This window comes from Carassius carassius, chromosome 2, assembly GCF_963082965.1.
Source record: "Carassius carassius chromosome 2, fCarCar2.1, whole genome shotgun sequence".
NCBI classification, from domain to species: Eukaryota; Metazoa; Chordata; class Actinopteri; order Cypriniformes; family Cyprinidae; genus Carassius; species Carassius carassius.
Genome location: NC_081756.1, coordinates 12,777,121 through 12,921,299, shown reverse-complemented (window position 1 = coordinate 12,921,299; position 144,179 = coordinate 12,777,121). Strand labels below are relative to the sequence as shown.

General features: G+C 38.7%; 5 protein-coding genes, 1 long non-coding RNA gene, 1 other non-coding gene and 2 pseudogenes across 10 annotated transcripts in view; 4 read left to right on the top strand and 5 right to left on the bottom strand.

Annotated features, from left to right (window-relative positions):
- Positions 1-5,558, bottom strand: part of si:ch211-237l4.6 (uncharacterized protein LOC446130 homolog) — a 7,635-nt gene extending 2,077 nt beyond the window's left edge. Inside the window, exon 1 of one of the 3 annotated variants that reach the window (XR_009423347.1) lies at positions 5,390-5,558. Coding sequence is in view for 2 of the 3 variants with exons in the window: in XM_059508060.1 (XP_059364043.1) it covers positions 1,299-1,344 (46 nt within the window). In the remaining variant the exon portion in view is untranslated. Of the gene's footprint in view, positions 1-1,298; positions 1,574-5,389 lie in introns of those variants that run through there. The other 2 variants (XM_059508060.1, XM_059508050.1) reach the window with 2 other exon arrangements.
- An 8,320-nt stretch (positions 5,559-13,878) lies between these two features.
- LOC132103166 (transmembrane 4 L6 family member 5-like) lies at positions 13,879-17,216 on the bottom strand. Its single transcript, XM_059508036.1, has 5 exons — positions 16,968-17,216; positions 15,491-15,571; positions 14,887-15,029; positions 14,559-14,748; positions 13,879-14,255 (listed from the first exon to the last, which is right to left on the bottom strand). Exons 1-5 carry the CDS (start codon positions 17,136-17,138, stop codon positions 14,238-14,240), a joined length of 603 nt encoding a protein of 200 aa, XP_059364019.1. The 5' UTR covers positions 17,139-17,216; the 3' UTR covers positions 13,879-14,237.
- An 8,041-nt stretch (positions 17,217-25,257) lies between these two features.
- On the top strand, positions 25,258-25,435 carry LOC132112468 (U2 spliceosomal RNA; annotated as a pseudogene).
- Positions 25,436-38,137: 12,702 nt separating this feature from the next.
- Positions 38,138-39,388, bottom strand: LOC132103159 (uncharacterized). Its single transcript, XM_059508024.1, has 5 exons — positions 39,262-39,388; positions 39,017-39,152; positions 38,578-38,941; positions 38,372-38,498; positions 38,138-38,254 (listed from the first exon to the last, which is right to left on the bottom strand). Exons 2-5 carry the CDS (start codon positions 39,043-39,045, stop codon positions 38,145-38,147), a joined length of 630 nt encoding a protein of 209 aa, XP_059364007.1. The 5' UTR covers positions 39,046-39,152; positions 39,262-39,388; the 3' UTR covers positions 38,138-38,144.
- Positions 39,389-42,381: 2,993 nt separating this feature from the next.
- Positions 42,382-42,572, top strand: LOC132112463 (U2 spliceosomal RNA). Its single transcript, XR_009424960.1, has one exon. It is a non-coding gene; the product is annotated as a U2 spliceosomal RNA (small nuclear RNA).
- An 18,618-nt stretch (positions 42,573-61,190) lies between these two features.
- LOC132112475 (U2 spliceosomal RNA) lies at positions 61,191-61,309 on the top strand (annotated as a pseudogene).
- A 14,626-nt stretch (positions 61,310-75,935) lies between these two features.
- LOC132096909 (uncharacterized) lies at positions 75,936-76,600 on the top strand. 2 transcript variants are annotated; one of them, XR_009422628.1, is made up of 3 exons: positions 75,936-75,962; positions 76,076-76,212; positions 76,340-76,600. It is a non-coding gene; the product is annotated as an uncharacterized LOC132096909 (long non-coding RNA). The 2 variants fall into 2 exon arrangements; XR_009422627.1 differs by having other exon boundaries at positions 75,946-75,962; positions 76,106-76,212.
- A 5,076-nt stretch (positions 76,601-81,676) lies between these two features.
- LOC132103149 (transmembrane protein 88-like) lies at positions 81,677-90,867 on the bottom strand. Its single transcript, XM_059508011.1, has 3 exons — positions 90,650-90,867; positions 83,933-84,325; positions 81,677-82,127 (listed from the first exon to the last, which is right to left on the bottom strand). Exons 2-3 carry the CDS (start codon positions 84,317-84,319, stop codon positions 81,846-81,848), a joined length of 669 nt encoding a protein of 222 aa, XP_059363994.1. The 5' UTR covers positions 84,320-84,325; positions 90,650-90,867; the 3' UTR covers positions 81,677-81,845.
- A 12,277-nt stretch (positions 90,868-103,144) lies between these two features.
- Positions 103,145-126,289, bottom strand: LOC132103146 (lysine-specific demethylase 6B-like). Its single transcript, XM_059507998.1, has 22 exons — positions 125,829-126,289; positions 125,539-125,600; positions 116,465-116,557; positions 115,836-115,959; positions 115,364-115,459; positions 115,095-115,287; positions 114,610-114,861; positions 114,317-114,481; positions 113,380-113,886; positions 110,033-113,154; positions 109,784-109,910; positions 109,531-109,636; positions 109,199-109,404; positions 108,922-109,022; positions 107,106-107,174; positions 106,782-106,930; positions 106,555-106,669; positions 106,250-106,437; positions 105,802-105,943; positions 105,575-105,701; positions 105,154-105,324; positions 103,145-105,062 (listed from the first exon to the last, which is right to left on the bottom strand). The coding sequence occupies exons 4-22, from the start codon at positions 115,952-115,954 to the stop codon at positions 105,039-105,041; spliced, it is 5,979 nt and encodes a 1,992-aa protein (XP_059363981.1). The 5' UTR covers positions 115,955-115,959; positions 116,465-116,557; positions 125,539-125,600; positions 125,829-126,289; the 3' UTR covers positions 103,145-105,038.
- Between the last annotated feature and the right edge of the window lie 17,890 nt (positions 126,290-144,179).

Sequence of the window (144,179 nt, the reverse complement as noted above, 5' to 3'; positions counted from 1 at the left end):
TGACCCTTTAAGGTAAAGCCCGCTGCTGTTTGTTATGATTATTAGTTGTCTAAAAATGTCCCTGTCACCGTGGGTTTTATGTACTGTATAATCCCAGTGTGTGTGTCTAATCCGATATAGCGATGTAACGGAGTCATTCGATATAATAAATCCGTGATTGGGTATTACACGCCAGGTCAAGTTACCCGATAAAGACAGCTGTTAACGTTAAACGTAGAATTCAAACTCGTGTTCGAAGTGATTCATGGCCTGCAGTTTTTGAGTATGTGGGTTAAAGAGTGGTTTCTACTAAGTGTATGACTTGGTTAATTTCTATTAGAACCCTATGCCAAAGACAAATACAAGCATGTCTTCTTAAGAGCTTTTTGTGTCAAAGTGGCCAGTGCTACTCTTATCACCTTCTCCCAGGTTTGGCCTTTGGTTTGTAGTATAATACAGGTTTAATGGTTAATATTTAATGACTTGGCTTTTTACACTGTTCTGCTCTATGAATCCAGTCTGCCACAGACACCAATGTAATACCTTAGGGGCAGACCTGTATATTTATTCTTAGGTTAGTTTTCACATAAAAAAATAAATAAAAGCTGAATGGGATCATAAACTATAAGCTTGTGTAACAAGCCATGAGGTCATAGTTGTCGGGCTTGAAATGCAAGACATAACATAAAAAATAAAAATCAGGGCATGTTTTCCATCCAACTACATGTCGCTGGCAAACATTAAAACACAACATGAGAATGTTTGTGTGTTAGTAAACTGTTGTCACAGAACCATGTCACCACAAGCCACAGTAATGTGGAAGTTCACTGCCACCCATCTCTTTTATTTCTGTTATGAACTCATAAATCAGAGGAGATCTCTCCTGCTATTGTTCATCTTAATAAATTTCCCTGAGGACAAAACATGCAAATTTCTGAATATTGATTTGTTAAAAGCTAAAACCACTATTGTTTTTTAGAAATAAATTAGGTTAAGAATTTTCTAAGTGTTGGAATAGCTCATTGTATTGTGGAGAAAATTTTTATTTTTGGTCAACATCTGTTGAGATCTGCCTGCAAAGATATCAGCATTTTATTAACATTTGTTTTGAGTTTTAACTTTATGATCATTGTATAGTTTATATCTTCAGATCTTGATTATTTAGAGAGTCTAAGTGATAAGAAAGAACTGCTTGGTTTAACTTGGTTTGTTTCATTTCAAGTTTTCAGGCTTCGCCATGTCTTCTTTTCATTACAGGCATAAAGTGTCACCATTTGAGACTGCTGCTAAAATTATGTTGTAAATTATGTAAAAATTACCTCTTAATAGCCTTCTATACTGCCTCAGATGGTTTGCATCAGTCATTGGATAAAATTAAGAACTTCAGAGCTTTTGTGAAGAACATTGTGTCCAAAATATTTTCCAAAACTGACGCTGAAAAGTAAAGGCAAATGTTTTTTTTTTATTAACTTTCCCTTGGCTCTAGTAAATGCACACACACACACACACACACACACACACACACACAAACATTTCCATCACTTCTTGTGCCAATCATATGCTATATATTTATCCATAACCATTCCTCTCACTTCTTTTCTCCTCTCAGTCATTTTCATAACAGCAAAACATTATTTTTGTGGAAGTGCTTGTTACCGGAATTTAAGTTTTTATTCTTATTTCTCTGTGTGTTCATTTTGTGTTGAAAAGCATAAGAAAAAAGGCCCAGACTAGTTTGGGAAAGAGTAGATGAGGAGGCATAAGAACAGAGAAAATGTTGCGGTTTCTTTCCTCTTTAATTGGTTAAATTTTTTGGCAAGAAATTATGTAAGAAGTGTAGGATTTAGAGCTAAGTTGTTTACTAGTGCTGTAAACATGCATTTATAAATTTACTACAAGCAAGATCTTGTAGACACAATCACATGCGAACACACACACACACACACACACACACACAAACGACACCCTTATAGGGTATTTAATCTAGACTTGTGACCTAACATGATGACCCGCTTCATGTCATTGACTAAACACTATGAGATGTGTATGTGTATCGGTATGCCTGTGTTTTGTCTGTCATAGGTTAAGTAAATTCCGGAGGACTGCTGCTCAAAACAGTTAAGTAATCTATAGGTACGACACATCATTCCATTTTACCTTCATCCCCAGCCTCTTTTCAGAGAATAACAGCTATGCACACATTCAGTTACACACCATCAGAAACAAACCAGGGCTGTCAGTTTCATTTGTCATTAATTTAGAGCTCCACTGCATTTTTCCTGGAATTGCAGACTGTGAATTGCAATGCTGCATAGGTTGAGTGCCTTTAGAATAGTTTTAACTACACTTCTTTTAGGAAGTTTATCAATTTAATTGTTAATGTTTTAAAAGATTGTTAGTATCTCAAAATGAGTTTAATGATTTTGATTTCTTTCTTGCTACTCTGAGAATGTCCCCCACTTTCGAGCTTGTGCGCGCTCACACGCACTTTCCCATTGAGACTTGCTATGTGTGTATGTGCAGTACGTGATGTTCGGGCACGCTGTGGTCCACTCGGGTGACAGGGGAAAAGGGGGCAGGCAAATGCATATTAATTATGAAAGAATGTTTACAAAGATCTCTTGTGATTTCCATTCACAGGCAGGTTGGTCCAGATGCGTCATAAGCAGAAAAGTATGTTACATAAAATCTCGGTCCACGAGATCAGCCAGAGTTCAGAAGAAAAGCTCATTACGCGAAAACAGAGATACCCTAGCAGTTGAGCATAACAATACCTTCATTGCTGTTAAAGGGATAGTTCCCCCCAAAAATGTAATTACTGTTTAGTCTAGATAGAAGCAAAATTGCTGGGGGTAGTAGGAATGTGCACATCAATATAGTGTCATTTTTGTCATGCTGAACAACAATAATTACTGTATTTGGATTATTGTGAGGGTTAGGTTGATAGTAGGGGTAGGTGTAAACCTTAATAAAACACAATCTAATAGGTAGAAAAAGTCATTTTTTGTTTACTTCCAGCTGTATATCTTCTAGTCACAACTGAAAATCACCCCATGATTTACTGACCATCAAGGTATCCTTGTATATGACTTTTTTTTTTCTCTCAGACAAATCCAATAAAAGATATTAATAAGACTTAATCAATGTTCTGGCTCTTCCAAGCTTCATAATGGCAGTGAAGGGGTGTTTATTTTTTAATAGTCCAAAAGAAGTCCAATAAAGTGAATTCATTATAAAAGTTGTCCCACACGGCTCCAGGGGGTGAATAAAATCCTCCTGAAGAAAATCTATGTGTTTTCGTAAGAAAAATATAAATGTTTAAACCTTTCTACACCTTTAGCTTCCGCTAATGGTTCACACAGGCGTCGACGTCGATGCTTAAAGGAGGGTGTTTCTGGAGCTTGGTGCTAACGCAACCATCATAGTGACAAAAGTTGAAAAGTTTCCAATTTATGCAGCGAGCAACGGACCCCCATTTCAGTTCGGCAAAGCTTGACATGACTATTAAAGTAAATTAGACGCGTTGAAGCCGGCGGCCATGAGAGAGTAGTGTTCCAACGATGGCTTTGGTGAGAATATGCTAGTCAAGTCAGAACCAAGTTTTGTTTACAGCAAAGGAAAACCCCTTAGCTGGGGAGCGCTTAACTGGACTTCTTTTGGACAAATGAAAAATAACACTCATTCTCTGCCATTATAAAGCTTGGAAGAGCCAGGACATTTTTTAATATAACTCCGATTGGATTTGTCTGAAAGAAAAGGCATAAGACAAAGGCATAAAGATGCATTGAGGGTGAGTAAATCATGGGGTAATTTTCATTTTTGGATGAACTGTCCCTAGTGTGCCAAGTGATTAATGAAAACCTAACGTGCAAATTACCCTCTGAAGTTTACAGGCTATTTGTTGTTTGAGAGTACATGGAATGATTTATTGGTTTCATAATGCATTTAACCCTCAGGAAGTTAATGGTGCTACACGCAGAACCTGATTTTACCAAGTGAGAAATGTTCCTGGGACATCTTTGTTGTCCCTGGAGCAACATTGTGATTAACCAATCAGATTTGAAGAACCAGTTTATAGATTTTGTGAAGTTTATGCTTAAAATCACTGTTTGGTGCTTGTACATCAGTGTCATTCGTCTATCATTTCCTCTAATTTTAGGGATTACTCATGGTTAGAGTTAGGTTTAGGTGTAGGGAAATGGTCAAGAATAGATTTTTGGAGTAAAATGTTGTTCCAGGGTCAACAAAATATGTTGACCTAGGAACACATCTAACTCAGCAAAATCAGGACGTGCGGTGCTACACAATAAAGGGAATCTTTCATTTGTAGCCTAAAAAGCCTAAAGAAGCTGTTAAAATTTCTAATATTATTTTTGTGAATATTTTGTAGGTATCTTATATGTGATCCTGGAGCACAAAACCAGTCTCAAGTCGCCTGTGGTATTTTTTTTTTTTTTACAATAGCCAAAAAATACATTGTAACGGTCAAAATTATCGATTTTTCTTTTATGCCAAAATCATTAAGATATTAAGTAAAGATCATGTTCTGTGAAGATATTTTTTACATTTCCTACCGTAAATATATCAAAACCTAATTTTTGATTAGTAATATGCATTGCTAAGAACTTAATTTGGAGAACTTTAAAGACGATTTTCTCTGTGTTTTGATTTTTTGGCACCCGCAGATTCCAGATATTTAAATAGTTGTATTTTGGCCCAATATTGTCAGATCCTAACAAGCAATACATCAAAAGAAAGCCTATTTGTTCAACTTTCAGATGAATAAATCTCAATTTTGAAAAATTATGACTGGTTTTGTGGTCCAGGGTCACATATAAGTCTTAAAATAGATGATGAAATATAAAGTTACATTAAATATTATTCTAAATTTGACTTTATGCAAGAAAAAATAAACATACACTGCAGTGTTCCATACACAAAACAATACAATAATAATAACATAGCAAAAAAGGTACATAATCACTACATAAACTTTCATTGTAAAGTACAAGGTAAATCATATTTTGTACTAAACACAATGTAAAAATGTTACTGTAAAAATATATGTGTATCGTCTTGTTGGAAGCAGTTAAGATTAAACTGTACATTATATGGTAATTCATACACAAAAGGAGTTTTACAGTTAAATTGTGATTATTGTATGTTATATAGTTTTATTAACAGCTTCCCACTTAACACATTTTTACTGTAGCATTTTACCATTTTAACAACATATAGCCCATTTTCTTGCCTGTAGCAAGAAAATTATGAGACACTCCCACTTTGAAACCCCTCCAGATTGTTTAACAGCCTTTATACGAGTTAGTATTTACTCTGAATTTTGCATATTTGTGTAATTCAGTATGAAATTTTAGAAATAATATTAAATAGGTTACTCAAATTGACTCACCGCTTGTTCTCTTGAAACGCACTTACACTGGCACTGTCACGCAAAAGAATTCTTCAAATTCCAAGTGACTCGTGAAATGTTGAAATGTTGTCCAAATCCCTGTAAGTTGCGATAATAGAACCTGTTCAGCTGTTACAACATGGAAAGCTTCAGGTCTGAGCACACAGAAGTTTCAGCTTTAAATAGCTTATCTGAGGAGCACGCCCTCCTCCTCCTTCTCCTCCTCCTCCTCCTTCTCTTTCACTCAGTAGCTTGCTAGTGTGCTGGCACGTCTCCAGTGAAACATGAGGAAAACATTCTCACTATTCAGGACCAATTCATTCAACTATTTATAATTTTCATACAGTTTTTAGTTTTTAGACTTCCATAATGTAACATGTTATATAACTGGGAATTAAAATAAGTTTGAATTTGTATGTTGCTACTGGTAGATTGTAAATGCTAATCCTTTTTATTTTATCAATTCAACAACATTCTGGATTAATTTAATTAGTGGACGTTTAAAGGATTGATTGTGAACGATGACTCAAATGAAAAACTCAATTGAAAGAGAGCAACAGACCCTTCTTGAAAAATTTTGTGTGCTGCAATATAAGATTAAGGACAATGAACACTTTAGATTTCAGCCATTAAGTAAATGTTAACCTCGTTTTTCTCATGCTGTACTTTACATTTTGTCCACAAGATCATTATGATGTTTTAATATTTTAGATTTATCCTCATTGTTAAAGTGTTTAGAAGTTGTTTTATCAATATAATTATTATTTCACATAATCAAAGTTTTATAATGTGTTTAAGATACTCTTAGATCATCACTCCTGGCCAATTTTTTGTTTAATATAACTACACTTTTAGGCATCAGGCAAGTCTCCACAAGTCCCCATGGCTCCAGTTTAAATTCAGGCTTCCAGCACCATTGGACGTTACTTCATAGGGTGAATTTGAATAGCATGGCAACTTCTGAAGAGTAAAAGATCAAAGAAAGCTCATCTTTACACTTCCGAGAAAAAGGTGTAACAGCAACATCATACCAGGAAATGTGTATTTACACCCTTATTCATTTTTATTTTCTAGTTGACAGTCTGTTTGCAGGGTGTTTTTTTTTTTTTTTTGCAGTGGAAATTTACAGAGGCAAATTCCAAAGGAGAAACAGATTAGAATTCTGAACAGCAAGCCTGCTGCACAATCTGTGTTGAAGGCCAAGGCCCCCCATTGCTGGTAATTGTGTCATTCCGCACCAATAGCATCAACCCACTTGCCACTGATCAGAGAGAAGCCTGAAGTTTGTCCTAGCTCTGAAGGCTTCTGTTTGAAGGCTGATTCAGGAACAGTGTTAAAAGGATAAATAACTCCAGATATTTTCTTTCAATTCTTATCATCTATATGGGACAGCAGGAATTTGTTTGTCCCAAAAAAGTTGTGGTGGGATTATTATTTTTTTCAGTTAATTAAGTTCCATATTATTATCTGAACCCAATCCCCTTTTTTCCAACTGCTTTTTTCACTTTATACTCCTACAATCCAAAAAAAAAAAACAATTCATTTTTTTCTCGTTTTTAACTTCTATCCAGAAAGTGTCTTTCTTATTTTTTTGCTCCCTCTGAATGAAGCCATTTTCTTGCTCAAAGGTGTTTTTTTCTCTCTCTCTCTCTCTCTCCCTCCTGGTCTCACCTGTTTCTCCTGTTTAACAACTCCTATTTTTTTATATATAATTTTGACATCTACAAGAATAAAGTAAAGAAGAAATTTGCAGTCCTGTAGTAACACACTCAAGCAAATAGTGTCTGAAAGTAGAATCACTACACATTTTATTTTCTATAACAAAAACCCTGAAGTAGAAGACAACTGATCTCAGACCTGCATGAAAAAAAAAGTTTCTTTCCAACCTTTTAGTAAGACAAAATGAAACTTGGTTCCATTCTATTTCTGATTCTCTCCTCCCATGCTTTTAGAGCAAAATATATTTTTATCACTTGAAAATTGTTGTTCTGTTTAAACGGTAATAAGGGGCATCCCTAACACTCTTTTAAAACTTAAATGTTTAAAATAATATTTGTCAAGAGCATTAAATGGGATTGGGGATCTGATACTTCATATAAAGTGAAACTTTCTCTGCAGGCTGTTTAATGAAATGGTGTTGTTGAGATCAGATATCACAGGACAAGAAGCAACTGTGCAAACATATCATGTATTATAGTGGGCATACAAAGAAACACCCATGTTTATGCAATCAGATCATGGATCACAGCTGTTAAAAATAGTTTTCCACTGGCAGGCCAATATATGCCTAACTGTCTATTGTTGATACACTCAGTTTGTTTTGTTTCACCAGATTTACCTTTTATCTCTAAAAAGTTGTTGCTTTTGTATAAATCCAATCACATGGATGGATTTTCCATGGTGTTTTCCACTAGTGTTGATGATTTAGCCAAATCTAATCAACTCTCTCCTGCTTGGTGTGGCATTGTGAGAAAAATAATGAGGGTAAACGTACCTATTAAGTTCAAGCACACTTACATTTTTGAGATCAGATTATAAAAAGAAAAAATAATGTATTATCCTACTAGTTGATGTCTTAACCAACTGATATGTTTATTACTATATACCCTCATATCATTTTAAGTCAATCAGATCATTGCACACTGAGATATGGGTCTCCAAGTGTTCACACTGTCTGATGGTCATTTTGAAAGCTGACTAAAAACTTGCACCAAAAGAGTAGCTCCTTAAATGTGCATTTTTTTTTTTGGGGTAAGTTTCACTACTTGTTGTAAAATTTAAGAGATTAATGTTGAGACTTTTGCATATTATAACCTAGAACTTGAATATGGGAAATAATTACATTAGATCCAAAAGATAGTTTTAGCAGCATAGCACAGATGCTACGGAACACAGTTAGCTGATTAGCTGTATAAGATTGTGTGCTACGCTAACATATTACGGTAGCACTTTATTTTACAGTCCTGTTCCCCATGTACATACTATGTACTTATAGTAATTACAATAACTATGTAACAACTAGGTACTAACCCTGAACCTACCCCTAAACCGAACCCTACCCCATGTAGTTACCTTGTATTACCAGAACTTTCTTATATAAATACACTGTAAGTACACTATAAGTACATGTAAGTACACGTACTGTAAAATAAAGTGCAACCCATATTACTTCACAGGCATTACTGGCTTGTACTTTTACATCCATAATATTAGGGATGTAACGATTAACCGCAAGCCGGTTGAAAATCAATTAAAAATGTGATGATTCTAATCAGTTGAGATGCAAAACAATCGCGATTCAATTAGGAGTTTATATGAATGAAAAGTTTAGATGGTATTTTTACTTTTCATCTTGCCTCTGTATAATGCATATTAAAGTTCATAGCTGCAGCACTGCTTTGTATACAACGGAAACCAAGGAAACGCTTTAAGCACCTCCTGCTGGCAGAGAGTGAATCTGCATCTCATGCAGATATTTTTTGAAAGTGAAAGGCACGTGACATTCAGCCAGATACACAGCAGTGAACACACACCCAGAGCAGTGGGCAGCCATTTATGCTGCGGCGCCCAGGGAACAGTTTGGGGTTCAGTGCCTTGCTCAAGGGCACCTAAGTAGTGGTATTGCCGGCCTGAGACTTGAACCCACAAGCCTAGGGTTAGAAGTTAAACTCTCTAACCACTAGGCCACGACTTAGTGCTATATTATTATAGTGTTATATTTAATTCACAAAGAAACGTTTCAGAATTTTGTCCAAGCAATAATAAAAGGACACATTTAATTTATAGATTATACAGATTTAAGTCTTAAATCTGATTTTGTAGGAAAAAAAATTATGAATAGAATCATGAAATCAAAATTGTGAATCTAATGAAATCATGAGTTGAGTAAATCGTTACATCCCTACATTTTATAAATTGACAGTTTGTTGCTGGTCTACAGTGCTGGAATTTTTTTTAAGATTTCATGTTATTTTAAGGTGAGCTTAAAGGGTGCACTTCTATGAAAATCACACCGCTTCAGCGTGACATCAATAAGAGAAAGTATAATTTCATAGATATTGTTAATAATAGTTGTTCATATTAAAACATGTATGAACTTAATACATGACCTAGATTATTTATTTAGCAAAATCCTGTCATTTTAATAAATATTACTTGAAATTTAGTAAAAAATTGTTGCTGAGCCGATTAAGCTCAGTGTGCTCTCTTTAAGTTCTCCCATGTTGAATGTCTATGTAAATACTTCATGAACAGACTTTAAATATTAACTGATGCTTGTCACTTTAAGTTAAGTTAATCGATTTTCTATGGATTCTGTCAACTCAAATCTGAAGACTGGCTGTGAGCTTTGGCAACTAGCATCAACAGACTGTAAATCTGTGGAAAATTGGGGCAAAAATCATGTAGTGTAGTATTCCAGGCTTAATAGACTATAGACAAGTTGGCATACATTTAAAAAGAGGTTTCATAATGAAGCTAGTTTCTATATTGATCCCGATGAATGAAATATTTTATTTGAGAGAGGCAAGGCAGGCAAGAGGCAAGAGAGAACAATATCTCCGGCCTAGTCATAGCAACATGAATACACTGGAGTGTCGAATAGCTGAGCTGGCACAAATATTTCCACACCTGTATGATCGCTAGCGGAGAGAGGTATCGTACATTAAAGATTAAGAGAAAGCATTTAATTCCTGGAGAGAAAATGCAACAAAGCTTGGTGTCGACGACCTGGAGCTATACAAAAAGTGACGTAGAGAAACATCCGAGATAAGTTTTCCAAAGCCATGAAAAGAAAGAGTAGCCTAAAAGAACCAAATACATGTGTTTCAATTAAATGCTGTTTTTCTTTTAATAAGTGAATTTAAAGGGTATACAATAAATGAAATGCCAAACGAACATACAATAATAAACCTTTGTTTTTATCAAAAGTAAATCATGACATCACATAAAATATAAAAATGTGTAACAATTTATCCAGTTTAATAAAATTAAAGAACCCTAATATAATAAATTAATAAACTGACTGCTATATTTTTTTTTCACATCATGCTAAAGTTTGACAGACTGTAGCCCTATTCGCATGGGATTACTCCGCAATTAAGTCATTTGCAATAATTGCGGAGGTTGTCTGTGATCTTAATCCCGTGCGTGCGAATCGGCCATGTCTGTAATTTGTAAAGTAAAAATTCCCCCTTAAAGGACCTACCGTATTTCGCCGAACACTGATGTCCTGATAATATTAATCTCGTGCGAATCGGCATCTCTATGATCTGCTCTGGAATGGATTTGGCGGGTTTTTTTCTGTCCGCCTTTTAATCCATCTTTCGTGAAGAATAGAGTTGCGTTTAAGTGTTTGATAGTATTTGGGGTGCTGTCATCATATCGCTAGGCTATCGCTAATTTGCAGAAAGAGAAAGCTGAAAAGGTTCTGAGGTTAATGTGTTACAAATAAATCAAGCATAATTTCAAAACCACACAAGGCCCTAAATAATACTAATCCCGTGTGAATAGGGTTTATGAGCCATTCACACTTCCCATAAAGGACTGATTATGGTTCTCTTGTATTGAAAACATGATACTTGACTGTGAACTGCTGCTAATCATTATTCTTTTGTCTATAATATTCTGACCATTGGTGCCCGTCTGACACCTAGATTGCCTACACTTCATCATTTCATCGTTGTTGTGTTTAGGGGATACGCGTTGTGAGTTCAGACTGCTCGGACTGCTGAAAGGATTATTGGTGCTCCCCTGTCCACCCTCCAAGAACTGTACACATCCAGAGTGAGGAAAAGGACTCAGAAAATCACTCTGGATCCCTCACATCCAAGTCACCCCATTTTTGAACTTTTGCCATCTGGCCGGCGCCTCAGAGCCGCAAATACAAGAACAGCAAGGCACAAGAATAGTTTCTTCCCCCAGGCAATCTACCTCATGAACAGTTAAATGTTTCCCACTTAAACGTATGCTTATGCAAAAATGTGCAATATCCTTATATTTATTTGTTACCCCTCCATCCTAGAACATTCCTGCATCTCACTCAATCCTATTCCATTATCATTTATAGCACAATTGTTTATACACTTATTTATTTGCCAATTTGTAATTCTCCAGTAAATTTTTTATTTATTTATTTTTTTTGTCTGTGTGTTGTCTCTGTTTACTGGAAGCGTATGTCACTAAAACAAATTCCTTGTATGCGCAAGCATACTTGGCAATAAAGCTCTTTCTGATTCTGATTCTGAGTTATGTTTACATTTATCTACACCCCACCTCCAGCAGTGTGGGGGTGTTGGAATGTTCAAAAACAGCATACTGTCGTTCAGCCTTTTTTTTTTTTTTTTTTTTTTTTTTGCCACCAAACGAAGAACAAAAACAAACTTTGTTGAAGAATATTGGGGCCAGCTGCAGAGCTTACTCGTGTGCTGGTGTTTGGTTTCAGTGCACAGAATATCTGCTCTAGTCCAGCTTTTTACCAGTTATACCCTGTTCTCACCCAAAATATCCCCTCCTCAAAATTGTAGACTACACCCCCCACCCCCATCTCAGTTTTGTCCCTGTCAACAATCCACCTCCCCTCCACACAAACTACTCCATGGGTGTGTGTGAGCTCACAAGGCAGTGTCAAGTTCCTACATTCATAACCAATAATGCCTATGATGTTACTTGTCGATTTTAGAGGTAATGAATCACACGGAGAAAGACATGCAGTGACATGAAACTTGATTTTTCATGGTTTCAATCCAATGTCTGTTACATTCTTAAAGACAATAGGTCTTTATTGTCCAATAAGAAAACTCAATTTAGTTTAATTTAATTATTTTCTGGTCTGTTTCCTTCTTGTCCTGGGCCATTGTGGATGCTGATGAATGCTTTGTGTTTGTTCTGGCTGGATAATTAATGGGTGGTCATTGAATTAGTCTGGTCAGGTCCATGCCACCTCTCAATCTTTATCTTTAACCCCTTGTGCTGTGCTGAAAGTGCTTAACCTAATCTGGTGTTCCTGGTCAAAACATGACCAGCTTTTTAAAAAGTGCTTGTAAATTTATCATTATTCTACATTATCACCAAATATTGGATTCAATCTTTTTGTGTAAAAAAAAATTATATCTATCTATCTATCTATCTATCTATCTATCTATCTATCTATCTATCTATCTATCTATCTATCTATCTATCTATCTATCTATCTATCTATCTATCTGTCTATCTATCTATCTGTCTATCTATCTATCTGTCTATCTATCTATCTATCTATCTATCTATCTATCTATTCCAGAGCCTATGCAAAAAAATAATAATTTTGGTAATTATTTGAAAAATAAATGTGAAAAAGCTCAGATCAAGTCCTATCAGGTCAAAAAGAAGATACAAAACCTATGTTCATAAAACACAACAACAAGCTGTCGAATAGATTGAAGTGAATATTTGGTAATAATACAGCATAAACAGTTTTATTTTAAGTTTTAATCCAACAATATAACATTAACTATAAAAAAAAGAAAATCCTCTTCAGGTAAATAAATGACCAGAACACAACATTAGGGTTAATTATATGTATAGAAAATAGAATAAAACATTTATACATTTATGTCATGCAATTGTGTGTGTCTCTGTGTTCACGTGTGATCTCCAGAACAGAACATCCTTTCCTGGAACACTCCGTCATGTTTGAACAAGGTCTATACATTAAGCTGACGTAGTAATATGTACTAGGACATGCTGTTGCTTCTCCTCTTGTGGCTGAGATATGAATGGCATGTTTACAATGATCAGTTTGCATGATCTGGGCAATCCGTCAGCTTGTTATGAGATTCTGCAGGCTTTATCCTCACATGAGCTTCAAAAGGGTGTTTGTGTGCAGGATTAGCAATTAGAGTGGAGGGCTGCTGTGGTAACAACCATTATGGGCTAAGGGTCAATAGACTCATAAATTCATACAGACATTAATTGGTACTTTAAACGAATCTGAATCTGTTCTTTTTGAAAATGTCCCATTTTCTTAAAACACTCCCTGGTTTCAATGTATGAATATTTTCACAGCTGCAGGTCTGGCTTTCACCAACAGGGGGTTTGACTAACTGTTTTTTTGTGTGTGCTGCAAGATCCGGTTTGTTCTGGTGTCAGAGTTACAATAGTGAAAGCAGTGAGTAGTGAAAAGAGTGAATGACACATGTGTCGAGATGAAGGGAGCAAAGCAACAAGGACTGTGGTGACTTTATCAGACCATTCAAAAAGCAAATTGAAAACAGCCAGCCCATGGTTTCAGAGTCTCACCCCAAATGCAGACTCTAAAAAAAAAAAAAAAATGTATGCTTCCTGCCAAAGAACACCAGAAAAAGAAAGCACTCAGTGTATTTCTGTAACCTGTAGACTAGTGGAAATATTTTTCTCATGCTATCTATTGCCAACTCTAAAGATAGATATTACTCAAGTTAATAAGTCATGACACAAAACTAAATTTTATGGCTCATGACAGACTAAATAAATGTTAGCAAATTATGTTTATTCTGAAGGAATGTTGTTTTGAATCATTAGGACCTGATGATTTTGTATTCCACAATGCACTTAGTTTATATAAAAAAAAGTACAAAGAATTTCTACATTTCTACACAATTTCTATCATAAAAGCAAGGTTACCTATAGCTTGATATTTGGTTATCATGTACTGCTACAATAGCACTTAACATAATAAAGTTACATTGTTACATTTACGCACAACATCACTTTTTAGGGATGACATGGATTACAAGTTGTTAGTGTTGTATGAAAGATCTTGTCCTGTTATGAGGACTCAACATTGAATAATTTTGTATTTTTTTGTTGTTGTTTTCCTCCTCCGCAGATCTTACAGACCTCCCTCATCCTGTTGTACAGAGAACAGAGATCATTACCAATATATGAATGGGGCATCTCATTATTATTTTAGTGTTGAGAGGTCTTAATGTTTACACAGTTTGCATTTGTTTGTCTATAGCATTGACCTCAGAGACTACAGTGGTAACTGGTTATAATACAGTCTATCGTCCATGCTGTCAATGATATGTTTAGTAGACAGCAAAAAAGTGATTCTCTTTTACAAGCCAGTCTTTCAAATGTAGTTTTCATTCAAGCAGTTAAACTCACAACTATTTCAATGTTAGTGTAAATGCTGTTACATAAAACTTACCGATTTTCTTTTTCGGCAGTCTCCACACAGGCAGCCCACACATCCATTCACAACCTGAATGATACAGAGCATCATCTGGATCAGAGACAGACCCAAAAGTATGGAGAACAGCACGATGTGCCAGAGAACCACATTCTCAGGAAAGATACACTTGGACCATATAGTCTTATCCGCTAGGTAACTGCTGTTCCTGTTACAGCGAGACAAAAAGAAAAGAGAAGGAGCTTTAGAAGAGGTCCTGATCTAAGACCTGATCTAGTGGTCACACAAAGAGCTGCAATTTCATTGCATTTATTTCATTTTTCTTTTAGGTTTTAGGTGTTCTTACCCTACTGTACCCTCAAAGGGATATTCCCATTCTTTAATCCCAACTTGGCATTTTGGCCCAACAGCGAGTGCTGCAATGGCAACACAGGCACAATAGACCGACCCAGCAATGCCAAATACAGACGAGAAAACAGAGTTCAGCATCTGAGCAAAAAGAAAACAGCATGAAATGTTAAACCAGTGTTCCTCAAATCTGGCTCGTGAGATCCACTTTCCTGCAGAGTTTAGCTCCAACCCTAATCAAACAAACCTACCTGTGATTTTCTAATGACCCTGAAGACATTTATTAGCAATCACAGGAGTGTTTGATTAGGGTTAGAGCTAAACTCTGCAGGAAAGTGGATCTCGCAAGCCAGATTTGAAGATCACTGTGTTAAACAATCAAAATATGTTATATATACACTGTTTGTAAATTATCTGTACAATACATTTGTGTATATACAAAAGAGAATGTTGTTTTTTGTCTAAGTGGTGAAAATATTGTGGTGAAAATATAAACACTGTACAGCTTCTCCAGTGAGCTTCCTGTTGTGATCGATAGTGATTTGACATTTTTGGTTACATGGTTACATTTTTAGGTGTTTTTCTGTGTCAGGTTTACCCACACGGCAACGGTTTCCACAGCAACCTGCTCCGCAACAGCCTTTGCCCCCAGCTCTGATGGCTGAGCAGCTTGGACACATCATCTGATCAATAAAAGTGAGTGTAAATTAACTTATCATTAACTGTGATGTCAAGGAGATAAAGGTTACTGTAAAGCGGTTTAAATGTTATCTGTGTTAATTACTTACTCTATGATAAACTAATTAAAAAAAAAGGTTCTTATTTGGCATCTATGATTCCGTGAAGAACTTTTAACATTCTTTATAGTGGAAAAATGTTCTTCAGATTATTAAAATATTCTTCACAATGATAAAATTTGTTCTTTTAAATATCTGTTCAAATGTTTCTTTGGAGAACTCAAAATTGTTCTTCTGACATCACTGTGAAAAAATACCCTTTTCGAACCTTTATTTTTAAGAGTGCTTGTTTCTTCAAAATGATAACTCACTCTACTTTTTCTGTAATATGTTTACTTGCTCTTAGCATGATTGTGTGTAAATGCAATTATTGCTTGAAATGAACATTGAGCTTGAAAAAATGAGAGAAATGAGAGTTGAGCTAATTTACGTAACCACAGGATTAATGCATCCTGACCATATGAAGCTCTGCATTATGGACCACTGTTCTTCATAACTGTACTTGCTCATCGCAGTCATTCTACTTTTGTTTCTTAGTTCTAAGGTTTCTTTATTTTTATTGACTAATATTGATAATTCAGCCATTCTAATTCTCTTTATTGATTGGTGTGCCATATATTATCCTATACATACATTAATAAAGTAAATGGCACAGAAAGTCTTGTAGCAGTGTGTTTGAAGTATCTGATGTTTGTGGCTTAATGGTTAAAGAGTCAAGACTTGTAACTCAAAGTACACGGGTTTGAGTCTTGGTACCGGCAGGGATTGTAGGTGGAGGGAGTGAATGACCTTTGCTTTTTTTCCACCTTCAATACTACGACTGAGGTGAGACCCTTGCGCAAGACACCGAACCCCCAACTGCTTCGTGTACACTAAATCAATAATGGCTGCCCACTACTCTGGGTGTGTGTGTGCTCTTGGATGGGTTAAATGTAGAGCACAAATTCTGAGTACGGTATAATATAGATGTCACACCACTTCACTTCTAAAACCCCAGGACAAGTCATTTCATGTTTAGGTTAGTAAATAATAAAATTCTTACTGACTGCACACACATTCTCAGAAAAAAATCTGTCACTGGGGTTGTTCCATTTCAAAAGGTACACATTCTCACCTTATTTACTCATACAGGGGGCATATAAGGACCATAAAGGTACATATTAAAACCTAAAGTGTATATTGTACTTTAATGGTACATATTTGTACCTTTCAGAAAAGTTACCAACCGGGTGAGAACTTCTGTAGCTTTTTTTCTAAGAGTGCATCTCATAATAACAAGACAGGTTTGTTTTCTCAGGAAACAAACACCACATTAATGATGAGATAAATCTGAATTACTCACAATTAATCCTCCACCAAGAACACCTCCCATAAGCCAGACTTGAAGGGAAATCTGGTTAGGTTCCAACTGTTCTCCATTAGGGAAGAATAAAAGTATATTTGCTATTATACACAAAAAAGCTGAAGGCAGAAGTATTAGCCCCACTAACCGCGCACACTTTCCAGTACACATTGCGATGGAAATATAAATATAAATAAATCAGGAGAAATTGTTGAAGGCTGTGTTCCCTGTGCAGCACAGGCTCTGACTGATACCAAAAAATGCCCTTTGAGACTTGACAATATTTACAGTGCTTTTATCAGTGCCATATATGGTGTGTTAACATAATAGCTGGTGGTGGATGAAGTTTCTGCTTTGGTTAATTACTGTTAAACATGTATATTGTGGCTAGTTAATCAGTGTAAGGTGTGTGGGGACAGTAAAGCCATTTAATAAATCCCGACAGAACAACAACGCCCTGTTTTATAATATCTTGTGTTATAAATGGCAATTAGTGTATCTAGTGTTCCTGTAGCTCTTGCATTAGCAAGCACAAGATTGGGGGTTTGTATCCCAGGGAACACATGTTAGGAGAAAAAAAGTTGCTTTGGATAAAAGCGTCTGATAAATTCATAATTATATGACTTAATGTATAATGCTTTTGTAAAGGGTAATGATACTTCTGGATTGTCATTTATTTATTTTTTCTTATTCACTCGACCATCTTTACTGAAGCAAGCATGATTAAAACACTTATAAATGAATTTAACATAACAGAAATACTGTAACACTTAAGAGACGTGTGTCTTCAGCAATGGCTTTTATAACTAAAACAGTGGTTTGGGTTAAAGACTGTTGTGGTGACTGAAGGGACATCATCTTGTTTATATCTTGGTAATGACCTCACACACACAAATTGAGTTTACATATTTTATGGGGATATTCTATGTCCATAATGGTTTTCATACAGTGCAGACTGTATTTTCTATCACCTTGCCCTCACCCTACCCTTACTTCGAGCATTTTTGGTTAAAAAAAAAACTTGAGTATGATTTAAAGGCTTGTTTCCTCATGGGGACCAAAAAATATTTCTATATTTATTGGTGTTATAATACTTGGGACATAATGTAGGGAATACCAGGGAACACATAAACACACACACACACACACACACTACACTATAAAAGTTTGTTGTTATTTATTATACAGTTAACATAAGCAAAATAAAGGCCTCTAACACTAGTTTACTCTGTTATTTTTATATTCTATCTAGTTTTATTTTTTATATAATAAAACAAAACCTTGCTATGTGTACTGCTTTAAGCAAACTGAGACTTCTTATAGCAGTTGCATATCATTGCTCTTTTGTTGATTTTTGATTGCTTCCATTGTCCTCATTTTTGGATAAAAAGATATTTGGATAAAAGCGTCTGCTAAATTACTAAATGTAAATGTTAGACTTTTTGATAATATTGTAAAAAAAACGAAAATGAAAAAGTTGATAAAATATATGTTTTTAATAACACCTGCAGACCAAGATTTTGAGTCAAAAACTCAAGTAAAAGAAAACGTAATTTATGTGACGTAATTAAGGGGCGCACGTGAGTTTGTAGAGCCCGCGACTTCGCGTGAGGTTTTGGTGCTGCGAAGTTATTCTTAACAAGTGTTAAAACAGCTCGGGAATCAAAGGAAGGTGAGTAATTTCTTTGATTTGAAATCAAATTTGCTTCATACGAATCGAATTCAAATGATTATTGGATTAGTTTTGTCGAAGGTGTCGACAATTTGTTTGGTTGGTTTTCGACGTTGCTAGTTTAAATTCTGCTAACGTCATCCAGTTAACACTGGACAAGTTGTTTGAATTCAAAACGTATGTTTTTTATAACATCGAGGTTTTGTTTTAACTTGCGTTATATGACAAAAGTTGTAGGTTGGTGGATGATATTACCTGCGATAACAATTATGGAATTAGCATGAAGATGAATATAATTAGGCCTAAGACATTTTGCTAGGTGTGCTTGTAGAAGTTAGTTGAGTAACGTTACGTTTCTAAACGTACCAACTCGAAGATGTAACTGTTAAACGTGGTTATGTGCTGATTGTGTGTGCATGTAACTAAGTGAACTTCAGGTGAGATGTTTTTGACGTTTATTGATGCAGTGTTAAAACAGTTGAGGAAAGAAACGCTGCGTGTGGCTGTAGGCGGTTTATCTTTAGGAAAAAGCACGATGCAAGAATTTCTTTAGTTATATTGTTGTTTTGTGGCAAAGCTATTTCCTCTAAGTATTGTTATATTTTTATATGTCTTGTAACGTTACATAAGTTATTTTGACCTGCATCAGCGTCGAGTTGGTGGCAGCTTTTTGCAGTTAATTTTTGGTCCACTGGGGGGCGGACCATTTCTGTGTTTGAAGCCATAAGTTCACATAAACGGAATAGATTCCGTGTATTTTACCTCTGCTGTCGTGTCCTACGTTTGTATTTTCATCTCCATTTGATACGTTTCATGATGACAGTAGCTTCATTATATAATACTCCTGGAATTGTATTCGTGTTTCTGATTGGCAAACACGCACCCTATTGTAATATCGACGCTTCCTGTCAGTGTTGAAGAAATTACAATTTAAAAAGAAATCTAAATTATACTAACAAGTAGCAGTTTGAGTGTTGAATCTTGATAACATTATGTACAAGAATCTTTTAGGATAAAAGAAGAAATGTAAATGCTTGCCGTCGTCTTATTTACTGTCTTAAAGGATGTGGTTCCTCCTGTTGACCGTTTGTAGGTATCGCTTCTCGGCCTTTTGGCTAAGATCACGTATCTTGTCGGACGGTTGAGACTGCGATCGCCTCTTGGAGGTTTCCTGACTTGAGATCTTTTTATATCTTGAGTCACACAACTTCGAGAGGTACATTGAATTCTGCTGCTTCGGGCTCCAACAAGTTTTAAGGTAAGGTCTTTTAATTATTTATTTGGTTATTTATTGTTGTATTTATTGTTGTTTTAAGTTTTAAGGCTGTTGGTGCCTCCATCATGTCGGCTGCCCGTGCCGGCGTGCGGAGGCACCACAGCGTGCGTTTTTTATTCAGGCAGGTTGAGGGGAAGCTCCTTGGAATGTCCCGTATGGACTTTTCAAGGAAGCTGATCCAAAAGACCTTAGCTTTTAGATCTGACGACCTGAATTGTTTGATGACTCTGCCCTTGAACAAAGGATTTGATGTCAGTTTTAAAACCGCTTCCCTGCTTAATGACTTTTGGCAAAGGTTTGATTCAGTTAAAGCCCAGTTCTCCATGTTCACTGTCGAGAAACTTTCGGATAACACACTTAAAACTGTGATTGTCAGGATGTTCAATGAAACAGTGACTGGAGATGATATTTGTGTTTGGTTGGGTAGATTTTGCACTGTTCGAGGCCAGCCTGTCAAAGTGTTGGATGAAGATGGCATTTGGACATGCTCCTGGCGAATTCCCATTAAACAATGGGAAGACGCTGGGGGCTACCAGGGCCTGAAACATCTGCCTTCCATGATTGTGCTCGGAGAGAACAGAGGCTACATACATTATCAAGGAATGCCCAAACTCTGCAGGAAGTGTTGCAGGTTTGGTCATCTCGCTGAAGCATGCCAAGAGTTAATATGTGGGAAGTGTAGAGAAATTGGTCACAGTTTTGATGATTGTACCAATGGCAGACGGTGTAATCTTTGTGGAGAAACAAACCATCTCTACAGAGACTGCCCTAAAAGTTTTGCCAACAAGCTCAAAATGGCCGCCCCACATGGGCAACAAACGAATGAACAAAGGAAAGAGGAGGCGGTCCCTGAGGTTTTGGCGGGAATTTCAAATCCCCAGCCGGCCTCAGGGATTGGGCAGGAAGGAGGAAGTGGGGCGGCCACAGGGGCGGAGTCAGATATTGAACTGGAAAAAGTCACGGAAGGAGAAGTGAGCGAGGAAGAAACAAGCTCTTCCCTAGAAACGGTGTCAGATTTGGTGCAGGAATCCAGTGGGAGTGAATTTGAGTGTTCACTCCCAAATGCTCAAGTGCAAAAAAGACCTGCGGGATCTCCTCTGGTGGAAACAGAGGAGAAAAAAGCTAGGGCAGCACAGCGGCTTGATAGTTCCGATTTGGAAGATCAAGAACGTATGTGGCCCCTAGAATCCCCAAATGAGGTTTCCTTTTTGCACATCAAGCTAAGAACATCGTCGCCTAGGGAGTTACAAGAGGGTTTCTCTGTAGCACCCGATGTGTCGAGCACCTGCTCTCCGGGCCCCAGTTCATCTGGGAGAAAGGAAGAGCAGGTGAAACAAGATAAAACATGATTTTAAGCATATTTTTGTAGTCTTTTAGTCTTCTGTTTAAATGTCTCATACTGTTTTAACCATACTGCTCATGGCCCTCACTATCTCTACCATAAATGTAAGAAGTGTGAGGTCCACCTTGCGAGCACAGAGCATTTTATCCCTTTTAAAGTCTTTTAAGTCAGATTTGTTTTTACTGCAAGAGTGTGCTCTGCCCTTTTTAAGTAACCACAGGAAGTTGGAGGAGATGTGGACCATGGGGCCCTCAATATGGAGTGGCTCTAACTTCAACAAGAATGATGGTGTCGCTATTTTAATAAAAAATTCAAACATCACGGTGAAGGATAGCACTGTGGTGAGGGAAGGGCGGGCTCTTTTAGCAAACCTGACTTTTTTAGGGAGAGATTTTAAGGTTCTTAACGTGTATGGTTTTACAGAAAAAAATGACAGGTATGAGCTTTTAGAAGACCTGCAGCCCCACATGTTAGGCAGGGCTCCCCTAATAGTAGCAGGGGATTTTAACTGTGTTTTATCAAAAACAGATAGGAAGAGAGTAGGAGAAGATTTTAAGGTCGATAAGACATCGGTTTTATTACAAAATTTAGTCAAGGATTTTAAGTTAGTTGACTGTTTTAAACAACTGCATCAAAGAGAGGAGGGCTTCACCTGGTTCAGTGGTGATGGCGCCAGAGCCTCTCGAATTGACTATGTTTTTACAAGGGACTGCCCGCCAACCGATGCAACATTGACCCCTCTCTTTTTTTCTGATCACATGATGCTGTCTTGCACCCTTTCACTTTCCCCGGGTGTGACGGTAGGAGGAGGGATGTGGAAGCTGAACTGTTCCCTATTGGTGGATGAAGAAGTGGTTAGAGAATATAGGGAGCAGTTCAGCCAATGGCAGACCCTCCAAGACTTTTATGAGACACGTGCACAGTGGTGGGAAATGGTAAAGGACCGGACAAGACAGTTTTTTAGGAAGGTAGGGAAAGATAAAAAGAATAGGGAAAAGAGATGCATGATGGGGTTGCAAAAAAGATTACAAAGATATTTTAATCTTTTAAATAATGGTTTTGATTTTAGCCAAGAAATAACAGATGTAAAAAAAGAAATGTCAGTTTTATCTCGTATCCAAAGTAAAGGTGTTATTTTAAGAAGCAAAGAAAGAGAAATAGAGGAAGGTGAAAAGTGTACAAGTTACTTTTTTAAAAAGATAATAACAAGGGGAGGGGCAATAACCAGTGTTAAGGTAGGAGGGAGGGATGCAAACACAACAGAAGAGATTTTAAAAAATGTAGAGGGATTTTATGAGGATTTGTATTGTAAAAAAGATGTACACGACGATACGGCAAGGGAAGTTTTAAATTTTTTAGTCAAGAATGTTAATGGCCAAAATAAGTTTTTATCCCAAGATTTTAATATTTTAGAATTACATAAAGCTCTTAAAGGTTTTAAAAAGGGGAAGTCCCCAGGAGCAGATGGACTTCCCCTAGAGTTTTATCTTACTTTTTGGGATATTTTAGCACATGAATTATTGGCTGTTTTTAACAACTTTGAGACTCTTGACAGACTACCCGACAGTTTTAGGATAGGGATAGTGTCTTTACTGTACAAAAAAGGGGACAGGACTGACTTAAAAAATTGGAGACCAATCACGCTTTTAAATTTTGATGGTAAACTTTTTAGTAAGATTTTAGCGACACGCATGTCGACTGTTTTAGAGGACGTGATCCACCCGGATCAAGCTTCTGCTGTGCCCGGAAGAAAGATAACAGACAACCTAGTGCTGATTAGAGACGCCATCTGTTACGCGAGAGACAGAAATATTCGGCTAGTAGTCCTAAATTTAGATTTTGAAAAAGCATTTGATCGAGTCTCGCACCAGTACCTCTTCCAGGTACTGGAGAAAATGGGGTTTCCAGAGAGGTTTATAGCCTGGGTGGGACTGCTGTACAAGGGAATAGTCAGCAAAATTCTAATAAATGGGCATCTTTCCAAAGCTGTGAACATACACAGTGGTGTCCGTCAGGGATGTCCTTTATCTCCTCTTCTGTATGTGGCTTGCATTGAGCCACTGGCACAGATCTTGAGAAGGGACAAATGGATCAAAGGACTGGACGTTCCTGGGACGGGTGGACTGACGGCGACCTGTGCTTTATACATGGACGACGTAACTCTTTTAGCCACGGACCTTTTATCCATACGAAGAGCACTGGACTTGACTGACTGGTACGGTCGGGCCTCGGGCGCCAAACTCAATAGAAACAAGTCCGAGGCCCAGCTCTTCGGGCCGTGGGGAGACGCGGACACAGGAGGACTTGATTTGGTTTTTAAAGACAATGATTTTAAGATTTTAGGCGTTAAATTTGATAAAGACGGAGGTGGACGAGACAACTGGACTGACTTGCTAGGGAAAGCTAGGAAAAGACTGGGGTTTTGGGGACTAAGACAGTTGACAATTGAAGGTAAAATTTTAATTTTTAAATCTGTGATTTTACCTCTGATTTTACTTGTCTGTTCTGTTTTTAGCCCACCTCGGCGGTTCCTGGTGAGACTGGAGAGGGCGGTGTTTTATTTCCTGTGGGGGTCCAAGTGGGAGCGCCTGAAGAGGGAGACCATCAAGAAAAGGCCAGAGAACGGTGGAAAAGGCCTCCCAGACCCCCACCTGTTTTTAGGCAGCCGCTTCACCGCCCTGCACATTAGTTATGCCATGACCCCATCCAAAGAAAACAAGACGGCTGCAATGGTGCGATTTTGGATGGGGTCTTACCTAAGAACATTGAAAATTTTACCAGTAGACTTGAAAACCCCAGTGTCTTTTAACTTGCCTAAAGAGTACAGTTTTATAAAAAAATTTTTAAAGAAATATCTTTTAGAGAGTGAAGATGTCACCATTTTAACTAAACACAAGTCTCTCATTTCTGTTGTGCAGGACCGGGAACCGGTGAGTCCAGTTCCAGGCCTCACACTAGGTGAGGCCAAACAAGTTTGGAGGAACGCTGCTCACCCCGCTCTCCAGAACAGGCACAAGGATTTATCATGGATGGTGGCTCATGAGATCCTCCCGGTCAGGGCGGTTATGCACTCCAGAGGCATGGCCAAAAACCCCATCTGCCCTCGGTCCGGCTGCAATTCCCCGGAGACCGTCCACCACCTACTCTGGGAGTGCGGTGCTGCGCGGGACCTGTGGGCCAAGACCGGCCCCTTGTATTTCCCGTGCCTACCAGCAGGTGGGGCCCAGTTCGGGTACCAGCTCGCCATCCTTGGGGTGGGCCGGGGCTTGAAGGACATGACAGCACAGGAATTCACCTCGCTCTGGCTCACCCTCAACGTCATCAAGGATGCCATCTGGGCCACCAGAAACCTGCTGGTGGGGAAACGCGTTACGGTAACCCTCCATGCATGCGAGCTAAAGGTAACATCAATGCTGCAGGGGTACCGGACGACGATATTCGGACGGGGGGGCCGGGGCCGCACAGAGAGGGTCCCGGCAGGCACCGACCCTGGCTGCCCGTAGATGCACCCTCACCATTCTGGCTACGGGAACAGCGGGCCAGCGGGCCGGAGGAGAGGGGATCTCCGCTGAGCCTGTAAAGCAGCATCTCATGTCCCTGTTCTGGAGAGTGGGGTGAAGACCGACTTGATAAGGACTCACCCCCGGTCTTGCACAACAGATGTTTTTTTTTTATTTGGTTTTTATCCTATAAATTGATTTTTATTGTGTTTTATTAATGAAATTGGTTTTATTAACATGCATATGAGGCTTGTTTGCTTTTTTAAATTTGTATTTTACTTTTGAAACCGATCGCACCTTTTAAACACACCTCAAATATGGACTTTTAAAAACAAGCAAAACACTGTGGTTTAATCAATTTTTTTTAACAATGATTGTTTCTTTCATTTTACCATGTGTATTTATTATATATTATATGGCTTGTTTTAATGTGTGCTTGAAAAAAAAAAAATGTGTGTGAAAGTAAAAATGCAAATGGAAAAAATGTAAATGGTGACAATAAAACTTTTTCGAAAGAAAAAAAAATCTGTTCTTATCAGTTTAATATCTGATACGTGCCCTACCCGGGCACCATATATTAAATTGATTTTTGGAGCTGGGAGATGGAATAGGGGCTTGCTCCGTCCACTCCACGCATCGACCCGGTATTGCAGTACTTCCGGGAACGGTGCACCCCCCTAAAATGGTTAAAAAAAGATATGCAATGGCTGATAGTGAAGAATGGTGGCTTTAATCAGTGTAATATGTATTAGTGTGTCATCGTGGCGATATCTGTATAGTGTAAATGTTAGTTCTTTGTGTTTTGTGAATATCAGTGTTATTTTTCCCCATAAAAACATGTAGACACTTATAGAAACGGGGACGCGAAACTTGACTATATTCCAAGAATCATTTAAATAAGAACTGTAAAAAAATATTCTGGATTTGCTTATGTCAAATTATAGTATTAATAAAAATTGACCTAGCTACGTACTGTAGCGCGGTGACGTCATGTATTTTGACGTCACGCTTTACTGCGCATGCGCGTCTTACAAGCGTCATTACTATTATTTTTTTACTTTAGCTTCTATTATTTTGATAGTTTTCGAATGTCTCATTAGAGGTAAAATTATATAGTTCTAATTATAAATAATTAAAGAGGACACCCGGATTTCTATACTTCTATATAGGCAGTCTATGTATAATTGTTTATAATTCTATGAGTTTTATCAGTCTGTGAAACTTGGCTTTTTCCTCTTTTCCTCCTTTTTTCTTCTTTCAATGTTTTTATTTATGCATTACATTTGTGCATGTTCTTGTGCTTTTTTTCTTTGGCTACGTAAATGTTTAAAGGTTAGTAAAAACAAATAAAATAGTTTGAAATTGAATTTAATGCATGCAGTACATAGTCTCCATCCCATATTTTGCCCAGCACCTCATTAAAGCTATCAGATGATAGCAACATCAATTTATTTTATTAATAATAAAGTAGTCTGACAGCCTGAGGGAAGAAACTGTCCCGCAGCCACATGGCGCAGGTCCTGGTGCCATGATAGAAAGTTTTCAGAACACACCATGCATTAGTTTGTGAATGTGGCTGCAAAGCTGCAGACTGCTTAGTGTGGGCACATGTCAGACCTGGACCATGGAGCAATGGAAGATGTTTGCCTGGTCTCATAAATAACAGGACTCTGCTCCTGCCATCTCCAGCATACTTTGGCATCTAAGGCTGCTTCTTGTGTTCTTTGTTGAATACACTCCAGTTTATCACAACTGATTTAGATAAAACAGAATAATCAATGTTAAAAAGGTATTTACATGGTACACCCGGTGCTTCCCAGAGGTTTGAAATATACTTTCTGTGGTATGTCTTCTACGTTTGACTATAAATAATCTGTGACTTTTAACCATATTTTTAGGCCTATTTTTTGAAACTCATTTGATATAGATTATGCTGTTTAGGGAGATATGAAGTCCATATCCATTTACCTCAAAATTCGTCAACTGCACCTTTAGCATGCATTTGAAATATTATATTTATGGGGGAAAAAAACCTAATGATCACAATTGGTCGTTTCTGGATATTTATCTAGACCCCCTTTCACACTGCTATTTTGGAAAATACACGGGTAATGTGTCCCGGCAATTAGGGCTGCAACAAACGATTATTTTGATAATCGATTAATCTAACGATTATTAGGAAGATAAATCGACTTATCATCGATTATTTCACTGATTAATAAATAGAATTTGATTGATTATTCAGCTCTTGCAATTAGTTAAAATACTGTTATACATAACAAATAAATAAAAGGTAGTCTAATCACTTCAGCTTTGGGAAATATTATGTAATTACAATTAATTTATACAAATAAATATATTTGACACACAAAATGAGATGACAAATCTTATTTACCATTTAATTACTATATGAAAATTAACTGAATGACACCTCATTCTGCTGAACATCTCCTTTCGTAAATATTTAATATGGATAAGAAACAAAATAAAGGTAAGTGATTAGATGTTTTATTAATGGATACACCATTTTATTCACAAAATACACTACCAGTCAAACATTTTTGAACAGTAACATTGTTTTTAAAGCAGTATCTTCTGCTCATCAAGCCTGCATGTATTTGATCCAAAGTACAGCAAAAACAGTAAAATTCTGATCTCTGGGTCTTTATATTCATCAAAGAATCCTGAAAAAATAAAGTACTCAAATGTAGTGTCAAAAGACCTGGTACATCACTACTAAAAAAATGAAAATGTCACGGTACCAGGTTTCTTTAAGTACCGGTGGTACCGAGTACCCTGTCAACTCGGTTCTTCACACATACAGCGCTATGATTTCCGCGAAGCAGAAAACACAGACGGAATATCAAAATCCAGTCATGAAAATAAAACTTACATTTTAATTTGGACAGCCACGGAATTTGTCAAAGTTAGCATAAATTAATCAAATCAAATCTCCATATGGACCAGTATCTGTAAATGTTAGGCCGCAAAAGTTTTCTTAGCATATTTTTGTGTTTTGCGAGAACCATGGATTTTCACTGGTATCGGTACCGAATACTATAGTTTTTGTACCATGACAATACTAATTTGTTGGACACGGGATTAACTGAATAAACCTGTTATAACCGGTAAATCACCCCTACAGGACCCTGACAGATAGGGCTGGATGATTAATCGAAAAGTAATCGAAACCGAAATTCAGAACCTCTAACCGACTTAATTTTCCCATGTCGGTTATTTCGGTTTTTTAATCCTAATACTTCCCCTTTAAAATCATACTACCGCATGTGTAGCCACATGACTCATCCAGTCAGTGGCATAAAAGCAAAACACGGAGCTGAACGGAGGTGAACGCCGGTTCAACGCATGATGGCGCGCGAGTGGTGAGCCTTGCGTCTTCACTAATATAACCCAGGGCTGCAGCTGGGGTTAGAGGGGCCCTGGTGCAGGTTGTACCAGTGGGCCCTGTTTGAAATGGTTTAATATTAACTGTATGTTCGTTATGTTTATTTGTCTGTGCTATTTACAGTTTACTTTTTTTTTTTTTTTTTTTTTTTTTTTTTTTTTTTTTTAGTTTGTAGGTGTCCAGAAACTAATTTAAAATAGCACTGCATAGTCTTCACTGTAAAATAAAAGTCAAATCAAAATGTATTCAGGTACCTTCAACATTTCTCACACTATCACAGTTTATTTGCTATAGTTTAGAAATTGGTAATAAAATATGACAAGAACTCAGTTAAACTGTCTGAGAATAAATTCCTCTTAATAATGTCAGATAACTTTGATGGAAAGATATGTAATGGAATCAACCAAAACTTCAGACAACTGTCAGTATGACAATATTTACACAACTATCCATACTTTGTTGAACAGTTACAAAGCAAGCAATGCTTAATTTTGTTCAGTATGTGGTGTGTAAAGGTTGCATTAGCAATTAAAGACACAAACACTTAAGCAAAACATGGTCAGGTCCCTAATTTATTTTTAATTTAATTTCACTGGTAGTGTACAGTATGAAGAGTTTTTGGGTGTAATATTTTATTTGCCGATTGCCGACTTGCCGATTGTAAATTTGCGTTAAGACCGACCAATTATTTTCTTTACTCTTCAAACAACTAATACAAAAGCAATAAAATACTATTAATTATATTTAAGTATTGTAAATATATAAATTGCCTTGGCCTACATACAAATGAAGGCTATCTTAATAAAAAAAAAAACCGTGACGTCATCTGTGTTTACACTGATGTCACACTGTGGCCTGTGCGTTCGCTTCGTCTCAGACTCTCACTCACTGTCAGAGTCAACGGTTCGCGCTTGGTAATGATGGCTGCGAACTAAATGTTCGCGGTCACTGTTCAAAGTCATACGGGTTCGGGCACCATAATACATCTAAAAAAATTCATTAAAACAGCTCGACACCGCTTTAACTTGGCACAAAGTTCTGGAAAAACTGTGCCAAGATCTTTTCCCATCCCTTCTCCTCTCTAGTCTAAAACCGTGAACGTGTCGACTGTCACTTTATGTTCAAAAACTAATGCACGAATCAAGCACGAATCAACCAACACAAGTTTCGAAAACGAAAATAAGAAAATGATTTTAACGACCTTTTCTCGGAGCGCGTCCAGGTTTTTTTTTTTTTTTTCTTTTTTTTTTGAACAGGCGTCACACACATAGACTGTATAAAAACAGGTCACACAGCAACTGCAGCGTCGGACAAACACACATAACAGCAAATAATACTTCTGCACAATTTTTCTCTTTTTTACAACAGAAATGTGAATTCAGCCGGTATTCAGTCTCATACAGTTTCGGGCTTGAATTGCCTAGGGCTGTCAAAATAGCTGAAAAAACTAAATTCGAACCTTTAATTTAAATATGATCAAAATTGTATTCAAATTTTAAATGCATAATTTCAGTTAGGGTGAAGAAAAGCTTTTTGCTTCTCTTCTGAGGTTCAAGATAGAGCATCGAGCAAAATATTACTGCATGTTTATTCAAAGCATTAGAATACATGACTGTGAAAAAAACATAATATTTAAAATAATGTTTATGAACCAATTATTAAGTGGCTTAAAGAACTATAAACAAAACAGCATCATGTATGCATGCATTGTTAAATATATAAAAAGGGCGGAAAACCAGTCACACAGGATACATTTTTTCATTTAAAAACATGAGATGCGCGAAATATGCGTTCTGTGTGAACGGCTTGGTTTCAGATTTGATGTAAACAAGATCTTCTCCACATTGATTTTTTTTTTTTTAAGTGGCTTCAACTGGATAGGCTAACATAACCTCATAATGCAATGACACATATATTGTCATCGCATCTCGTGCGCGTACACGAGGTGAAAGATGAGAAAGCAGATACTGCGTGTCGAGCTCGTCCGCCTTTGAAAGTTGTGTAGACACAGCTGTGCTCGCGGTGAGATGGAATGGAACACGTACCGGGGCTCATAAGGCAGCTTCCTTAATGCACACCTAAAATTCATATGCGCATTCGAATGTGGATTTTTATTTTAAATTCGGCAAATATTCGGGAAAATTTTTTTTTTGATAACCTAAGAAAATCGCCTATGCGATTTTTTTTGTTGTTGTTGAAATTTAATCGTAAACACAGCCATGTTGAAGCCTGCAGTAAATGTTTTGCAATATGGCAGTCCACTCTGCTTATTGTTTTTCGAAAATGTGTCACTCCTGTTTGTCAATTTGCACGTAACTTCACGCCAATAAATCATCAGAAATATTGGTGTTTACCAATATATTGAATCTTTACATTCCCTCCTGCCTGTTGTCCGTGGATTTACCTATATTTGGTGTTATTTGCCGTATAAAACTTTAGACATGCAAAATCGATTTTACAATCGATTCAATGAACACTCGTCACTCAAATCAAACAGGTTTTTTTTCACAAAAGTGACAACCCAAGAAAGCAAAGTAAACTTTCTCTCATTTGTAGGTTGCATTGATACGTAGCGGTGGATGCAAGTAAAACAGTACCTAATTTTTTTTCTCACCTGAAATTCATGCAATAAACATGTTTTTGACAAAGATTTAAATTTGTTTGTGGTCTATATAGCCTGCATCAAAATGAGGTTTGCAATGATGTGACCGAAGGCACGGGTTGAAGACCCAGTCAGTGACGTCATAATATGCTAATTTGTTTAAATTCATACCGACGTCATCACCATCACAAAAATTTTCTTTTTTTTTTTTTACATTGAAACTTGAAAAAAAAAATATAGACCGACCTACCGACCCTTTTTTTTTTTTTAAATTACTGTTACTGCAAACCAAAATATTTTTAAGGATGGCCTGATTTACTTTCATTTTCATACATTAAAGACACTGACAGCAAAGCTAGTAAATTAGGCGCGGTCACTTTAAGAGACAGTGCATTCATTATAATGATACACATCCGATTTCTTTCTCAACTCTTTACTTTCACTTAAGACATTTTCGAACACACTTTCCAAGACGGGTATTTTGACATATTTAGTATGTATTTGTTGGTACAAAAGCAAGAAGACTTTGTCTCTATGTACGCCCTGAACACCAGAACACTGCGGTGCTGAATTAAGCTCTTTCGCATCCTTTTCTGTTTGTTTAAACTCCGATTTGTATTTGTTCATTCAGGTGCAGGAGGACGCGAACGTCCTGAAGGAGAGCTTGGTTCAGTGTTGCTGTCCGTGAGATGCGGCTCTCTCGTGCACACCGAACACGGCGCGCGAGTAACCAGCTACTTAGTTGAGCTTTCCCGCATCGCGGAGCTGAAGCCAACTTGATGTGTTGAATGCTCAAAGTAGGGCTGGACGATTATGGCCTAAAAGCAAAACCTCGATTAATTGAACATTTTACCTCGATTACGATTAATGAACGGTTATTTTGTTTCTGTTTTTTTTTTTTTTTTTTTACCCTCATAGTTCACTGACAAGGTTTGTACTGTTAGCAGGGCCATAGCTGGGGTCAGCGGGGCCCTGGTTCAGGTTGTACCAGTGGGCCCTGTTTGAAAGTGTTTAATTTGTATGTTCGTTCTGTTTATTTGTTTGTGCTATTTACACAGTGTTTAAGTTTTTTCAAGTTTGTAAGTGTCCAGGTACAGAAACCGAATAATTAAATGTAAAATAGCACTGTAAAATTAAACATAGTCAAACCAAAATTTATTCAGACACCTTCAACATTTCTCACATTATCAGTTTATTTGCTATAGTTTAGAAAATGGTAATAAAATATGACAAGAACTCAAGAGTTAAACTGTCAGAACAAATTCATCTTGATAATATCAGATAACTTTGATAGAAAGATATGTAATGGATTACAATCAAACAAAACTTCAGACAACAGTCAATACTTTGTTGGCCAATTACCAATCAATGATTAATTGTGTTCAGTCTGGTGTGAAAAGGTTGCATTAGCAATTCCGCAAAGGAGAGCTCCGTTCAGTGTTAACGTCTGCGAGACGCAGCTCTCCCTCCGCATGTGCACAGAGCACAGCGCGCGAGTAACCAGCTGCTCAGTCCAGCATTTCCGCATCTTGTGTTTGAATGCTTTAAAGTTTTTTGAATGGTCAAATTGGCAAGTGGCAAGGCTTAATAATACGTGAAAATGATACGCTTTCGTGTCGACATGCAGCAGCGTTCTGTCAACTGTCCTGAGCGTCTTTTTAGACTGGCCTCAGCCAGACGGTTGAGATCGACTAGTAAAGGTGGGGTATTTTTTCCTATTGAAAGCACGATCTGACATCATAGCTCACTATCAGCATCATATTTTATCTATGTTCGTAACATTTCTTATAGATTATTGCTCGGTTTAAGAGATAAATAAAGATCAGATAAAGATAAATTAGCACAGTACCAGTACGAGTGATTGCGTGTGTGTGAATTAGTCATACTGTCTCTATATTATTGTGAAGCTGTGGGTTGTAAATAGCCTAGTTCCTTCAAAAGTAGAAAAATATGCTATAATAAGTTTTGAGATTCTAAGCTACTTTAGTAATAAATCACAGGACAGCTCTGACAACTAGTTTCTGCCTTCCTCTGTGTGCGCGATCTTCACAGCTGTTTATATGAGTGTTCGTGCCACAATGCAGCTGCATGAACATGGTACCTCGGTATAATAATACACATCCGACCGTCTAATCACTTGAATGTCCAAACCATAAAACAAATACAACTGACAAAGTTTAGTGAAGACGCAAGGCTCACCGCTCAGGCGCAATCACTGTGTTGAACTGGCGTTCACCTCCTTGTTTTGCTTTTATGCCACTGACTGGAGAGCAGAGTCATGTGGCTACACACGCGGTAGTATGCTTTTAAGGGCGAAGTATTAGGATTAAAAAAACGAAATAACCGACATGGGAAAATTAAGTCAGTTAGAGGTTCTGAATTTCGGTTTCGATAACTTTTCGATTAATCATCCAGCCCTAGCTCAAAGCACGTTATAAAACGTACGTAAAATACACATTTCTGTTTTAATAAATGCTCATAGTAAATCATAGCATATTGCCTAAAACATAAGGTAGGTACAAAGATAATCAGTGATACATTTGCGACCTCAAAAAAAAAATTAGGTCGCAATGTCATTTCAAAAGGTCGCATATGCGACCATTTTGGTCGCAGTGTAGTTCCCTGAATCTGAACAGCCTATATATATGCAATTTTTTTTAAGGAGCCCTCTCTAACTGAGTTTAATGCCACAGTTATGTTAGAATTCACTGAAGACTGATGCAGCAGTTCAATTCAACTTTCCTCCACATATATGAACTTACCTGTTTTGAATACTTTAACGTGTTCGTTTGTCTAATATTAGTGTTCTACTGTTGGACTTTAAGGGGCCGTTTACACCTGGCCACTTCATGCGTTTTCTCAGATCGGATAGCTATCCGATCGTGAAAAGACCAGGTGTAAATGCCCTCCGAAACGCATTTGAGACGGATTTGAATCCGATCGCTCAAACCATTTCAGGAGGTGGTCTGGGCCGCATTCCAGACAAAACTAGACAAGTGTAAATGCATCTGGTTGTTAAAACCACATATGTAAATTGTACTCCTCCCCAAAATGCTAAAAAAATAAACCTGTGAGGGCGTGTTATAGGCTATATGTAATGTTATAGCCAGATAAGACGACGCTACTGGAACACGCACCACCAGATGAGAAGCTGAGCATATATTCATTAAACCAACGTGCAAACTATCGCAAATCAAAGTGAAAGTCGCGAACGCTTAACACACAATCATCATCATTAATAGTAGAGAAACGAAATGATCTTACCAGTGCTGTTGCCGCTCTCTCTTATTGCGGTCTTTGATTTTGAAATTTTAGCTGATAATCAATAAAATGCAGCTCATATCTGTTGCTTTCGGTGACGTGCACTCCATTAAATCTGCATATAGCGCGGGAATTGAAGATCGGATTTAAATCCGTTTCGCAAAAACACATTCATGTGACCAGGTGTAAATGGAACCGTTTTGATAAATCAGATAGCTATCCGATCTGAGAAAACGCATGAAGTGGCCAGGTGTAAACAGCCCCTAAATGAAATCTACTATTGGTTTTCACCGTTGACTGATTTTGCTGAACATTTATAGACCATTAGCATCTCGCTCAAATGACCGAAGAGTTTCTTTATTTTTCCTATTTTAAAACTCGACTCTGCTGTAGTTACATTGTGTACATAGACCAATGGAAAATGAAAAGTTACGATTTTCTAGGCTGATATGGCTAGGAACTATACTCTCATTCTGGTTTAATAATCAAGTAACTTTGCTGCTGTACCATAGGTGCAGCAGGCGGAATATTACGGAGTGCCTGATAATAGACCAAGCTAGGTAACCTCCAATAACCCTATTTTCAGGCTCTGCAGCACCCATGGTACGGTGCCGCTGTGTTGTACTGAACCAAACTATGAATTTTGTGAACCATTACACCCCTACTGCATACATTAAAATTAGAAAAAGACCATTACAAGTGTAAAAAGAAAATGCCCCTGTAAATCATTTTAGTGAAATGTCACTTTGTTTTAGGAATGATCATTTTGGACAAGTGCTCCTAATTATAAAAAGAAAAAACTGCTCTTAAACTGGGTGTGACAGGTATGGCTGTGGAATGGGGTTTGGCTTAGGGCTGGGCGATATACAAAAAAAAATGATATCTCGATATTGTCAAATTCTTTACGATATTCGATATATATCTCAATATGTTTGCATTTAAATAATAAAAAATAAAACATGATTTTCTTTTGCCCATAAAAAAAAAAAACATTTAAACAGCTAATTTAAGCAGTTAAAAAATCTAGACCAAGAGATCACTTACTGCTTTTTATTAATGAATACATGTAGGCCTATATGTAACTGAAGCAGTGCAAATTAAGTAACAGTTACAGAAAGTGCATTCTGTCAACTTTTTAGTGCATGCAATTCACAAATTAAACTATGCAACTGGGATAAGTATTTTAATTTAATTTTTTAACAAGTTTTTAAGCTAAGAACACAAGTCTGTCAACTGTCTGTGGTTTTAAGAGAAGCTCTGTGGCATGAAACTATGTTCTTACTGACACTAAAGACCCTCTTAGATGGGGAGCTAGTTGCTGAAGCACATAGTTATTTCTTATATATAAATGTATATAAATGAATACCAAAGACTTTTGCATTTTCTCTGTCTATATTATGGAAACTGGTAAACATATCAGTGAAGTTCCCCAATAGTAATTCCAAATGGCCAAAGCCTATGTTTCTCTATTCAAACATCAGCGGTCGAGTAAGTGCATTTATTTTGCGATCACAAATGCAAACAATACAGTTGAGATCTCATGACAGAACACAGACCGGCTGAACGACGCTTTCATTAGATCGCTCGGGAGGTGCCTCGTCAGCTCTTCTGTACCTCTCCATGAGGCCATCAGCCATTGGCCGCATTTTGTCCAGCGACTCCTCACAAGTCAGGACTGACGTGAGGATCTGGCCCAGCTCGTTGGCCACGTTGGTGCACCATTCCGCCGTGCCCTTTCCATCCCCGGAAAGTTTCTTGCAGATCTGATAACGAAAAAACAAAGAGATTCAAACATCCGTTATTATTTTTCATTCATTCCTCGTTTTTTTCAGTGTTGGGTTATTAGTTTCGTCAGGGGCCAGTTGTTCATAAGTGATCTGATCAGATTTTTTCCATCAGAGTGGAACAAATCTTGAAAATGGGCTGCCAAAAAGAAAAGGATTCTGAATTCGGATTAGATAAAAAAAATCCAATCTTGGTTTTGATCTGGATTAAGTCTTCAATTTGTGTTTAAAATGTTTTCATAAAATTTGATTACTTTTGTTCCAAAAAAAAAAACTGGATTATTCTGATCCCAGCACAGAAAGTTATAGAACTTTAAGACTGGTCCCAAAAATACATCCTATGTAACATGCAATATATCTCCAAACAGCCATCAATATCAAACCAAAATATTATATTTAAAGTGAAAAAGTGAAAGTGACGTGACATTCAGCCAATATGGTGACCCATACTCAGAATTCGTGCTCTGCATTTAACCCATCCAAAGTGCACACACAAACAGAGCAGTGAACAGTGAACCGAGACTCGAACTCACAACCCTTCGATTGCGACTCTCTAACCATTAGGCCACGACATTCCCCCATACTAGTTATTACTACGATTTATTGACTCAAATTTCCCATTGATGTAAAAATGGACAATCCTGTATGTTTACAATCAGACTGCTGTTTGTTTGTTTGCATTTGTCAGACTGTGTTTAATTTACCTTTTTGGTGGAGTCGTACTTGAGGACTTTGCCAAAAGTAGACATAATCTGTGTGCGGTAGTCCTCGATGTTATCTGCTTCTGCGATGAGAAAGGCCTTTCTCAACAGCTTTGGACATGGCAGCTCTCTCCTCGCTGGTGGTCGCTGGAATTGTTGGCAAAAATTCCCTAAAAGCAGAAAAAACACACAGATGCAGACTTCATTATTGGTGGTGAAAACAAAAAAAACCTTAAGAGTTGGATGGAGGGGAGATTTGTTCCTATTATAGTGAGGTCTCCTGCTGTGCTGAAGTCAGATGGAAATCTGCAGTAATATGCGACACGAAAACAATTAGCTCTTAACTTACGTGTGATCTTCCCAGGTTTTTTGTACTGGCTGAGGAGGGTGGTGTACAAGTCCTTTCTTTGGAGGTACTCCTCGCAGTGGCTCTCCAGGACCTGCCTCCATACCTTGGCCATGGTGTTGCCCTCGGGAGATCCCTCATCAGGCGGATAACCTGCTTGTCCACGCCACGCCTAAAATTATAGCACAGTGTTTGGATTCCTGTAAATCTCAGAATTTCATTTTTTAGGGTTAGGTTTAAATCATTGTGGAATTATGCAGAGAACTCACCGTAATGTCAAGACAGCAGGGAACACCGCTCTGTGTGCTGGACTGAGCTGGTTAAGGATGCACGCATCCCATGAGAGGAACCGACCGATGGAGTGTTCCTCAGACTCCTTTGCAGCCTTTCTGCAAGCGTTGCATGCCAGGACTTCTGTCAGCATGGAGTACCAGCCAGACATGTGGCAGATCTGCCTGACAGTTTTTGAATACCCACAACGGTAGAGAAAGGCCTTCTGACTAGGACGTGCCGGGCAGCCAGACCTTGGGCATCGAAGACTGTACCGCCACACTCCGACTGGTCTCCAGAAGAAAACGGAGCCATGAAAAAAGGAGTCTGCTGAGGGGACTTTCCCTTCCACCACTCCAGGAAATTCAGGAGGGTGAAACCACATTCTGTTTTCTTTCAGGACTTTCCTCCACCTTGTGCTGCCGTGCTTGTCTTTATAAGACATTGCCCTCTGAAAAAGTCCCCTTTCAGCATCCTCCTTCAGCCATGTTTTGTCTGCGCTGGTGAGCCCATAAGGACCAGACTCCCACATTTTGTGCCAACCCTCAAGCGTCACCTGGTAGTATAACAGAGACAAATTCTTATGTAATAAACACCTAAACAGTTTCCTTGTCTAACAACCACTGACTACTTAGACCGTTACCTCAGGATGTGCTGTGTCTGCTGGAGGAGCTGCTGGAGGAGCTGATGCATGAGCTGCTGTAGGAGCTGCTGGAGGAGCAGATGCAGGAGCTGCTGGAGGAGCAGATGCAGGAGCTGCTGGAGGAGCTGCTGGAGGAGCAGATGCAGGAGCAGATGCAGGAGCTGCTGGAGGAGCAGATGCAGGAGCAGATGCAGGAGCTGCTGGAGGAGCTGATGCAGGAGCAGATGCAGGAGCTGCTGCAGGAGCCTTTAACGTAAGTGTATTAGTGAAAACCTTTTTCATTTACCTAAGCATACTTTTGCATGCCCCTACCCATTTATGGTGTCCCACCTGGAATCAGGGAGGTAACAGGTAATTGTGATGTACAGTACAAACTAGGGACTTACAGCATACGGTGAAATGTAGCCTGTGGATGGCTTCTTTGGAGGATCCGGATGGGTCTCTTTTTCAGGAGACCTTTTTCTACCCACAGCTTCCCCAGCTGCTAAATGTGGACAGTTGTCGTCATCAGCACACACAGTGTTTTTGGACTTTGCATTAATAAATACAAGGTTCATGACATGACATGAATAATTCAAGACATTAATAAAGCGATATAAACCTTGTCTTTCAAAGGAGGTGAGAGCTTCCACCAGCAGAGCGTCATCCGCCCAGCCACTATCACCTTTGGACCCTGATGAGCTGGAGCTGGCAGCTGCTGCGGGAGGGTCCCTGTCCTGTGGAGGTTTCTGTGATGTACGGGTGGGTGACATTTGCATTAAATGTTGTGGCTTGTTTTTTCTTAACGGCACCATAAAAAAAGCCTACCTCTTTGTCGAGAATGTACTGCCTGAAGCGCTTCAGTGACTTGGTGGTGATGTCCTCCACCTTCATCACCAGCCACTGCTGCACAGAGCAGTGTGCCTCCTTTGCCATTTTCCTTTCGTGGTCGGTCCCGGCTTGTGGGTCAGCCTGAAGAGACTTGTGCAGGCTGTACCACTGCCACATCTCCTGGAATGTGAATGACCTGAAGCGGCCCTGCCCATAAATGGCCCTGTCCACATTAATCTCGAGGTGGCAGGAGACCTGTGGAAACAGCTGCACATACCTCAGCAGGAGATCCTTTACCCACTCGTCAGGGCTTGCTTTTCTTTCATGATGGCGACGTTCTTTTATGTGCATATCAAGCAGACTAAAACATCACATAATTAATTGGTTATTATTGGTTATTCATTAACGTTATTTCTGTTAAGTACAGCATACTTACTACTTAATGTAGCCAACATCGTTCTCCATCAGCCATTTAAAACTTTGGCCGTTGTATTTTCCAAATGTAATCTGGAGCTGACCAAGGTACTGCACCTCTGATGGAGTCAAGGTAAGGGGCTGACATCTCTTTTTGGCTGAAGACAGATAAATTGTAATGACTTTTTTTTTTTTAATGATAGGCTCAAAAAAACAGTTTATGCTGCAGTGTAAACATAGGGTGGAAACACATCGATTGCATATTACCTTCCTCACAAGCTGTCTTTTTATCCTGGCCTGTCTTTCTATTATAGCATGTGTTGCGAGATGCCAGTGCCTTGGCCTCCTTTGAAGCCTTAAGAAGGCATTGTTGCCTATTTTGTGGCACACTTGTGTCTAAAATGCACAAGGTGGGAAACAAGGGATCCATGTCTAACACACCTGTAGGAAACAGTCTCTTATAATCACCATGATGATACAGGGAAAAATTTGTCCACAAGCAAGTATTGAATAAATTTGAAGGTGTTCAATACTTGGTTTCCTTTCCATTTTTTTTACACTCCTCTTTATTAATGGACTTAGATTTTTTTCATGTCTTCATGTACATTACACTTTACTGTTCATTACTTTGAGTACGAAATGTGCTATATAAATAAACTTGCCTTGCCTTACACAACGATATATATGGGTCATTCTACAGAAACATCCACTTTTGGAATGGCAAAAAGTGTTAAAATGCATTTATTTTTCTAACACTTAAACTTAGACAAGATTATAAGATTACCTGTTGACTTTATGAATGCATATAAATGACAGCTTAATTATTTGTCTTTTTAGCTTTTTTGTGCAATTATTTCAAGACCACATGTACCATTTTTGTCTTTTTTTTCTGAATATGTATTCAGTGTCAGAAAAATAATGAAAATGCAAGAAATCAGGAGATTGTTTTATTTATTTTGTGTGAAAGACGAAAACAAGGTAACACCAGTGACAATTTTCATTAAAAAATGCATTTTACAAATGTCTGAATTTCTGATAACTGAATATGAATACATTATTGTATTTTAAAGGTAGAAAAACTGGTTTGTACTTAAAAATAAAGCAATTTCCCTCTGTACATGGCTGTGGGGGCAAGCAGTTTTGTGATGCTTGGAATTATTTATAATTAGTTAAAAACACAGTGCTATATTGATGGCGCAAGAAGGTCTAATTGTTCAAATAACACATTGTTTTATTTTTAAATATTAAAAACAAATTGTAATATTCCTGTAAAGGCTAGGGACATAAAAATACAAATTTCTGTAGAATGACACATTCACACATAATACATTTACACACACACACACACACACACACACACACACACACACACACATATATATATATATATATATATATATATATATATATATATATAAATATATATAAATATATATATATATAAATATATATATATATATATATATATATATATATATATATATATATATATATATATATATATATATATAAATATATATATATATATATATATATATATAAATATAAATACACACGCACACGTCTATGTGTATAATGACAATCATGCGTTTGGCAGACGCTTTTATATAAAACAAGTGACTTAAAGTGCATTCATTTTTTTCTATCAGTATTTTTGGCAAAATGATCTAACAACTACTAATACTAATCATCGCGATAAATATAATTATATATAAAAGAGTATGTATTTATTTATTAGCATTACTAATTGTAAAGGAAATAAGTTTTTTTTTCCCCAAAATCGACCTTCACAACGGACACGAGCGGCGCGACACCACCCCAAACGCGATCATATTTCTGACTTGATGTGAATAAAACCAACTTTGCGTGGATATTCTAACATTATAATAACTTACCAAACAAACTAACTTCGGATGACGGACGAGGAGCGCTAGCGCAACATCCCCAAGCTTTAGACAGCCCGGCCTTCCGATTGGCTCGCGCCGTTGAACTTTAGACAGTGCGGCCTTCTGAATGGCTCGCGCCGTCTGAACTTTAGACAGCGCGGCCCTCTGATTGGCTCACTGTGGACTCGCGACCAATCGGCAGGCCGCGCTGTCTAAAGTCTAAAGCGGCCATTGCACGGCGCTCGGGCTCGCGTCTGCGAATGGGTATGTGACGAGGGGTGTGCAGTGCTCCTGCATTAAATCATTAACCTAAACTGCTCACTTTATTAGACAGCCTAATTAACAACTTGAGCCATCATATTTTATATCCATGTATGTGGTTACTCAAATCATATAAAACAGTGAAAACGCTCAGGAAATCTGTCCTCTCTTGCCTGCACTCGAGATGGTGACGTGTGAACACCACTGACAGATTTTTTTACTCCTATTGGTTGTTGCTCGTGAAATTCACTGTTTATTTGTATAAAGTTGAAGCATTCTCAACTTTTGACGCTTGACTCACAACGTTTGACATGCACACATTCCGTCGCCAACGTCACTGTGCCGGAAGATGCCAGCTCTCCATTGAAAATGCATGGGATTATGTCGCTCTGTCGCTGACGGTGTGAACGGGGTTTGAGATGTATGCAGACCTGGTGACCAACTACAAAAAGTCTTGCTTCTGTGCTTTCCAACAGGGGTTTTTGCACCAAGTGCTAAGTCATGTATTGATCAAATACTTATTTCTCTCACTGAAATGTACATTAATTTCTAACCATTATATAATCTGTCTTCAGGATTTTTTTTTGATATTTTGTTTCTATATGTTAAAATAAACCTACCATAAAAATTGTAGATCTTTAATTTCTTTGTAAGTGGACAAACTTCAAGAATCACCAGGGGATCAAATAAATATTTCTCCCACTGTATAATTATGATAAATCTCTAATGCTTCCTACAATGCTTCCTAGCTTTTCCTGTAAAGCATCTGTACATGCAAACAAGTTCCTAAAGTTATCTTGCTTTATAAATCACAAATTTATACAGTGGTACATCTAATCAAAATTGATTATTCAGATGAACTAAAGATAATGATGAAAAATTCAAAGGCAACTGGAGAGCAAAGTAAATTAAAAAAAAAAAAAGTTTTTGTTCTTTTTGTTGTTGGACCCCTCCCCTTCTCATATCGTCACCTCCCCTCGTCCCACGCTTTACCCTCCCACTTCATCGCAGCTTTGCACACCCATTGTTTTTAACCGCTTTCAAATCGGAGGTGTGAATGACCGGGTGCTCAAGTAAGGGGGGGGTTCATGATTCTTTAAGCCATGTCTGAGGTACATTAAAAACTGCATTGTACACAAGAACTATTTGAGTAAAGAAAAAAATAAGCAAAGTAAAAGCTTACCATAGTCACATTTGCTATGTCAAAGGATGTGGCTCCTCCTATTGACCGTTTGTAGGTATCGCTTCTCGGCCTTTTGGCTAAGATCAAGTGTAGTATCTGTTCTTATCAGTTTAATATCTGATACGTGCCCTACCCGGGCACCATATATTAAATTGATTTTTGGAGCTGGGAGATGGAATAGGGGCTTGCTCCGTCCACTCCACGCATCGACCCGGTATTGCAGTACTTCCGGGAACGGTGCACCCCCCTAAAATGGTTGAAAAAAGAAAATACAATGTCTGCAAGTAAGCAATGATTGCGTTAATGTTATGTTTAACAGTGTAATCACTCTGGTGATCTGTATATAGTATTGAAATTGGCTCTTAGTATTTTGTAATAATTTTTTGTATAATTTGTGTATGCTTTAGACTATTTGGAAAATTAATAAATGTGGTTGTGGAAATTATCTCTTCTGCCTGGAATCCCATCATTCACATTGTAATGTGATGAAACGTAGCTTATCTTCACTATGTCTGTTTGCAACAGCTTTTTTCTAAATGCGCTCAAATGGTCCCTGCCAAAGATGCAATGTCCTGATACTGCATTGTAGGTAGGCTGGTGAGTGGTTTTTCATCAGGAAGCTCGATCGTTGGGGGCTGGTTGGTGCTAGAAACACTCTGATGACGACGGAGGACAGCCAAACCTTGATCTGTGTCTTTTGTGGCTGACGAGTCCTCCTGATGAACTTGGTAACACACTAGGGTTGGGTACCGAAACCCGGTGCCAATATGGTGTGTTAATGGTATGTTATGGTATGTTAACCGAACCGAATCAGAACGCAGATTTCGGTGCCTCCTAAATGCCTGAGCGACCGATTGAAATATATTTCCTGGTTCTCCGAAAAGTATGCAAGAAGCGTGGGCGCCACTAGGCTTTTCTTGGTCGGCATGTAGCATTTAGCTCCATAAGCTGTACACAAATTCGCGATCGCCTCTGAGTCAGTCCCCTTAAATTTCATATTAAAAGGGCGGCAGACCTGTCTCTTCCCTGTATTTCAGCCTGCTCTTCAATCCGCAGACTGCGGCGGAGCAGCGTGAGCGGACTCAAACAGAAACAGAGGACATAAGGTGTTTATTGATAGATTGTTAGAATATCTGTATCTGTGCAGTTCTTTGTCATAAATACAGTTTACAAAAGGTCACAAGGGAGCAATCGGTTTCCCATCTACTGTAAAGTTTTCTTTCCGTTCACCTCTCAACACCATAGCTGTTTCCTCCAGCGACAATCTAACCCTTAACACAATGAACACATACTTTATACTTATTTAAAAATACTTAATACGTACTTTATACATACACTAATGTGCAAAAGTCTTAGGCACGTTAATATTTTCATTAGGGGTGTGCACGGATAGTCGAACATTCAAATATTCGTTCTGCTCTAATTATTCGATAAATAAAAATGATATTCGAATTTCCCAAAAAATAAAAAAAAATAAAGTTCACAATAAAACCTAATTTGGTCACTCTCTGTGATTCTCCACGGCATATTTGAAGATGTATGCAAGCAAAAAATAATTAATGAATGAATAAGGGGCCGTTCGCATACAGCGCCTAAAAACGTGTGGAAAAAGCTAGGCGCCCCGTTTTCTCCTTCTTTACAAAGCGCTCGGGCAGAAGCGCTCCTGAGGCGTCTGCCGTTGCTAAGCAACAATGACGTGCTCTCTCCATGGAGACGCGGAAATTTCAGCAAAGGATAAATGGATTTGCAGCACAAAAAATCGCTTTCAGTAGCTCTGCTAAATTTATTTCAAAATGGCAATCCATATACATCTATGATCAGCTGTTCCTTTATCTTGGCTGAGCTTTCAACGTTGTTACGGGAAAGGATGAAGCTGAATGTTTAGTTCTTGTCACATGACCTGCGGTGCGCTTGCGGCATTCAGAAAAGTTGAGATGTTTTTAACTCGTTGCGGTGCGGATGCTCCTGGAAAAAACAGGGGCGTCACACCGCGTGCGCATCGGCCGCGTCGCTTCCAATATGAGCGTGCATACCACGCGCCTACATTGGAAATAATGAACTTGAGCGCGCAAAAGACGCGATGTGTGAATGGCCCCTAAGGTCTTCTACAGTACTTCAAATATGCCTTGGAGTATCACAGAAAGTGACCGAATTCATGAACATTGTAGCGGCATCTCTCAAGCAACGAATAAACATGGCTAACTTGGAGAATGCAGTGAAAACTCCTCTTCTCGCGTCTGCCCTAGACCCTCGGCACAAACATCTCCGGTTTCTCGATGAAAACATGAGAGAAGTGAGAAAAAAAAAGTTTTTTTGAACATTATCAGAACATTATTTTCCTTGATGCGAGTGGAGCGGATGCAGCCGCAACGATGAAGAGGATGCAATGCCCACTCGTCGGAAAAGGGTGAGCCAGTTCTTCAGTGATGATTACAGCGAGTCCAGCCGAGACGAGTGGGAACAGTTCTTACTGGGGCCATGTATTCCACCAGATGAGGATCCCATTCAGTGGTTAAACGAAAACACAAAGCGCTTCACAAAACTTATTCGCTTGGAACACCGTTATTTGTGAGTCCCGCCAACATCTGTGCCGTCAGAGCACGTTTTCTCCCTGGCCGGACTTATTGTTAACAGACGGAGCCGACTTTCCCCCGATCATGTTTACATGCCCGTACTTCTTAACAAGAACATGTAAAACAATAGAAAAAAAGCAAAAAAGATTTGCTGACAGTTTAAAAGTTTCAAAGTTAAGTGTAAAGGCTACGTTCTAATTGCTGCAGGCTGCTTTACGGTTTTTCTGTTTTCACTTTTTTTTTTTTTTTTTTTTTACAGTAGCCTACTGTACTTTACAAACGACATTGTTGCAACTTTATAAAGAATGACCATAGTCATTCACAGAACTGATTAAAGACAGTGACAGACAGCACTCATTTTAACTAAATATCAGAGTGATTGATAAAGATACAGTAGAAACATTGTGTGGTTTTGTCTAAAACAATGACCCAGATGAAAATACATTTATTAACCTTAGAGTAAGGGAAGCTTGGGAAATAAGAGCATCCAAGGAGCGTGTGAAAGCTATGGGTTTAGTTTAAATATTTTTAATGTTATCATAGTTTTTTGTGGCTCTTTTTTTTTTTAAGTATCAGTTCAGGCACCGTTTAGGCACCGGTGCCATTTTAAAAGTATCGAAATGGCAACGGTATCTTTAAAAACACAATCGATACTCAACCGTATAACACACTTTTAATTCATTTTTAGGATTGGAATGCCGAGTTTGCTGAGTTCAGTGTCATCCACAGTTACTCTCTGCTGCACACACTGGTACATTTTGGTGATGTGATGCTTCAATGGTGACCTTTGAGCCTTTTCTCCAGAACCAGGATGAAGCCACAGCTGTTTAATAAGGCAGTACATCAGACGGTTCTTTCTGGAGTCAACCAAGTGGCAGCCGAGTAACGCTTGCTGAACTTTTGCACCAAAGATGCCTCGGACGGATCTTCACTTGTTCGGCCGAACAGAGCATTGCCCCAGCGTGCCCTCCTCCTCTTCCTACTCTGCCGCAGCAACAGAGACCTCATCATCTTCATCCTCACCTACTTGAAGTGTCTCTTTGGTCTGAGCGTAATGGTCAAGAGCACTGAAAGGCTATGATGACTAAGAACGGATACTCCAAACCTATCCACTCATCCCCAGCAGGAACAGGAGGCCTTTTCCTGACACCTTGGATTCAGCCGATGTACCAGAGAGGAGACGTATACCATGTGCTTTCTCCCTTTTTGGCCTTTGACGCTCGCTGACTCCGTCAGAGTTCCAGTGTTCCAGGAGATACACCTGAAAGGGGACAGCAGCACAGTGGGGCCCAGGGGTCATGTTGGGCAGAAAAGAATGAAAGCCTTCCATGCTGTTTCTCCTTCTCACTGTGCTGTATCATTGAAGATGCACACCGTTACAGGTCACATACCTTGTGGTGGTGTACATGTTTCTCCCCGGTGGATCCTGGATGCAATCGAGGTGCTTCTGTTGGTTCTCCCAGAAGTGGTCGATGGCCGCAGTGTACAGATGCACCTGGTTCTCATCACTCCCAGCTGCTCCCTTCAAGATGTCAGTGGCACTCTGGACACGTGCACAGGTTTCCTGGGCACCAACTGTGATCCTCCTGACATGATGGCTGAGGTCTGACTTGCTGACATGCAGTTTGATATCTGGCTGTCAGTCAGGGAAGCATAGCTAGTTGAGTGACCGCTCGTTATTGGTGATGAAAAACAAAAAAGCTTTGAGAGTGGATGGAGGGGAGATTTCAGATCCTGCTGTGCTGAAGTCAAATGGAAATCTGCAGTCATATTCGACTTAATTGTTTTCTTGAGCGTTTTAGCAAACGCTCAAGAAAACAATTAACTCTTAACTTACGTGTGATCTTCCCAGGTTTTTTGTACTGGCTGAGGAGGGTGGTGTACAAGTCCTTTCTTTGCATGTACTCCTCGCAATGGCTCTCCAGGACCTGCCTCCGCACTTTGGCCATGGTGTTGCCAATGTTGCGATCCCTTATTAGGCGGATAACCTGCTTGTCCATGCTACGCCTAAAATTAAAGCATGTTTGGATGTCTGTAAATTCAGAATCTATCAGAAATCAAATCATTGTGAAATTATATAGAGAACTCACCGTAATGTCAAGACAGCAGGGAACACAGCTCTGTGAGCTGGCCTGAGCTGGTTAAGGATGCACACATCCCATGAGAGGAACCGACTGATGGAGTGCTCCTCTGACTCCTTTGCAGCCTTTCTGAAAGCGTTGCATGCCAGGACTTCTGTCAGGATGGAGTACCAGCCAGACATGTAGCAGATCTGCCTGAGAGTTTTCGAATACCCACAATGGTAGAGAAAGGCCTTCTGACTGGAACGTGCCGGGCAGTCAGACCTTGGGCACTGAAGACTGTCATGCCACACTCCAACTGCTCTCCAGAAAAAAAACAGAACTTTGAAAAAAGGAGTCTGCTGAGGCGACTTTCCCTTCCACCACTCTGGGAAATTCAGGAGGGTGAAACCACATTATGTTGTCCTTCAGGACTTATTTTCCACCTCATGCTGCCGTGCTTGTCTTTATAAGACATTGCCCTCTGAAAAAGTCCCCTTTCAGCATCCTCCTTTAGCCATGTTTTGTCTGCGCTGGTGAGCCCATTAGGACCAGACGCCAACATTTTGTGCCAACCCTCAAGCGTCACCTGGTAGTATAAGAGACAAAATCTTATGTAACAAACACCTAAACAGTTTCCTTGTCTAACAACCACTGACTACTTAGTTACCTTAGGATCTGCTGTGTCTGCTGCAATCTTCACAGTGCCAAGGCATGGCTGAGCTGCTGATGCAGGAGCTGTTGATGCAGGAACTGATGCAAGAGCTGATGCAGGAGCCTTAAATGTAAGTGTATTTGTAAAAACCTTTTTCATTTACCTAGGCATACTTTTACATGTCCTACCCATTTATGGTGCCCCACCTGGAAACGGGACTGGAATTGAGAACTGCTGCTTTGGAGCAAATATGAAAACAAAATGCCATCAAATCGTTTCTGAAGACATCAAAACCTTCAGAGGTACATTAATATTAATTAATTCATATATTCATTTGAATAATTCCCTTAGCACTCTATTACAACCTCCCAGCTTTTCCGCCCTGTTTTGACTCAAAACAAAACTACTCTGCTGTGCGCACCTGAGACTGTTACTAAAAACTGTGCTTTATGCTGGACAGTATTCATTTATCGCCAGTTGTTCAAATTGCGGTCATCTAATACAGTGTTAATGATAATAAAAAGATGAAACCGTAATACTAACCAGTGTTGGGAAGGTTACTTTGGAAATTTAATAGGTTACAGATTACAAGTTACCCTGTTTAAAATGTAATAGTAGTGTAACTTTTTCAATTACTTTATTAAAGTAATGTAACTAATTACTTTTGAGTACTTTTTAATTACTTTTCTAAATTTGTGAAAATTAAAGAATAATAAATGAAAGCATATACATCAACTTAAATACATTTATCTAATAAGCATGTGATGTATTCTGTGTAATAAACTCCTGAAACATTGGTGTTTTTTTTTAAAAAGCTGTCTCTTTGTATATGATAGTTTTCTCAAAATAAGTAAAATGCACATGAAGTGACACAGAGCAGTTCTAGAAATTATGTTTATGTGCTTGTGTACTCCTACAGTATATTGAGATGGCAGAGGTTGAAAACACAAATGGATTTGTATTTATTTTTAAATAAATACATTTGTAAAATAATTTTACATTTTTGGTTACCACAGTTAAACAATAGTAACCATTTTCTCTGGATTTATAGTTAAATATTAAAATGTTAATTTTCGTAAGGGTTGTGGTGTTGTCTCTCGTAGCTCCCCCTAACCTATAAAAAAAAATCTGAATTTTTTTCAGCTAAATTCCTACTGTAACATTACAACAGATAATAATGATGTCCTTTATATAGTATTTTGAGTGATGACTGATGAGCAACGTGCTGCTGCTTGATTAATTAAATAAAAAAACAAAGACAAAAAAGCATCTTTACAGATGAAACTGACCTAAAACCCTGAACAGTAGTTCTGCTTCTCTGCTCCAGCTGTGCGCTTCCACAGTCCACTCTCTCTCTCTCTCTCTCTCTCTCTCTCTCTCTCTCTCTGATTACTCGGAGTCTGATCCAAACTATAAAGGTAAATCAGTAGCAAAACTCGAGAGGTTGAAGATCTGAATGTGAGAACTTGTCATATTAATATTTGTATTTGTAAGTTAAAATTTACACTCACAGCTCTGATTTGAAAAGTTGAATCTTTCAATTTGCACACACAGACAATGATCAAAACACCCGTGTTTTGAATTGGAAGTTGTAGACTAATAGTTACAAATGTGTAGAATGACATTCACACAAAGAAAATGACATACACACGTTTACGACATATTTACTTTTGCACTTTACTTCAGTTTTGCTGCACAACGTCAAGTCGGCACTTACAACCTCTCAGATCTGGAAGTACAAGTTCAAATCCTAGCGCTCTGACTTTTGCTACTCTTTTTGCGGTATTCTGTTGCAAAACTCACTTGTGCACTTGTATATGCAGATGTGAGAGAGCAGAGCTGGGGGCGGGGCTTTGGTGCGAATGAAGACATTTTATTGGTCGATGCCCGGCCAATGAACAACGCCAATTGTTTTCACTGAATATCCTTAGCTTTGACAGGGTTTTAAGACACTGCATTAATTTTGCGATTCAGGTATTATCTGGTAGACAAATAATGCAACATATTTTATATGTATATCCCACTGCATATCACTGTACCAGAGTTGCAATATAATGCTGTTTTTATTATTTTTATGTTTTGTAAAAATAATTTTAACATCTTCATTGGGTTAAATTCCTAATTTGCTTGTCAGTAATGAATCTTTTTAAATGCAACATTATTAATTTTTTTTAAAATAAAAATCGAGTGTTTAATAATGTCTAAATGTACATTAAACAGCAAAACCTAAAAAATAAGCACTTATGACCAGAAATACTGTTTTTGAGCAACTAGTAGAGCTAAATACATGTATTTATTAAACATCAACAAGGCCATCTAGTGTTTAAGCAATGGAATTGCATATGAATATTATCTTTCTGTCCACCAAATGCCTCTAATTTAAAGCGTGCCTCTTTGCACTGGAATTTAAACCTAAATACTACAGTTATTGTAGTATAAATAATAACCATATTAGAAAATGTTATATTTCAAATGGTCATTCATGGATCATAATTATTGCGCATATTATGTAGTACCATGATCTCTTCAAATTAACTAAACAGGACTGAGTTAACATGTAGTACAGTTATTTTATTGGTTAAAAGTTACACTTAATTGTTTAGTCACATTTAACTGCCAAGGAGGAGTATGAGAACATAATGCTGTTCCATTTTTCAGTATAAAATGCTATTGTAATGCATAGTCATTAGTCATCGAAGTTATCCATGCATAATCAATGCACTTTGTGTTACAAATTACTAGAAATCGCTGCAAATATAATGTAACTACTGTCTGTCCCATTTAATACATTTCAAGCATATTGACAAAACGCTTAGTTTAGTACTATTGATAGCTCCATGAACCACGTGACCGCGTGGCGGTGAGATCAAAGCATGCTCTGGTACAGCGAGTTTACTCTGCAATATGCAGTGGGATATACATATAAAATATGTTGCATTATTTGTCTACTAGATAATACCTGAATGGCAAAATGAATGCAGTGTCTTAAAACCCTGTCAAAGCTAAGGATATTCAGTGAAAACAATTGGCGTTGTTCATTGGTCGGGCATCGACCAATAAAATGTCTTCATTCGCACCAAAGCCCCGCCCCCAGCTCTGCTCTCTCACATCTGCATATACAAGTGCACAAGTGAGTTTTGCAACAGAATACCACAAAAAGAGTAGCAAAAGTCAGAGCGCTAGGATTTGAACTTGTACTTCCAGATCTGAGAGGTTGTAAGTGCCGACTTGACGTTGTGCAGCGTAACTGAAGTAAAGTGCAAAAGTAAATATGTCGTAAACATGTATGTCATTTTCTTTGTGTGAATGTCATTCTACACATTTGTAACTATTAATCTACAACTTCCAATTCAAAACACGGGTGTTTTGATCATTGTCTGTGTGTGCAAATTGAAAGATTCAGCTTTTCACATCAGAGCTGTGAGTGTAAATTTTAACTTACAAATACAAATATTAATATGACAAGTTCTCACATTCAGATCTTCAACCTCTCGAGTTTAGCTACTGATTTACCTCCATACAAACCGTTTGGCGGAGGCGCGGAGAGCGCGCGAGTCATGACTAACACTTAATGACTTATTAGAGATTTAATTATCAAATGGCGGATTCGCAAATGATCGCTTTAGTACATTCGGCAGGCAATTATACAATAATGATATTAAATAGGTGGGCAAAATCGGCTGCCGGGCCACCGGGAATTGTCCCGGTTCTCCCGGTGTCCAGTCCGCGCCTGATTTCCACAGACACACAGAACGTGCAGGAGTCATATATTGCATTTTTGGGGCTTAATATTCACAGACACTAGTCGATGTCATGTTTTGATTCAAGTGTACTGACCTACTTTTGATTTAGTCATCCAAAATGTGGCATATTCCGTCCGCGTTAGGCATTCCGTTTTTATGACTGGATTCTACGAACCAGACTGTATTTCCGCATCCCGGAAATTATTAGGGTGGTATGTCTCAGAATAGTCAGTGCAATTTGGGAAAGAAATCAGTTAAATCTGTATGTGGATGTGTGTAAATATTCAAATGTAATCCCCTTTGTAATCGTTAAAAATTTCATAAGTAACTAATTTAATTACTCATTTTTTCGTAGTAACTGTAACTAATTACAGTTACAATAATTTTGTAATTAAATTACGTAACGCCGTTACATGTAACTAGTTACTCCCCAACACTGATACTAACCGTGGGGGATTTTATCATGAGTTATCGTCAAACCGGTAATAGTTACATCCCTAGTCTATTTTGTGCACAACTTGAACAAACTACAACAGGTAAAGCTGTCAGCTGTGTGGATATTGGCAATATCGTTAACAATTCATGTTTATAATCATTAATAATATGGTTTCTTAAAGGAACACTCCACCATTTTTTGAAATAGGGCTTATTCACATTATTTCCTACATTTAGATAGGTGGGCAAATGCATTTTTGTGTCAGTGCATGCATTGTTTTAGTTTGACTGGGTCGGCGTTAGCTTAGCACAATAAATGGAATCCTTTGTTGCCAGCTAGCATGGCCTGAGTAAAAGTGATCAAAAAAAATAAAAAAAAACCCCACCTAATTACTTCTTGTGGCCTGCGTATTCACAACGAGTACAAATAGCGATCCAGATTAACACTAGGCGATTTCCTAGACAGATATTGACTTGGGACTATATTATGGGGAAGCACAGGCGAAGCACTGCTGCTTAGGCGAAGCACTGCTACTTCGGTGCAGAGATATCACGCAACACATGAAATCCCACGAATTCCGTCAACATAGCGGCGTGCAACGCGTAAAAAAAAACAGAAGAAGAAAAACATACCGGCGTGACCTGCACTGAGTGTCTTCGCTTTTGGATGATTTATTTTGAGAAGTTACAGCAAACATGATTATTACCTGCATAGCAAAAGGTTGTGAGAACAAGCAAAGGACATACACGAATGTAATGTTTCACAGAATTCCACCTAATGTGGAACTGAGAAATAAATGGATAGCAGCTCTGGAGATCTGTAGTTCAACGCCTCTCAACAAAATAAAGCAGTATCGTGTTTGCGAAGAACATTTTGCACCAGAGGACTACTTTGAAAATACAGGAAGAACAAAGTGCACATGTAAGTTGTCTTTTATTTATCTTCCTATATAACCTATATTGCCTGTGAAAACATCAACTCTATGTGAATACAGCTATAATATGGGTCGATCTATACATGCGTCATGATTAAAATAATCACTTACTCTGTGGACAGCTGTCCATTTGGTCCATTCGGCGTGGGGCGTTTTTTCCAGTTCACTTTGTCACACCGGAAAAAAAAATCGAGTACTGCAGAATGGATCAGCGCCGTGAAATCCTCTGTAGATGTGACACAACTTCGGGCACGCTCATCTTGATCTGACGTGTTGAGCCTGGTCATCAATGGCAAAAACATGTCCCACTCTCTACAGCATAGACACTCTATTTCCGTCAGCATAGATTGGCATATTCTCCCACATTCACACCACCAGTTCATGTTGGCTCTCATCACGAGCGATCGCAACCTCCTCCTCCTGTCGTTCTATTTCCAAAGCACGCAGCTCGTCTTCTGTAAACTCTGGTTCAAATAGGTATGGTTCTGGTTCTTGACTGTCTGAGAAGTCACCCTCTTCGTCTCTCTCAAAATCAGCCATGTTCATCGCCATTCGTGTACTGTAAGGAAAATAGCCAGGCAGCTACTATTCACGCCGGTATGTTGACGGAAGTCGTGGGATTTCATGTGTTGCGTGATATCTCTGCGCCGAAGTAGCAGTGCTTCGCCTAAGCAGCAGTGCTTCGCCTGTGCTTCGCCTGTGCTTCCCCATAATATAGTCCCAAGTCAATATCTGCCTAGGAAATCGCCTAGTGTTAATCTGGATCGCTATTTGTACTCGTTGTGAATACGCAGGCCACAAGAAGTAATTAGGTGGGTTTTTTTTTTTGATCACTTTTACTCAGGCCATGCTAGCTGGCAACAAAGGATTCCATTCATTGTGCTAAGCTAAGCTAATGCCGACCCAGTCAAACTAAAACAATGCATGCACTGACGCAAAAATGCATTTGCCCACCTATCTAAATGTAGGAAATAATGTGAATAAGCCCTATTTCAAAAAACGGTGGAGTGTTCCTTTAACAAGATCTTAGGTCTATGGTGTATTCAGTTAATGTGTGAACTTAATTTGAAGCACACTTGCCATCCAGTAATCGCAAAAAACTTTGTGCTTTGTTACTTTTTAATAAAGAATCAGCTTTAAAATTATTCAACATTTATAATGAAATACAAATAATAAATACGTTTTTGTTGCTCTTTAATGTGGCCGATGAGATCACTTTAGTGCCTCTGTTCAAGTGGCAAGTATCTCATTTAGTCTTTCTTTTTACAACTATAGCACATAATGAACATGAATTAACATCAAAAGGAAGGCTATTTTATAAGAGAACAGTACAACTTACTGAAATGTCTCATGAAAAAAATCATTCAGTGTTCCAAACTGCTTTGTACACATGCCATCTTTTTTGAAGCTGTCAGTGCTGTTTTTCATTATAATCATATGGAGTAAACAGTGTTTTTAAAAAGTCCTGATTGCTTTTTAAAATGCCTCCGCTGGTGTCTTTTTTTGCATCTCAGAGTGTCTTTTCAAGTTGAAACTGAACCGTTTAAGACTGAAATCTAAATTTGGTTAATTGACTATCATTTCCTAATTATTTCCTAAGTTCTGAAGGAATGGCATTTATAACCATCATGTACTCCTTAACCGGTATATAAAGTGATTTTTTTTTCTAAAAACTCTATGTAAGCACATGACCATTACTACTATTCAAAAGTTGAGAAATCAACAAAATATTTTTTCCGTTTCTTTTATTGTAATGCCACAAAACTCTGCAAGTTATTGGGTCTTTTAAAGCAAACAATTCACTTTATATTTATAGCTAACCGAGATACTAAATATAATTCATGAAGACACTCGAGTCACTTTTAATTCTTCTGTCTTTACGAGAAATTGCTGTATCATCTGCTAACTGGAAACATTTAATCATATTATTGGCCAACTGGATACCTTGATATGGACTGATTTTAATATGAAGATATAATACTTGCATGACCAATAAAAATAAGAGGAGATAATGGATCTTGTGTAACACCTCTACCTATATTAATTCTAGGAGTGGTCCCTAAGGGAAGTTTAAAACCTATTTGCAATCATTATATAATGTTCAAACTGCATGGATACAGTTGTTGCCAAAACCAAAGAAATCAAGAACTTCAAATAAAAATGTGGTTTACAGTTACACTGTACACTGTTTACGAATACTTAATCAATTTTTTTAAATCAACTTTTTAATCAACAGTGATTTTTTTTTTTTTTATTATTTCAAGAACAAAACAGAAAATATAATTGAATATACAAATATTAGGGGTGTAACGATTCACTAGTTTTCTCGATGCATCGATTACAAACCCTGTCGATTCATATGCATCGATCTTGAAACATGATTTTTGAATCGTGAATCACCGATCTTGGACAGTAATCGATTCAAAATGCTAAGAATCGAATGAATCGCGATTTCTATAGCGATTCAATGCTTTCAAAATGTATACACATTAAATTACTACACGCACGAATTAATGGTGACCTTGAAGAGTGTTCGTGAATCGTGCCTCTAATCTGTCCTTTACACGCTCCACTGTTTACCGACTGAGACTGTCACAGGAATGCGCTCGCGCTCCGTTCGTCTCTGACGCAGCTGACGTGTGATCTATAGCAGTGGTTCCCAAACTTTTCCATTCCACGACCCACCTAGACAAGTGTAATATATTTCACGACCCACCAAAATATTAAAAAAAAAAAAAAAACAACGAGTGAAATTACTTTAAACCTAATCTTACTTAAAATTTTTATGACAGAAATTAAGTATTTAAGAAAAATAACCATTTTATTTTAGAGTACAACTGAAAATTTCACTACAAATTTACAAGTTTTAATTTTTGTTTACTGGCGTTAAAATATGTAGTGTCCATAAAAACGTGAAGCAGGCTCACTCCAGTGAAGTGTGATCTGCGCTGCTGTGTTTTGTTGCATTCATGATCCTTCCGTGTGTGTCGGCGAGAACGGAGCACAATCCAACACTTTTTTAGAAAAGCATAAGAAGCAAAGCAGAACTATCTAAAACAGTTTGGAGATTAAAATAATTGTGAAATAGGTAAAAAAAGACCGATTGAACCTTTTAATGACATTGCTCTGAGACCTTCAAAACACGCAACGCACAAGGACTTAATTGCAATTTGAAAATCACACTAAGGATATTGCAGTTCATTATTAATGTTGGTGGGCTATATCGTTGTGATGAGTGGGTTCCCAGTTCCCGCCTCCTTCTTCCTGTGATTGTGAAGATTTTAATGTTTTACACTGGTGCCGAAGCCAGGGAGGAAGGAGGGGCGCGCTGCCGAAGATCCTTCGCCGCTGGGGTGAATCCGCAGTGCCATCGAGCAGGGCGAAGGAGTCTGCCGCCGAGGGTGCTCGATGTGGTGGGCTGGAGTGAGTTGCCGGGGGGGGGGGGGGGCGAACTCACTCCAGCCCACCGCCTCGATGACTCCTTCGTGGAAAGAGGTGGGAACCGGCGGACAATCAAACAAAGTTTTAATAACCAAATAAACACAAAACAGCGCGACAGCCCCTCTCGGATGACTGCCGTGCACAAATAAAAAACAAACACAAAATAAAACCCAGGCCTGGTCCTCTCTCGTCCTTCACTGTCATCGCTCCTCTTTTGTATCTTTCCGATCTCCTCCGTGGTTCTTGAGACCGGTGAGTGTTGCTCATTTCCCAATCACTCCACCGGCCTAGCTCTGTTCCCATGGCACTAGGCCCCGCCCCACTCGTCACATTCGTGCAGCCCTAGACTGAACTGTGTTAGTGTCTGTGTGTCATTGAAACGCAAAATTAGCTGCAGCCAAGTGACTTTGTGCGACCCACCTTGTTCCATTCCGTGACCCACGAGTGGGTCGCGACCCACAGTTTGAAAACCCCTGATCTATAGGACTCGTGGCCAGTAATGCTAATGTGAAGTAGTTTTACTTTTCTGTAGTTTGTCAATGGCTCTCTGCATCTTACCGACGGAGTTACCGGAGCGGTCGACAGCTGTGTTTATTGCATGGACGGAGCAGAAATGTAAATGTCTAAATCATACGCACAGATCCATTGAATGATAAATGTTTTTAAACAATGCGGATGACCGAATATACGAAGGAAACTTTTAAAATTAACCACAGCATTAACAACGACCTTGAAATAAGAGCGCGAGATTTATCTGATAATCAGATGCATGAAAGTAGCGTTTGTTTCATTAGCAAACAGACATCTGGCAAGTTTTCTCTCAGAATCATTCGCTGATGGAGAGGAAAAGTTAAATAGAGATGAAGACGTTTTCACACTGAAAGAGAAGCGATCTCGCTCTCATAGACGTGCCAGGCTATATCTGCAGCTAAACTGAATAAAAGCAGAATGAACTGATGAAACTAAAAAAAAAACACAAACAATTTATGAATGATGCAGTGCTAATTGACATTTATTACAGTACAGAAACTATAAAGTATATTTTCTACCTTATTCTGTGCAGAAAGTTTAAATAATTGCTAATTAAATGTAGCCTAGTATAATAAAACAATCATAAAATTGCCATTAGGAAAAAAATATCGATTACAAATGATTGATTATTGTCCAGCAGTGTATTTGATTTATTACAGCTAATTAAAAGTAATTAAAAAAGAAGATAATTCCTTGTAAAAATAAATAATAATAATAATAATAATAATTATTATTATTATTATATAGGCTACATACATAAAATTATTGTATTTGACATTTCTGTCACTTCTGAAATTATGGCTACGCCCCTGGTGTGACAAAATGTTAGCTTATACATAATACTCTTTTTTTAAAAACTTGGCTTACATACATTTTTACGTATGCCATGTCGCATCATTAAACTAGCATTTAACAATGGACAAAAGTTTTTTTTTTTCTCTAACCTATGGTTCTCTAACCATAAATGCTACTGTAATTTGCCCCCTCACTAAGCATTTAAAGAATTTAGTAGAAGCATTTAAATAATCCCGTGAATGCACTTAAAGAATGCAGAATCGAATCGTTATAATCGAATCGAATTTAATTGTGAATCGAATTGAATCGTTCTAAATTTGCAAAAATCATTCTTGAATCGAATCGAAAACCTATGAATCGTAATTGAATCGAATCGCTGCCTTGCCAAAGATTCACAGCCCTAACAAATATAGATTAAGACTATAGACATGACACACACAAAAAAATCTACTCATTCTGAAATTCACCTCCATCACTGATAAAACAATCAGATGAGCAGTATCCCTCAAATTCTTTGAATGAATAAAACCCATGCAGGACTCCCCTTCTGCCATTTCCCACACAGCCAGGAGGACGGTCTTTAAATATCTCACTGCACCTGAGGCACTGGGTCAGTGAACATGGCACCCAGAACTCCTGTGTGTATTGTGCAGAAAATGCAATCCAGTTCACGACACTTGATTTACATAAAAGAACAATTAATATTAAAGCAATATTAAATTAAAAAAAGAAGAAAGGCCATATAAGGAAAAGATTTTAGATGTGTTTTTGAATATATTATAGGATGGTGTTAGAAAAAGTGTTATTTGCTTTGTCTGTAAAGTACCTTTTAATTTATAACCAGCATTAACATTAACTAAAGTAATAAAGTTTGTCAAGTCAAAATTTAGGTTGGCTTGGCTTGAGAAAGCATAGCCTGAAAGTTTGAAGTTTTTTCAATTTTACAGTTGCAATACAGTTGTCTATCAGAGAAAAAACAAAACGACAACAGATAGTTGAGTGACAGAGAGATGAAAAGAGAGAGACAATCAAATACGTTTTACAGTACTCACTACATGTTAAGGAGTTAAAGAACTATCTAGCTACATGAAGTGGGTCTCGTCTCAGAATTTCTTCTTACTGACAATGTCCCTAAAAAGTCATATGAAGTCACATGAAGGTAAATTTAAGAGGTGACATTTAACAAGGTTTCATTGGTAAACACTAGTTAATGTATTAATTAACATGTACTAACATTGAACAATGCATTTGTTACAGTATCTATTAATCTTTGATAAAGTTAGTTAATAAAAAGATTACAAATATAATTTTTTTGCAATGCATGCAACCATCAATGGGATTACTTATATTAATAAAGTCTTTCTGCTCTATCTTAAGACATCTTTAAAGGCTCATTTTAGGCAAAATAAGACTTTAAAGAGAAAAAAAAATAAAATCTTTCTAGATTGAAAAAATATTTATAATTTGATTCACCTTTTTCTAACCACTTTCTCCTTGATCTTATAAATGCACCGTTAGCTTTATATTCATAGATTTGTTTAATTACAATTGTGACTTTATTAAAGGATTTTTATCTTGTTCATTTTTTATTTGTGTGTCATGTAGATAAATTATATTTTGAATTAAAACTCTTTTCTTTGTTTCTTTTGGCTATTTCTTTACTTCTTGAGACTACAAATAGACTGAGCCATGTACTGTAAAATGTTGGATGAGAACCTTCCCTTTTTTACACCATGACAATTACCCGAAACATACCGCCAAAGCAACAAAGGAGTGGCTCAAAAAAGCAGCATATTAAGGTCATGGAGTGGCCTAGCCAGTCTCCAGACCTCAACACTATAGAAAATCTGTGGAGGGTGTGGAAACTTCAAGTTGCCCAACGACAGCCAAGAAACCTTAATGATTTAGAAGAGATCTGTAAAGAGGAGTGGATCAAAATCCCTCCTGAGATGTGTGCAAATGGTGACCAACTGCAAAAAATTCTTACCTCTGTACTTGCCCACCAGGGTTTCTGCAAGTACTAAATCATGTTTTGCTTTGGGATCAAATAGTTATTTCACTCATTGAAATGCAAATCAGTTTCAAACCTTTAAGTTGATGTGTTTTGGCTTTTTTTTTAGTTGATATTGTCTCTATACGTTTAAATAAACCTACCAAAAAATTACAGACCCTTAATTTCTTTGTAAGTGGGCCAACTTTTAAGAATAAGCAGAGGATCAAATACATTTTCCCCCTGTAAAATTAATTGTTCCCACGTTCTGTAAAACATCCAAGCATGGAAACAAGTTCCTAAATTTATCTTACTTTATAAATCACTAATTCCTACAGTTTAACATCTAATCACAATTATTAAAATAAACAAAAGATAACGATGAAAACTGAAAATTCTAAGGCAGCTGGAAAGACAAATTAATTTTTTTTCTTTGTTTTGTGCTTGGACCCCTCCCCTCATACTGTCCCATCCCCTCGTCCCAGCCTTTACCCTCCCACTTTATCACAGCTTTGTACACCCATTGTTTTTAACAGTTTTGTTTTTAACAATCAGTACTCTGATTGGTTAAGCGTTTAATTTTCACCCATAACCTGCTTGTCTGTAAATAAAGTGTTATTACAAATGTTTACTGAGTTTGGTCTTTTTAAAACACGTTTTAATGCATTACGCCACGTTACGCGTTTTCCTTTTAGTCTAATGGTTTTCTATGGGAGGAAAACACTTAACACGTAATTAAACATTGCATTCTTATTCTGGACTCAAATGCCTGTCTGTGAATAGAATGCTTTATTATTAATTTGTTTACTGAGTTTGGTCTTTTAAAAACACTGTTTTAATGCATTAAGCCACATTAAACGTAGAATGTCCCGAATCATTCCAGCTGATTGAAAAGAATTGGCGCAATGGTCACAAAATGGATATAGGAGAAGATACCAATTTAATATAAATAGATGATACTTTCTAAAGTTTCTCTAAATATTTGACAGTAGCTGTGAGACTGCACTAAAATAAGAGCACAATTATCATGAAATTGTGTTCGTTACTATAGCAACGGTTTACAGGTATGTCCTTTCAGAATCATCACTGGCTGATAGAAATAAGTTTATCGATTTCTTCACTTTTCAAATAACGAGGAGCAGCATATTTTCCTGAAATAAAGGGGATAAAAAGTCTATGTTTTGCAATGTAGTAAAGAAAATTAAGTTTAATAAAAATTGAATTGTCTTGTCATTCTATAGAAATTAAAACAGTAATGATACACCCCTTTCATTTTCCTTTCTCATAGTCTGATGATATGAAATAATCATATTTCTAAAATTATTTAATTCATAATTCATTCTTATATCTGAAGACCTGATCGTCTTACTGTGGAAAATCAACACAATTAATTTACTATATTTGTATGTTAGCCTAAAGATCAGCTTAATTTAACAAAACAAATCATTTCACGGACATGGCGAGTTACAGGCTAATGTTTTTTTTTCTTCTTTTGTGCATTAGGAAGGCTTTATAAACTGTACAGCGTTTTTAGCTTTTTAAATGGCATTCTCCGTCCTACACCAACTACGCGCACATTTCCTATCATGTAAGTCTATGAAAGATGATTGAACCAATCAGAGTAGGTGTGGGGCGGGGCTGCACGTGCAACCCAGCCCCAGGTGCAGCCCCGCCTCGATCTGCAGGCTGCAGCCGGGTGCTTCTCGCCCTACCCGGGCACCATATATTAAATTGATTTTTGGACCTGGGAGATGGAATAGAGGCTTGCTCCGTCCACTCCATGCATCGACCCGGTATTGTAGTACTTCCGGGAACAGTGCACCCCCCCTAAAATGGTTTAAAAAAAAAAAAAATGCAATGTCTGTTAATACATTATATGTGTATATACTGTTAATGTCGTTTCTTTTTTTTTCTTAGCTTTTTTTTTCTTATAAAGTATTCCTTTATTATATTCTGAATTCTCCTGAAAATGCTGTAGGTCTGTATTTTAGCATGCTTTGAATCGATGGTTTCTTGTATGACTCGTGTAAGCTTTGAAGTGTTGTAAAATTAATTAAAACTGCAAGCAGCGATGAAAGGGCCCTCTCACCCGGGCTCACCACCACCCAGTGGCCATAGGAGAACAATAAACGTTGAGCAATATGCTTATAAAATGGTAAATATTTTTGCCACATTTCCCGCTGCCACCAGGTGGCGCTATGATTATACCTGAATATTGGCATGTAAATGTCTTCAGGCCAGGACTCTTACCAAACATGTTATGGTTAGGCTGAGGGAACGCTGGCGCGTTTTGGCTGCCGCTCCTCTCTCTCCCGTTTTGTTTGTCTGTTTCTAAATATTAGACAACGGTTTTTGGAGCTTTTGAGCACTTGAAGTTTGAAGATTGTATGAAGATTGTATAACCTTTCGAACTGCTGAACCACGATGTGCGTTTTAGTTTCACCTGTTGGACTATTGTTCCTAATTTTAAACGTCTGTTGCTGGAACAAACTTTCCTGGTGCCCTCCTCTGGATCTACACTTCTGCGAGGTTGCTATTGGTGTGGATTCCTCCCGCATGGCGCTAAGGTACACTGTTTGCCAACTGTTGAAATTGAAAAGGAACTTTTATTTAGCACACGATACCTATGCTAACTGTGATGATGTTGGAATACTTCGGCGTAAGCGCTACTTACATCGCTCTTCAAGGCGCAGTGTTATATGTTCCTCATCTGATGCTGTTTCCTATCCTACATTTCTTCGTAAACATCAAAGGTCGGTGTATAAACCTGTTGGGATTAACAATAACAACTTGACTGTGCTAACATACAAAAAGCATCCACGGGAGGTTTCGGAGTCCCCGTGCTTGTTGAAATCTGCTATTTTTAATGCTCGCTCTGTCAACAATAAAGCGGTGGCTTTATCTGACATCATTCTGGAAGAAAATATTGACTTTTTAAGTATAGTCGAAACATGGCACAAACATTCGGACGGTCTTCTTTTTAATGAACTCACTCCTGCTGGTTATGGGTTATTAGATCTCCCGCGATCTACTGGCAGAGGTGGTGGCATTATTGTTCTGTACAATCAGAAATTCAATTTAAGACCCGTTGCTGTTCCACTGTTCTCTTCATTTGAATGTCTTGTTTTAACTGTTTCTGAGTGTTATTCAACTGCCATAACTACAGTCTACCGGCCTCCTAAAGCAAACAAAGACTTTCTATCTGAGTTTGCGGATCTGTTGTCACATCTGTGCCTTAAATTTGAGAGAACTCTTTTTTTGGGGGATTTTAATATCCAGATGGACAAAAAAGACTCTGCATTAACAAAGGACTTCTTGTCCTTGCTGGAGTGCTTTGGTTTAAATCAATTTGTTGACTGTATTACACATAACAAAGGTCATATTTTAGATCTAGTGATATCAAATGGGTCTTTTGTGTCTGGGATGTCTGCTACTGATTTAGGATTGTCTGATCATCTGGCAATCTTTTTTGATATGCATATACCTGTTGCTAACACTGCCTCCTCTCGTATTTTGACTTATCGGAAGTGGAGATCAGTTGATCCTTCTGATTTCTCTGTTTTTATTGACTTCATTAAGTTGTTTTACTCCATCTGACCCTCTGGAGAAAAGGGTTTCTATGTTAAATTCAGCTCTCCTATCTGGCCTGGATTTATTTGCTCCTCAGAAGTCACGCTCTGTTTCATTCCTACCCCCCGCTCCTTGGTATAATGAGGACTTACGTATGATGAAAACATCTTGTCGCAGAGTGGAGCGTAGGTGGCGTATCTCAGGTCTGACCGTCCATTATCAAATGTGGAAAGATTGCTTACAAGCATATAAGGCTGGAATTGTGTCTGCCAGATCTGACTATTTTTCTAAAATGATTGATGACAATCAGGGTAATTCTAGACAACTTTTTAATTCAATTAACAAATTGTTGAATCATAAAACTGTCTCTCATGTTACGGCTTCTGATCATCTCTGTAATAAGTTTCTGGATTTTTTTGTCACCAAAGTTGAAAATGTTCGTAGAGATTTCTGTACCTCTACTTTACTGTCTTCTGCTGTTCATATTACTTCTTATTCTGGTACTAAGTTGTCTAAATTCTGTACAATAGACTCATTGTCTTTTAGCAGAGGTTTCAAAAATGAAAGCAGCCACTTCTTTACTAGATCCCATACCATTTGGTCTGTTTAAATCATGTTTTGCTTCTTTGTGTCCCTTTGTTCTGAGCATTATAAATGACTCTCTGTGTACTGGGGTTGTACCAACAGCGTTTAAAACCGCTGCAATTACCCCAGTGCCTAAAAAGTCAAATATTGACTATGAGAACTTCACTAATTTCCGTCCCATATCTAATCTCCCTTTTTTTGCTAAAATTTTGGAACGAGTGGTTGCTTCTCAGTTGATTTCTCATTTAACTCAGAACAATCTCTTTGAACCTCTGCAATCAGGCTTTCGTAAATTACATAGTACAGAAACAGCTCTGGTTAGGGTCACCAATGACCTGTTAATCGCCTCAGATTCTGGCTGTCTTTCAGTTTTAATCCTACTTGATCTCAGTGCCGCTTTTGACACTGTTTATCACTCAATTTTAATTACTCGTCTTGATACAGTTTTTGGGGTTTCAAATAGTGCTCTTAATTGGTTTAAGTCCTACCTTTTTGATCGGAAGCAGTTCGTTGCCATGGGTGGATTTAGATCTGAGGTTAATGTTGTGCAGTCTGGTGTCCCACAGGGGTCAATTTTGGGCCCTCTTCTTTTTAATATTTATGTCTATCCTCTTGGCCAGCTTTTGAGATCTCTTGGTCTAAAATTCCACTTCTATGCAGATGATACCCAGATCTATATTCATTTTAGACCTAATGAAATTGTGCCTGTTAATTTTCTTTCTGATTGTATTTCTAGGATGAAGGAATGGATGACGGATAATTTTCTTTGTCTTAACAGTGAAAAGACTGAGATTATGCTTGTTGGTTTACCCTACCATCTACGCAAATCAGAGCCGGTTGTTCTAACTCTTGATGGCTCAAATGTGGAGTTTCAAACAAAATTGAGGAATCTAGGAGTAATTTTTGATGCCAATCTAACGTTTGAGCCACATGTTCTGAATACTGTTAAAATTTCATTCTTCCATCTTAGAAATATTGCCAGATTGCGTCCAATGCTATCGTTTACTGTTGCTGAGAGATTGATAAACACTTTTGTGTTTTCCCGTATTGATTACTGTAATGCCTTGTTAGCTGGCGTGTCAAAAGCTACCTTAAACAGAATGCAGGTTTTACAAAATTCAGCTGCCAGAATCCTTACTAGAACTAATATACATAATCATATTACTCCCGTTTTGGAGTCTTTGCACTGGCTTCCCATTAGGTTTAGGGTGGACTTCAAAATTTTGATGCTCACTTACAAGGCACTGCATGGTTTAGCACCTCAATACTTGACCGAGCTTTTAACTCCATATACTCCAAAACGTGATCTTCGTTCTTCGGAATCTGGTCTTTTAACTGTTCCTTCAACTCGTTTAAAATCAATGGGAGACAGGGCTTTTTCTTCATTAGCTCCAAAACTTTGGAATTCTCTACCGATTGAGATTAGGCAAGCTAAATCTTTTGGTATTTTCAAATCACAGCTTAAAACTCATTTTTTTAGGTTTGCTTTTAATTGATCTATTGTCTTTTATGTTTATTTTACAGTGTATTATGTCTATTTGTGTGCCGTATTTTCTTCTTTGTTGTTTTAATTGTTTCTGTACAGCGCTTTGAGATGTACATTTAAAGGCGCTATAGAAAATAAAGGTTATTATTATTATTATTAACATGTGAAGCAGATAGGACATTGCATATTTAAGTTGGTGTAAAACAAATAAATTCATGTTGCCAGTAGGCGGCGCAATGACTAAATTAACATTGGACATAAGATGAGTTTAGGCCAGGACTCAAATCAAACATTTGAAGTTTGGGGTTGATCTGGCATTGTATATTTAAGTTAGTTTAAATCAAGTAATTTCCTGTTTCCAGCAGGTGGCGGTAAGATTATAACTGAAATATTGGCCTTAAGATCTGTTAAGGCCCGGACTCTTACCAAACATGAAGTTTAGGGCAGATCAGACATTGCATGTTTAAGTTAGTGTGAAACGAGATATTTCCTGTTGCCAGCAGATGGTGGTATAATTATAATTGAGTATCGGCCTTTAGATGTGTTCAGGCCTGGACTCCTATAAAACTTGTGACGTTTGAGGCAGATTGGGCATTGTATGCATGAGTTTCAAACCACTTCCTGTTTTATAGTATTAATAGCATGCTTTAGCACTAAGTAAGTGTTGCTGGCATGTTTGAGAATATTTCTAGCATGTCTAGCACTAAAGTGCATATTTAACGGTGTTAAATAGGACTCTTGTTAAATGTGTGAAGTTTGGGGCAGATCGGACATTGCTAGCCTGAGTTACAACAACTTTGTTTCACTGCATTAGTAGCATGCTTTAGCACTTAACGAAGTGTGTCTAGCATGTTTGAGTACGTTTCTAGCATGTTGCCACCTTATTTAGCACTTGTTTACACTTTTTAATATGTTCCTAGGAAGAGCTATAGTCAAGTCCAGGTTTGTAGAGTCCAAGTGAAGTCCAAGACCAAGACTAGTCGAGTCAAGACTGAGTCCAAAGAGGTTTGAGTCCAAGTCCAAAAGTTTCAAGACCGAGTCCAAATGAGAGAGAGAAAAAAAGGATCCTCTTCAAGACCACATACTTAATGATCAAAAAGCATGTGCAAAGTAACAACTCTGTAGGACAGGGGTCTCCAAACTAGATCCTGGAGGGCCAATGCCCTGCAGAGTTTAGCTCCAACTGGCCTTAACAGACGACCTATCTAGAAGTTTTAGTGTGTCTAGTTAGAGCTTGATTAGCTGATTCAAGTGTATGATAAGGGTTGGAGCTAAACTCTAAAGGACACTGGCCCTCTAGGACCGAGTTTGGAGTTGTAGGGGTCAAATTATTTTTATGTACTGTATTAACATTTTATTTACTTTAAAATGCTGACATGTCTGTGGTCAAAAATGGGGCTGGACTGGGACAAAAAAAGTACCCTGGCATTTTTGCTCAGACTGGCCCACCACAATCGGTCAGACACAACCAACCAATACACCATCGTTGCGGTCCCTGTAAAATGCATATCTACCGTTACATTCCCAAAAACCCGTACAAAGCTGAGAACTAAGTGCCGTGGACCAGTGTACTCACTCTCTCTTGACTGAATCCCTGGTGATCAAAGGTGCTCTCCTCCACTGCAGACTTAACCTGGCTTGACTGTACATAAGGACAGAGAGAGATGAATACAATTATTTGGAAAAATTATTAAAAGTGCACTTAGTAAGGATCCATTTTGGTTATATAGTCCTGTATTCTTGAAGAGCAGGATTTCTAGATGGACAATGTGCTCCATGTTATAAAAGCTAGAATCCTTTAGAACGCAATAGAATGTGGATGTAGAATACTGCTGATTCTAAAAAGAAATGTTTTTTCATTTCAATGAACCAGACAGCAGAAAAACTAGTTTACAATTGCAAGTATAGCCTTCGTTTTAAAGAGCACAAACCGCTCTTTAATATGACACCAAACAACATTTACCTCTCATTGTTGAGATAATTCCCATAAAAAAAGAAAAACAAACTATACTACCAAATTACTCAAAATGTCATATGGTATTCATATTATTCACTCACTGTTAATATTGCATATTAATGATACAGGAAATTCATTAGAAACGAGAGAAAATATCTACTTCGTTGAATATACAGCTAAACAAAAATATACAGCTTTCAAAATGCAAGGCGGGTTTTAATCCCCAAATATCATGCGTTAGCTACCTCTCTTCCAACGTGTAACTCGTAGTGGGCGCTTTGGCGCAGCCCATTTTGAGTAATAATTAAAATAATCAAATGGCATCATTTAAGTTTTTCTAGAGAAGGGCCGTACGGCCATTGTGGGTTTTAAAGGGTTAACGTTAGAATAGTCAGCCGAAGTTGCAATTGAATAAGTTGCTAACCTAGCTACAAAAACAAAGCAAAATAGCTTATGCTGTGTTACTTGACTTTAGCTGACTGAGTGGCTAGTGCAGTAACGTTCGGTGGCAATCTGACAGACTTTATAATAGCGACAACGATTATGTTGTCTTATTATAATATTCATTAATTTAGGTAACGTTAAATCATCATCTTCGTCGTGGCCAAACCAAGCCCACACACTATCCTCCTGCTCCCTCCCTGTTAATGATGTAGCTACCATGCTTACCGTTTCTATTACACTCTCCTGCTCACTCTGTCCCTCCTTAACTTCACTCTCAGACACCTGCTCCTACCGGCGCTGCCATGCCTAGTCACCTCCATGTGCTATGTTCACCTGTTTTTGCAAAATGTCGTCAGGTACTGTAGGCTTGGAAACTCAAGCTACAGCACTAAACATGTAAGTTATTTTCGCATGTGTTGAAACATCAACCTCTAGAAGGTTATTTATTTTAATTTTTTTTGGCCCGCAACTTCTCCGCACCCCCTTTGCGCTCTTGTTTTTCCATCCTAAATCCACAGATTTCTGGCTCTGATCCACTGACTGCATCTGACACAAGAAACAGACTGGGATGGGTGGAGCCTGGCCAGCCCAGTGTCAGTATGGAAAATTAACCAATGGGCCGCTGTCCCTGCTTTATGGGCCAGTCATTGGCCAATTAAAAAAAAAATCATATATCGACCGGCCCCCAAGTGCGTCTGCCCACCGGGCATTTGCCCGGTATGCCAGATTACCAGTCCAGCCCTGGTCAAAAATTTAAATGACTGATGCCTTGGTGCAGCGCACACACACACACAAAGCTCGGGGTGTTACAAATGCGCGTAGTTAAGGATAAAAGGGATACGTTTAGCTCTACTGGGCATGTGTACATAAATACAGCAAAATTTTTGTCATACTGCACCAGGACTTGCATAGACTAGTCGAGTGATTTACAACTTCACTAGTCAGCGCTGTCAGAAACAATCGAGTACTCGAGCATGCATTAACCATAATGCATACAATGAATTTGCAAGTACGACTTGAATTTTAGGATTACAATATTGCGTGGAGCTGTTACTTTCTACAAAGAATAGTTCTGCCTGAATACTCTGCTGAAGCTGGAACAGTCCGGTGTTTGCTAGATAAGTTGAGTCATGGGATCAGCGCAATAGTATACACAGTCCTCTAAAGTCACGAGCGTGAAGTGAATGCATGTAAACTTTGAGTGAAAAGAGCGCAAATCAAGCACCACATTGCTTTCGTCTCTGTGCATCTCTCAGAAATCAGAGCTTTGCAAGAGTAATTTCACCTATAATACATCATACACGTTCTATTATTTGTATATATTTAAAAGGGAATGATTAAAACCTTAGGCTACAATATGATATGAATGAATGGAATAAGCACTCAAAAATCAAACCAGTTCTCTCTCAAGAGTAGGCTAATAATCAGTTTTGATACGGATACATTTTCTACTTGTCCTACATGTTTGCATCTATATCTTTTGCTGGTTTGCGCGGCACACCACACATTTGTTTAGTGAAAATTTTGCATGCGCCTGTCTCAGTGGGAGGAAGCCACGCCCTATTTTGGAGCTCCCACCCCGTTTTGAAGTTCCCACCCCTATTTGGAGATCTCCAGGCTGCAGTTTTACCCTTCCTCGGCTACAGAGTGCTTTGGAAAAAAGGAGAAAGCGGCATGCCTAGCGTTTTCCACACGTTTTCATTCATGACATGCAAATGTGGTTTTGTTTTGAATGAGAAAAACAAATTTTGCTGGACTTTGGTTGAGACCAACAAGAACATTTGGCGAGTCCAATGACCAAGTCCAAACACCAACGAGTCCGAGATAAGTCCAAGACTATATTGATCACATGTAAGAATTCAGTGTACAAACCCAATTCAAAAATAGTTGGGATGCTGTACAAATTGTGAATAAAAAACAGAATGCAATGATGGGTCATTCTCACGAAACTGTTGAAATGCCATGGCACTAGTTATTTTAGATATTAAACATGCAATTTAGTAATATATAAAAACACCATAATAAAGACAATACTGTTCTCTACCTTGCACAAAGTTGAGTAATTTCAACATAGGAATTATTTTTGCATTTTATTGCATTTTCTGATGAAATTCTAATTACCGCAATGCGTCCAGCTTTATCTTAACTTATGTTATGTTGTAATTTAAACAAATTACAATTAAAATATTATGAAAAAAGAAAATGGATATTCTTCTATAATTTTTCACATGACAGAAAAATGACAGACTGAATATTCATGTATAATAATAATGATACAATAGTGGAAATATAAAGTGTCCATGACTAACTAATGTTCTCATCCTCCGCAATATTTTTTTGAGGGTCATTTACGCGCACAATTTTTTTTTAATATAAATCTTGATTTTAAATTAAGCAACACATGAGACAGAACCTTCAAAATACCAACAAGGTAGGCAGATATCTTCATATTGTTCCAGTTAAAAGTTTAAAATTCTCTTGTCAGAATGTGTACACGACAAATTGATTATCATCACCGAAACGTGTAGTTTTCCACATTTAGAAAAATATTAGATTACAAATTTTCTATGAAAATATACTTTATTAATGCCTGATTATATACACGGAGTAAAAAATTAGCTAAATCATCATGGCTTCTCTGTTGTTAGCAAAACATGCTAAGACACCTCATCCTCCGCAATACCATTTTCATTCACCGCAACAATTTAAGGCCAGTTGCGGTAGAGAGAACCTCTTTTTCGGTAATGATAATTTAATCATACGGACTATTTTTAAATGTGTATAATGAGTTATTAAATTAAATATTATTTAATAAAAAAAAATAAAAAAAGCTCAAGCAAAGGCTAGGGTGACCAATTTCAGAGAAAACGTTTATACCAACCCAAAAATAGTTGGGAAGCCTACACAAATGTTGGTGCATCTATCATTATGAGGACTTTCTATAAGTGTAATGATATTTATACTGAGCAACAGAACTTTGTGTGTGTGTTTGTGTTCACTGCTGTGTGTGTGCACTTTGGATGGTTTAAATGCAGAGCACAAATTCTGAGTATGGGTCACCATACTTGGCTGTATGTCATATTAGAATAATTTCTAAAGGATCATTTGACACTGAAACCTGGAGTAATGATGCTGAAAATTCAGCTTTGTCACCACGGAAATAAAATTCTGGTTTAAAGTATATTAAATCACTTATCATAATATCATAATATTACTGTTTTTACTGTAGTTCTAATCAAATAAATGCAGCCTTGATGAGCAGAAGAGGCTTTAAAAAACTTTTTTTATTTTTTATTATTGATGCTAAACTTTTGAATAGCAGTGTATTTAAATATGAAAAAATGCAGCAGTTTTAAATTCTAATTCCAAAAATTATTATAGAATGGTTAGGGTTAAATTGAAGGAGAACTTCAATTCTCCTTATATTGTGAATAATTGTAAATAATAAAACTAAAATTACAATACTAATATTAATGTCTTCTTTGTTTTCTAACATTACTCTTAAGTTTTTTTTTTTTAGTGGAAATCTACAGGCTGCCCTTTAAACTGCTTCTTTGCTCACAACAATATAATATTCTGTATTCACAAAACCTTTTTTCTTGCCACTAAGAGTTCTTAACAGCAGTAAAAGTCTTTAGGTACGAGTTTTCTCATAAAACCTATTCATAAAGCAGAATTTTACTAAGGAATGGGGAGAAATCTTAAGCTAAGAAAAAGAGTGAGGATGACCTTTTTGGTATGGATGATGTCAGCATGATTACTAACTACACCCACAGTGATTGGCTGATAGGGGATGGGTCTCTGTCAGTTATTTTATAATAGAAATATTTTAGAATGAGATATGTTGCAATAATCAAATAAAGATTTCAAAATAAAAATGTTGCAATTTTCAAATAAAGTTTTTAAAATATAGGCTGCTAAGTGTCACTAATTAAACAAGCATATGTTCAGCTAATTGTCAGCCTCAACATGTCTGCATCTTATAAATAGTTGTTATATGTATAAGAAGCCTTTTAATTAACAGACTAGAATTATTATGGCTGATATGACAGTAAGATTTAGTACAAAGGTAAAAGAAATCCCAACTGGATTGCTGTGGAAACAGCCATTTTAGGATTGTTTATGATTTGGTCTTTGTGATTTAGGTGTCCTCTTGACTACCACTAACTTTTCACAGATTTAAGAGCTGATTTTTACATAACACTTTGTGAAGTACTCTAAGAACAAAAATTTTGGAGTCCTAAAGATGAGGAGTTAGGAGCAACATTTAGTCTAAAAATATTTTGTGAAAATGGCCCCTGGTGTTTTTACCTTATGTTATCTAGTTTTGAAGCACTGCAAAATAATTTATGCCAATATTATCTAATTTATGCCAATATTATCTAATTTATTTTCTACTTTATTATTTGTTTGACTATACCGCATACTTAATATGCCTATTATCATTACCGAAATCATGAACCTCATTTTCGTAACCTATGTTTCATTACTGCAACGTGTTCTTTTAATATTTAAGAAATTGAAAAATAGTAGTCTGCTTTTAAATGTATGTGCAGAATCTATACATTATGTTCTTTCAGGTTTGCCACATCATTTTGAAAATATTTCAGTTTTTAATGAAAAAAAAATTAAAAATTGGCTGCAAAATGCAGAAGATGTTGCGGTAATGAGAAATCATTGAAAATCACAAAGATTTTATTATAAAAATACATTTTATTTCAGAGTTTCAAGTAACTGTGCATGACTGTTAATAAACCATTTTTAAAAATGTGAAAATGTATTATTTTTCCACATGGCACTGGACTTTTCAGAGTGTTACGTTAATGAGATTTTTAAGGACATGTTTTGGAAAATGTTCAAAAAGTTATTAAATTGACAGTAAAACTTTTTTAAATGGTCAATGGTTTTATGGTCACCGACACTTCAGACCTGGGTCTTAACGCTTAAGAAAATTTGTTGATACAAACATTTTTTAAAATGTCATATATGAAATCTTTGAAACTACGATTTCGTGAGAATCACCCTGTGGAAGTTTCAAATTTCTATATTTTATTCAGAATACAACATAAATGACATGTTTTAACTGAGAAAATTTTAATTTTAAGGGAAAAATAAGTTGATTTTAAATTTCATGGCATCAACACATCTCAAAAAAGTTGTGACAAGGCCATAATCATGAAAAGTTTACAATTAAGTTTTGCAACAACGCACCCAAATACAGTAACCGCAATAATGTGCATATGAGGATTAAAGTCTTGAAGATAAAAAGTAAATAAATTAGGTGTCATCAGCGCAGAAACCATGATCCACTTACTAGTATACATAATCCATTGCAATGTATTTATTAAATTAACTTATGTTTTTGCCAGATTGCCCTTCATTCAAGCCTTCGGTTTACCCGCGTTCATAACATTAGCACAGAATCAGTTCAGAATCAATCACCAAAAGAATCAGTTCGGTTCAGTCACACTGTGAGTCAGTCTGCTTCACGCTGAATCACGCATGAGCAATATCATCAGCTCCTCGGTTCTCGAATCGGACGCGTCCGAAAGAAACGGTTTTTGGTTCAGTGTACTGATGATCTGAAAACTGATGCAACCAGTTCTTGACTCGAGAACGAGAACCGCTCTAACCGGCACGTGCTGCAGTTCAGTATAATCAGCTGCTCTACTCGTGTTCATGTTCTTTTTACTACAAACTCAATTTGTGAATGTGTCGTCATTAACTATAAATACAGTACAGTTATTTCATAATCATCCTTTATTCCTATTAAACATAGTCTTTAGAGTCTTAATTATTGTCCAACTTCCCTGAAAACCCCTTTGGCCTATACATAATCTACAATATACAGATTAGAAACAATCATCTTAAAAAAAAAAAAACTGTTTTCGGTTCAGTGTATTGGTGATTGGTGTTTGTCATCCGCCTCTGCTCGGTGTTCATCTTCAGTTCCGTCTTCACAGCAGTTCAGTCAGTGTACTGTTTGAGTAACTTAATTACTCTGGGATAATGGTTTATTCTGACTCAGGGGGAGTGTCAGTCACGTTAAAAAAGTTAACAGCTTAAGTAATTTGTGAATTAATGTATTTCACTTTTAACCCCTTAACTGTCACCCGATCCTGAATACGGGACGCCTACGTTGACTATAGTATATTACAATCAAATCTAATCTAATCTTGACAAACTATATATCGTTGGAAAGGTCTAAGACTCCCAAATATATATTTTACCCTGGGCTTGAAAACGAAAAGAAAATTCAATCGGTTCACTCTGAGCAGAATCGATATTTTAACGTTTCTGTTCCTGCGTTCCTCTGAATTATTACCGTTCCGAAACCGGTTTGGGTGGAAAAAATACTGGTTAATAACCTTATTTTTTAAAAGCAATTTTATGTGTCTATAATTTGCCTAATAATAATTTAACGTGTGTCGTTTCTATATGCAGGCTTTACAGTTCTTACCGTGCGCTAGCTTGTTGGCTTTGTTGGAAGGAGGACACCGACAGGGAGGTCGGCAGATCATAACACTTGATTTATTAAACATGAAGAGAGGTGAACATTAGGAATTAGCCAAATCTGATTACACAGTGTGCGTCATCTCGCTCTCTCTCTCTCTCTACCTCTCATAACTGCACGCAGACTATTCTTTCCCGCGCTTCTAATCGCGGGTCTCTGTTCTCGCGATATTACCTTTTATATCTTATTTAAAGTTTTAGAACATTAATTTTAACCTTAAATTTCACTCCCTACAATAATAGGAATGTAATAATAATAAAGTACAGCGTTTTATTTACTCAAAAAGAAAAAATTGTGATCTAAGGTTAGTCAATAACCCGCTGTGGTTAGCCATCTTTTCTAGATTTTGGCTAAATGTTTAATGCACTAAAACAGTGATATTAACAGACCAAACTCACTAAACATCATATTAATAAAGTATACTATCTACAAAAAATCTGATGATCCCTGAATATGAATTCAACGCGTTTAATAACACGTTAAGCCTTTTCCTTCCATAGAAAATCATCATAAGGTCAAAACGTGTTTTTAAACGACTTGCATTAATATTCAGGGCTCATCTGTTTTTTTTTTTTTGTTTTTTTGTTTTTTTTGTACAGTCGTGGCCAAAAGTTTTGAGAATTACATAAATATTGGAAATTGGAAAAGTTGCTGCTTAAGTTTTTATAATGGCAATTTGCATATACTCCAGAATGTTATGAAGAGTGATCAGATGAATTGCATAGTCCTCCTTTGCCATGAAAAATTAACTTAATCCCAAAAAAACCTTTCCACTGCATTTCATTGCTGTCATTAAAGGACCTGCTGAGATCATTTCCGTAATCGTCTTGTTAACTCAGGTGAGAATGTTGACGAGCACAAGGCTGGAGATCATTATGTCAGGCTGATTGGGTTAGAATGGCAGACTTGACATGTTAAAAGGAGGGTGATGCTTGAAATCATTGTTCTTCCATTGTTAACCATGGTGACCTGCAAAGAAACGCGTGCAGCCATCATTGCGTTGCATAAAAATGGCTTCACAGGCAAGGATATTGTGGCTACTAAGATTGCACCTAAATCAACAATTTATAGGATCATCAAGAACTTCAAGGAAAGAGGTTAAATTCTTGTCAAGAAGGCTTCAGGGCATCCAAGAAAGTCCAGCAAGCGCCAGGATCATCTCCTAAAGAGGATTCAGCTGCGGGATCAGAGTGCCACCAGTGCAGAGCTTGCTCAGGAATGGCAGCAGGCAGGTGTGAGTGCATCTGCACGCACAGTGAGGCGAAGACTTTTGGAAGATGGCCTGGTGTCAAGAAGGGCAGCAAAGAAGCCACTTCTCTCCAAAAAAACATCAGGGACAGATTGATCTTCTGCAGAAAGTATAGTGAATGGACTGCTGAGGACTGGGGCAAAGTCATATTCTCCGATGAAGCCCCTTTCCGATTGTTTGGGGCATCTGGAAAAAGGCTTGACCGGAGAAGAAAAGGTGAGCGCTACCATCAGTCCTGTGTCATGCCAACAGTAAAGCATCCTGACACCATTCATGTGTGGGGTTGCTTCTCGTCCAAGGGAGTGGGCTCACTCACAATTCTGCCCAAAAACACAGCCATGAATAAAGAATGGTACCAAAACACCCTCCAACAGCAACTTCTTCCAACAATCCAACAACAGTTTGGTGAAGAACAATGCATTTTCCAGCACGATGGAGCACCGTGCCATAAGGCAAAAGTGATAACTAAGTGGCTCGGGGACCAGAATGTTGAAATTTTGAGACAGGGGTAGCTGCAGCCTGGAGCAATGGGTGTGCCGAAAGGTAGGGGTGTGCCAAAAGGTAGGGGCGTGGCAAAAGGTTTCTCATTGGTGAAAGGAGTTTTACTGTGCTGGCCAATCAGCAGTAAATATACATTTAATTTCCTTAGACAAGGTGACGGCGATAAGACGTGAGGTAATTATTCATCGTTCATACGTTTATCTATACTTTATATACCGCAAATATGTATATTAAGATAAGTTTGTTACAATACGATCATAATTTTTCCTTTGCGTTATATCTTGCAGCTTTAGTAATTAGTTTATTGTTGTTGACAGACATATGTACAGTGAGACAAAACGATGACCGCACTGATGGCAAATCCTTCAGAGATGATTGTTTATATCTGCGTCCTTTTTGTACAACAGAGTACAGAATACATCCTGTAAGTATAATAATTATTAACACCTCTATTGCAACTGTACTATGATCAATTAACAATCTGAAGACGATTAGACAAAATAAAAATAAAAAAAACTCTAATTTAGAGTTTGTTTCTACCTGTCTGCCAGGTCTCCAACTAATGCAGAGTATATTCAAACTGCCAACACACTGGTTGTGAAGAACCCTTTCCAGAGAAATATAGAAAGAAATGACTGTGTAAGTTAAATTGTTTTTAAACCATTGATTTATCTCTATCAGCATAATCACACACAATATTGTAGTAACAAGATGTTGTAATCTTTATTTGCTGGAAAATGACAATCAGTCAAGTTTGTGTTTTAAGCACATCTGACACATCTCTAAACCTGAAATGTAAAGCAGAACGTGCTCCACTTGCAGGTTATTGTAGAATATGTACTGTAAGCACAGTGCCATGTGCATAATTTATTTTTGCACTGTTAATCAATTTTACATTTTCACTTAGTGCAGGTTAATGTAAGGAAGATACTGTACTACAGATATTTAAATCCTTTTTGTATGTACTCCACTTCTTCACTGCCTGACCATCATCTTAATGTTTATGCAGTTCAATGTTTTTATTATTTTTTATATCTAAAGCACCTTGTTCAGTACACCTGATGGATACTGACTGTAAAATGGCAATCATAGGAGGAGGGCTCAGTGTGGTGACAGAAGATGGAATAGATGTGTGTCAGTGCACCAGCCTTGATGAAGCCTTCATATGTGTATTTTGCTTTCAACATTGCATATCCACCACACCTGAGAAAGACACTGACTTTCCTTCAGAGGCACATTGTCAACATTAGAAGATGGAGACAAGCACTGTCAGTAACTTTACTCTGAATGATTTGCCTCTTTTATTAGATCCTCATGCCTTGACTGTACCATTGCCCAAAGTGCACTCGAAGGACATTCACTCTTTTGAAGTGAACCCAACATGTTGGAGTTGCACATGAACCAAATAGCTTGCTCTATGATTTTTCTATTCTATCTGTTTTCTTTTTATTTATGATATTATTTAAATCCCTTGCTACGTGTACTGTGTTAAGCTAACTGAGACTTGTTAAAGCTCTTATATATCATTGCTCTTTTCGTTGTTTTTGATTGCTTCAACTCTGTCCTCATTTGTAAGTCGATTTGAATAAAAGCGTCTGCTAAATGAATTAATGTAAATGTAAATATTAGTATAACCTGTGGTATAGATGAGTGCCAGTCAACTTTTTTCTGATTCCATTCTTTTAGAAACCATGCACAGGAAGCATATGTACTTTTGGTACTCAGTGAAGAGTCAGTAGTACAGTTGTATTATAATATAATGGAGAAGGGTCTGGCTGCAGACTTGCACTCTCAGACACTTGTGCTTCTTTTTTTTATTGGATATTTTATTCTACTTATTGATTACTTCTTGTTTGAATCTCTCAACATTTGTTTTTCTCTTGTGTAGGTATGGTTGACTGGAAGTCTGTGAGACCAGATGTGAGGAAGACCTACAGAGTGGAGCTGGAGCTCAGCAGATGTGTGACGGCTGTAGATACTGTGGTCTTGGAAACAAGGGCATCTTCACAGCTTTCTATTCAGACAAAGAGTGCTGGATTCTGTTCTATGGAGTGCTACTACAGAATTAATTAATGAATGAGTGGTCTATCTATCTATCTATCTATCTATCTTTTTACTTGAATTGGTGACTGAAACTGAAAGCTAAATAAATGGTTTAGTGGATAAAGCCGTGTCTGTTTGCTTAATTGGTTAATGTCACTTAAAACAAGGTTACTTAACTCTTCTGACTAATTTTTAAATGTGATAATTTAATGGTTTTGTCATATTTATTTTTCTCTATCAGGCAAAACCTATTTTTTTCTAGTGTAACACTTTACAATAACGTTTCATTTGTTGACTGGTGTATTAACTAACATTAACTATGAGCAATACATTTGATACAGTATTTATTAAACTTGGTTAATGTACGTTGTTTGTTCTTGTTAGTTTATTAATGCTAACAAGTACAGCTGACTTTAAATGACTTTAACTTAAGAACAGCAAGTGCTACTAACCGTGTTAAGAGACGTTTTTATTCTCAAAAATAATTGTAATCTGTTTTTGATTATTGATAAACTAAGACCTAAACGTGTGGTGGTGATTACGTCAATAAGCCATTTTGAAGGTACTTTCGAAAGTAATTTAAAATAATATTCTTTACATCATTAACGCTGTTTTTGCATTGGATGAATTTCAATTGGTTTTATAGGATTATGTGTTTACTTTATCGCTTTCTATTAATCTATAGGCCAATAGCGATTAAGAGTATGGCTCGCCTTTAGGCAGAACAGCCAGTTTTCGCTAAACCTTTTGCCACGCCCCCTACCTTTCTTTCCACCAATGAGAAACCTTTCGACACGCCCACCTTTTGCCACGCCCATTGCTCCAGGCTGCAGTTACCCCTACTTGGAAATTTTGGGTCCATGGTCTGGAAACTCCCCAGATCTTAATCCCATAGAGAACTTGTTGTCAATCCTCAAGAGGCGGGTGGACAAACAAAAACCCACTAATTCTGACAAACTCCAAGAAGTGATTATGAAAGAATGGGTTGCTATCAGTCAGGATTTGGCCCAGAAGTTGATTGAGAGCATGCCCAGTCGAATTGCAGAGGTCCTGAAAAAGAAGGGCCAACACTGCAAATACTGACTCTTTGCATAAATGTCATGAAATTGTCGATAAAAGCCTTTGAAACGTATGAAGTGCTTGTAATTATATTTCAGTACATCACAGAAACAACTTAAAGATCTAAAAGCAGTTTAGCAGTAAACCTTTTGAAAACTAATATTTATGTAGGCTAATTCTCAAAACTTTTGGCCACAACTGTACATCGTTTACTTTATTAGTATAATGTTTAGTGAGTTTGGTTTTTTAAAAATCACTGTCTTAGTACATTAAGCCACATTAAGCGTTTTCTTATAACGGTTTTCTATGGGAGGAAAAGGCTTAACGTGTTATTAAACGAGTTGCATTCATATTCAGGGCTCATCTGATTTTTTTTATAGATAGTATACTTTATTAGTATGATTTCAAGTGAGTTTGGTCTTTTAATATCACTGTCTTAGTACATTAAGCCATGTTAAGCGTTTTTCACGGTAAGCATTTTAGAGTGTCCCCTGTCATCCAGCGTAGCTGCCCCCTCAAGCATCAGGTCGCGGAGCAACATCAGAAAGAACATCCGAGACCGGTGCCGGCCGACCGTTAGGAGTAGCTGAAGCCTTTGCAAAATCTCTAAAATACAGCCGTGAAAGTAACAGGCATACCTGCTGAAGTCACAGACAACCTCCACGTCATTGCCCATACCCAAGAGAGCGTGGGCAGATAACGAGCTCACATGGTATCTGCTTGAGGAGTGCATCGACTCCAACGCGAATCCACTGTCCTGGTGGGCCAGTGGTGGCGCGATAATCAGTCTAGATTTCCGCTGCTGTACAGTCGAGCAAAATACATGTGTAATACATCTTGTTAGTACTTTTTGATTTCTTAAAAAAAAAAAAAAAAATATTGGAAAACGTGTGTTCTTGTTGCTGTTTGGCATTTAACAATAAACAAAAATGTTTTAAAACGTGTCTCTGTCAGTTAAAAAAGCAACAATATATGCTACATAGCTCAACGATAGAGCATTGTATGCAGCAAAATCAGGATGAATGGGGTATGTAAAAAAAAAAAAAACAACGGAATAAAAGATCACCATTATCAGTTTGGTTTTTTGGAGGCACCATGCATAAAATGGGGTGCAGACACTGAAAATATACTGTATGTAGTCAATTGAACTTAAAACTACTTTATTGTCTTAAATATTTCACATGCAGAATTGCCAAAGCAAAAGAACAATTATACTTAATAAATAAATAAACAAAACCATGGCAGAAGATTAAAATAAGAACTAAGTGCAAATAGCTATCGATTCTATTTATACTACTTATTGCAAATATTGGCAATTATCTGCACCTCAGTGTTGTAGTACATTATAAAACAGTATGCAAAAACTTTAGTTTAAATTATAATTTTAAATTCCATTTATTAAATGGATGCCACCTTATTGAGACTATAAAGCCCTTCCTCACAACTTTGATTATTTCCTTCATTTGTATTGAAAATTAATGCTTTTGTGATGTGATTTGAAATTTGTAAAGGGAGAGGAAAAAAAACAGATTCGAACACGTGTTGATTCCATCAAATTGTGAACAACACGCGGTTTTCCATCTGCACCACTAGAGCTGATGCCTGCACTTTAACTGTTCTAATTTTGACTAGCTCAATAAGAAATATATAAGGTGCCCTTAAAGTGTAATATTACAATATGCACAGTGAAGTAAAGTGCAACAGAATGTTAATATATTGTAAATAAAATACTACACAGATATTACAGAATAAGCTCTGTATTTCCGTGTAATTTTACCTCAGATGGAACATGGTTAAAATAATGGATGTGCTGTTTGCTGTATTATATTTTACAGTTTTTTTCCCCATCTTTTTTTTTTTACACCTTAATGTTCTTTAATACTTTAACATTTTATTAGAGTATTCTGTTAAGTATGCGAATGAATTTTAATACATGCAAGATGCGAAAACAACTAACATCATCACGCAATGCAAATTACACACACATTTTTGTCTAAATAAATTCTTTACAAAATTAGGAGAGCAGCCCATCAGTTCTTTGAAATTACAGTAGTTAATGATTTGTATTTAATGTAACATTTAAAGAAACGGAAAATACACTGTACATGTTATAAGAAAAAAATGTAACAAAATATTTTTGACAATGTCTTAAGACAAATGTACGGCGAATAGTTTTTATACAAATAGGTGTATGTACACATCATTTAAGGATATATGAATTTGATTATTTCATGAATGTTGAGTACTGAAATTGACTCATTTAAATTGATTGTGCTATAACAGTTGCATTACATTTATGCATCTAAGTACCGTATTTTTCGGACTATAAGTCGCACCTGAGTATAAGTCGCATCAGTCCAAAAATACGTCATGATGAGGAAAAAAACATTAAGTCGCACTGGACTATAAGTCGCATTTATTTAGAACCAAGAGAAAACATTACCGTCTACAGCCGCGAGAGGGTGCTCTGTCTTCAGTGTAGACTACAGGAGAACTGAGCAGCATAGAGCGCCCTCTCGCGGCTGTAGACGGTAATGTTTTCTATTGGTTCATTTCTCTCGGTTCATGTCAAATTAATTTTGATAAATAAGTCGCACCTGACTATAAGTCGCAGGACCAGCCAAACTATGAAAACAAGTGCGACTTATAGTCCGGAAAATACGGTAGATAATCCAAAGTGACCTACAGTGCATTCAGGCTATACCTTTTTTTTTTTTTTTTTTTACCAGTATGTGTGTTCCCTGGGAATTGCGCTGCTAACGCAGTGCTCTACCACTGAGCCACAGGAACACATTAAATATATAGGATCAGACAAAGATGCTGTATATGGCTTTAAAATTTGTAAATCGGTTAATTTGCCTGCCTTTGTCTGTCATAAAGATTTCAATATTTTTATGTGGGAATTTTTTCTTTTTTTTTCATATCTCCAGTACAACAGGAGTATAGTCCTTCTCTCTACACCCACACTTTCCCCTTCCTTTCTCCTTTCCCAGATTGCTGTCCACAGCAGCCCCCTGTCAAGCCTCGATGCTGGGTAGCTGGAAGGTTCTTGTAGACGGCACGACTGTATGGAATAAAACAGAGACCCAGCTGAAGGTGACAAGCAAGCCGGTAGTACGCAGCCAAGGCCAGAACCAGGAGTGGAGTCACTAGCAAGAATCCCACAACCAGCAGAGCCACACATCCACCATCAGTCAGTAGATCCGAGCAGTACAGTGATGACCCCTGTGAACGCACCTGAAAAGAGAAATATATGACTGGTGTGGACCTGTGTGGGGTAAAGGATGAGTTGTGGAATGCATGTGGGTGTAGCTGAGGAGGGCCAAAGAGAACTTAAGTGTCCTTGGAGGAATGCATCTCTGAGGTGTGGACAGACAAAAAACAGACACAGTGGACAAGAATGTCTGCCAACAGCATATATGCTTGTTTTCTTTAGTTAGTTGATCATTTGTTACTTCTAAGGTAGTGTTTTTTATTTTATTTATAATTTGTATTATTATTATTATTTTATGACAGAAAACCACTGTTGGCCTGATTCACTTAAAATTGTGACATTTTGAAAAAAAAAAAATATATATATATATATATATATATATATATATATATATATATATATATATATATATATATATATATATATATATTATAGCTTCTAAAGATTGTTTCTCTCTGTGAGCTTCTCAGTGCCTGATCGCTAGCAAAACTATGCATCAGTCTGCCTGAACCTACAATAATAGTATATGCACAGAGACTTCAAATATCATTTTACTTCATTTAAGTTCTTTTAGTTAAATGGCATTGCACAGGATTGAAAGAATTGCAGCATAAAAAGACCCCCACATTCATAATCTAACCACAATGAGATTAAAGGATGGAGAGCAATAGGCAGGAAAAAAGGGTGAGCGAGTAAACAGAGTAGGAGGTAGAAAACCGATAAAGCCCATATGCATTTTAAGCTGCTCTTTCACACTCACACAGCTGTTTAAACTATCATTCTGATGACACCTATTCACCGCAGATGATCCATTGGTGAGCAATTGATGTAATGCTGAATTTCTCCAAACCTTTTAGATGAAGAAACGAGCTTCATATTGGATGGCCTGAGGGTCAGTAAATCTTCTCAAAGCTAGAAATCAGCCACCGTTCTTTTTCAGTATGTCTCTAAAGTATGTGGAATTCCAGCTTTCTGTAGAACTGTCATGTGTGCTGATAAGATTAGAGCTAAACGGAGTAGTTTCATGGAACTGGCCTTGATCTTGACCATATCTTTAGAAAGGATCCAACACCTACAGAGAAATGCACACATAACTTCAGTCTTTTAGCACATGGTTGGAATTCATGTTTATAAATGATCCTATTATGCGACTTGACAGAAACCTGACTAGTTGACTTCAATAAAACAACAAACTCTTTACGCCATGGAATACCATGGTGGTCTGTTGTTCCTTACAGATCTCTAGATTTACCTCTTTCATAGGCTGTCTGGTGTCACTTGGGGACTAATTGGTTTGTGTGGCCATTGATCTTGGATCTTAAAGGTCTGGTAATTGGAGAGGTCAGAAGAATTCAGCCTTTATTTACACACACTGACCCTTACTGACCCATGGGTGCTCTGTTGAAGATAATTTTTGTTTTTCTTCTAGCAAGAGATTAAGAGCCTGTAAAAGTAAGATACAGGGTCTGTATTTTGCAGAAACATGTCTGTTAATTCTGTAGTAAAGTTTGAGAGAGAGAGAGATTCTTTTGTTGAAAATAAACAGAGCTGGTACAGTGGAGAAGCAGTAGATCTACTGTTGTTTGGGTCAAAGTACAAGAAGGGTGGTCACTATACGACATTGAGAAGTTTTTTAAACTCCAGTATTCAACTTCTGTCCTGAAAACACTTCTCGTCTGATGTCATCCTCCCATCTGCTAAATGCATATATAATTTTTTTTTTTTAAATGCTGAGCACGAATTCTGAGTATGGGTCACAATACTTGGCTGTATTTCACTTTCATTTCGTATATTATGACCAGTTCGGTGGATTTCTCCCAGGTCTTACCGTTGAATGACAGATGAAGCCGAACACCACCATGATAATAGCAGGAGTGAGGATGAGCCCGAAAACCAACCCTGCCAGGCAGGCGTTGATGGCTGCGATCACCAGGTTCTGTGCTGTCACAAGTACTGAACACGCCCAGCAGTCCAGAGAGCCCCGGAGCTCCAGCAGAGCTTCACCTCTCCCAGCCTCTGCAGCAGAGTAAGGTGGCGGCACAACCACTCCAGACCCACCTACTGGGGTCCTGGCTTGCACAGTGGAGGCCAAGGAGTTTGTGTGTTTGAGACTGGTGTGAATGTGATGGTGATTATGGCTGTTGGTCGGGAGCTCTTCAGAGAGGTCGAGGGCCTGGTGATGAGCCCCCTTCTCCAGAGTGCCATTCATGCTCATCCTGATCTGAAAGTGATAGAGAATGAAGAACTTTACTAATGACTTCTTATTAAATTGTGAAAGGATATCAGGAACGTTTACTTTTAAGCTTGAAAAATGTTTACATGTATTTTATGTTTTTAAATCCTAAATCATACAAGCCTTCTTTTAATGTTGAATTTACTCAAATTTGGAAATGGCCATAGATGGAGCTTCAATCCCCATCTTTCTCCTCAGCCCACTTAAAATCTGAGATTAAATTCTACTCTGCTGTCAACACTGAAAAATCTGAAACCAGTGTCTGCGCTAAACTGTCTGGGGTTAATTTCACTCTGAATCCTCCACTGCAGTTGTTTAAAATAAACTAGAAAATGTATTGCATATTGTCAGCAGAGGATGCAGTGACTTTGACATCTTCTTTGGGCATTTTTCAACTGCTTCAAGTTCAGAGCAAGGTTAAATCACTTATCACCAGGAAACTAGGTTTGTGATCTTTTAATTAGGTCTTTTATCAGAGACTGATTGTTATCTGAAAGCTATCTGGCCCTTTGGAGTAAATTAATTATGTGAGTGTGTTTGGAACAACATAAGGCGATACGATCAAGTGATGAAGATTAAAAGGCCTTGACATTGCCGTAACCCTCACCTCTGGGAATTTCAAAACTTTCTCTCTCTCTCTCTCTCTCTCTCTCTCTCTCTCTCTCTCTCTCTCTCTCTCTCTATATATATATATATATATATATATATTAGTGGTGGGCATAGATACAATTTTTTAATCTAGACTAATTTTACTGTAATCTTGGAATTAATCTAGATTAAAATGGCTCATTTGAATTCTGCCGAAGGCATATGATAAAAATCGCTGAAAAAGTTTGATGATTTTGCCCCAAAATAAGGTTTAAAACGCCTTTTCCCCCCACAGACTATACTTTTACTACGCATGCGCAAGGGTTCCTTAACTGTGCGCATATGTCAGTGGAACCAGACGATAGGCTTAAATGTTTCCCGGCTTGACTGTTAAAAGCAGATGATTGGCTTTCCAGCGGGAGGGGCGGGACATGTGCATACAACCGCCATCTTTACTGTTACGGTGTTTCCTTATATAGTTGTATTGAGGATTGAGGAAGTGGCATGTCTCTTATAAATTGTCTCTGCTAAAAGTAACGTTAAGTCTTTGAGAACGGGTTTCTCAAGACAGGTGGTGCTTTAGACCAGGGGCTCATCTCCTGTTTCCAAAATGCATCACAAAGTGCTTGAGAAAGCTGTAAATGGATTCCACATGGCACAAGGTGCAAACAACCTTATGCCTGTTTCACACATAATCCGTCTGCAGTGCGTATGCTTTGTGTATTTTTTTAAGCACCCATGTTAATAGATTCCAGCGTTCACGCTGTTGCGGTCCGTCAGTGCGTTCCAGGAGTGTCGCGTCTGCAGCAGTGCAGCGATCGTTTACGTACCGAGTAGCGGACTGCAAACGCGTCCTGTGTGAAAGCACATCTAGTCCGTGCTGCTTCAGCACCACATACGTAATTAAAAAGTCACAAAATTTTGCACACGCCTCCGAACTGGCGAAAATGTACGTCTGATATGGGTTTCAGAAGTGGGCGTAGCAAAATGGCTCGACAGCGCCACCTATACACGTTCAGCGGTGTGCGCCTCAAGCTACATTTCACGTACATGTATGAAAATCGGTACACACATGTAACACATCAATACCTACAAAAAAGACTCTTGGAGTAAAATTCTAAACCCAACAGGAAGTCAGTAATTCTTTATTTTATGAGCAAATTTTTTTGTGTCATTTCTGCCATTTCCATTGTATTTTAAAGGAACACTCCACCGTTTTTTGAAATAGGGCTTATTCACATTATTTCCTACATTTAGATAGGTGGGCAAATGCATTTTTGTGTCAGTGCATGCATTGTTTTAGTTTGACTGGGTCGGCGTTAGCTTAGCTTAGCACAATGAATGGAATCCTTTGTTGCCAGCTAGCATGGCCTGAGTAAAAGTGATCAAAAAAACCCCACCTAATTACTTCTTGTGGCCTGCGTATTCACAACGAGTACAAATAGCGATCCAGATTAACACTAGGCGATTTCCTAGGCAGATATTGACTTGGGACTATATTATGGGGAAGCACAGGCGAAACACTGCTGCTTAGGCGAAGCACTGCTACTTCGGTGCAGAGATATCACGCAACACATGAAACCCCACGACTTCCGTCAACATACCGGCGTGCAACACGTCAAAAAAAACAGAAGAAGAAGAACAAACCGGCGTGACCTGCACCGAGTGTCTTCGCTTTTGGATGATTTATTTTGAGAAGTTACAGCAAACATGGTTATTACCTGCATAGCAAAAGGTTGTGAGAACAAGCAAAGGACATACACGAATGTAATGTTTAACAGAATTCCACCTAATGTGGAACTGAGAAATAAATGGATAGCAGCTCTGGAGATCTGTAGTTCAACGCCTCTCAACAAAATAAAGCAGTATCATGTTTGCGAAGAACATTTTGCACCAGAGGACTACTTTGAAAATACAGGAAGAACAAAGTGCACATGTAAGTTGTCTTTTATTTCTCTTCCTATATAACCTATATTGCCTGTGAAAACATCAACTCTATGTGAATACAGCTATAATATGGGTCGATCTATACATGCTTCATGATTAAAATAATCACTTACTCTGTGGACAGCTGTCCATTTGGTCCATTCGGCGTGAGGCGTTTTTTCCAGTTCACTTTGTCACACCGGAAAAAAATCCTCTGTAGATGTGACACAACTTCGGGCACGCTCATCTTGATCTGACGTGTTGAGCCTGGTCATCAATGGCAAAAACATGTCCCACTCTCTAAAGCATAGACACTCTATTTCCGTCGGCATAGATTGGCATATTCCCCCACATTCACACCACCAGTTCATGTTGGCTCTCATCACGAGCGATCGCAACCTCCTCCTCCTGTCGTTCTATTTCCAAAGCACGCAGCTCGTCTTCTGTAAACTCTGGTTCAAATAGGTATGGTTCTGGTTCTTGACTGTCTGAGAAGTCACCCTCTTCGTCTCTCTAAAAATCAGCCATGTTCATCGCCATTCGTGTACTGTAAGGAAAATAGCCAGGCAGCTACTATTCACGCCGGTATGTTGACGGAAGTCGTGGGGTTTCATGAGTTGCGTGATATCTCTGCGCCGAAGTAGCAGTGCTTCGCCTAAGCAGCAGTGCTTCGCCTGTGCTTCCCCATAATATAGTCCCAAGTCAATATCTGCCTAGGAAATCGCCTAGTGTTAATCTGGATCGCTATTTGTACTCGTTGTGAATACGCAGGCCACAAGAAGTAATTAGGTGGGTTTTTAAAATTTTTTTGATCACTTTTACTCAGGCCATGCTAGCTGGCAACAAAGGATTCCATTCATTGTGCTAAGCTAAGCTAACGCCGACCCAGTCAAACTAAAACAATGCATGCACTGACACAAAAATGCATTTGCCCACCTATCTAAATGTAGGAAATAATGTGAATAAGCCCTATTTCAAAAAACGGTGGAGTGTTCCTTTAACGAACGAACTCCTAGAGATTTATTCAGATCAACAACAAATTTGGTACGCCTGATCTAAAGGCCTATGCGATTTGTTAAATTGCGAAGATCTTGAGTTTTCGTCAAAGGGCGTGTCCATGGCGGCCTGACGAATTTCGATGATTCGCCATAAAAAATTAAGTTGCTATAACTCAGACATACAATGTCCAATCTGCCCCAAACTTCACATGGTTGATAAGACTCTGGACCTAAAAAGATTGACATGTCAATATTCAGTTATAGTCATAGCGCCACCTATTGGCAACAGGAAGTTACATATTTTACACTGCGACGAACTACTCCTAGAAATTTTATGACATCAATGTCTTTTTTGTGGTCATTCTAATCTAAAGGCCTGTGGGATGTTCAGTTTTGAAGATCTTGAGTTTTCGTTAAAAGGCGTGTCCATGGCACTGTGACGCAGTTCGATGTCTCGCCATGGGAATAAAAGATTTTCTAACTCAGGCATAAAATGTCCGATCTTCCCCAAACTTCACATGTGTGATAAGAGTCCTGGCCTGAACAGATCTGAAGGCCAATATTCCATCGGGTGTGGCAAAATGGCTCGATAGCGCCACCTATACACCACCTATTCAACGGAGTGCGCCTCGAGCTATGTTTCACGTACATGTACAAAAATCAGTAGACTCATTTAACGCACCAATACCTACGAAAAAGTATCTTGGTACGAAATCCGAATCCCAACAGGAAGTCGGTTATTTAGAATTTTCTCTGCAAAATTGGTGTTGTTTTTGCCATTTTCAGGGGTTGTACTTTAACGAACTCTTCTTAGAGATTTATTCAGATCAACACCAAACTCAGTCAGTGTAATCTAAAGGCCTTTGCGATGTTAAATTGCGAAGATCTTGAGGTTTCATTAAAGGGCGTGTCCATGGCCTGGCAAATTTAGATGTTTCGCCATGAAAAAGGAGGTTGCTGTAACTCAGACATACAATGTCCAATCTGCCCCAAACTTCACATGTTGATAAGACTTCTGCCCTTAACAGATTTACATGCCAATATTCCGTTATAGTCATAGCGCCACCTGCTGGCAACAGGAAGTGACATATTTTACGCTGTGACAAATTACTCCTAGAAATTTTTAGACATGTATTTTTTGTGGTCAGTCTAATCTAAAGGCCTGTGCAATGTTAAATTGTGGAGACCTTGAGTTTTTGTTAAAGGGCGTGTCCATGGCGCCATTACTAAATTTGATATCTTGCCACAGAAAGAGAAGTTGTTGTAACTCAAGCATAAAATGTTCAATCTTCCCCAAACTTCACATGTTTGATAAGAGTCCTGGCCTGAACACATCTGAAGGCCAATATTCCATTATAATGATAGCGCCACCTGCTGGCAACAGGAAGATTGGCACATATATGGAATATACTTTGATATATTCCACTTATATTTATGAAATTAAATGCATATTTCTCACCGTTCACTTTTTTACTAAAGCAACTCGCTGGTGGTGAGCCCGGGTGCGAGGGCCCGTTCATCGCTGCTTGCAGCTTTAATTTCCTTTTGTTCCTCCTCCCATTTGTGTTTGTTTGTTTGTTCGGTCTTTAACTTAAAAAAAATAAATAAATTAAAAAAAAGTAATAAAGTATTAAAAAAGCACCCTCCCCCAATCACTGTAATGTTCCACTTTTAAATTGGTTAGAAATCTTCATTTTGCATGAATTTTAAAGTTCATTGTAAAACAGTAAATGCGAGCCATCCTGTCAGGATGCACTGATATGTTCGAAAAATAAACATGGGATCCCGCAAGCATAAATTAAGGGTGGTACAACAAATGCTACTATGTATAAATACTTTTATTTATAATTTCTTTTTCTTTTTCTGCTCATCCAGAGCTTCAAGCTAGGTTTTTTGGTTGTCAGTTCCAGATAATTGTGGAGGGCTGAAAAGAGCTGCCCTACCCCTCCTCATTGCTTAGACAGTTAGACTGACCATCCAAACAGGACTACAGAACAATAGACAGTGGTCAAACTACATAAATACTTAACACGCCATACAGCTGTGGCCTCAGTGCTACACGAAAAACGTCTAAAAATGGATACAGGATGGTCTACGACTCTTTCTCTTTCACACACACATGCACACTCACCCTTAAAAATAACTAGATCCTGAATATGACATCAGTGATGCATGATGAGGGAGACATGCACACGTTTCTGCGCTTACCGTTGTGTTGTCTTCCTGCCTTTTTATTCAGTTTTTTAGTGCATATACAGCGGGTGACTCAACATATAACACCCGCTAACGCTGTTTCCACATTTCTGGGCATCACACAATTAACTTGGAGCCAAAACTTGGGGCTATAACCTAGATACTACCATTTTTATGCATGTATAAAGCTGAAATTAACTTAATGCATAGGCTACTCTAAATCCATCCATAAAATAAAATTTTATAGATTCAAGGTGGAATTGGTTTTATTTTATTTGCATTAGGAGATCTGACTCTGATGTGGCTTTTTTTTTTTTTTTTTTTTTTACCAATGTATGGTTTTGCCTGACGAGCCATTATAAATTATGCAGCCGTATACTAATTAACTTTAATAGTCTTTCATTAGATGTTACAGATATGCACCACTCAAAACTAGATTATGCAGAAATGCATGTGGTTACTGCTGAGCTAACGGTTATGTAAATGTATGTTAAAAGAGTAATCAAACAGATAGGTGTATCAGTGTAAATTCCAAACATTCTCCTGTTGTAGACTGATAGCTCAGTCTCACATGCACCTCATCAATCCCTCCGCACCCTCCACTCACCCAATGGTGTGACTCCAGTAGTCCTCTTCTTTTCGTAGCTTTTGTCTAACACAACATGCACTCCTTGTTTTGTTTTGTTTTTTCAAGTAAGTTTGAAATTCCTTGTTCAAAAAGTTCTAGAAATTCTAAAAATGTTTCTCCTTGTGTGCAAGTCTGATCGCTGCTCTCATTTCTTGTGTTCTCTGAAGTGTAGTTGGTTTTGACTCAGATTAGCTGTATATTGTACTCTCTCTCTGTGAAGCAGACTGAGATATAGCAGTTATAGCAGTGTCTTTCTCTGTGCCTCCAAGCCCCTCCTCATTTTACTTAGCCTTTTCGTCTTGCTCTTTCTTCACTCTTTGGTGGGGGAAGGAATGTTTATTTAAAGAGCCAAAGTGAGGACTTTAATTACTCCTGATGGATAGAGAGGACATGAAACCACATCTATCTTCCAAACTTCTTCCCTTCTCTGCTCATTCTGTAAACTGTTCTGACCACATGGTTGCGAGTGTTTGTTTTCCTGTAATCATGTGTTGGTTTGGTTGATATTTTGCCATATTGGTTGATTATCAATCATAACTCCAAGATTTCTGGCTGTTTTTTAAAGGGTTATGGCTGTCATGTGATGAAACGATGGGTTTGCTGATATCACAAGCAGTTCTGTCTTTGCAAGGTTGAGTTGAAGGTGATTGTCCTTCATCCAGCAAGAAATGTCTGTTGGACGAGCTGAAATGAGAGCAGGTATCATCGGATCATCAGGATGGAATGAGAAGTAGAATTGAGTGTCATCAGCATAGCAGTGAAATGAAAAGTCGTGTTTCTGAATGACAGAACCTAGGGATGCCATGTAGACAGAGAAGAGAAGTGGTCCAAGAACTAAGCCCTGAGGCACACCAGTAGTTAAATGTCGTGACTTGGACCTTAGCTGTCCAAGATACCTTGAAGGACCTATCTGAGATGTAAGACTCAAACCATATAAATTATTTTATGGTTAACATAGTTAAAGATTAAAATTGGATGTGACTAAGGCTAGTTAAGGGGCTTTTTATTTCGTAGGCCACATACGATAAGAACAGAAATGATCACAAACAACTGATGGCTAGGACAGATTTGAGAGAGCTGAAAGAACAATGGAGTTGAGCAGCATAGTTTCTCCTAGATGAAAAGAATATATGAAAATACAAAGGGAGTGGTTGCACATGGGAGGATAAGAGTAAATGTTTGGTTCCGTAACTGATAAGAGCCCATCTGTGCAGGAAATCACAGACAGATCAATTAATGTCCATCAGATGTGATTTCCCTATGCTTTCTAGAGTCAGTGTTTACTATTTCTCTTCCCCTGAGAAGTGACCCCTGACTTCACTAAAAGGAGACAGTTTAAGACAGTTCAAATGAAAAGATAAATCCTGTGCTAATATGCAATATATATGAGCACTTAGTGACATGATTTTTGAAGGAAATTATATCCCAAATATATCTTGTCAAGGTTTGCACTGAAATGTATTTATTTTTTTTTTATTTTTTTAATAATGTCTTTGAGTCATTTGCATTCACCAGCCTCTGGTTTGTGGCAAGTGCTATTTTGAGTTCACCACCATGATGCTTGTCTTCAAGCTTTGTACAGTAAACAAGGATTTGGCTTTCTGAATGGAGCAAAATTGAGCAGTGTAATTTAAAGGAAGGGTGAAAAGAGCTTCCTATACTTACAGGAAGTAGGAAATCCGCAAGCCTGTGCAATGTTAAACTTTGAATGAACCTCTAATACCCTTTTTGAACTCTTTAATTGAGGTCCTGGATAGTTTGTGTTGCTGCTTCTAAGTCACTTTAGATTAAAGTGTCTGCTAACATATTAGGAGTATTATGATGGGAGTACATTTCTGCAATAACTTAGCATGAATTATAATTTGTTGTAAAATAATTTATCAGTTGGACTGAACACTTGATGTATCTGACCATCATTTTAACTGCTGGAGCTGTTATGTCCCACATTGGCCCACATGGGTGTGTTAATATGAAACACTTAAAAGCTGCATCATGAAGTGACCATGAACTAACTGAGAGCGTATCACAAATATAATCAAGCTCTGGTTTCTCTGAACCTGCGTCAGCAGGGAAGAACAGGAAAGAACTTTGATCGGGATGAACTTGACACGAAAGCATGAGATGAATAAGCAAGGATTCACCATCTTCAGTTGGTGAATAAGTCAAGCATAGTTTGGGAAACATTTGGAAAAAAAAACTTTTATAAAAAGTGATGTTAATTGGTAATACTTTACAATAAGGTTCCATTAGTTAATGTTTATGTATTAAAATGAACAATATATTTTTTTACTGTATTTTTATGTAAATTGAGAAAAACTGTAATGCACTGTGAATTCATATGAACAGTGAATAATCTCACTTTGGTGCATTTCTCAAATCAGAAATGAAATTCTCAAAACTACTTGTACAACCTCCACATCATCTAGTCATTTATACACATCATAAAACCAGTTTCTCATTCCTTTGAACAAGCTGCGATTGCTTTTGTACATTCATGCAATTGATTACGCACATTTATCTGCGGTTTCCTACATCAGCAACTGATAATGTCATGTTGCTCAAAATGTATTATAAGTTTTCAGTGCATTAGTCCTACCGCTCAAAACATCTAGTCTGTATTTCATCGCATAAGTCATTAAATGCAAAATGGTTAATCTAGTTGTCATAAACTGCCAAGCACATTTTCTGTTTTTATTTTTACACGTTATTATTAGACTTTTTGTAAATTTGGCATGAATTGTGCAAGTGAATCTTGACTAATGAAGAGAATGTAGATGATAAACCAAATGATAAACCATTTCTCTGAAATAGCTCAAAGGTTCATCTCATGAATCTTCAGTTGGAAAGCTTATAATGTATAGACAGAGGACAACACAAGAGTTACAAATTCTTAAAATGGACTTATTTGCCCATATTTCTTTTTCCTTTTCTATATCACAATGACATTGTAAAGGTTTTTTTTTGGCCAGACAAATAGTAAAAGTGTAACTGGGAATTCTATTTAGTCTCTTTCAGTCAATATCCCACATACAGTAATGCAGTGGCAGACTGGGACAGTAAATCAGGCCGGGAATTTGACTCCACCCCAGGCCACCTCTGTTGCTGCAGTCACCACCACCCAATTCATGTGTCCACCAGACTGCTAAACTCTTTGGCTCTTTCAGTTGTTTGAATTGGGTGATATTTAGAAAATAAATCAAAATCCTTAGACTATGGACCGGCAAAATAATCAAATGAAATATCAAGAAGTATCAAGACATTCACTGCCTCTATCATCTTTCCCTGCATCCCCCTCTCTCTCACTCTGCACATTGAGTTTCTCTGCAATATGAAATAAGCACTTTCAATAATCTATATTAATTATGCAGCCATCAGTTGTATGTCCCAATGATCACAGTCCTACTACTGATGACCTTATATATATATAATCATAAAAGCACATATTTTTCTAAGAGTATAGCTAGCATGTTTAGTTTTGATTATAGCTTAAACTTTACCTGAAGGTTCCTGCTGTGACTCCAAAGCTGAACTGTCCACCCTCTCTTGTTCAACAGCAGGAGCACTAGCTGCACTAGTGCTACTGTTGCTTCCTTTGTCACCTTCAAAATAAATAAGCATTGTACACTAGGCTACATATTGTAGGCTAGAAATGGAAAATCAATTTCTGTTCAATTTTGGCACAAAAAAATACTGTATCCCTATATGTAAAACAGTGTGCTAGTTTGTCTTTAAGATGCTCTTTTAAAACATTTATCATTATATACATTTGTAATTATTTAAATATCTATATATCTTTTTTTTATAGATTTTATCTATTGTAAGTCGCTTTGAATGAAAGCGTCCGTCTACCAAATGATTATGTAAATATTAGGGTGGAACAGTTCAACTTTTTCAGTTTGGTTTGTTTCACGGTTTTAGAGTCACAGTTTCGGTACAGTTTTATGTGCTATGTTTATGGAAAAACTATACTTTCAAATATATATATATATATTATCATATTATTAAGAATATTCTAACTACAAGCAACAGCACAAATAAATACAACAGAGTAAAGATACAAATAAAATAAACTGACTTTCAGGTTTTTTTTAGGTAGGTCTTGCATTAGTTTTTAGGTACAGAAATTAAATAAAGTAATCAAATGTAAAAGCTGTCTTCTTGTCCTTGGCTTTCCTCCTCCTCCTCCAAGAGATCATCCTCCCATCACACAGATGTTGTGGAGGATACAACAGGCACCAATCACCTTTGGGGCGAACAGTGGCCTGATCTCCAGGGCCCGCAAGAAAATTGCACGCCAGTGAGTTTTTAACATCCCAAAAGTGCGCTCGATGATGTTCCGTGCTTGTGCATAATGCCTGTTGTATCGGGCTTCAACTTGGCCTGTTAATCAAAAATCGTGTAGAAAATGTGTAGTGTATTGCAAATTCATGACGGTAAAAATTTGGTTTATCGTGTGTGTGTGTGTGTGTCTGTCTGTCTGACATAAAAAAAGTGTTCTTACTTGCGACAGGCTGGCGGTATGGGGTCATGATTGCAATAGGATGCTGCAAGCAAGGGTATCCACCATCTCCCAAAAGATAGTATCCAGCTGGTGAATACAGAGCCTGCTGGTACATTGGTGATCTGCGCAGCACAAGGGCATCGTGTACAGAGCCTGGATTACCAATATACACATCTATAAATGTGCCTTTAGCATCACAGGTGCCCTGTAGAATGATGGAAGGGAAGATCTTTCTATTTATGTAGCATCTTTTTTGTGGCATTGCAGTAGGAACAATCCTGATGTGGCACCAGCAGCACAGCGGAATGCCTCATGGCCAGCAAGGTGAGCAAAGCCACCCCCCACCTCATCCATTTCCTCTGCTTTTGGAAAATGAATAATTTTGTGGAGGATGGTCATCATCTCCTCCACAACATTGTGAACAGTCCTACAAACTGTTGAAAGTGGCATGCTGAAGTTATCTGATGTGACCCTGTAGGATGCTCCAAAGGCAAGCCAATAAACCGTAACAAGTACTTCAATTTCACGGCTCCATCCATGGGCTTTTTGACGGGGCAGCATCTGTACCAGCATGTTGATGCTGTTCCTGGAGAGCCTGAAAGCTGGCTTTAAATCCTCTCAAGAAAAAAACTTGACCAGGATTGGTACCTGGTCATTGATCTGTGAATACCTGCGAGTGGGACTTTGTTCCTGTTAAAATATATAGATAATATATTAAGAATGTTTTTACTTTTGTTGTATTATGTATTTGTTACATGTATTGCTTTTAAAAAGTTTTTACTATATGTACTGTCGTTGCATTGTATTTATTATATTTTTGGATTTAATATAAGCTATATACTCAGTTGTTTTAAGGATTTTGTCTAAAATTTACTAAAATCTGCCATAATTAAATTTCCCTCTAACATTTGCTCTTTTTGTGAAGTATTTCTTTATACTCTATTCTGCATCCTGGCTTTTCTTTGAAGGATTTGTCTCCTCCGTTCGGCAGCCTCCTCTTGAGCATCTTGATAAATAGCAATAGCAATGGCAATCCTAAGCTGTTCCATTTTGATTTACACTTATTTAGAATTGATTTACACCTTTCAACCGTTTTTCCCGCTTTTTTATTTAAATTGTAGCTGAGTGGGTTTATTGCTAGATTGTTCTTAATGAAAAGAGGCAGTTGTTTCCACATATTTTATTTATTTTGAACGACGTAAATATAATCACAGTATTAATGTTACCTGAACCACATATTAATGTTTAATAGTTTTTAAAATAAAAAAGAGACAGTCGTTTAATATTATATTCAATTTCATTATAAATATAAAGTGAAAATAATCAGAGTAGGTACATATTAGTTTTTTAATTCTAATATATTTAATATATTGAAAATAAAAAAGAAGTTAATTCAAGTAAAACATGCATGCTGAGTGAAGCTATCAAGTACGCTGCCGTTCCATTTGTAGAATGACTAGACTCGCGTCCTCCCGTCCTCGAGAGTTCGTTCTTCTGAGTCCAACTTGGCATGTCCAAACTCGGAAGGACGGAAGTCCAGACTCTGCGAACTTGGTATTGAGAAATGCCCTGACTGTCTGTTGTTGGTCTCAAGTTCGGTGTCTATTCCCGCCGTTCCCCCTGACTGTAAGCCAAAACGTGATTGGTTGAAGCGATAACGTGCTACGATTGGTCAGCTCAATGTGGCCGTTATTTGATTGGCTTGAGTAAACGGTGGGTGGAGTCCACTTATTTGTGGATTTATCTGCACGTCGACGCTAGAAGTGTTTCAAATCCACAAATGCACAGGAACCGATCCACAAATGCGTGCAGTGATTTACAAATGCACAGACAGCGGTTCACAAATAAATACCAGGTAGAGTTGTGTTTGTGACATTAAACACATTTGTAAATATATTTTTTTTTTATTTGCAAATCTCATTTTATTTATTTGTGAGTTTTATATTTTTTTGTGAAACTCTTTATATTCATTTGTGAATTTGATATATTTTTGTGAATCTCGTTACATTTATTTGTGGATCATAATCTATTTATTTGGAATAATGCAACAATTCTAACCCCATAGGTATGTAATGCTTCATGATGGCACTCCTGGCACTGTTGGAGGATTACGCTAATGGCAGAATAAGGAGAGAACGAGTTTTCAGGGACCATGATGATTTCCTGGCCCATGATGATGACTGGCTAATAAGCCGATTTAGATTCCCTAGAGCTGTGCTCTTGGATCTATGTGCTGAATTGGGTCCAGTATTAGAGAGGGCAACACGCCGGAACCATGCCATCCCAGTCCAAATACAAGTCCTCACCACTCTGGGGTTCTTGGCAACCGGCTGTTTCCAGCGGGAATTGGCAGACAGGTAAATTAATAATATAAAAAAAACTATAAGTAATCCTCAAATTTGTCTCTAAGACCTTTTTGTATATGAAATAATTCTATTGGAATCTATCATCTCACCCTATAGGTCTGGTATATCACAGCCGTCCCTGAGTGCCATAATATCTGTCGTTTTAAATGGTATACTTAATATGGTTAGTCGATACATCAGGTTCCCCTACACTGTGCGAGAACAGGCCGAAATTAAAACGCAATTTGCAGCAATGTCTGGTTTCCCAAATGTAATCGGCGCAATTGACTGCACTCATGTTGCTATAAGGGCACCATCTGAAAATGAATTTGCTTATGTTAATAGAAAGCATGTGCATTCTATTAATGTGCAAATCATATGTGACTCCAACATGACCCTCACAAACATTGTGGCACGCTGGCCTGGTTCAACACATGATTCCTTTATCTTGACACATAGCAGTGTAGGGAACAGACTAAATGCAGGCGCAGTACGTGATGGCTGGCTTCTTGGTGAGTTTAACAATATTAAAAAGTAGAAACTGTAACCATTTTGTTTTTAATATAATTATAACCTGCAGGCGACAGTGGCTACCCCCTGAGACGCTGGCTCCTCACCCCATTTTTAAACCCGCAGAGCGCAGAGGAAACTCATTATAACGAGGTCCACTCTCGTGCCCGCGCAGTTGTGGAGCGTGCCATCGGCATCCTGAAATGCAGATGGCGTGCTCTGGATGCCTCGGGTGGCAGACTTTTATACCATCCAGCAAAAGTGTGCAAGATTGTCAGGGCGTGTGGTGTTTTGCACAATATAGCACTGAGAAACGGTATTCCTCTCCCTCCTGATCTCCCTCTACCCCAGCATTACGACCCCGAGCCACAGCCCCCTGGCCGACAAGAGGGATATCAACGAGGTGCAAGAATCCGTGAGGATGTCATGCGGCGTTTGTAAAGAAAGACAAAACTCAAGGTTCATGTTTTAACTGCATCTTTTAATGATTGTGCAATTTCTTGCATCACTTCTCTCATCTGCCGTAGCTCATCTGCAACCCTGTTGACAGCGTTTATTGTCTCTCGCTGTAACTGCAGGACTGCGTCAGTGAGTACCCGACCACTTTTGGACGTGCCAGACGCAGAAGGGGCACTGCTTTGAGCCGGACGCTGTGCATCTGCATCTGAGAACCCCTCACCCTGAACCTCCTGTTCATTTACAGCTTCAGACTCCGGAAGGACTGGAGGACAAACAATTGGCAACATTTATCCATTTATCACCCCACACACTCAAATGTACAGCGTTAATGATTAAAAATCGGTTTAACCTGGCTCCTCTGTGGTTTCAGTCACGTCAGTGTCTCCCTCCTTTTCCGACACAATACCACACACGCTGACCTCCCCAATTATAGCCGCGATTTTGCTGTCCACTGATGTGAGATCAGCTGTACATGGGCCCCCACCAGTTGCAGCCACGCTCTGGCGGTGGGAGGACAGTTTTCTCTTTGCCTCCACCTTGAATGAATGAGAATCTTTATTTCACATATTTTGCATACTGTAAGCACATGTAAATAAAACTTTTTGAAAATCAATATTGCTATTTATATAGGTATATAGCCTAATAAAACACAAATGTAATATGTTGGTAAAAAAAAAATTTGTATACCTTCAGGTCGGACCATTTTTTCTTTAATTCTGCAACTGTCCGTTCTGTCCCACTGACACAATTGACGGCAGAAGCAATACTTTGCCACTCGCACTGCTTCTTTTTATTAGTGAGCCCACTGCTGTGGCCACCAAATAACACAGTTTTCCGAGCCTCCACCTCCCCTACAAGTGTTTCAATCTCAGTATCTGAGAAATTACGTTTTTTTCCTCTTTTCTCACCTGTCGCCATTATTAAAATTAGGCTAACAGAAATGCACGTTTTCACTTTCTTGGATTAATTAATTGGCGGGTCGCATGCCAGTTTTCCAGGTATATATGGGATTCCACTCTCATTTACATGCTGATCAGCAATCATGAGGTGATTTGCATTGACTATTTATGGTTAAAAATGGGCGTGTACAGGGCGGGATATGAGGCTGGTTCACGTACGCACATCTGCGGGTGATCTGTGATTTATAAAGGGAACATTGCTTACAGGTGTGCGTACGCACGGTTTTATAAATCGGAATATTTTTTGGCGTACGCCATTTTTGGCTTTTGGGCGCACGTAAACTTTTAGTAAAGATCCTACGCATAGTTTTATAAATGAGACCCCTGGAGATTTACAAACTCAACGACCAGAAAATCGTCGTTCGCACAAAGGTAGGTAATCACCACGCACCAAACACACCTCTCTGTCACCATACTAAACGTAACAACAACACTGCAAGTTAAATTCTGCGTCGTAAAGTTATATATTTTCTTTTTTTTACTTAGGAAACATTTGGGTTAAGTTGTTTACTTTTATTTAATGTAATTTCCAGGCGAAACGCTGTTGTTGTCGTTGTTGTTGTTTTTGCACTGTTCTAGACTAGTTTCTGTACTAAATCAGAATCAGGTTTATTATATAAACACAAATAAAGAACTAGTAAAGAGATCAAAAATACATGTCTACAAAAAATACACTGGAGATTTGACTATGAATTTACAACTGTGTTTGACTATAATTTTTTCACTGGTGTGTAAATGTAAAGTGAAGGCTATTTTAATATATATATATATATATATATATATATTATAATTCATTTTATGCTTATCAGTGTTATTTATGTCTTAGGTTTTGCACTCTCAACGCCTCAATGAACCTCCACTCAAGCCATGGGTGATCCTCAATACCAGTGGGCAAGTGGAGTGTGCACACTGCACATGCATGGCTGGCATAGATACACACATGTCGGGGCCCTCTTGTTTAAGATTGAAGTAGCAGTGCGGATACGGGGTACCAAGACAGTCACTGATGTGCCAGCCTACTGGATGATGCCAAGTAGTGTCGACAAGGTCCAAGCAGAGGTGGGCTACAAGATTGACTTCTCCTCTGGCGCAGCTAAGAAGAAGGCACTCGACAAGTGCATCACTGGAGAGAGCACAATGCCAGGGATACGGACTCGTATGGCTGCACAAGTTCGTGTGGACACACAACAACACTTTCAGACTTGTCACCTCTACTTGAAATTTTACATAATAAAAGTAAGGCTGTTTGCCTTTCTGGAATGGAGGGCTACTACCAAAATTATGCAGACCCTGTTAAGCCTTGTGTATTCCCAAAGTCCCTACAGCACCTTTGTGACCCGGGGAAGGATGGATCTGAACTGTCTGTCCTGCAGCAGCATTGCGAGGGCCTCACACACGGCAGCGGTAACAGAGGCACAGGTGGTTGCAGTGGAAGCTCTGACAAGACGGCAGCATCGATCCCCTGCCTGGTACACATCAAGAGCAGGAAGAATAACAGCTTCCAACATCCATGCCGTTGTGTCCACCAGTGTTGCCAGACCAGCTTTGTCAACTGTGAGGAGGGTGTGCTGCCCCAGAAAAACAGCATCCACAGCTGCCATCAGATGAGGGATAGACCACGAGGAAGAAGCAAGGCAGACCTATGTCACAATGACAGCTTCCCAGCATGATAACCAGAAAGTGGAGCAATGTGGGTTTATCATAAATGCCACTACACCTGAGCAGCCTCCACAACTCTGCATCCTTCAACCGTATTACAGCAAGCTCACACAAAAAGGGCAAGAACACAGACAGTGCAGAATACAAACCAACTCTGGTGCGTTTGCAGAGGCCCTGAAGACCAGGACGACATGGTGGCTTGCGACAATGAAAACTGCAATTAAGTGGTTCCACCTCAGCTGTGTCGGACTCAGTCAGGCCCCTTCAGCTAGTGAGCCGTGGCTCTGTGCCTCATGCACACAGAACTGATTGAATACTGAACAAACACTTCGTTGTTCAATAGATTGTGAATAGTTTGTAGTACATAGTGCCTTTTTTATTATGACATGTTGTCATTTCTTGAAGTTATATTTGTTATATACTGTTATATTTGCACTACATTGTTACTGTGCAGGTCCTGTTATAATTACTTTTTTACTTACCATATTTACTTCAATATTGCACTAAGTTCAAGTTGTTATTTATTTTACCTGTTATATTTGTACTACATTGTTACTGTGCAGGTCCTGTTATAAGTGCCTGTTATTTATTTTACCTGTTATTTTGCACTACATTGTTACTGTGCAAGTTCTGTTATAATTACTTATTTACTTACCATATTTACTTCAGCATTGCACTAAGTTCATGTTATGTGACACAAATAAAAAGATTTATAATTGACATAGTTTTCCATCATTTATAATAATAATAGTAATAATGCATTTTATTTGTGGGTCACCTTACAGATTAAAACAGTTAGAATACATTTCAAGGTGGCAATACAATAAAAAAACAAGACAATGTAAAGAATAAGAAAAAATAAAATGGAGAAAAAAGAAGCAGTTGAACATGAAGCTGTTTGAAGGTGAAGTTATGTGGGGTAGGCTAAATAACTCTATTAACTTTAATAACACATGGTTAACTTTAACACATGGTATGCAACATATGCAGTTCATAAGGTTTATGGCAAAGATGAAAAATACTCCCATTTGTTGTACGTTTTCCACGCCGATCGTGAGAACGAATATGACAGTTTACAATGCAACATGCGTTCACCATTCTGTCGTTTTTCTAAACTGAATTAGCCTACTTCTAAAATATACCAATATACTACCGCAAATACTAATATTACTGCTACTCTACGCTTCTCCCGTAACCTCCGTGTCCTAAAATCCCACAATGCCTTGCGTTACTGTGATCCGCTCACGTCACGATCCCGAGCTCTATATGGCATACATAAGCATATGGCATACTGTTCAATACAGTAACTGTCATCTAAAATGTTGCCATGGTTTACATCAGAACATCCCTCCAGAGAACAGTTATATTGACAACATGACTAAGCAATTTGACTGTCTTATCCATAAACTATGACACAAGGACTTGTCATTCTGATGGCACTGACATGTTCACTGACACAGATATTTATTTTTGAGAGATGAACTAAGGATTTTGAGCAGGAGACTGACTTTTGCAGGTAATCTATTATGTTTTGCTATTTGTTCGAGTTTTGAGAAATTCACTTACTGTTTTGCAAATCTCAAGGATGATTCGAGAAATGTACCAAAGCAATTGAGAAAAACTGTAACTAATGTTTACAAGCAATTTTGATTTAAATAATGCATTAGTAAATGTTGAAATTAACATTAATATTAATAAATGCTGTAGAAGTATTTCATTCTTAGTTCATGTTGAGTTTTGCCAAAAATGGAAACTTGAAAAAATGTAAGCAACCTGAAGACAAATATCAGACACGTTGTTTTAATCACCAAGACTTTGTATTTGGATATCTTGATAATGCCCCTTTAAGAAATGGTTTTGTCTCTTATATAGGTATTATATAAATGTTTTTTTTTTTTTTTTTGCTGTTACTGCTTTAAATCTCCCTTCTACTGTTTTAAGGACCAGGCTTTGTTTTTGTCATGTTAGAATGTAATAAAATATCCCGAAGGCTTTTGTAACCTTATGCTTTGTCTGAATGAATACAGAGACACGGAACAGATCAAAGTTTATCAAAAGCATTTAATATTATTCAGAGTAATCATATCATTGTCACACGAATTCACAAGTGTTTAAGACATGTCTGGCTCAGTTTGCTTCGCGTGAATTCAAAAACAGTGCAGATTTTAAATAACCACAAAAATAAAATAAAAATGAGGAATAGAGGAAAGTGTATATATTGCAACAGGAAAAAAATATTTCTTAAAAAAAAAACGTAGCTCTAGATGAACTCAGCACCATCTATATCATAATCAAAACCATTTTCCTGATAATACATGAATTATTTCATGCTCACGCCTCTAAAGCTGTAAAACATTACAGTATATAAATCAAAAACAATAATGCGTAAAATCCCCTTTCACAATGTTACTCGTTTCAGTAAAATGCAACAATTTACAGCTCAATGTGATTTTTAGGTGTATGATAACCCACTGTTACACAGTTACTGTATATTGTGAATACAGAAAGTTTATGCCTGCTGTAATCAGCACAGCAAATGTGTCCTCAAAAGAACAGCATTTACAACAGAACAGAAGCACCACTATTTGAGTGTAAGAGTATCAAAAACTGTTTTAGCCCCAATTCAGGAATCACCTGAATTCATGAAAAAAGTAGCTGCTAATCTAGGCTCAGAATTACTGACATCAGTCCAAGGAACCATTTTAGTCAATAACAAAATGAAAGCTTCAGAGAACACGTCTAATTTGAGAACTCATATGAACATGGCCCATGGATTTTATCTTTTTCTCTTTTTTCTTCCTCCCAAAATAAACATTTAAACTGGTGAGGCAGGTGTTCAAATACATAAGTGATCATAGATGACCTGTATGTTAACATGTGGGGAAACGGTCTTTTTTTAACATTTGTGTATAACAGAACTTCTGAATTAAAATCTACCCTCTGTGTCCTACAATCTACATTTACAAGGAGTCAGTTATGAGAGATTTTTAATATATATAGACAGGAAAGATATTTAAAGGGGCAAGCACCAAAACTCCAAAAGAAAAGAATCAGCACCCTTGAAATCTTACAGAGGATTTAGACTAACAAAAGAACCCCTTAATACATCTCTGATAACCATGTTGAGGCAGGGGAGAATATTTAATATCCAATAAATAGAATTACATTTTAAATAAAAAAATTTTACAATTAAAAAAAAAAAGAAAGGTCTGTATAGAGGTGAAAAACAATTCACTGAACAAAACAGCTGAAACCGGACAATTCTACTCAGAAAATGCAGGGAAAATGATTAAATGAAATCCTAAATGCTTATATAAACGCAACATTCCATATGAAAACTGAAAACATCTTTTAAAACCCGTATGTTTTGAAGCATTCTGATCAACTGTACTTTTATTAATTCTTAATGCTTTAGAAAAATGTCCATAGCTCTATTATTAGTATTATTAATTTATATCTTCACTAAATACAAGTCACAAGGCCAATGTGGTATATATCTAGGCTGTTCTAGGTTTAAAAACAATAAATTATTGAAAAAAAAAAAAAAAAGCACCCACAAAAAGTACAAAGAGCATTTACACACACAAAAAAAGAGAGCAACATGAAAGAAAACTTAAGAACAAAAACACATATGGACAGGATCTCGGCAACTCTGTGACAGCACCAAACTGCGTTCCATCTGAAGTCCGGCAGAGCCATTCAGAGGTCGGTACACAAGACCGACAGAAGTAAACTGGAGTCCTATTGGCTGACTGGTTCTGTAAACAATGCTGAATAAACTGGTTCTCGGTTGGCTGTTCAACAAACATTAACAGTAGTCATTTTTTCTTTCCAACGGTAAATGTTTTAATTCTTCATTGGACTAAAATAAAAGATCTCGTCCTGCGAGCAGGAGTTTTGGTTATGGCTGTGTGAGGGAAAGGGATGAGGCGTCCTCATCGGGAGCTGGAACTGGTAGCCTGGGAAAGCACACATACAAATGATGTTGGTTTATTTTTTTAAGCTTTGTTTTTGTCTGTTCACATTGATAAAACGTGTGGATGCACTTACCAGGGTGAAAGAGTCGTACATGCTCATGAGCTCCTCCATGCGGTATTGCTCCAGCACTACTACATTGGAGAGGTTTGGGCTGCGTTGTCGAGCACAGTCCTCACAGTACACCACATACATCTTCCGACTGCCAGTTTCAGTGGTCACAAACAGCAGGTTAAACACCTCCACCTGCACAAGAACAAAACAAACAAGCTCTTAAAGCCTGGACCTTGAGACACCCCAAAAAAAACCCTGCAAAACCAATTATACACTGCACCTTTAAAATGGGCTCTGCCATTATTATTTTATAACTTGAGATGACACGGCTGAATGTTGGAATTAAATTATTTTTATGGAACAGAATTCTGCATGTGTTTGGTGGGTTTTTCTATGTTGCACCTGCCAATACTATACAAATAATGAAGCAGAATCAACTCACATCACACTCGTTACAGTAGTAGGCCGGCTCATCCTTCACCCTGCTCTGGTAGGAGATCTTCTTTCCTGTTGCCACCAGCTGGTCCCTCAGAATCTGAATGTGTTTAATAGACTGGAGGAGACAGTGTCTGGAAAGGAGGAAAGGCAGATGTATTAAATGTAGGTCCATGCTACTTAATTATAATGTAACTTTGTAAGAACAAGTCCATAATGCTACTGCATACTCACTTGATCATCTTGTAAGTGTCTGGGTCAGTGACTTTGATGTTGCGTGCCATGTTCCAAGATACGTGAATCATGGGAACGATGGATTTGACTTTCTTCACTTCATTCCACTCAAATCTCTCTAAAGCCAACTGGTACTGATAAGCTACGAATGCAGAAACATTTTTTTTTCCTTTTACATTTCTGTGCACAGGATTTTAGTTGTACACATTTAGTTTCAACTGCTTATGTAATCCTCATGACTGATAAAATGCAGTTTAAAGCAACTAGCTTTTATTTTTCACTAAAAGTATGCTATATTCTTGGCACACGTCATACATATGTTATTGTAATGACAATGGGAAAAAAATCTTAATTTTTCAGCTACAGGCACTAAAACAACAAAAAGCCAGTACTTTTTGAATGATTACAGAACAGAAGTTCTTAAAATGTTAATGTGTAAGTTACTCACAGTTGACAGGTCCAACATTCCAAGCAATGTTGTTGCACCAGCCCACGGCCTGAACCCAGTGCACAGTGCCTGCATTGATCCATACCAGATCTCCTGGTCTTTGGATGAACCGGTACACAGGGATGTTAGCGCGGTACAAGTCATCCAGAACCGGCCACCATGATCCTGTCAGGTAGTCGACGCCATGTCTGAGAAAATTCACAAACTTGTTAGTAAAGTATTTATCTGAACAAAAATATATAAGAATTAAACATCGTTTGACTATTAGTATCATTTGACATGGTTTTTGATCAATTTATTCTTACTTTTCACAGAAATCACTGATGGCTTCCCAGTAGTTGTCATGGACAGCAAACCACTCACAGTCTCCAGGCCCAATATTAATGTTTACAGAACAGAAGTTATTGTTCTCCTGGTGTCCTGATGATATAAGCATTGAACATTAAATTTAACACCAATACTTCTACCTGCCAAAGCAGACTATCTATCCTTGATTCTCTAGTCTAACTCATAAATCAAGAAAGCATCAAACCTGGTGTGCGGCAGCCTGGGATTTTCATGTAGAGTTGTACTGTATTCATTCCCAAAATGGTGTGGCCAACATGACTCAGCATATTCCCACTGGAGGACACACGCATAAATGCCGGCAATTTCTGCAGTTCCTGCAGCTGAGGCTTCCATCTTAAGAAAAAGACACAACATAATTTAGTTAACAGATTTGCATACATGCTTGCACATCACATGTGGAGACACCTATTTCTGTATCAACAACCAGTTTTTTTAAGTTTCACATGTTTAAGTTTTTTTATATCATCCAAATAAGATAAGGTTAAACATTTATGCACAGTAGTCTTACCTTTTGGGATCGGACAGGTCAATGTTGGTGCCAAATTTTATTATCTTCCCCACAGGTTTCTGCTCTGAACTATAAAGATAAATTAAACCATTTTAAGTAACACCATTTTAGAGAGATCTTTAGACATAGTCTGTGTACCTTCTGGTCATTAGATTTTCTACTTGTTTTAAGAAACAGAAAAACAAAAATGTTGCTGTATTTTTCGAATGGGTAAAAAAAAAATTAGATTAGGTTTCAATATGTGTGCTGTATGTGTGGGTGGCCCTGAAACGCCCCTTCCGTCCCCGGTCTTCCATATCTACATCACTGTATAGGCAGCAATCGTGAGATCAGTTTATTTTCAACAGGAGAGATGCAGCAAGCCAAACTTATTCACAAGAATCATGCGACTCTGTTGTGTAAGCTACTAGCGGTGCTTACAAAATAAATAAATAAAACATTATAATTTTTTTCATGACTGCTGCAGAATTGCTTTTTACATAATGGCAGTTTGCGTTTCATGGGAAAGAAAACCCAAACCACATATAAAAAAAACCAACAAATAAAAACTATTTATAATAAAGCTTTACACAGGCTTTCACCGTAATATTTATTCTACTGTAATATCTTAAGGCCTAAATATAGGCTATACTTTGGAATTATGAACTGAAACAAGATCATACTAATGCCGCCATTATTCCAGACCATTTCAAGTACTGCATCAATTCAGTTTTCCACGTAAGCCCAACTATTAAATGATTATAGAATGAATGATTTTCTCGTCTGAAATGATCTCCACTGTATCAAGCCGAGCATCACATTGCATTCTTCTTCTGAGGTAAATAAAAGGTTTATTCCTCTGCTTTATGCCTGAAATACTACAGATAATGAGCTCAGATGGGAAACACTGTACTTGTCATTGGTTTCATACAAATTACAAATAACGGATAATAATTGTTTTCAGTTTGAATTGTTTCAAGGCAGACATTTCCATAAACGTGTTTCTTATGTCAGTGACGCTTTGTTTGGTTCATATTTGTGATGCATTTCAAAAAAGAAGTTCAGAGACGGAAGAAAGCATATTCTGTTTTGAGGGTTTTGTTGTTATTGTGGGTGTATGACCAAAAATGATGGAGTCTTTCCAATGTTATCTGGACCGTGTCAGCACCTCCAACCACCTGGAGTGCAGTAGCCTACTTGTTTCACTCTATACGAGGTAGGGGTGCGCCAATCACGATCGGCCGATCGCTAATGTGCATCTCGTCAGTATTTCGTCTCGATCGTGATCGGCACACCCCTAATACGAGGTGTATAGCTTCAATTGCTGTAGTTTGTAACTGTGAATGAAAACATGTTACCTGTGAGGTTTTTCTTAAATAGGCCTAGAAGTCAAATGTCGTTTTACTGGTTATGAACAATTTCTGTTTTCTCAATAACAATCAGCAGCCGTAAAAATATAGATTTATTTATCTTCTAAGTGTCGTTAGTAGCCTACATGAAAAAGCGGCAGAATTCTTGTGAATAAGTTTGGCTCGCCTGCCATGTCTATCCTGTTGAAAAGGAACTAAGCTCGTGTCTGCAGCCTATACAGCGTAGTACAGAAGATGGGCAACGAAAGGGGCATTTCATGGCCGCCCACAAATACGAAGAAAAAAGTAATAATAATTTACCCATTAACAAATATACGAAATTAAGCTAAATTTTCTTTTTTCCATTTCTTAAAAAAAATAAAATCAAAACGTTTCTAATTTCTATTTATGTCTTAATTAGAAAATCAAAGTAGAAAATCAAATGACCACAGTTCACACAGACCATACACAAATTTTAAAAGACTTACCTGGAGCTGGGAGCTGAGGAGTTATTGGTTGTATTCTCAGAGTTGGTGGCCAATTTCTCATCATCATCATCATCTTCCTCGTTGTCACTGCCCTTCTCTTCCTTTAAAGGCAGACAATGGTATAGGTGCATGTTGAGTGTATGACGTATATAATTCAAATGGCATTCATTTTATAGTTTATATCAGACAGAACTGTACAAACAAAATGACAAATCTCTGGACAACAAACACTGTGTCCTCACTTTTGCTTTGTAGGGGTGTATGCTTGCGTTCAAACCTGTAAGCTCTCTTGGAAGCTGGAGGCCTGGTACTGGGCATACTTGGCAATTGTTGTATGCGACCTGCTGCTCTCGCAGGGCCAGGTCTGGCCAGTGCCGCTGGGATCCCAGTTCTCATCAGCTGGCTGCTGGACCTGGGTCCTGACCTCTACTGCATGCTCTGCATTTGCCTCCACCAAAGATTTAGTGGAAAACAGACCAAGATCTATGAAGATGAAGGAATAAAATATTAATACAACTTAGTTTCCACAACGACAACCGTTAAAGGTTACAAAAATGTACGACGTGAGTATCTGTCCATCGATCCATAATACATTATGCATAAACTTACTTAATCTGAGGGAGCCAGCTAGTCCCCGGATGACAGTAACTGGGTTTTTAGAATCTGTGCAGAACTGCAGCAGGACCGGAGAGAATGCATCTCTTTTACTTTCCAACTGCACAGAAACAACAAGATAGAGTCATTAAGACAAACTTTTATACAACTGGACATCAACTGTGGTATTACTTAAGCAGAGGTTATCGTGCATTTAAAACCACACACAAAAACCACGGGGGGCAGAAGATGCTACTGCAGTGCTTACATAGATGCTAGGTGTGGGGGGGTTGAGTTTCTCTTGAGGGATGGGCTGTTCTGTGGTCAAAACTGGTTTAACAGAGAAGGCAGGTAGGAGGTACGATTCCTTAAATTTCCCCTTAACGCGAGCTCCCCTGAAACAAGACATTACGTATTAGATAGGGCCTTTCATGGTCCAAGTCACATCAAAATAAATTGCAACTGCAGCCGAGAGATTATTTGTTTTAAAGATTTTCTGCACACAAATATTGCTTACTTGCAGGCTCTGATGATTTCACTAGCTGTGTTTTTTATGGTGATTTCCTCCAAAGGAATCCTTCTGTCCTCTACCTCTGAAGCAATAAATGTCTCCCTGTCCCCACTCTCCACCTTTATGAGGCGTATCTTCAGTTCTTTGGGTGGCCCATCTGTTAGTGCTTTCAGTTTCTGAAAGTCGTCAGAACATAATGCTGAAGAAGCAGATGGGAGATCAGAGGAACGTCCAGAGGTGGTTCCATTGTCTTTGCTCCGTGCCCATTCTTCCCTTTCACACGGGGTTTGGCTACATTCCTCTTTCCTTCTCTTTTTGTCCCCATCACGCTCTCGTTCCTTCTCCCTAAACTCCTTACTCTGAAGGTGCAGGTTACCCAGTACCTGCCGGCTCTTTTTTTCCTTGTGTGACTTTCCCTCCCTGTGCCGTCGACTGGAGCTGGAAGATGAGGATGAGGAAAGAGATGCATCCTCGTGTCTTTCTCTGTGCTTTTTCTTTCTCTCTTTCCTGTCCTCATGTTTTTTGCTACTGCCACTGTGTTTGTGTTTCCTCTCTCGTTCTCGGTCTCTTTGTCGGTCCTTTTCTTTATCAGGTTTGCATGTCTCCTGTGACTCTGCCTTTGAGTGGTCTTTATAAAGTTGTATATGTTTGTTTAGTTCATAGCTATGACCAAGCTCCGCTAGTGAAGACTCTGAGATGGTGGTCAGCTTTGGTCGTTTTTCCAACAAGTCTTTCACAGTTCCAGATTCGTTTTGTTGTGTGGGCTCGTCTGAAACCTCTTCTTCATCATCACTGCCCAAAGGATCTGACTGGCTTATGTTATCCCATCTCTTCCTCTCCGATGCCCAATCTGTAGGTGAGAGGGGATGAGGCTGACCTGAGTTGCTAATGGCAGGGGTTTGTGTTGGACTGCTGAAACCTGGGTGATTGGCTAAACCGGATGTGGGAGAAGTGCTTTGTTGTTGTCTGCAAATGTCAGGCTCCAGTGAAAAAGATGATGAGTACTTCACTCCCATAAAAGCAGAGGGAGGAGGACGACCAAAGGGTCCACCTCGGTAGGTGTACTTTGGACTCTCAAGTACAGATGCAAGGTTTTTAAACATGTTGTTCACACCTGTCTGATGGAGGTGTGGCCGCTGTGGTGGTGAACAGGATGGAGTTTCATCTTCCCGATCCACTTCTTCATCATCCTCAAACTCACTTTTCTCTACCTCTGGAAGACCATACAACTTGGCCAGGTCACTATGGCGATAGTTGGTTCCTGTTGTGGCAAAACTGCTTTCTTGAGACTTCATGCAAATGGACTTGGCAGGCTTGGGAATGACCTTAAGAGCCTCCTCTTCTTCTTCAAGTGAAGAAGTACGGCTACAAGGAGATGCCAGTGAGCCTTGCCGACTTAACACAGGTGGGCTTGCATGGCCATCTGGCTGATAATCCTCAGTTGGAGATTTCTTAAGGGTAGGCATGAGGTCTGGCGTGCATAAGTAACCCTTCATAGATTCCACGTTTGTATAAAATGGAGGTTCTGGTACTGGCCGTTCTCCACTCTGACCAGAATATAGCTCCTCCTCTTTCTTGATGGACTCATCCAGCATCTTCATAATGTTAGCCAATCCATCAGGCAAGAGCTCAGATGTTTCCTCTTCAAATTGGGCACCATCAGAATCACCACTGCAACGTCTAGCACTGCTACCCAGACTACCAAATCCTGTACTAGGCATATGTTTCTGAAGACTGCTTGTAGCCGTGCTGATAGGTGTGCATGAAGAACGAATATCCTTGGGGAAGGCCTGGTAAAGTTTGGGTGGCTCACGCAGAGGTGGAGGGTTGGGAATAGTGTCAATATTCTCAGCATTATGAGAGCTTTTCATCTTGGTGACATCTATGGATGGATCAGGCTTCAATTGCATGGTGTGGCTGTGGTTTTCGGAGGGACTAATGAGACCCGAATCTGAGGGGTATGTGGGATTGCCAGTGAAATTCTGAGTTGGTGCTCCACTCTTCCATTTCTCTCTCTGCCTTTGCTTCTCACGGGCATATTCTGTCTGGGGGGTAAGAGGAGGTGGTTGTGAGCGCTCCACAACATTTGCTGGAGTTCCAGAAAGACGTGGGGGCACTCCTCCTCGACTCAACCAGGGATAAGGTAGTGAATTCTGGCTAGGAAGTGAGATGGAGGAGAATGCATTGGCTGGTGACAAACGAGGAGGTGAAGGCTCAGCTGCACTACCTGACACCAAATGCTCCAGACTCTTGATAGCAGACTCACTGTGTGGCTTTGTCTCCACTTCTTGTTGTTCTACATTCCGTTTCCTCTTTTCATTCTGGTTTCTCCTCCTCTCTTCTGCTTGCATGTGGCCTTGCAGCTCTGCATCAAGTTTGTTTAAAGCATCAGTAATGGACTGAGAGCTTGGGGCAGCTGGCTGTAAACAGGACCTTGAGTAGACTGAGGCTGGAACAGTAGTAGTTGCCTGAGAAACTGAGGAGGAAGCCTGAATGGGTGATGAGCTGAATGAATAACTAGAAATTTCCTGTAGGGCTGAGTTGACTTTTTTGTGTTCTGGAGGCTGAGAACAATGTAAAGGTGAACTGACTTGAGGGAGAGTGTTATACGTCTTGCTGGTAATGACGCTCTCCCCTGATCTCTGAAGTCCTGAGTTTAGGTTGGATGGAGAAGAGGACACTGGGGTGTAGTTAAGTCTACCCTGTCCTGTGTGGGGAAGAGTGGACTGAATCTGAGATTGTGCACCTCTATGTTGTTTTGGAAGGGTTCCAACACCCGTATGGATACCCTGATACCCTGGATGTGTTAGATTTTGACCAATCATGGATACATGGTTTGGGTTTGAAACTAGCACTGACGAATCCGTTGCTCTCCAGCTGCTCAGGGTGCTGGGAATGGAGGAGGTGGTAGAGGGTGCTGAGCTCATGGCAGGAATGCTTCCAACATTGGTGTATAGTTTTAGAGAGCAAGGAGTTTCTAGGTTTGGGGTAATGACAGGCTTTCGAGCAGGAGCCTGTGGAGGGCTCACACGCTGGGGGGTCCCTGGACCCTGTTTGGCCCCAGCAAGCCTATTCAGTGCCTGAGAAAAGCGTGCAGCAACCTGAGAATCTGAAAAGTCACGTGATTCCTAAAGGGAAATGAATATTACAGTCAGCATATCATTGGACAAAATATTGTAACTAATAACATTCATGGTTTACAGCATATGTTGTGTAGCGTAATATTCTTTCATATTAAACAGCCACATTATTAAGCCTGAAGCAGGCAGTTCTGTTTGTGTATCAAATAGGTTTTGGTTAATGTAAGTTGAATATATGTGATCATCAGCTATTATTCTGTGTGAGTGTGTTACCTGATTCCTCCAGGGTTTATGGGGGTTGTGCTGAGGTACTGTGGCCTGGGCCTGGTTGCTGGCTTGTGGGCTGGAAAGGACCAGCCCTGGGTGAGGCTGGAATTGAGGGTGACTGTAAGGCACAGAGGTGTGGTTTGCTGGTGAGGGTGCAGGGTGCTCCCCATCTGCCTGTGGTGATGATGAGGATGTATTTGGTGGTGGAGCCTGGTTAGCCAAAGAACTCACTCCAGAACAATGTCCTCTTTGTGGAGTAGTGCCACGTGGTTCTCCTTGGGTCTGGGCTGAAGGTCTGTTGTTGGGGTAGGGGTATGGAGAATGATGGATAAAAGGGTTCTGTGAAGGTGGTCCCAGAGACTGTGGTGACTGAGCAGGCTTGTGGGACTGTGGTGGAGGACCCCTGCTTTCTTCGTAGCCTCTTGTGGTGGGAATGGTGGGTGAAGACATGGTTGATGGATTCAAGGGAGGCGGTTTATAGGTAAAACTTTCAATTACTGACTTAGCTGAATCCTGTAAATAGAGAATAGGAATTAGTCAAGTAAGCCAAGCACATCAATTGTAAAACAAAAGGGAAGACTCAAAGTAAGTAGTAACAGCTACTCAATACACAAATTTTAATTTGATGGATTGCTGTTCTTTACACACACTACACGATTCTCTATCATTGTGCGATGTGAGTTACAGTCAAAACATATTTCACATTACATTACTTGGATTGCAGACAGGTTTAGATATTTAACCTGCTAAATAGATTTGCATCTGATTTCTGGCCTGTCACAATCGCCACTGACAAGTGGAAAGTCAACGCTGAAATTGTTTAGTGTGTGGGTGGCGTAAGGTTAAAGGTGAAAGCTAATAAAGTGGCAGTGACAGATGATGCCATACATTAAACTCAGACAGATGTTATTGAATAATAATATTCAGATCAGTGATGACTCACCTGAAAATCGATGGGTCTGCTTTTGTGTTCATTTGTGTTCCAGGGTGCTCCTCCTTTGTGCAATGGGTTCCAAAAGCCAGGTTTTGTTGGGGGGTAGATGGAGGACGGCTGCTGATTCAAATGTACAGGCTGCCCAGATAAGCGCTGCATGGCTGAAGAAGTCATCTGCCATAATAAAAAGTAAAAAAGGGATTCTTAGAACACTTGTTAGAGGCAAGTCTTATGAAAAAAAAAAAAAAAAAAAAAAATGTAGAGGTAAGGACATCAAATGTCGTGATACGCTCTCGACTAACCTGTTCAGACCCACAGCTCTTCTTTCTCTTGCTCGCACTGGGGCAGTCCTCCATGGGCCGGTGCAGAGATGGAGCAGGGGTATGCTGAATGACAGAGTGCTCTCCCAGAGGGGGCCCAGGCCGTTTTAACTGTCCAGAATGAGGGTGAGGCCCCCTGGGTTGTTGCTGAGTCTGAGGTTGAGTCCATATATCAGTTAATGGAGGCATGGGCCGTGAGTCATGGGCTGGGAGCTGAGGATGAGGAGCACCGTACTTGTGGATAAAGCGAGAGAAAAAGAAGTTGGTGAAAGTACTCTCAACTATAGAACACTGTGCTACACATTCAATTTAATGCAAAAAATTTGTATAACAACTTCAGTGTAATATAAAGCTAGTCTTTCATAACTTGATATATACATACTGATACATACAGGAACACTATTCATTTTTATATAAAAAGAGCACATATGAAAGGTACAGTAATGAAATACAAGGTCAGTAATCACCTTCAGTAGCTGACTGGCTCGAGCTGTGAGGTGTGCAGGAGGTCCTACGTTGTAGCCATTGTGCAGTCGGTTGTGGTTATCACCAGGCAATGGCTCATATCCCTGGCCAGTTCTGGTTTGTTCCCAAGGCCTGGGAGGAACAGGGGGCATCCTTTGCAATGACAGGTCTTGCTTATCTCCTCGATGTAAGGGACTGTAAATACAAGGACACATTAACAAACTTTTGCCAGAAGTATTGTAAAACAACAATAAGCTTAATAAAAACTCACCCATTGTTTAAAAATTTACTAGAATGATTCAGCCCAGTCATGTGACTGGGTGGCATATGGGGGAGGAATTGGTGCTGATTGACACCTGTTAAGCACCTATCAAGAGAAAAGAAAAAGTTTTGCTTTGATCATTCCTTAATAGCTCAGGAGCGGTTTACACAACGTTTTCACCCAAAAACAGGGAAACGTTTTATGCGTTTTGCCTGTTTGTTTACACGTCGTTTTGGTGACTGAAACATCGTAATTTTGAAAACAGGTTTGTAATACAGAACTTTTGCCCGTTTCCGTGGATGTGTGTAAATGGAATACTTTTGAAAACTTTGTCATGTATACGTGAAACTTTTTAAAAATGTAAGGGAAAAACTTTTCAGTTTTTGACTCCATTGTTGTCGTGTAAACGTAGCCTCAGTTAACAACTTTATCAGTGAAGTCACCAAAAGCATGATGCGGCCCTGATCATGAGGTATATTACCTGGAGGTAGGTGGCCAGGCGCGGCTGCCCACGGAAGCCCATGGTCCCCGGTTGAGTCCGTCCAGAGGAAAAGGGTTCCGTGTGCTGCACCCAGCAAACTGTTCTGCTGTGTGATGCATCCAGCCTAAACAATAAACACACGTTTAATATCTTAGCAAATACAGCTGTCACATGTCAAATTCTTGCATTCTTTCCAACATTAAGTGAAGTGGTTGTGACACTATTTATCTAGTACACCATTAAGCTGCCTTCAATGTCTTGGCTTAAATCTGAGAAAGTCAGATGGCAGAGCAGACATCTAATCTCTTAATTTATTAGCTACACTTATCAGTGTTCCTTTAGTATCATTTATATACTTTTAGTTTTAATATTTTGAATTAGCTGTTACATTTATATTTTAGCTGAAAATCTATCAGTTGTTTTTTATATTTCTATTTAGCTTAGATTTTTATTTCAGTTAGCAATTTTTATTTTAGCTAGTTGCTAGGGCAAGTCAAGTTTTTTCAGTTTTCCTATAATAGTTATATATCAGCTTAATCTCATATGCTAATAAGCACCACATATTCTTACTGATATAAATTATTGTTCAGTACTACACTACCAAGAGAACAGTACGCATGGTTACTTACCACACTAGCTGTGAGAGTGAAGCCCTCCACTGCAAAACAGTGAGGGCCACTCACCAACACGACAGAGAAGCTATTTACTGCTACTCCTGCCAACTGGGGAGAGAAAGAAAAGAGAGATGGGGCATAAGGGGTTGAGGCACAAAAAAACGGCCAAATCCATTAAACACATGGGGAAAACATCCTTTGTAGGCTGTATGAGTGTTTGGCCTGAAGGCAGCTAATAACAAAGGAACCCTCCAGAACTTCAGTACCACTTGCTGCCTCTAGGGTGCAGTGCTCTTCTGTATTCTAATGGGAGTAAAGCTTGCACAGATGGGCTTGTGGGAGTTCACCTGTAGGGTGAGTACACTGAGGTCATTATAACCCTTCCTAGGGCCTCTTGGCAGAGGGTGAGAGTGATGTGAGGGAGGGGACGAGCAGAGCAAAGCCCTGGAATCAAGCCAGTGAGTTCTGTGTGCATGTGTACATAAAGGAGTGTGTGTACTTGTGTTGTGTTGCTTGAGTTTGATTATTTGCATGTGTATGAGTGTGTCTATGACAAGAGAGACACTGAGGTTAATCTCATTAGGCCAGGCGTGATGGAGAGAGGAAAGGATAGAAAGAAATAGAGCAAGGGGTGGAGGGAGAAAAAGAACAGCAGAAGGCTTGAACAGGATGGATGGACGGATTAGGGAAAAAAGACTGGTCTAAAATTAAAGTGTTCTTTTGGGAGACAGCAAAGTGAGAAGACCGGCTGTGCTCCCATGAAACACCCACGCATGCAAACACCGTGAGCTTCCCACGCATTTTAAACACATGGCACACAGAGCAATTTGATAATACCTATCAACTGCGGGCGGCAGATCCTTTTCCTATTTGGCGCCTAAACTCTGGAATAACCTACCTAACATTGTTCGGGAGGCAGACACACTCTTGCAGTTTAAGTCTAGATTAAAGACCCATCTCTTTAACCTGGCATACACATAACATACTAATATGCTTTTAATATCCAAATCCGTTAAAGGATATTTAGGCTGCATTAATTAGGTAAACCGGAACCGGGAACACTTCCCATAACACCCGATGTACTTGATACATCATCAGAAGAATGGCATCTACACTAATATTAGTCTGTTTCTCTCTTATTCCGAGGTCACCGTAGCCACCAGATCCAGTCTGTATCCAGATCAGAGGGTCACTGCAGTCACCCGGATCCAGTACGTATCCAGACCAGATGGTGGATCAGCACCTAGAAAGGACCTCTACTGCCCTGAAAAACAGCGGAGACCAGGACAACTAAAGCCCCAGATACAGATCCCCTGTAAAGACCTTGTCTCAGAGGAGCACCAGGACAAGACCACAGGAAACAGATGATTCTTCTGCACAATCTGACTTTGCTGCAGCCTGGAATTGAACTACTGGTTTCGTCTGGTCAGAGGAGAACTGGCCCCCCAACTGAGCCTGGTTTCTCCCAAGGTTTTTTTTCTCCATTCTGTCACCGATGGAGTTTCGGTTCCTTGCCGCTGTCGCCTCTGGCTTGCTTAGTTGGGGACACTTCATCTACAGCGATATCGTTGACTTGATTGCAAATAAATGCACAGACACTATTTAAACTGAACAGAGATGACATCACTGAATTCTTGACTTGACTTGACTATGCGCATAAACCTTTGGCGTGGTATACAAACGAACATGGAACAATATATTTATTAATCTGTGTTACTGTTAGTTAATAATAAGACAATCATCAGTGTTTGTTCATGTTTTTGTTGCGGTTATGTGATATAGCGACGTCTGACTAAGGGCGAGACTTGGGCTGATGACGTCTTTGTTTCAGAAAATATACAGATTTGCGGTCCACAAGAAAACACAAAAGTGGCATTTTCAAATTTATCCACTGTGGAACCCAGTTTAAAAAAATATCAGTTTCACCGAAACGCCGGATCCGTGTGGATGAAACGCCTATATACAGTACAAAATGTATGTGTATACAGTGAAATGAGTCTCAGTGTGGACAGGGCCTAAGTTTATTCTCATTTGTGTTCCTGATCTTTTACATTGGCTTCATTCAATCCAATCAGAACAAGTGTTGTAAAAACAGCCAGGATTCACAGCTGTGCCATCAATACCCTATCACAGACAGGGTGTCAGAAATGACTCCAGAGAAGATTGCGATTTAAAAAAGATCTGGACAAGAATTGGGTTTTAATAAAACTCATTTGTTTTCCCCATATTATTCTATTCTCTATTAGGAACACAATAAAGAATACTTTTTTTTATAATTGACAAATCACTAATAAATAAATAAATTCTTTATTCAATAATAACCATTATTCAATAATAACCAAAAAAAAAGAAAACTAAAGGAAATCTGCCTGCCACACTGGGATCTCTTTGGTGGTGAACAGGACAACAGTGAGAGGAAATCCATGATACAGTCTCCCACATACACAATGGTGAGAGAGTTATTGTGGGGAGGTGTCTGAATAAACACAGGACTGGCTCTCATAGAGACATTGGTGTGGAAAGCCAACAATCACATGTGAAAACTGTGGCTCAGGAAAAACACCCCATGAGAAATAAAAGGTGGAACTGATAGGTTTCCAGAAAGTAGAAAGTGGTTTGTTTTCGGGGGCTGGTATATGTGCATGTTTTTTGCATAAGAGAAAAATGTAAGTTTGTGTAAAAGAGGTATGTACACAGTAAACCAAGGGTCTTCAGCAGTGAGTCTGCCATATTATTTTGATATCATAAACCAGTTTTAGTGAAACAAAAAAGCTACAGCTTATTGCTAAAACTTTTTTTTGCCGCAATGTTCAACTGGGGGGTCTTTTGCCTAAAAATGTTTGAAGACTGTAGAGGCAGACAGCTGTGGGTGGTGGCTTTCAGTGTACATTCATAGTATAAAAACACAAACGCAAACTGAACCTTCTCCATACTACATTTCCACATTTCACATAGAGAGACAAATCATACTGCTACAGCTTTGCTTTTACGAGAATATGTTTTGGATCACTAGTAATATCGATTTCTAGTAATCTGGGAAAAATACAGGACTCTGAAACTGATTCTTATAATTGTACGAGATATATATCGAAACACGCACACATTAGGTCTGATAACAGCTAGCTTTCTGCTGCGTAACTGGGGAACTCCCATGACTCAACCATGGAAAGGGCTTACCCCACAAACCAGACTCAACCCCCTTCTCTCACACACTCTTTACGGTCAGGTGATCTTGGACGCCCACCCTGGTGACAGCATAGGGAATTTCTGAAAGTGTGCCGTCATTGATATCTGTCACAGTGCGTTGTTTTAGATGCAAAACATAGGAACTGTAAAATTACAGTGGGGATTTTTAAATGTTTCACCAAACCGAGGAATCCGAAACTCACAGACATCGATCAGACTGGAGAAAACAGGTGGCTTGCGGTGCAATTGATTATACGAGTGAACGTGGTTGTGTGGTTATGGGTTTATTGCAAGGCATCACATCTCTATTCGCTTTCATGCTTTAGCCAACTGTTTTATAGAAATGTCATGTGTATTTACTCATACTTCAAAAAAAACTCTTTAAAAGTAACTTAAATTTCAAATCACCTTTAAATCACAAAATGTTACAACGATGATATCATAATTTAAAAAAAAATTCCCCATTCACCCCCACATCGCCCCTCAGCTTGATAAAATTACCCATGACAATAAACATCAAACAACTATTCCAGTCACTGGCTCGGTTGTCACACTTCAGATCAATGCTTAAAACACCAAACCAAATGATGGCCACGTATGTGGGCGCTTACAACCAACCCTGTCCAATCAAACGACAAAAAAAAAAAAAAACCTTCAGGAAATCACCATGAGAACTAACCAACCATACAGCTGGACCAAAAGATATGACGGCTGAAGTAATGTTTTCAAAAACCGATTCAATTTACCATTCACATTTTAAATAAATGGGAACTGACATAAGGAACATGTCAATGTGAAAGCAATTCCATTTTAAAATAGTTCTATGGGTTTTGTGAATGATGTCATCTCCCGGCATGACGACAGTGTCCTCATTCCTGCCAGAAACTACCATGAAGCAACACGGAGAGCAAAAACAGCTGAGCGAGTGAGTATGTGGAAAAATCGACATGGAATGGAGTCAAGGAATTAGGCCAGGAGAGGGAAATAGATTGGTGGTAAAGCTATGTACATGAGAAGACAAGGGGAATTGGGAGAGCTGGAATGTTCCTCTGTGAGCCGGCGGAAAGACCTGTGGGTGAGCACTCACGTGTGGCCATTATATAACCCAACTCAGATAGATATCATACTCCGAGGCACAAAGAAGCACAATGTCACAGTAGGCTTGCGTCTGTTCCCTTCCCTGTGTGTATGCGTCTGCCTCTGCCAATGATGCAAGGCTGAGTCGTCACAATAGCATCACTGCCTTCCAAGCCCACACTCATAGCCTCCACACAAACATGTGTACATGGAACAGAGTGTGGCCTACATCCTGATTCTGAGAGTGGGTTCAGCTGAGGACACAAGCAGTGCTCGCTTCTTGTTTGACTATGGCCAAATCCTCGCACCAAAACCTTTGACCACCCTTCCAAAAATAACATTACAATAAAAACATCCACGACTGGCCCCTATGGACAGACCACAATTGCTTTCCCTGCTCTAGTTTTCTTGTCATCGCCCTTGACCTAGTTCATCTCTCCTGATTTATGGTTGCTAGACAGATGATGTATCCATCTGGATGGAGCATTTGGAGATTTGGCATTTGGAGCACTAACATCACAGGCATCGATATAATATTGACATTAAAATGCACTAAAATGCTGTCCATCTGGTATAAACGGTTAATGAATACATAGGAAGGCTAATATATAAACCAGGACACATCAGTGGTGTATAAAAGTGCCCAGATTAAGGTCTTTCTAGATGGGAAGGACTCAGGTGACCCTAATCTAAATACTGTCATTCCTGACATGACACAAAAAAAAAATCAGCAATTTTACTAATAATGTAAATCTTGAATACAGGTCTCTGTTGTTTCTTGTTGAGTTGACACAAAGAGAAACATGATGCTTTTCTTAGTAACTAGTGGTCACATCCTGTAAAGAGTAAACAGCCATGCTGTCACTGTGGTAGAGCACTGCTGAGAAAACACCCTTTGTCATTACCTTGAATGAGGTGTATTACTGACACTGATATTACTCATAAAAGGAGAAGTCAACATGAAACGGTTTACAAACCATTTTACTTCTGTAACGTGTCACAGTTCGAACTGAGAAAGGATATTCATTGAAAAACAAACAACAAATATGTAGCATGGGACTTAATTAATTGGATTGTGAAAAGTGACACTATCTAAAAAGAAGAAACATTTCAAAAGGTGGAGCGAGTTGTTACTTGGATTAAAGATTATGTAGGCTTTGAAATAATGTGCACAAATAATCTTGACAATAAGACCAGAAAGGTGCATTAAGAAAGTCTATAAGGCCAATTTTGATCTCATGTTGACTTCCAAGACATAATGAAATGAAAGTGACGACAGATCTTTTCTTCAGGTTTGTGACATACATTCACAGATTATTTGAAAAATAAATGTAGTGTGGGGACTTGGTTCTTTCTATCCATTGTTCAGACCTAATATATATATTGATATCTCTGGATAGCCAGAGAAAATTCTGCTGTTGTGTTTGTCTGTCAATGTGAATATACCAGCATGTGAGATTAAAGAAAGCAGAACAGATATGATAAGACAGGAAGTTGTCGTCAGAGCTACAGGAAGTGTGCCTCTCAAAAGAGAGGAGGGTGGGGGGTCTTAAAAGGGACTGAGGGGAATGATGTAACATCCTGTGGAACATATTCTCTGTGTACATATTTATGAATGGCGCAAAAAATGAAAGCATGGACTGGTCAGGTGTCTAGTTTCTCATCATGCTAAATCCTCTGAGGCTTGGCAAATGTTTCTGATGTCTTTCTCTCTGGGTTATTTCATCACAGCAGTCGGTCAACTTCTGTAGCAGTTCTTCTGAGAACTAGAGTAAAACTTTTAAGGAACAGAAAGAGTAATTGATGTGCCAGCACATTACCCAACAGACACAACCCAAATGGCAAAATCTGAAAGACGGGTGCTGTGCGTGAATGGCAGTGACTCAGTGTGTGAGTGTCTGCTAGACATGAAAGTCTGGAATGTGTCTGCACAGCCATCTGCAAGAAAACTTTTAATGCCACACAGATCTGTACAAATGTGTCACCATGACACTGTGAGATGTCAGGAAACACGAGTTCGCTCTTTCATTCTCTTTTAACATTATGAATACAAAGTACCAGAAATGACCTTTCTCTGTAACTATCAAAACATCTCAGCTTTTCATTACTGTAATAGTCAAACCTAGAACATCTGTCTTTCTGCCTTGTTTGCGTCTTATTAGCTCCCAAAAGTCCCCACCTACGTTCAAACTCCTCACTTCCCAGAAGCAAGTGTATTAGACACCAACAAAACAGACACACTTATTAGTTATTAGTAACAAAAAGAATAAATCACAAACAAGCCAGCTCTCAGGTTGCCATGGCATCACTCGTGTCTGACGCTCACAACGTTGGAGCGGGATCCAGCAGAGTGGGATGAAGAGTCACGACTGGCATGTAAAATATTTTAGACACTCTAACTGAAATATGATACAAGTTACTGACCATAAATAGATGGAAAATTTGACTTTACTGTTAGGAAAATCAAGATGTTTGCAATTCAGGAAAACAATCCCTCTTCAGTCACATTTCCCCCACCACGTTTGCCACGTTATGACGCATGTCAGCGATCTGTGTGTTGCATCCTGGCTGCTCACTCTATCCAAAAAACATCTGAGTGAGTCACAGAAACATGACTGATCTTTTTTGTGTTCCACCACTCTCCCTCCCTTCATTCCTCTCAACCACTCCCACTAGAGTTTCACCGCCTCTCCCTTTCTTATACTCCCTTTCCCTTTTCCCCTCACTCTGGTTTTCTGCCAAAATGTGAGATAACAGACCGGCAAAGTGACAAAGGAAAAAATAAACTAGTCAAAGGGGAAAAAATGTGGTGTCAGACAGTATTAAACCTTTTTCATTCTTGTTGTGTTTAACTGCACCACCCATGCCAAACTCATCAACCAACTTCATAATAACACGTGTTCACAGACTCGCATACTTTCTCTTGTGAAATTCCTCTAACTTGCCTATATCACTTCCTTTTACCACAAAAGTACAGTCCTAAAAACTCTCCCACACACAACCGTTAGAGCTCGGCTGGAATGAACGAGGAGGACTTTACAGCCTACAATTTTTTTTTTTTTTTTTCGGACAGCCTTGAAATACTAGTATAACCACACTCACGGAAGCCTGGCTCTCCGTCATCATCACTGTCAAATGGCTACTGTGACGAGCGTACAGTGACTAAGCACTCCAGCGAGCCCCCTGACCTACAAGATACATCATCATTCCTTGGTTTCACACGCTCACACATGAAATGTGCAACCCACACCGTTCTCTCTTAACTCCACCTGTTAGGATCAAATACACACCACAAACACACCCTGAATGTTATATAGTAACTTGAAGTTAGCAAGAGGAAGATCGACTCAATTCTGTGAAACGGTTAATTTCAAAGAACAATGATTTAACAATTATTTTATGCCATGACAGTTATAATTCAAACCAATGGTTCATGTATCCTCAAAATATTGCCCTCATTCAGTCTCATGAGTATATATTCACACCAAGTAGTGTTTATTTTAGTCTGACCTATAGCTTTAAGCGATCAGAATAAAGGGGCAGTGAAACTGCAGTAAGGCGGGTGATTCAAAACATCCGCTTGGTCTGAGGAGGACCGAGTCTCGGCAGCTGCTGCGCTCGAAATTTACAGCCCACAACTTTGAAGCGAAAACAAACAGCCACTCTGTTTTCATGTCAGTAGTGTTAATTGATCAGAAGTCTATCTTTAACGTAATCTTCCTGTCCTTCATATACTCACGTATTTACTTCCACAGCTGTTTATGATCAAAATGCAGAGCATTCCAACTCTCTCCCCCAGAGATGCTCATACAATCGACAATTTTACATGTTCTGAGCAATCTTTATATAACATCAACACAAATATTCCTCCTAGCGTGTTACAGAGTAATTTCTCCTTGCATATTCCCTTAACCGAGACACCGGAATATGTTCAAACGCACATGTTAACGCTGAGAGAAAAAAAAACCCACCCCCAGGCAGGGCTGGAGGCTTGTACTAGAAAAAGATGCAAAAGATTTCCTTTCAGACAGACGAATTCAGTTCAGCACGAGCAGGCTGAGGCAATTTATTCAGCTTTTTGAGACTGCCCAGCTCGGCACATCCCGGCAGTGGAGCCCTGCCCTCTCATGTCCAACAAACATAAATGAAGTGAGGTTCTTTTCTGGTTCAGCTTCTTTAAAAAAGATTCATTGCAACATTTATTTTTCTTCCATAGAGCTGAAAGTCAAAACCATTCTAATGCATGAAGACAGTAATAAAAGAAACACCAGTAGTTTGGCATTATATTGTGCTATTGATATTATATATATATTAGTACTAGTATAGTATTAGTACTTTTAAATGAAAAGGTCTTCGTTTGACACAGGTAAGCAGGATTCGTCACTGCGGATGGGCCGGGTCAGTTTACACAGTCAACCCAACCCCCTTACACCGGACACACGTGCGACTGAGACTTTACGACCTCCATCTAAACAATGTCTGCCTGAACACCCCGCTTACACAATGCAGCGATAAACTACACCGCCAAACGCCCAACTTAAGAATTAAACACTGCTTTGATTTGTCTTAAGAATCTCTCTCTGAAGACAGAAGGCCAGCCATTGTTTCAAAGCCACGAGTTGTGGGTAGTAAAGAGTTAATGCGCGTGGGGAATGCGCGCTGATCTTCCGGTCACCGTTACTACAACGCTTACATTCACACAGACTGTTGCTACCCTGTAATAAGGAGTGAAAAGTCTTTCAGTCACGGCCAACACTAAACTATAAAGTAGTCACGAGTTTACCAAGGGGATAACAATGATAAAACAACTGAGAAAACTAACTTACCTTTAGTAGTAAAACTCGTTCAGCTGGCGTCTCCACTAGCGCTCCCCAAACTCAGACGGGATCTGTTGGAGAACAAACGAGTACATCTTTTAGTTTTCCTAACAGATGATTCGAGACACGTCCGATGTAGGACACTCTGAAGGTGAAATGATTAAATTATGAGTGATCACATATAAAGAAGCTTGAATCACAAGCGCGGAGATAAAATGCAGAAGCGTCGCGTCAAACGCTGCGTGAGAACAAAAACAAGGGCTAAAACACGAATGTGCCACTAAAACTCCCGTCGTTACCGGTGAATGTCGCGGGCGCAGTTTATCCGTAACTTCTCCTCGGCGTATAACAGTTATCTGTCCAACACGGCTGAATAACAACAAATAGTAATCCGCAAAATCCTTCGGTTTAAATGCCAGAAGTGTGTTGTGTCTCTTCGCAAGGCGCGTGCTGCTGATATTTGTTGTTGTTGTTGTTGGGTGAGTCTCCGCTCTCTATAGCGAGCACAGAGCTGTGTCTGTGAGTTAAGGCAGGGATCGAGTTGCGGTGAGCGGAGCTGGTTTTATTTTTTTGAAAGGACTCACAGCTATTGCAGTACAGACGCGCACGCTCTCTTCTCTCCTCCTCCTTCTTTCACCGCCCTCAGGCTCCTTTACGTCAGCGCGCGCGTCCCCGGAATTCCCTTACAGCGCGGACCGCCGCGCCGCGTCTCCGCCTGCTGTCTTGTTTAAAATACTCCTGACTCGTGACTGTCCTACTCTCACGGCCACCCGGGACAGCGCTTCCGCCTCCTAACTATGAATTAGTCAGGACACGATAATGCTGTACCCAAGACTCACTCTCCTCACTCATTCAAATCGCGTCAAAAACACTTCATACCATATATAGCCTAGGACATGCTGTTCAGTACATAATGGGAAAAATAATAACAATCATCATCATCATCATCATTATTGATTATGTTATGTTTAATAGTAGTAGTAGATTTTGTGGTTTGTTGATTTAAATTTTGTCACAAACAATTTTTATTTTTATATTTATTTATATTTATTAAACAACAACAAAGATGCTAATAATATTAATATGTTATTATTATTTTTTACATAAAAGCAAAAAACATTCGATTAAAAAAAAGTTAACTGATGTGCAGATGAACTGAAAAACAATATGGCAGTTTTTGTAGGGTTTACTCAGGACATGAAGGTTTTGAGGTTGAGAAGAAGTTCAAAAGAATAACTTCACAGAGAATGATCTGAGAGCGGTGGACAAGCCAGATGAGCACTGTAAATCAAAGAGGAGTGAAAACAGGACAAACATAACAGATGGACCAAGAAGAAGTGCTGAAATAAAAAAATAATAAAAAAAATGACAGGAAACTGTGGATAAGAAATTACACTGGAAGAGCATCTACTTTTTCTTAAATGGCATCTGCCATGTCAGGATGTTTCTTGACTGTGAGGACAGCATGGTATGTTAATTTAATGGTGAACAGACGCTGCATGCGTGTGTGTGATCAGCACATTATTTTTAGCAAGGTTACATCAGTGGAAGCGAGACAAAACAGGTTGGCCACACCACGGGAACCAGGCTTCTTGGACAGCAGAGGAAGGACATCACACACATACACAGGACGTAATCTGCTCGGAGCACAACGTCTACCAAAAACAGGCAAACAAATCGACAACAGCAGATGTGCGAATGGCTTCTTTGGGAAGCAGTGAAGAAAAATATGGCTTTTCTTCTTCTATTATTGGCATTCTATCTATCACTTCTCCTTAAAACATTCCGGCTACAGGACTGTCTTCGGTTCAGAGTTGTGTGTGTGTGTGTTCGATGACCACATAATAGGATACACCAGACAGGAAGAAGGAATATGACCACTGTGACCAGGTTGTGACACCTTGTGATCTCTTCCACTCACACCCACACCCACACTCACCCATGTGCTCATGTACATACTGCCATTACAACAGATTTCAAGAGATGCGTTTTCTGAGTACTTTAATTCCAGAGGCAGGCTAGTAGTTCCGATTGCTTGGCTCTGGCCTTATAATCAGGGAGGGTTCTTACACGGCAGCTAAGTATAGCAGCGTTCCCACGAGCACAGCAGAATCCAGAACACACACACATACACAAAATTTTACATACACAGAACTGTCAGATGTGCAACGGCAAAAGTGAGTGGTATGTGTGCGTGAGAACTGACAGCAGCCTTTAGATCAAGATTATGCTCCCACTTTGTGGGCTCCATTGAGTCAGCACTAGGGTGCACTAGCTGTCACAGCTGCCACACATGGATGGATGGCTCATTCAAAGGGTTAACTCCCACCTCTGCCCACTGTGCCTACACCTACCCCACCTACAAACACGTATGAATTACACTCCGAGAGTCCATGCCAACTGATTTAAATAGTGAATGTCCCACTCAAACAGTAAGGGGACTGTAACCACCTTTTAAGGACACAGGAGGAACAACATATAAAAAAATAAGGATTGCAAGTGTGAGCAGCATTGCTAAATCTTACATTCATTGATCTTGTTGTATATATGTATTTTTGCCTCGCAAATTATTAACTATAGTTTACTGTCATACTGCAGAAATAGTTTATCACAAAGAAAACTTGACATTCAATGAATCACATGAATATTGTTTTAGACACGTTTAGAAATGTAATATTTATTTTTAAGATTTATACTTGGCTTTTCTTTTCTTCTTACACGCGCTCAACATCTAAACAAACAACTTAGACAAAGGCATAAAATGAATTGTGTGTGTGATATATATATTATTAATAATATTATATTATTATTGTGGTGGAATTGCTGGAAGTCCATATAAAAAATGAAAAATTAAATTTCCCGACTAGGAAAGCAGAAAATATCCTTACTGTAATTTATTTTGGTACTCTTTCATTTTTGACTTTCTCCAAATCTCCACCTTCTCTCTGTTGCTACCCAAAGCTGTAGCTTGAGGCTAACATTTAAAAGCCCAACTCAAAACCATTCTCTCTATAGTATGAAAATAACAGCAGTCTTTGGTCAGATAAAATGGATATATATGTTTATTGATGACTATAAAACTGATGTGGTTAAGCCGCTTGACTTATGACCTTAAAGTCAAAAGGTCACACCCCTGCAGGCAGACAGCTGCTCTGAGTTTTAAAACAGGCCTGCAGCAACAACTGTAAAGTCAACACAAACTTAAAATCCAAAAGCTATGTAACTGCCAAAAGCACTGCTATTACTTAGAAAACAACTGATTAGGATGAAAATAAAACACAAAAGGCCAGTGTATACCTGGCTTTAATATAACCTGACTGATCACTCTCCGAGATGGAGAGACAGAGATGAAAAAAATAAGTAATATCTTACCTGGAATCGAACCCTGATAGCAAATTTCATAGCTAACATCTAACGCTTAATTTTAAAAGTCACTCTGAACCCTGACACACTCCATAAGCTCAAAGGTCACTGTGAGGGGGAGTTTACAGGATTTAGATGAGAAAATGCCAGTATCTATCTCCACTACCAAATGACAGAGGACTAATTTACTCACTGAAGGAGAAGAGACGATTCAGGGTATTCTAAGAGGACACAGACCAGGAGGTACAGTGTGACACTTAGACTCAAAGTGTTCTTGATACAGATGAGAGGAGTGGTGCTCAGAGAGCATGAAAGTGAGAGACAGCTTGAGAGTGACAACACATTATACACTTCCATGACTCAACACAACCTGCCTGTTCTGTACACCTCCAACTGTCAATAATATAGCAGAATTGTGTTAACCTAACACGCAGAGGTGTTGGCCATCAATGAAATTACTGTGATGCTTTAGCATGTACACATTCTGTAATCAGTGTAAAGGTGAAATGGAGACAAGGCAATACAAAACCTTTATTCTCCAGTGCCACTCATCCAGAACCAAAGAAAACACACAGGCCCACTACAGACAAACAAGACGACTGTTCTTCCATTGTATTAATGATCTCCAAATGACACCAACCAGAACTGAGTACACAGGATTTTCAAAATCGTATCTTCACACAAACCTTTTTACTTTATTTAATACAGACTGTTGGCTGTGCCCCACAATTTTGTCAATTTTTGGCAATTTCAAGTTTTCTAATCAAGTATTAATTGCTGTTTTGTTGTTTTTGATTGCTTTTTGGATAAAAGCGTCTGCTAAATGACTAAATGTAATCTAATCCTAACCTAGACAATCCGTGTAGAATTCGACCAGTCATTTTTTGATTGATCAGAAAGGAGCTGTTTTCTAATTTTTCTTCTTTCAGTATTCAATCAAAAAACGACTGAATGAGCAATACACGGTGTCACAAGCTAAGCTTGGTGACGAATAAGAGATTACATGGACTTGATTTGACTTGTGACCATGCTCTCCACAATGAAAGCACACAACATCGGCCTTGCCAGAACTTGGCATAACAGGTGAAGCTTTAGCGGTACAAGTCTTATTGTGGGTGGGCTTTAACATCTTAGTTTGACTAGTAGTAGGAGAGTTTGAACCAACTCCAATCCCCTCTGACTTACCTGTAGCAGGATGTAGGATACCTGCATACCGGTAGTTTCTAGAGCCTTTCTGTGCTGTAGTCTCCATAATACCCTCCTTGCCGCTGCTGTCAAACTTTACTGATTAGCAGAACAGATCCTTGAGGGTGGACATAAAGTTTTCATGGAGTCTCTGAACCTCAGTAGATATGTTTCAGGGTATATTTCAGATTTGGCCAAGATTGCCTCATAATAGTCCTGTGTCACCATAGGGTCCGTTATGACAAAAGCACTTAACAACGGGTTAAAGCCCAGTCCTCCTTTAGCCACTTGAAGCCTTTGCCAGCATTTCAAATGTTTCGAGGAAAAGCTAGATGTCACCGTTATCCTGTAGTCGTAATTCCAGCCCTGGTATTTTCAAAGTCTGGCTTTATCTGGTGAACCTGATTCTGGAGAATTTTGATGTGTTGTCTCTCTCTCTCTTGCCTCTCATCAAGCTCTTGCTGATTCAAACTCTCAAACATATGGGCGAAATTGGTGATGGCCACTTCTGATGATGTTACTCCAGCAGTGGATAAACCTGCAGTTGCACCTTGTCTCTCCTCTTGCTCAAAGCCCTCGTCAGGCTGACTCCTCAGTGGTGGCATCGCTTTCAGCAAAAAATCTCCAGCTCATTTATGACCAGGGCTTCTATGACCACTTCTGACACCAACTTTGACGGATGGCCCAGAGGCCATAGGAAATAATTTCAAACAAGCTGGAAAGAGGTTCGGTGCATTCCATAAAGGTGGTTTATTTTAGTGAGAATTTATTTCAACATGTTCAGACACTGAGAAACAAACAAAGCAAATACTGCAACAATGTGCAAAAATAGGCTACACCAAGTAAATTTGTCCAATTTGCCACAAAGTTACTCTTGGCTTTCAAGAAGCACACAAAGCTCTATAACTTCCTATTAATTTATAAGGGCTAGCTCCACCCTCGGCCTGTACCAAATGAACAAGCAGGGACAAAACATGCAATTAATTGAACATATACTCAATTTAAAATCTGTCTTAACCCATCGGTACTTAATTGCACTAAATAACACAAAATTAAATAAAAAAAAAATAATTCAACTGATGTTCCCACTATTCACACGCAATAAAGGTAATTCTCACTAAAATTACACTGAGCTGAGACAATATTTTTAGAGGAATAACTGAAATTAACAAAATGTTTGAGCAAACAGAGAAAACAAGCATAACAACTAACATATTTCGAACAGGCAAAACAACTACACAACCCCATGCTGATTTATAAGATGCTAAATGCCAGTGTAATCAGGTAGTGATGTGTACATCTGTGTCAAGTCCATTTAATTTCTTATTCGTCACCAAGCTTAGCTTGTGACACAGATTCTACAGATACCCACAATTCAAGTAAAAACAATATTTCCCCTGACATGCATTCACAATTACCCTAGAGCTGCTAGTCAAAACATTTTAGTAAAACAGTAACTGTCTGAAAGCTTTCCACCCCTAAGGGGCCTCAAACCCAGATTACAATCTGTGACACAGTTTTATCAACCTGTGTGTTATATCACTTTATTTTCCTAACCAAACTCCTTACCAAACCTACACATTGCAACTGACACTCAAGCCGACACAGATCTGCACGTGTGCACCGTTTTTCATGGGTGCAACGTGGAAATGGAAGTGTTGTTAAATTCATGTGTGAGCTTGTTTTGCGTGAATTAAGGTACTGTATTCAGCTGTTCAGAGGGTTAGTCACTATATGACTCAGAGCTGTTCCTTGTGTTGGGACAATAGACCACATACCCCAAAATGTACACAAAACACATACACACGCGCACACACACGCTACAACATTCATGTGAGCACAGACATAAAAAAGATAGAAAACATATAGGAGAAGATAGAAAGAAATGTGCCTGTGCAAAAGTTGAAAGGGTGTTTTGGGTGCCTGCAAAGGCATTGCTATGTAGTTGCTAGGCTGTTCAAGGTGGTTACTAAGGCGTAACTTGGTGGTTACAAAGTTATTCTAGGTTCAGGGTTCAAAATTTAAAGGGGTTTGGGCCAATCCCAAATGTTCCATTATACACTTTTTTTATACCTTATTGATTGCCTGTATTTGCTTTTCCTCCACAGCCCTGCAATGTGTTAAAATGACAATAAACATGACTTTGACTAACACAGTATGAACAATTGTAATAGCAACTGCCTTGGCAAGCAGTTCTAAATACAGAAAGAATGACACATTGTCACCATCAAGCCTTAAAAATCATTCAAGGTATACAATATAATTAGTATCTACATTCTATGGAATTCAAACCCACAAACTTTCCATTCTGTTGAACTAGAATGTTAAAGAAAGTCTTGCAGAGACAAGTGATACCAGGTCAAATCATGATCCTGCTTACGTCTGCAAGTCCATTTCATTTGTTTTGGTCTAGCAGGTTACTGCCCACTAGTCCACGTTCGTTCGTGTGGTTTTGATCAGTCGTGTGTGTGGGTGTGCATCAATGTGGGCGGGTGCAAAAACCACGATGAAGATTTGGTTTAGTGAACTTTTGCCGCACATTGCATGAAAAGGTCAGATTCATCCATGTATGGTTTGCGAAAATTACCCACATGCAAACCTGTACCCACATACACGCTAATGTCTAAACAGTAACCAACTAAGCCTAGCAGGAATCCCTAGCGCTAAACACGGAGCATCTGTGCATGTGCATTTGAACTCTCTCATGAATATTTAAAACGTCTTTGAACATCTGTCAGTCATTCATGAGGGTGTGGTGCATTTTCGGTAGGTCTCTTTCAACCACACACACACACACACACACACAGCTGACCACATAACAGTAGCCTGAGTTTGAGAAACAGACAGCAGCCCACAACAAAACCTGTTTTCCCTAACAAAGTTCAATAAATGACTTTCCATCTACATCCACAGACAGCCAGAGTAGACAAAACTGTCTTTGTTGCACGCACACACACACACACACTTGAATTTGTGGTTTACAGGGACTCTCCATAGGCGTAATGGTTTTTATACTGTACAAACTGTATTTTCTATCGCCCTAAACAAACCCTACACCTAAACCTACCCCTTAAGCCGAGTTCAGACTGCACGATTTTCAAAGTAGTCGGGTCACTGTTCTTTTCACACTGCATGACTATCTTGGCCAGCATTCAGTCGCTGCTGTGACAGAAGGTTTCTCACTGCATGACTTTACAATAGGAAGAATCACCGACAACTCTGTCTGGCATGCAAACTAAGTTTCACAACCAAACACACGCGAGATGTGACAAGGAAACAACGCAATATCACGCGTGCAAGACCGGAGTTCTCACGTGAGACTGGGATTATTGTTAAAAATGGTAGCCCGCAAGAAGCTTGAAATACGAATCGCCTGTGCGCTGATTTGCAGCGAAAACAAGAAATAGAAAAGAAGAATATGGAGGATGCTATGCTTGCTGATATTGTGGTCTATAACTCCTCCCCGAACTCCCTGCTGCTCTGTATCTTGCTCTCTCATTGGCTGTCGGTCATCGCCGGTGTAGTTTTCAGTCAGAACACTTTCGCAAACAGGTCCAGATATTTAGCATGCCAATTATCTCACGGGCCTCCGCGACTTGTCGGCGATTCTCTCAGATCGCATCTTTGCTCATTCACTGCGTGATTGTCACTCGCGTGAACCAGCACCTATTTGGCTGTGATTTCGGGCATTTGTCGGCGATTTTCTCAAAACCTGTCGGCGAGCCAAAATCGGGGCTAACATCGTGCAGTCTGAACTCAGCTTTACATAAATTAAAAATTTAAATAAATTTAAAATAAAAAATTCCAATTTTGAATTTCATAAAACACAATTTTGTATGTTTTTTAAGCCTTTCATTTATGGGGACACAGGAAGTGTCCTCATAAACCATGTTTATGTTGTAGTACCCATGTCATTATACACATTAGTTGTGTCCTCATGAACCAAATATAGCAGTACACACACACACACACACACGAAAACAGAGCCAGCAACAAGAATATCCGTCAGTCAGGTAAAACCATGCTGAGGTGATCAACAAACAGGCTCACACATGTTTCCGCACCCTCTCCATCAGAAACACACACAAATAAATCCTAAACCCTTAGGCACCAACTTCTTTTATAAATCAGCCTCACAGATCTGAAGTGAACAAGAGTTTTGGGCAAGCAATTCTTTACTGACTTCAGTTCCTGCAGAGCATAGACAGTGCAGATGACTAGCACAGACAGACAGTGCAGACTGTCATTATATGCCACACCAAACATAGCAAATATAGTCTTCAGAGTTTAATGGCACTAGCGTTTCTACCATTAAAATCATTGGAGATGCATGTGCATCTGTAACCAGTTAAAGCTGTTTTACCATGTCCCAAAGAGGTAAGTCATACATAAACAGAAATAAAGTCTGTTTAATAACCCGTATAGCCCATAGTCTATGTTTTATAGATTGTAAGTCGGTGTCTGTTCATTTAAAAAAAAAATTTGTCAAATAGCTACTTTTTCCTGATTTTACAGTTACACAGACATAATTATGCCTTAATGGGAGAGTTCGCCCAAAAAATTAAACTTGTCAACTTTTACTCATGCCATTACTTAATGTTGTTCTAAATCTGTGTAACTTTCTTTCTTCTGCAGAGTAGAAATTAAGATATTTTCAAAATCAGCGTGGACCAAATAACATTGGACCCCAATAACTTTCATTGTTTGGACCACGTAAAAAATGAAGTGAATCAGAATACATGGAACTATTCACTCTGAGTGTGCACCTAATATTTGTTGGGCTGAATGAAAAGGAAATGCACTCTATTATTATCCACTTTATTTTTTAACACAAGAGGCAAGGCAATATTACCTTGAATGTGCAGGGCTTTCAGTGTCAGCTGTTTCTGGCTACTTGAGCTGTACAAAACCAGTTTGTTACACTGCTTGATATTGTAGACTGGTATTTGTCAACACAATAATTTAATTTAATTTATTATTATAATTATAAACACACTGTTTTGTTGTGCAAATTCTTGTAGTTATTAACCCATTGGCTAATTCAGAGGAAATAGCATAATCCTACACTGAAAAATCAGATGGAAAGGTAGCACAACACAACTTTGGCTGGCCTGCCACCCATAATAAACTGTAAAGAGGAAAAAGAAAGCCAAACATTACTAACTAGTTACAAAGAGCTGTTGAACAAAAGACAGAGTACAGAATTTAAATGTTATCTGATGGTTTGCAAACTGACCTAAAAGAAAACACCATGTCCATATTTAATTGATGCTCTGAATTCGTCCTCATTTCAGCAAAATAGCTTTTTATACATTAGTGCCACAAAGTTCTGGAGTAACCAAGAGGTCAAGGTCTGGCTGGTTAGCATGATCTGTAGGTAATGCAATGCGTAGACTTGACACATTATGTCAATTGGATTCTTGGTCAATATGATTACATTTACATTTTACATATGCAAAATAACAAATTACACAATTTGTTTAACTCCGTGTCTGCATGCATGTACTTGTACTGCATGCATGTTAGATGAATGTCATATTCATCAGTAAATCCATCTGTTTATACTAAAATTCCCATTAGAGGGGTCATATGATGCAATTTCAATTGATCCTTTCTCTTTGGAGTGTTACAAGCTCTTGGTGCATAAAGAAGATGCGTAAAGTTGCAAAAACTAAAGTCTCAAATCCAAAGAGATATTCTTTAATCAAAGTTAAGACTCGTGCCACGCCCCCCTTAAACAGCTCATTCATACTTGCCCCCACATGTCTTTGTCACTATGTGGAAATTTTTGCATAATGGCACCGAAATGTTAACACAAAGAAAGAAAGCTTGGTTTCAGTAACTGCAGTTAGTGTTGAAACAGCCATGTCAGAGAGATGCTGTGTGTATCTAGGCGAAAGCAAAAGCACTTTATTTGGCCTTCAGAAAGTAGATGCATTTAGGAATCTTTATGATTATTTACAACAGAACAGCAACTCATTTTATGGATTACCGTTTCGTGAACCTAGGAGAGGAGGTAATTCTGACTTTGCTACAACAATCTGGTGCTTCTGAATCAGCTACTGGAAGTATGTTTTGTTATTATTTTAAGTATTTGAGACTGAATGTTCAAATGCAGAGTTTTGCGCATCGTGTGTGTGTGTGTGTGTGTGTGATCACTTTGTCTGTCACACCACTCTGTTCCCCTTTCGTGCTTGAACTGATGGTAAAACTAAGGACATTATTAACTGTCTTTACATTTATTTTGAAAGATGAAGCTTGTGATTATGGAAAGGGGCGATACATTTCCAACAAGTGCTTGCGGTATTTGGCCAATCAAAATACAATGGGTCAGCTGGCCAATCAGAGCAGACTGCGCTGCTGTATGTGTGTTTGTGAGCATGTAGGTGTGTGTATGTGTGTGTGTGTACAGTGTCGATGAGGCAGAACTCAGTCCGTTCCACACCTGTCCATCTCTCCCTGGGGGAGAAGCCTGAGGCTGCACAAACGCACGACCACACACACACACACACACACACACACACACACACACACACACACACACACACACACACACACACACACACACACACACACACACACACATCAACACACAAAAGCCTTTTGTGTTGACTGTCTTGCTGTCCACACATGCACACGTATAGACAAAAATATGTGCTGCATGTGTGTGCATGTGTGTGATCAGGACTGATGACACAGGAAAAGACAAAATAATGTATTTTACAAATGCATCTTTGACAGATGCTGTCATATCAAAGGAGTGTGTGTATATACACAGTAAGTGCAAATATATAAGGAAAGATGATGATGTATAGAGAGCGAGTGAGAGAAAAAGCGAGTGTTTAGTGTGAAGAAGGAGGAGGTGGGTTACTCTGGGACGGCAGAACCCTGTGACATGACACAGATGCACTGATGCTGAAGAAAGCGAGAGAGAGAGGAGGGGGGGGGGGGGTGTGAAATCACACTGCTGTTCTATTTATTTTCAACCAGAGCACACGAATGCTCACACACACACACACACACACACAGCAGGGGAAGGCACTATAGCTGCAGGCAAATGGCTCCACATAAACATTCAATAAAAGCAATGTCCACATTTGCCTGTGATACTTCTGCTAAAAACAAATGGGATCAACTTTACATACTCCTTGTATATCACACCTGCCGCTCTGAAGGTGGTAACACATCCACGCCAGCTAGCAAGCACACCAAATGATTCAGACAGTATTCAGCAATCAGCATATAAACCTCAAAACCCGCCTCTTTCTCTATCTCTTATTCATGCTGTTACCTCACAGCTAAGAGCTTAAAGTGTCCATATAAACAGACTGGTATGATGATCTTAGAACAAAGAATCACATTACAACACCAGTTTACGGAAAAAAAAGAAAATAAATCAGGCACTGATCAGGGCTCAGCTATAAAGATAGACCAATGGTGCTGCATTACTTGCCAATTACTATTATTATTTAATATTACAGGGCTCCAGACTAACATCTGAGAGCAGTGGCACCAACGACACTATGTTCTACAGAAGGTGGTGCCAGAAGCAGATTTACCAATAATATTACACATTCAATACACATTTGACAGTAAAGCACTGACCTTAAGTTGGGAAGCATACAAAATTGACTTTTATTAACAATAATTTCTAAATAGAAAGCTTACTATAGAAGAATAATGATAAGAGTAGAATATATGAAACTGACAACTTCAGTGATTATTAAAAGGAATGCTCTTTACGTGAGATTCAGTTGCAAATTGAAGAAAAGTAGCACTTCATTTCTTACTTCATGTTTATACACAAAAAAGTGCAGAACTGTCAAAATAAACATTTGTAACGGAGTTCTGTTAAAATACATTTAAAACTAAATTAAAAGAGACTAAATGTTTACGTCCGATACTTATGTTGCACAAGTATCTTCAGCCGGTCCGCATGTTGGCAATGCATAAAGTTTCATGCAGGTGAAATGCAAACTAAGGCCAAGAGATAAAGACAAATTACCAACGTATTATAAGACACAAAGACAAATTCAGCTTCATCTACAAAACCAATAGTCATTTAAAAAACACATTCATAATGCACACACCCACATTAAGTCATCAGAATTAGTGCTCCAGACATCTCACACTACAGAAACAAGAGCAGTGAGAAATCTATAACAACATCAACAATGACTTTGACAGCAACATGGCTCACATACATACACAGACACACATGGGGGTCGTCTATACAGGCTCCCACATCTACAGGAAACGGATCAGGTTACTGGAGTGTGAAACTCAGCAGAGGCAGAGCAAACACACACACACACAGATCTCAGTCCAGAGAAAGGCACTAAATCTTGTACAGAGCTGCAGAGAATCTCGCTGTTGTGCAGCCTGAGTGGCTCTAGTTCTTATCACACTCCTCACACATACACTAATGTGGAGTCTTTACACAACACACACACACACACACACACACACAAACCTTAACATAGATACCTTACACAACAGGTCAGAGTACAGCTAAAATCTCTCACATACTGTACACACCTCACTCAAGAGGTCAAAGCTCACTAGAGAACTGGAGTTGGAAAGGCGGCTTGCTCTAAATAGCATTACAGAGGACAGAAAGAGAGGAAAGAGGGATGAAAAAGTGTGATGACAGAATAATGAAGAAATGGGGCTCAAGCACACACTTTTGACCCTGATATGACCTTTCTCTCTTTCCATATCACTACGATCTTTTCATCGATTGGCTGAGTGCCATTTCACCAATTGATGGCGTAACTCTATCGCTCAGTCACATGACTCCATTTAAGTAATGTGACATGGCCATCGATCACATCCAGGGGTCACAGAAGGGTCATGCCCCATAATGCACTTTGCAGAAAGGTAAATTTTGGGGTGTTTGATAATTTCATCTGGCAAAACATCATGCAGTTTCCTCTGAAACAGGTGTGTGATGTTGCATAAACATATCAAAAGCTCATGGCTGACGGGAAGCGTGTGTACTGTAGAGAAGATTGACACACCCAAGGCACGAATCAGTTCAAGTTTAACAAGAAAGTGTTTTGGGTTGTCAGCAGACAAATACAGAGCAGAGGAGGAGAGAGAACGAAAAGAACAACAGAAACTTAAACATGACAGAAAACACACAAACACACACAAAACCATAGTCTGTGTTTGTGTTTATGAATGTTTGTAAAGCTGATTTTGTCAAATGTCCCTATTTTGGGCTTTTTTTTTACTCTCTATGTTAGGGCTGAAACGATTCCTCGAGTAACTCGATTACAAAAAATGATCGAGGCAAATTCCTCTGCCTCGAAGCCTCTTTTAATTTATTTTAAATCTCATGCCAGGTTCTTTCGCAATTATTTTTTTTTTATGTGACACAACGCGTTTACATCACCCACAAAGCGGAAGGAGACACAAGCGCTGCGTCTGAAATCGCATACTGCCAGAAGTCAGCAGTGTTTTGATTTGAGGGCGCGGGCAAACGTAAAGAGAATGTCGTGGCGTGCCCATTGCAAGATAGAGCTGGCATACCACAACTAGGGCCCTATGATTTCCACGATGCAGAAAACGTAGAGGGAATCGTGGAATCCAGTCATAAAACGGAATTTACAGTTTAACGCGGAATGGCACGGAATTTGACACATTTTGAATGAATTAATCAAAAATAGGTCATCGCACTTACATCAAATCATGATATGGACTAATATCTGTAAATATTAAACCGGAACAGTCTATTTAAATATAAATCCTGCATGTTCTGTGTGTCTCTGTTAATGAATGGAGCAGAAGCGTGACTTCCTTTTATCACACACACTGAAGTGCGCGTGACGCTCGCGGTAATTTCAGAGTCTGCTGTCTCACTAAATAAGGACGTGAACTCATGAACAACATCTCCAGAACTGCTCTGACAGTCACTTCATGAGCATTTGACCGTTTGATTTAAGTAAAACTAGCGTCACATCACATACACAGAACTGTAAAGGTACGTCAACCCGTCAAAATAAAGTCCGGTGTCCTGACATTTTAGGGGCCGTTCACATTTCACGTCTTTTGCGCACTCAAGTTTGTTATTTCCAATGTAGGCACGTGGTATGCGCGCTCATAATGGAAGTGACGCGAACGCTTTTTCCAGGCACGTCACGTCTTCATCTTTTCCCGTAAAAACGTTGAAAGCTCAGTCAAGATGAAGGAACAGCTGATCATAGCTGTATATGGATTGCCATTTTGAAATAAATTTAGTAGCAGAGCTACTGCAAGCGATTTTTAGTGCTGCAAATCCATTTATCCTTTGCTGAAATTTCCGCGTCTTCATGGAGAGAGAATGTCATGGTTGCTTAGCAACGGCAGACGCCTCAGGAGCGCAACTGCCTGAGCGCTTTGGAAAGAAGAAGAAAGCGGCGCACCTAGTGTTTTCAAGCGTTCTTAGGCGCGATATGTGAACGGCCCCTAATTATCATACCAGTCAGATTTTCCTACCCGGGTTTACTGTGCATGCGCACATCAATATCGCATCAATATAATTAAGCAAAAACACATTTTATCCGATTACTCGATTAATCAATGGAATTTTTGGTAGAATACTCGATTACTAAAATATTCGATAGCTACAGCCATGGGCAGCTTTACTTTCTAACAAAGGAAAAAAATTTCATATACATTTTTTTGATGGAATTTGGAATGTCTTGAGAGAAACACCACCATGAAAAGCAATAAAATCTTTCACTTCTAGTTTTATATTCTCACCAGGTAGCCCTGCTCTCACTGAAAAATGACTGGACCAAAATCGTACTCCTCATGCATACTAAAAATGAAACATAGATGAGTGTAATGATTCTGTAAATGTTTAAATATCAGCAACGTTCCACATGGAAATCATAAAAAGCACAGTGTGGACATTGAATAAGCTATAAGATATGTATCCTTAGATTTTCACTAAAGTGCACTGAGACTGCGAGATGTCACTCAGTCTGCATGTGTTTATATATAGGCCTATATATATGTGTGTGTGTGTGTGTTTGACTTAAATGTGGTTGTCATGGTGCTTTTCTTACAAACACTCCATGCACACTAAATAATATTATAAAATAAATCTGTCAGAATCTCTGCAGTGTATTTTTTTAACAAAAGCACTGTAGCATCCATGCAAGAGGACAAAGATGCCGTTAAATGTAAATAACCTCGATATTCAGAGAAAAACAGCTTTGGGTGTTTACTCAAGAGAATGTGTGCATGTGTGTGTCAGTACCACCTCCTTCCCAGGAGACTAAAGCGAGACAAAGGAGGCGCAGGGAACACAGGTTTGTGCTTGGAGTGATCGAGTTGCACGCTAACGATAATAAGGAATTTATGAGAGTGTATGTGAGACAGAAAACGCCTGACTCTGAGAAAATAGAGAGACATACTGTTCACATCTATCCTCCCATTTCTTTTTACACTTTTTACAAACTTTACCAAACCAAAACAAATCAAACATGATCTCACCATAGAGCCATGTGCACTGTCAGCACTTCCATCCTAACACAATTCATAGAAGCAGCAACTGGCATGATAAAAAAAAGTGTTCACATTTGCCAAAGAATTATTAACATTTGCCAAAGTATTATTAAAAGCACACATACAACAGTAGTGCCAATTTTAGGCTTAATTCTATTCTAGAGATTAGACTGATTGATAGAATGATGGATAGAATGAGTGATATATAGATCGAACTATAGACAGACATTCTATAAAAAGTTATTTTAAAAGGTTTCAGTACTATAACTAGTATTAACTCTTTCCCCACCAACATTTTTGAAAAAAGTTGCCAGCCACAGCCAGCGATTTTGATGAATTTCACTAATATTTGATGGCCTCCAGTATATTTTGCTGTATGAATATTTGAATATAGGTACGTTTTATAAAAATTTATGGTTTTATGTCAAAAAGGTGATAAAATCTCATTTTTATCAAAAACTACATCTGGTTAATATTCAGTATGATTATCAAAGCATAAATCCAGTAAATCGCTACCATCAACACCTCCAATACTTGCACAGACATATACCACTTCCTGGATCAACATTTTACTCCGTAACATTATGCAGTTTTAATTTATAAGCTATCTATTGCTGATGATCGCATTATTTTAATATGCATCTGTTTACATAAGAGATCGCTTGTTTCTCTGTCCTGTTACCATGTGTTTTTGTTTGGGAGGTTTGTACTCGTTCAGAAGATGTGAAATAGCGCCCCCGACTGTATAACAGTGGAAACACGAAAAGCCATAAAAACTCAACGTTGGCGGGGAAGCGTGGTCTTCTAAAAGACAAGATAACGCGAGAGATACAAATCATTGCAAAGCAACTTTACAGAAAGTTATGTTTCTACAATATATTTAGAAATTGCTTATCAGGGGTGACTGTCAGTTAATGTACATATGGCAGAAATATACGGAAAAATATATTAAAGACGTAATCAAACAGACGATGAATGCTATTAACAGCAATTATTATATGTTGCAATCAAAATGTGGAAGTTCTGTATGTTGTTTCACTCTCATTTAAGCACATATGACCCCGTTTTCCATCAAGCCGTACATTCTCTTGTCCTATGATGTTTGCACATCTTTCCTTCTAAAAACCAACCAGCTGGGTGTCTTTACCTACCCACCTCCCCCTCTCCTCCTTCAACCAAAGAGCATATCCCCAGCCAAGCAACATTTCCCCTCCCCCATCCCCTTCTCCCTTGTCTCCTTTTCTTCTCTAGGCAGCCCACTCAATCATTCCTGCCTCCCTCCCTTCTCTCTCTCTCTCTCTCCCTCCATTCCAATGAATGCACAATCCCCCGTTCAGCCAGGCCTGTCCTGGGGGGTGGGGTTCAGGGGACACCCACACCACATCTGCAGAAGAACAAACGCCCATCACAGGGAGTGATAAAGAGAATGCTTACAATGGAGACTGAGTCAAAGCCAACGTGATTGGGACAGAAAGCTGAAAAAGAAAATTGAAACCAGCCTAAAATTATTTGATGGTCTTAGTTGGCTTCAGAGCCGGTTTCGACACTCCAGCTGGACAGGCTGGGAAGTCTCAGCTAAATTAGCTAAACACAAACTGGGCCAGCATAAGAAACCAGATTAAGACAAGCAACCACCTTAGGCTGGTTTTTCAGAAATGTACTAAATACAGCAGCATAGTTTATGCCAAAACACCGTAGCAATTACTTAGTCACTATTGTTAACAACAACAATAAAAAAACAAATCAGGTATGAACTTTCAGAAAAACTGTTATTATTGTCTTAATTTTGTTTTCCTCTTTTATTTTGATGACAGTGCTGGCAAACGCCATGTTAGCTAGGACTAACAATGGTATTTGGACATAAACGACTACACAAAACTTGAGAAAACTTCAGAAATACACAACCAGCCCAGTCGTTACCAGTGCTAATAATTAGATTAGCAGCTAATGAATAGATTAGCACACTGCTAATCACCATTGCATTGTGGGTAATAATAACCCACACGCTACTAATGCTAACAGAGTTGGACTGCGTTCGGCTTAAACAGCAGCCAGAGGAGCTCAAACAGGAATGTAGGCTAAAAGCAAAAGCGGTATTAGGATGACATGCACACGCTCTGATGAAAACAGGCACCGGAAAATTCATTTCAGAGCAGATAGTTGCAATTTGCACTTTTGCCGATGGACGGGATAAGGAAGAAGATAGAAAGAACAAGAATGAGAGATAGAGGACATTTTTTTCGGTGGAGAACTATTTAGGAATAGAGAAACTGAATACTAACAGATTAAGACGTGCAGATGTTTTACACATCTCCTGATGATGATGAAGTGTGCTCTTCCAGCAATGTTTTGCGTTTCTTTATCTTAGTGGAGAGCTTTAATAGGGGGAGGAGCCAACTGATATACACCCAGCAACGCACACTCACACACACACACACACACACACACACACACACACACACACACACACACACACACACACATATCCACAAAATGACTGTTGATTGATTGAAACACTCCAGGATGCCGGTAATGGATGTGGGTTGTGTGAGACGGACACACGGCCAGGAGGAAGTGGAGGTTCACACACTTACACTGCTGGGGTT

Bases quoted from the DNA above. Each gene is read 5' to 3' on its own strand.
- LOC132103166 (XM_059508036.1), bottom strand. From the start codon at position 17,138: ATGTGTACTGGAAAGTGTGCGCGGTTAGTGGGGCTAATACTTCTGCCT. The intron at 15,030-15,490 runs GTGGGTAAACCT...CTTTTTGCTCAG, and splicing joins GCTGTGGAAACCGTTGCCGT to ATGCTGAACTCTGTTTTCTC. The intron at 14,749-14,886 runs GTAAGAACACCT...TCGCTGTAACAG, and splicing joins CCCTTTGAGGGTACAGTAGG to GAACAGCAGTTACCTAGCGG.
- LOC132103159 (XM_059508024.1), bottom strand. From the start codon at position 39,045: ATGGAGAACGATGTTGGCTACATTAAGTA. The intron at 38,942-39,016 runs GTAAGTATGCTG...GTGATGTTTTAG, and splicing joins GATGTTGGCTACATTAAGTA to TCTGCTTGATATGCACATAA. The intron at 38,255-38,371 runs GTTTATATCGCT...GTCCACATTTAG, and splicing joins CACCTCCTTTGAAAGACAAG to CAGCTGGGGAAGCTGTGGGT.
- LOC132103149 (XM_059508011.1), bottom strand. From the start codon at position 84,319: ATGAGCATGAATGGCACTCTGGAGAAGGGGGCTCATCACCAGGCCCTC. The intron at 82,128-83,932 runs GTAAGACCTGGG...TTCTCTTTTCAG, and splicing joins GCTTCATCTGTCATTCAACG to GTGCGTTCACAGGGGTCATC.
- LOC132103146 (XM_059507998.1), bottom strand. From the start codon at position 115,954: ATGCATCACACAGCAGAACAGTTTGCTGGGTGCAGCACACGGAACCCT. The intron at 114,482-114,609 runs GTTAGTCGAGAG...TTATTATGGCAG, and splicing joins AGAGCTGTGGGTCTGAACAG to ATGACTTCTTCAGCCATGCA. The intron at 113,887-114,316 runs GTGAGTCATCAC...CTCTATTTACAG, and splicing joins GCAGACCCATCGATTTTCAG to GATTCAGCTAAGTCAGTAAT.